Source organism: Zootoca vivipara, chromosome 3 (assembly GCF_963506605.1).
Source record: "Zootoca vivipara chromosome 3, rZooViv1.1, whole genome shotgun sequence".
NCBI lineage: Eukaryota > Metazoa > Chordata > Lepidosauria > Squamata > Lacertidae > Zootoca > Zootoca vivipara.
The window spans coordinates 47,444,109-47,588,100 of NC_083278.1; the positions used below are offsets into that span (position 1 = coordinate 47,444,109).

General features: G+C 40.6%; 1 protein-coding gene across 4 annotated transcripts; it reads left to right on the forward strand.

Moving 5' to 3' along the window:
• Positions 1-32,875: 32,875 nt before the first annotated feature.
• On the forward strand, positions 32,876-121,529 carry PRDM1 (PR/SET domain 1). 4 transcript variants are annotated; one of them, XM_035109308.2, is made up of 9 exons: positions 32,876-33,570; positions 34,284-34,394; positions 35,012-35,051; positions 99,102-99,351; positions 108,552-108,671; positions 112,234-112,483; positions 115,898-116,943; positions 117,835-117,963; positions 118,215-121,529. In XM_035109308.2, exons 4-9 carry the CDS (start codon positions 99,169-99,171, stop codon positions 118,788-118,790), a joined length of 2,304 nt encoding a protein of 767 aa, XP_034965199.2. In that variant the 5' UTR covers positions 32,876-33,570; positions 34,284-34,394; positions 35,012-35,051; positions 99,102-99,168; the 3' UTR covers positions 118,791-121,529. The 4 variants fall into 4 exon arrangements, with proteins under 4 accessions (XP_034965199.2, XP_034965200.2, XP_034965198.2 ...); XM_035109309.2 differs by lacking the exons at positions 32,876-33,570; positions 34,284-34,394; positions 35,012-35,051 and adding an exon at positions 87,564-88,251; XM_035109307.2 differs by lacking the exons at positions 32,876-33,570; positions 34,284-34,394; positions 35,012-35,051 and adding an exon at positions 96,858-97,547.
• The last annotated feature ends 22,463 nt before the right edge of the window (positions 121,530-143,992 follow it).

The following is a 143,992-nucleotide window of genomic DNA, read 5'->3' on the forward strand; positions in this document are numbered from 1 at the left end:
CAGATTCAATAGTTTGAATATGAGTTCATCTGGAGTTCCGACTGTTTCAAATGAGCATTGTGGATTTTATAACACTGACAGCTACATTTACTATTAGCAAGTAATAACCCAAAAATAGAAATCTAGGCCTATTCTTTTTTCCCAGTTAGTGGCCATCCTTATACAGTACTGTACTGTACTGTGCCTATCTCGGAAATGAGTCATCTTTTCTGCCTCACGCAAGTGTAAATTTAGTATTGGTTTGGCCTAATTTTCCAGTAATTTTAAATATGAAACTGATTCTATTTTGCATAGGAGGTGTTCTTCATTTAAAAACAATGAAAAATTATCTCCCTGACACCCAAAATGCCACTTACTTTAGTACCTATATACGGTAGGTGGCTCTGTCTTTATCACCACAGCAAAAACACAACAAGGATCCCCCCTCACTGCTTTAACATCAGAGGCTCTCCCTGTGCTTCTCTACAAACAGGAGAAGAAAACCTCGAGTGTCCAAATTGGACTTGTCTCCAGAGTACCTCAGGCGCTGCGTTCGAAACCTATGGCCACCAGTGGGAAGTAGCTATCTCAGGCCACAGGGCCGTGAAAGAACTTCCGATCTGTCACTCCTTCTTTCAGGAACCATTGATCTCTGGCATAACTCTCATAAATTATATTATGCTATACACATTGTGATGAAAATGTAAGACATAATAAGATAAAATTACTTTGTCTATAATTTATAAGGTATTCCTGGATGGAACACCTTTGGGCAGGGACAGCCATTTAGAAACAACTATGCTGCCATTTTGAGTTCTAGAAAATTCTCTCTATTATAATAAACCTAATGAATGAGCTGTCTCTCCAAAGATGCCTGTTCCATGCATCTCTGTTTAGATGTCCTGGGAACTTTCTCTCATACATTTTTGATGGTAAATGTTCCTTGGGCCTGTTACAGATGGACAAATGCTTATTTATGGTAGTGTGGTGATCTTGTTGCAAATTGCTTTATATTATAACATCCTGTGAAATAACGCCTGTGCTACTTTAACTCACGTTGTTTTGAGGCATATTTACAACTATTCATATTCATTAACACATTCTAAAATAATTCCACCCCTCCTTCAAATAAATTTAATGACAGGTATTGTGCAGCTTCAGTAGTATCACAGATCTCCAAAAACTGCTGCATTCTGAAAGTAAAATGTTGGTTTACACAACTAGACAGTTATGTTTACACACTGGAATGTTAAGAAACCTAGCTATGTCAGAGTTTAAAATGTCAAATGGCAGGGAACCTGGGAATCCACTTATTAATTTGTCAATAGCTTAACTGTTTAGGGGTAAAAAGAACTTATAAATGTAAACAAACAGTTGCTTTGACTTAAGTGAGACCCTCCTTTGCCCTAGGATCAGCTCCAGGACATTTGCAGGGAAGCTTTCTTTATCTCCTGACAGTGTGAAACACTTTACCTGCAAATTGACTTGTGTGTAAAAGGAAGCCATCATTCATGCTAATGGACCCCCATCAGCTTGCTTTCACTATATCATGATACCCTAGAGCAGAATTGTGAAGCCTTTTAAGCCTAGGGCTTAGTAAAGGTTTTAACTACTCTAAAATGCTAACCTTCATTTCCATACACATTTCAAGCCACTAAACAACACACTTCCATTACAACTGGACAGTGTAAACTATTTTTTAAAGAGTTTCTACTGCAGGCTTCTTTATGACTAATGCACTGTTTATAGCCAAAACTCAAGAAAATGCAGATATGTTTGTTTTATATAAAATGTGTTGGAGTTTTCTAGAATTTGGCATCTTTATACTTGTTCATACTAACCATTTATCAGAGGAAACTTTTTAAAAAGTGTACTGTCATGTGTAGTTTTTAAGGATAATGCATAGAAATCATCCTGAATTTTAACAATTAGAGCCAGGGTAGTTCTAACTTCCATGATCCTTTCTACTATAGTTAAAATATTTCAAGGCAGATCGTTATTTAAAAATGGATAGTATTAGAAACTGATTCATATCTGGAAAGATAAATATTCAGCTTGTTTCACTTCATATCGTACTAATTTAGAAATCTGATGTAGTGGTCAGAATCAAATGCAAATTACAGTCTGCAGTGCAGTTTTCTAAGAACAAAGAGTAGCAAGAACTTTTGCAATGGCAGACAAACAAGATCACCTCTCATTCCAGATGAATTAATCTGAATAATGTCCCACAATAAACACAGAAATAATGGGTGTATTCAGCTATGCTCTACTCAAAGTAAACACACTGAACTTAATGGACTTAATTTAGCCATGTTCATTAATTTCAACAGGTCTACTCTGTTGAAATTAATGAACAACCAGTTAATTAATTTCAACAAGCTGTGTTCCCTCGGGAGAATCCCAGGTCAGACAGGTCAGCTCCCCATTAGGGAGGGGCTGCTTTGCGGGCTGGAACCAGGTCTCCATAGCGACCCTGGAGTGGGCGAAGGTAAGCTACCCCCTTCAGCAGCGTCCCCGGCCGCATGGCTTTGTCTGCTTAATTGGCCAGGGATGCAATCGTCACAACTTTGTGAGGTTAGGCATTGGGTAAGTTCCAGAAAAACATCTACTTCTATTTTATTGACTACGTAAGAGCATTTGACTGTGTCGATCACAGCAAACTATGGCAAGTTCTGCGCTCTCCTCTGGATTTCTGCAAGCTGGATTTCGAAGGGGCAGAGGAACCAGAGACCAAATAGCAAACATGCGTTGGATTATGGAGAAAGCTAGAGAATTCCAGAAAAACGTCTACTTCTGCTTCATTGACTATGCAAAAACCTTTGACTGTGTCGACCACAGCAAACTATGGCAAGTTCTTAAAGAAATGGGAGTGCCTGATCACCTCATCTGCCTCCTGAGAAATCTCTATGTGGGACAAGAAGCTACAGTTAGAACTGGATATGGAACAACTGATTGGTTCAAAATTGGGAAAGGTGTACGACAAGGCTGTATATTGTCTCCCTGCTTATTTAACTTATATGCAGAATTCATTATGCGAAAGGCTGACCTGAATGAATCCCAAAACGGAATTAAGATTGCAGGAAGGAATATCAACAACCTCAGATATGCTGATGACACAACCTTGATGGCAGAAAGTGAGGAGGAATCAAAGAACCTTTTAATGAGAGTGAAAGAGGAGAGCGCAAAATATGGTCTGAAGCTCAACATAAAAAAAAACCAAGATCATGGCCACTGGTCCCATCACCTCCTGGCAAATCGAAGGGGAAGAAATGGAGGCAGTGAGAGATTTTACTTTCTTGGGTTCCATGATCACTGCAGATGGTGACAGCAGTCACGAAATTAAAAGACACCTGCTTCTTGGGAGAAAAGCAATGACAAACATAGACAGCATCTTAAAAAGTAGACACATCACCTTGCCGACAAAGGTCCGTATAGTTGAAGCTATGGTTTCCCCAGTAGTGATGTATGGAAGTGAGAGCTGGACCATAAAGATGACTGATCGCCGAAGAATTGGTGCTTTTGAATTCTGGTGCTGGAGGAGACTCTTTAGAGTCCCATGGACTGCAAGAAGATCAAACCTATCCATTCTTAAGGAAATCAGCCCTGAGTGCTCACTGGAAGGACAGATCATGAAGCTCAGGGCTGGCTCTAAGGCAAAACACTGTGCGCTGCGCCCGCCTACCCGCCCGCCGCGGTGAGAAACGGGGCAGGGGCGCCGGAGCAATCATCACACCAGGGCACCCGACATGGTTAAGACAGCCCTGGTGAAGCTGAGGCTCCAGTACTTTGGCCACCTCATGAGAAGAGAAGACTCCCTGGAAAAGACCCTGATGTTGGGAAAGATTGAGGGCACTAGGAGAAGGGGACGACAGAGGACGAGATGGTTGGACAGTGTTCTCGAAGCTACGAACATGAGTCTGACCAAACTGTGGGAGGCAGTGGAAGACAGGAGTGCCTGGCATGCTCTGGTCCATGGGGTCACGAAGGGTTGGACACGACTAAATGACTAAACAACAACAACAAGCCTTTTATGGGAGGGGAGGTTGTTGCCTCTGCCTGCCCCTCCACGGTAAGGGTATCCCGTTATTTTATTTTTTTAGGATAAAGTCTTTATTGAGTAAAATGATTAAAATGAAGATTTACAAAAAAGCAATCAAGGAAAAAAGGAAAAGATAAGAAAAGAGTAAAGTAAACATGCGTACACATATACAATCACAAAACATACAAATTCAAACACCCATACTAATACAAACACATTTCTCTTTCTACTATTTACATTATTTCTACTTTCCTTTGACCTCCAATTATACTTGCTGCATTATATATTAACCAGATACTTCCACACAGTTATTTATCTTAGTTACCTTTTTCCTTATTTTATTCATAGTCTCTATCATATTTGTCGTTTCATATAATAATTAGTCAGGCTCAGTCTAGATTTGCCAATGGAGTTCTTATTACATTATTATTATTTAAATATTCTTCAAATACTTCCCATTCCCTACAGACATTTTGTTTCATCTGCCCTCTCATTTTGCCTGTCATTTTTGCTAGCTGCATATATTCTACCATTAACATTCTCCAATCCGCTATTGTGGGTACATTTTTGTTTTTCCAGTTCCTTGCAATTATAATTCTTCCCGCCACTGTTCCATACATAAGCAGTGTTCTTTTATCTTTCTCTATTTCCTTTGGCAAAAGACTCAACAGGAATAACTCTGGGTTTTTTTTAAAGTTACACTTCAGTATTTTTTTTAATTCCTCGTATATGATGTTCCACAGTTCTCTGACCTCCTTACAGGTCCACCACATGTGTATATACGACCCGTTCTCCTTTTCACATCTCCAACATGTGGGGGACCTATTTTTATACATTTTAGATAGCTTTTCAGGTGTTATATGCCATCTATATATCATTTTAAAGACATTCTCCTTTAAGTTGTAGCAGGCCGTAAACTTGATGTCTACCTGCCAGAGCTTTTCCCATTGATCTATCATGATATTGTCTCCTAAGTCTTGGGCCCATTTCACCATCGTTGCTTTCGTTTGTTCTTCTTTCAACTCCCACTCCAGCAATATATCGTACAATTGTGAAATGTGCTTCCCTTTACTTTGAACCACTGCTTTCTCAAATCTTGATGTTTCTTCAGCTATTCCTATTTTTTTATCCGTCAAGAACCTTTGTCTTATCTGGAAGTATTGGAACCAATCCGATATCTTTTCTTTAATTTCTTCATAATTTTTCAATCTTAATTCCTCTTTTGTTCCTTCCATAATAAATCTGTATGTTACCCAATTTGTTTTCATATTTAATTTTTTAACCGCTGTGGCTTCTTCTGGAGATACCCACAGTGGAATTTTTGGTTCCAATACCCGGTAAGGGTATCCCATTAAAGGGATCCGGGGGTGTGGTTCCTGTCCAAAGCCTGGGTGTGGGCTAGGGCCAAGACACATCCCTAATGGTGACCTGGGGTGGGTTCATTTGATGTACATCAGAGGGCTCCCCCCTTCCAGTGGTTAACCCTTCAAAGAGACTTCCTGCGGGCGTACAGGAGTCAGGTTATAGTCTTGCTTCACCCAATTGCCTAAGCCAATACAGTACCGCTCACATCTGTAAGCAATAAAGCTGTGGCCTTATTTATCCCATTAACCCAATATACTTGTTTTCATGTGTTTTATTTCGAGGAAGCTAGGGGTCCGGGTCCTTGCCATGCAGAGAGCACTAGAGGGCTGCATTCTGCCTGCAGGCTTGAGACTCTCCACAAATCCAGATTGGGGGGTGCAGGTGCCCTGGGGAGCAGGTGAGGCAGCAAACAGACTTAATTGGCCAGCAAATTTTAAAACCTTTTTGAATCGGGTTGCATTTAAAATATTTATATGCTACTCTCCCACTTAGAAATATACATGGTGGTTTTACAAACAAACTGCAAATTTAAATAAACTGCAAATGAGAAGTGCCAACTTTTAAAAAAAATCCATTTCCTTCTGTAGAAAATAAAGAATGCACTTTCTACCATGATAATTGTTTGCAACACATGCCTGCATCATATAATGACAAAGTACACCTCCCCCGGCGCTAGTTTTGTAAAAGTTTGTGTCAAAGTTTATTTGCAATTGAAAAGGAGACAGTGCAGACTTTCATCCCCTTTGGCAAAATTTGTATATCTGGCATTGGTTCTCCACCCTTGATGTAGAAGAACCCAGATTCAATTCCCTGCATCTCCAGAAAAGGCGAGGAAATAATATGAAATTCTGGAGACCTCCTGCGGGTCAGTTCCAACAATACTTACCTAGATGAACCACTAGCCAGCTTCCTATTTTGCTGTATGAAGAACGTGAACAACATGTGAACATGGCTTTGCATGGTCATGGTGAAGGAAAGCAGACATCACAAAAAGTATATTTTGCAAATTACAAAAGTTGTAGTAGTAGTTTGTATCTATGCTATTTGTCTTAATAAGCTCCAAAGTAAATGAGTCATGGACTGCAACCCAAAACTATGCATTTTGTCCTTTTCTATACAATGAGTCATTTTATTTTTATTGGTTTGGGCACTGCAGAACTGGTGTTGTGAATTAATTTATTCCAGAAGTGTACTTCTTAGACACATTTTCCAGAATGAGAGTTACTTAAGCCACTGTTAGTGCAATCCACGTGTCTATTCAGAAGCAAGCCTTACTGAATTCAGTGGGACTTATTTCCAGAACGTATGCAAACAAAGCCAGTAATAGTTACCCAACATGGTAAAATATGGTCTGTTTTCCAATAAGTTGTGAAGGTGGACCTGCACAAAAGCAACAACAACTGGGATAAGGAACATTTGGGTTTTAGCTCTGAGCTTATTGCACCTGCATACTAAAGAAAAGGTAAAGATGAAGGGGCCCCTGACCATCAGGTCCGGTCGTCTTGGACTCTGGGGTTGCGGCGCTCATCTCACTCTATAGGCCGAGGGAGCCAGTGTTTGTCCGCAGACAGCTTCCGGGTCATGTGGCCAGCATGACAAAGCTGCTTCTGGCGAACCAGAGCAGCACACGGAAACGCCGTTTACCTTCCCACCAGAGCGGTCCCTATTTATCTACTTGCACTTTGATGTGCTTTCGAACTGCTAGGTGGGCAGGAGCTGGGACCGAGCAACGGGAGCTCACCCCGTTGCAGGGATTCGAACCGCCGACCTTCTGATCAGCAAGCCCTGGACTCTGTGGTTTAACCAAATAACCAAATGGTTGCAAAATCAGATAAGGGCTTAAAAACAGTGTATTTTAATGATTTACTGTCTAGAAATTGTGTCAGAAAATAAAATGTGATATGAAAAAGGGAAATACAAATCCTACAGAGAGGGAACATGCAATTAATTCCCAGTGTCTACTAATAGTATTGACTTTCATATGGTTTTTAACATTGCTGGAAGCTTACACTAGAACCCTTTCTTCCCCTTTGTAAGCTTTGGTTTTCATATTTGCCTTGATTAAATAGTCCCTGTGTTTTCTTTTGCATCTAATCTCCATGTCATAATTCTCTTAGTAATATATCTCTGGTTTCAGTTTTCCTATTACAGCATATGGATTTATCTTGTGAGAGCAATAGCTACTTCAGATGTGAATTATGTTGACCTGAATTTCAAAACCAGGCAGTACACAGTAGAGACGTGTTTGCACTGTCTCTCTAGAATACTGTGAGGACCCTATTCTCCATGGGTGGAATCCAATGTTGCCAACCAAAAGTTTGCATAACAACTTTTGATCCCAGACAAGCTGATGCCTCCACTGACATAAGAGGAGAGGAAGTGATTTCTGCCATTTCCCCCTTCCCTCTATAGGCCTGCTGCAGCACCCAGAAAACTATTCTAGAGGATCAAGTCCTCCAGAATGTGGAAGATGGCCCCAGGAGGGAAAGCAAACCAGAGAACGTTGCCTCTCCAACATTACGATGGAATAACCACCCACTGATCAAAAGCCATTATGCAAGTAGAAAAACAGCATTAGATTCCACCCAATTGGATGAGCCCCAAGATCAGTGGCTTTGCCATTGACAATGGCAGTGATTGACCCAGGTCCTTCCAGCAAGAAAACAATGCAACCTGGCAAAATTCTGGGTCAGCTGCCAACATGCTGTAGGTGTTGCTTGAAAAGATTTCCCACCATTCAGGGCTTAGTGAACTGTAGCTCAGGTAGGTTTGTCATATGTCTATTTGTGGCATATGATAGACAACAAGATTCCTACTTACAATAGTTCATATTACATGAAAATTATGTTGCTTTTATTAGACCTTTTTACATGCTCATGTCAAAAGCAGGTAGTGCACAAGAAGTATGACACCATTGAAGGAAATCTAGGGCATTTTCACATCTGAACCTTAACTTGAATTGTGCATTAAAGGTCCAGTGTACACTATAATTTATGTGGCTTAGAGTGTTAAGCTAAATTTGGTTTAGAATATAGCTTTGATTTGAGAAGCCCAAATGCTATTTGTAATATTATGGCTGAAAATTGTCCATAGTACAGACAATTCTATAGCATAGTTGCACACTACCCTGTTTGATAGGGCATCAGTCACCTTTTGATCAATGGGAAGCTGAGGTTGGGAGAGTATGACCTGTGTGATACTCTCAAATGAATAAATAGCCAAGTGCAAAGTGTATTTTGCTTTGCATCCAAAGCTCTTCTGCTGGAACAAGCTGGCTCTTACCTACTAAAAGTCCAATTATGGTGGACAAAATGGAAGGAAAAAATACTATATGAGTGAAGGTTGGTACCAAAAGCAAAGTAGTTAAGGAAATATTTGAATAGCTATCAAAACATAAATCATGCAATGAATTCAGAACACAAAATTTATATTTAACTAGAACCAGTGTCATATAGTATCACGGGGAGAGCATTTGTATTTACTAACAATATGAGCATTCAGATTCCTGGTCACCCATGAAGCCTAATAGATTACCCTGAGCAAATCAATGTCTGTGATTCTCTTGACAATCTGTGAGGTAGGTTAGAATGAAAGATAAAGATTTGGCCAAGGTCACCCAATGACCTTTATGGCAGAATTAAGGATTTGAAAAGGAATGAACACCCAAGTTCTATCTTGCACACTCCAGTGACTCTAGTTGTAAATCTGAGAACAGCATATTTGGAGTGAACCCATTTGACAATATGTGAGGTAGGTTAGAGAGAAATTAGGTAATACCATATATGCTGCTTTTTTAGTTCCTTGGATGAAGAGTAAGATACAAAGGGGATGAATAAAATATAGTGGGACCATTATATTGTAAATTTGAAGGATACATGAAGATAGCCACCAAACTGTTAGGATTTTCCCCCTACCCAAAGAAATAATGCACTTTAGGTACATATATTTACAACTGAAAATGCAACATGGATTCATTCTCAGTTTTTTAAAAAACAGGGACATATGGCTGGATGTTAATGCTGGGATGAACCCTATTTAATATCAGCATTAACTCTTTAGAAGCAGTTGCTATTGTAGTGACATCTGGAAGAAACCTTTAAATAGATTATTTTCTAACCTGGATGAAGGATTCATCTAGCATTTGTATCCAATACAAATATTGCTGTTGTTGTTGTTTTTAAAAAAGTAGTAGTTTTGTGAATATAAATAAAAACCATAAACAACCATTCAGGGAGTAAATAGTCCATAAGTAAGTAGCAGAAAGCTACTATTTTCCAGAAGGAAATATAAATGTCATCTTTATTCATCGAAGATTGGCTGGCATCCATCTGGAAGAATACACCTTCGGGGGTGAAGTCAAACTGTTGGAGCGTTACAGTGCCTGCTGTGGCTGTAGAGAATGATATGGGAGAGACCTTTTTTGTTGCAGCTCGGGCAGATGAAGGTGTCCAGTGTACCATGGTGTTTCTTCTTTCTGCACTCCTCCCAGTGGTCATTCCTCCTCTCACTGCTGTGGATACATGACCTGACTGGTTGCCTCTAGGTGCTGCAGTTGTCAGCAAGGGATTCCCAGCCATCATATCACATTTGCAGATATCTCTGTAATACAGAGTTGGCCTGCCAATGGGCCTGTTGCCTGAAGCTAGCATGTTGTTGGGGATCCTGCCATCTTCCATTCTGTAGACATGACCAAGCCAGCATAGATGTTGCTGAGACAGGAGTGCAAACATGCTGGGAATGTGGGCTTCAGAGGGACATCTTTGTTTGAGACTCCATCCTGCCATTAGGTGCAGTGCATGTGGAAGGCATTGAGACGTCACTCCTGGCAGGTGTCAGTTGCCCATGACTCACTTCCACAAAGCAGTGTGCTTGACATTCAAACCTGGTAGACCTTCATCTTGGTATTGGTCATTGGCATCACATTCTCCCATACCCTTTTGGAGAGACTAGCCATAAATTCCCATGAGGCAAAGATGGGTTAAAATTATATTCCGTTCTTGCAGGAGAGGTAATAACCTACTCCAGACATAAGATATTACCACCTGAATTCAACATATATCAGTGGCTTCATTTGGAAACATCACAATAGAAAACAAGAGGAATTAGCTGGGAAAAATATTTACGAATTATATGTTCATTGGAACCATTAGAAAGTTTAATTAAAATGTCTTGGTGTGAATATGCCAGAAATCCAGAAAATGAATATCACACACAAGGAGACAAGATCAGCCATTGTCTGGCATGGAACAGTTTGTGCTTTCAGTTCTTTGTCTTTTAGAGCTGACAGTGGCCACAATCCAACACAGACATGCTTAACCTCATTGGTTTTCTTTGACGTAAGAATGCTTAACTCTGTGTTGGATTGTGGCCAATGCAGCCTCGCAATTCACATTCTTCTGCGAGTTAAAAACTGTGCCCATGCTTTTAGGAAGGAAAAGTTCCAACGCAAACTGAAGGCATGTGGGAAATTTCCCTTTCTATAGGCAATTAGATATGATGGTCTCTCAAACCGCATTAGGTTCTGGAACTATATGGAGCTAGACCTGGGGGTAGACAGATGTTACTGGACTAAAACTCCTGTCATTGCTCACCACTGAATCCATGTTATATGGGTGGCTATACCACCTGGGGCTGATGGGAATTATAGTCCAACAACTTCTGGAGAGTACCATGTTTGCTACCATTGGACTATACTGTATTTGCATGTCACAAAGACTTCTTCTTCTGAACAGGAAAAAGTAGATAAAAACTATTTTCAGCTACTGCTCAGTATTTCCTTGTGGCAATGTACAGAAAATGTGTGTTTTCGTCTTACACATTACAACAGTGAGTGTATATTTGAGAACTGCAAGAGGTGACAATGGCCTGCAGTACTGAAGACCTTGCCATCTAAAGTGAGGATCCAAAGCATGTCTGGCATCAGGGGTGGGCACAGGGAGGTAACGGCTGAGGCCAATAGCCCAGTAGAGGGCTCACTACGAAAACTGAATCCTGGATTTGCCACTGCTCCTCAAGGCTGTTGCTGCCTGTCCAATTGCTCTCTCCGAGTAATCTCTGTACACTTTGTCCACCCTCTCTCTCTGAGTGTGTGTGTGTGGACTGAGCCTAGAGGGAGAGGCAAGTGAATAGGCATCAGAAATTTTAATGAGGAGGAGGTGTGTGGCCCTGGGTTGGAAGGCCATTGAGAGCAGCTTGATGAATCTCCCCCTCCCCCCCCAAAAAAAAACTGGAATTGGGAATGATCCCAAAAACCATGCACTAGTTATGTGGTCCCAAGAGGGTTTATATTTCTTTTCCTTGAAGAGGGTGTTTCAAAAATTATTTGTGAAATCTTAAGTCCAAAATCCCATTGAGCTATTGCAGGTGCCTTGCAGGAGTCTAAAGAGCTCTTAGGATCCTGGCCCAAGTACTTTTTCCTGTTAATAACTGTGTGTACTGAAAACGCCTTGCTATCATCAGCCATCTTCAAAGCATAGGATCCTTTCACACCATTTCATAGGTTTCCCCTTTCCAGCAATAAAAAAAGGATGCTATAAAAGTCATGATTTAAATGATATATCACAATTTTATAGACTTGAAAGTTAATTTTGCCTAGAAACGTTTTATGGATGTTGGAAACAAAGAGCAGGGAGAAGTAAGGTTTGGTGAGATCAAAAACTTGCTTTCCCTAGAGAGATTTAAAGCTCCCTCCCCCCCCCCAACCTCCTGTTCTTTGCTATGGTATGTTGTGAGCACAATCACCCCAAGATGAAATCTACAATATAGAAAGATTAACAGGGGGAAAACGCTTGTAAAGGGATGGATTTTAGCTGTTCCGTGAATAAAAGAGATTATGTTCAGTTTCTACTACAAGGGAAGTATAGGAGCAGCTAGCCGAGCTGTTTTGCTTAATTAGTTTCATTACAAGATGCACTAAGACTATTAGGTGAATATTAGGCTGTTTCCAGGTTTGAAATGGACAGATGTTAGCAAGATTAAATCAAAATGCTCTTCACTCCCATAAAGGCTTTTATATGCTCAAAGGAGCTCAACACTTCATTTTCTCTAGACATTCCCCGGTTTCTAAACATCACTATAAATCTCTCTTACTGGGAGTTAAATTGTGCTGCTCATCTCATTGACTTAAAAGGCCTCGTTGGTCTCATTAGTCCAACAAACAGGATTTGCTCCCCCTTGTCTCACTCTTAAAGTCTGGTCATTTCTCCTCTTGAAATGTTTATTTACCTAGTTCCCTGCTAAATGCCAATCTGATTTTCATCCTAGCTGAACTGTGGCTATTGCATAAACATTCCAGTAAAATATTTGCTACACTCCATAGAAAGCGGAAGATGATTGCTAAAATAAACATGAACCATATGAAGTTGTGAAGGTTGCTCTTTGTATTTTCCCCTCCCTGAGGAAGATGGAATTACAAATGTAGAAAAACTCCTGAACTTAAGAGGTAAAAAAAGAAGAAAAAGAAGAAGTAATCAATAGTAGAACTGACAAGAATATGTTCCTTAGAATTATGATATTATTACAACATATAAGGAGTTTAGCTTAACATACCTTCTTATCACTACCTCATCAACTTTCATAAAGTTTCATACTTCAACGAAGTATCAGCATAGTGAAATACAGTACTGAAAGCTTGAGGTGTCAATAGGAGAAATAACTCGAGTACAATGTAATCACTGAAACATTAACTGTAACCAATTATCGAAAAAATATAAAAAAATTCTTTCCAGAAGCACCTTAGAGGCAACTAAGTTTGTCAATGGTATGAGCTTTCGTGTGCATGCACACTTCTTCAGATACAGTATCTATCTTCATCCCAATGACAAACTTAGTTGGTCTCTAGGGTGCTACTGGAAAGAATTTTTTTATTTTGTTTTGACTACAGCAGACCAACACGGCTACCTACATGTAAACAATTATATGCATAAAGTTATTGTACAGTGCATGCCATTTTTGCTATTATTTGCAATTATAAGTAGCCTTAACCAAACAAAAGTTGGCAACTAGTTGCTATAAGTAAACACCATACACATTTGTGTGAATATGTATAGGATTGTTCTGTAAATGTGCAATCTTAAGAACACCAATAACACAATGAGACATGTGTTTAGAAGAACTCTCTATTCAGAAGAGACAAGCAAACAACTTTGCTGCATGGGTCTTCTTTAGCAATTCTTTCTTCTTCTTTTCATTATTATTACGGCTGCTGTTTTTTCCTCATGTTAGGAATCAGTAAAACAAACCACCACCACCCCAAGAGATGTGATTACAGATTACTGTGAGGCCTGCAACCCTTAGAACAACACAATTCCAATCACTTATCCAAATGAATAAACAAATAATAGTTCTTTTAAAAAAATTAAGCAGAGGTTGGTTGGCCATTTGCATTGTATGAGATACCTGCATTGCAGTGGGTTGGACTAGATGACCCTTGGGGTTCCTTCCAACTCTACAATTCTATGAGTCTATGAAATTTACATTAGTTAGAAAATGTTGTAGTGTGAGGGAGGTTCTATTGATGTACAGTGGTCTTGGGGTACACAGCAGCAAAACAAATAAACCCAACTGGTAGCAGCTAAAATGATTATTAACCTATGGAAGAACCAGCTGTCGTTCACATGAAAACAAAACAAGATGAGAGACTAGCATATTGCAAGATAATTGCCTTGAAAAGTAAGCAAATAAAAGATGTGGATTTATCGGGCATGTTTCTTTTTCTTTTGTTTGCATGTTTACACACACACAAGCATTCAAAAGCCTTCAATGAAATACACAATAAAAAGTTTAAAAATAATTTATGTCTGTGCATTTTAATAAAATATAATGTTTTGAAAGGATTGGTTACATTTTGCCTAGCAGAGAGTGTGGTGCAGTGACCATCAGGTTTTCTTAAATGATTAATGCTATTAAATGATTAAATCTTTTGAAGTACCAATTCCTGCTGAGTATAAACAGAAGGTGAAACACTTTTAAATCAATTACCTGATGATAGTGGAATAATCTTCTTACTTTAATCAAAGCAATTACTGTATGTCAAGGCTATTCATTTAAAAGGTTTCCAGGATCAGACCCTCTCTTCCTTGGGTGCTCAAACTCACACTTTCAGTGACAGAGTAAACATTTTCTGTACATTTTCCACATTATGTCTGAAAATAATAAGTGATATATTCCGGGGAGTGGGATATCAAATGTATGAGTTCATCCGCCACTAGCCTGGTTGAAAGTATTTTGGCCAGTGTCAAAAGAACTGTGAAATTAGTGCCTTAAGCCCAAAGGGGATTTTGACACGATGACATCCACCCACAAGAAAGACTGATTTTGAAACTGAAAGAAGTTTCAAAAGCACTTTTGAATGTGGTATAAGTGGAATAAACTGGTGCATTGAGAAGCCTGCAAGCCTGCGTACAGCAGCTCACCCACTCATACTTGGGTCAAGTTACCAGCAAAATTCTAGCACTCTAGACAGTTTCCTGTGAGCAGAATCCAATGAATAAATATCCTAATCAAAATAAGAAAGCTTTTTCTAAAAATCTTTGTGTGAGCCCAAGCAGTTCTTTATTATAGGTATTCCATACATCAATGCACGTAAAGCAGAGGTGTAGAATCAAGTGCTGCTGCTGATGCAGTTTAAGAGTGAGAGCACAATACAGTACAAGAATTACCAGCAATGAATTGCTCATTAGGTGACATGTAGGTGGGAAGCACAAACCAAAATATCATGATGCTCCTACCACTTTTCCATAACTATTCATAATGACTTATAATGGAACTGAAAAATTAGCGTAGAGCGCAGAACATATTGTGAAGTTCTTATTGATTGCAATAAATTGCTAACTAACTTTCCCCCGTTGATCTCTTTTTATTTCTCCCAGGGATCTTGACAAATATTGCCGAGAGTGTTCCTGTTGCAAACTTGGGCACTATTTGGCCTCCAAGTTTATTTAACAATATATAAAACAATTTAATCCTATGTAAAAAGGCTTGCCTTGCAAGCATCATCATTAGTGTCTCTTCAGTATGACCCCAGTATTTTCTTTAAAAAGAAACTCCTTTTTTAAAAAAAAAACACCCAAAAAATAAAACCATGAAGTGAAGAGATTCGCAAGTGCTGAAACTCCCTGATCTGCCTGCTCTTGCTCATCATCACCTGTTATAGCCTGAAGCATTTGTAACATTCACTAGGATTCCACACACACACTGCCAATTACTTACACAGCCCAGGCCAGTTTAATAACCACCTGAAAAGAGAAGCGGCCTGCCAGAGAGGCCAGTAACCTTTCACCTGCAGAGCCCTTGTTCCGCTGTCCACCCTGAACCATTAGCTCTTAGCAGAAGAAAACACAGGGGTATATTGTATTCTCCTGAATCCATTCATCAAAGGCAAGTTGGGTTCTCCTTTGAGAAGTGAGGTGATCTATTCTTCTTTCCTATCTCTTACTGCAACCATAGGAACCGCTGGAGAAGTTATTGCAGCAGTAAAATGGCAGGAGGGAAGGATGGGAGTTTCAGTTTCCCAGTTCCTATAATAAGAGACTTTCTCATTCTGATCACTGAGAAAAGCACAGGCCAAACATTTCAAGATCTGTATCTGAACTACCAGTGGCTTCTTGGCTGTTTGCAATTAAAATACAGTAAACCTCTTCTCCTTCTTCCTTATTTGCAAGCTTGCTTCTGCCAGCGCCTGGATTGCTCTTTGTGGCAGATGGCAGGTGGAAATTCCTGCCTCACTATGTGAGAATGTGGTGGCTTTGACAATCTTCTAGTCCCTTCTAACTCTATAAACACCACACTATACCTAGTGTGTATAGGCCTGTAGCTTCAGTTTACTATTTCACCCTTCTGTCCAACCAGCTTCCTAAAATGATATCATTCTATATTTTATTAACATTCACTCTCTTCCCTTTAATTACTCTGCACATTCGCCCAAACGAATGACAATGCACTGAGAGCAAGATGCAGCACTCTCTGTTTCAAGAGCCGGGACTGAAAATTTGGCTAGCAGCATGTAATGCATTTTTACCATTGAAAATATTTTGGAAGTTAACGATCACATGACAAAAATGTACAAGTTTATGAAGTTGTCTGGAAATTCTTTGGCAGGACACATTAGCAGACATGTCAGAAATTCTTTGGGTTTTCTTTGCCAACTGACTTGCTCACTTGACATGCAAATCAGTCCCTTTTTACACAGGTTTGAGATGTCTGCACAATTTGGCTTTACTTTGCAATATTCATGCAGGGAAATTGCTATCAGGAACATGCACCCTATTTGCTTAGACTGCTATATACTACATCGTCCGAAATGAGTTTTTAAAATGGTATAGGCAAACCACTCTTTCTCACAAAAAGTAATGCCCATCAGCTGGATCCAGAGGTTGGAAGCCAGATTCCACATCAGGTGTTGACTTGTAAAAAAAATATAAACAATCATTTGCTCAATGACAATTTACTTACCAATGGTACATATGTAGCCATATGGTAAGCCAGACATCTATAGTCTCCTTCAAGTGCTAAAGAACATCTCACCACACTTCGACACCTGATTTTAAAGCAAGGGAAGTGGCAAGGCAAGGTTTTCTCCCTACTTGGCAGGACAAAACAGTAGCAAAATAGTTAGGCATACACGTGGCTGCATCTGTATGGTTGCTGTATTCATTCACCCTTCTTTGTGGACGATATAAATTCTCCCAGCGCCAATTCATACCACAGAATTGTAGAGAAAAGGATGTGGGCTTAGGTAGACTGGGGTGAAGGCAAGGCTGGCAAGGCTGCGAAGTGATGCTCAATAAAGGACCCATGATAGCCTCAAAGGTTTGTTATGGATGAAAAACATAATAAAGAAGACTGTGACTTTCTCTAGCCATAGCTCTGTCAAGAGTGCACATTTGATGTGTGTTTGAGGTTTTTAATGGTGAATTCTGTATGTTCAAAATGAGTAAAATTCTAAAAAAAACAACAACTATTGGGGAGGGGGCTCCTCATGCTCCAGTTAGCGAAAAGGCGCGATCCCAAGACTAAGCATGGAAATCTCTCCTCTCTCCACATCCTCCGCTCCCACTAGTACTTGTGAGGTGACAGCACGCCTTTTCCCGCCCGATTAAACCAGGCGTTCAACTCGCGTTCTCCTTGATAAGGGGGACCCGCGCGCCGCGCGCTCTTAAGGCTCAAGTCCGATTTCCCGCCCAGGCAGCGAGGCGCCCCTTGATTGGCCGCGCTCGGCCAACTTTACAAACCTTCAGGCCGCTTAGCAGAGCCGTTCGTGCCGAATCCCTCTCCGCTCTGCCACTTACGTTTCACGCGAAAAGGTGAAAGGGATTCTCGTCAGCAGCAGGCGCTAAGCGCTATAAGCGCGGCGACAGCTCTTCCCGCCTCCCACACAAATTGCCCCAGGTAGAGCGGGTCTCTTTCAACCCCACGACCGTAGAATTTTGCCCGTTTCGTGTTTGCTCGCCCCCCCCCTCCCTAACACTATTGGTATGAATGACACGGGGAGCGAATTTTCCGTCGGAGGGTTGGACCTCCGTTCACCATGCGCGCCTCACTCTTGGCGCGTCTTTTTCCCGCCCGTTCTTAGGAAGGAACGCGGGAAGATTTTCCCGCTTGCCAGGCAATCGCTAAATAAACCTTTCTGTGAAAACAGCAATTGCTATGAGGGGTAGGAATTGCTTCAAGCCAAAAGGCGTTCAAATAAAGCTATTAAAATGATGGTGGTGATGGTGATGATGATGATAATAAAGATTGGGGGAGGTGCACCGCCCTTTCGAAGCCAATAAAACACAGAAGCACCACTGGGCTGTGGCTCCGTTTAGGCGCTAAACAGGCACCATATTATGTTAAGGCTGGGTTATAATGATGCAACCGAAGAATATGGACCAGGCCTGGGTGTGCCAGCGGCCCTCGATCATCGTTGTTTCACCCTCCGGTGTCTCAGCCCCGGGTGGGTTGGCCGGAAAAAATAGCCCTTGCCACCTCCCTTACAGAGGAAGGGCTTGTGTTCAGTCTACTCTACCAGATGACCCTAAAGGCTGTGCCCCACTCGCCCTGGAGCAGCACCGTTGCGATTCCTCTGGCGTTAGACGGGAGATTCCAGACTTCGGCGACAGAAACACCGCGTGGCCGGCGCGCAGAGGCGACAGTGGACCAAAGAGGCGGTGGCTTAATGAGAGCGCTGCCAAAACACTTGCGGGGGAGAGGGGGACCTACCGCTGATGTAAGCAACTTTCAGGCTTGTTTCCTCACCCCCTGGCGCATCCCGGCCACGAGGCTGAACCAAGGACCACCGAGCCTTGGCGAATCAGTCCCACCGAACAATAATATCGTAGGTCCTCCGAGCACGGGCCGAGGGGGAGGCAGCCGCGCCCCCTAAATCATGTAAATAAATAAACAAAAATACTTAACTGACTAATCGCGTCTCAGATAGCTCGGTTCTGCCCCACCCCCCATATCCTGGCTACGCCCATGGGTCCGCCGGCAAATCAGCTGCGGAGCCGTTGCTTGAAATAGACGGGCTTCTCTTCATTTCGGTCCCCTTTAAGAAGTGACATTTTAATGACAGCCGTTAGAGTCGTCAGATTGCAAGGGCTTTTGTATTCGCCACATGTTTATCGAGCGCTGTCCTTTCTGTTGCCTTTTAATTAGACGCCAATGAGCAGGCTGATTGTTAACGGAGTGAGCTCCTTTCCCCCTTCTCCGCCTATTTATTTATCCATTGTATACGAGAGGGAGGGGAGAACATGATATAAATACAGTATCCAGGTTTCACCCATCCTCCTAAAGGCGCCCAAGTTTCTGGTTGATTTCAATGGGAAAGGTTTAAGTAGGTGCTCCACTCTCTTGTGAATGGGTCTTTGTGCTTGTGCTGTAAACATTTAAGCTTCACGTTGAATAATCCCAAACTGCACCTTGCACATTTCGTAGCCGCGCTATTTAACCCCCACCCACCCTCACCCTGTATATAAGGGGGGAGGGAGATGAGAATAGGATACACATTTCAGGCATCGGATAAACTGATAACATATTGCGAAACATTTGGCATAACACATACTTTAAGAAGCCACAAAACACTTTCAGTGCAATTCTATATACCGATATGTCCACTTAGAAGTAAGCCACATTGAGTTCCGTGGGAGTTACTCTCAAGTAAGCGCGTGTAGCGTTGGTTTAACTCTCACTGATGGGACTTTAAAGTGCTTCAGTTTGACAGGATCGTGTCCCAGATGTAATATTTATTATTTTAAATATATTGGCCACAGCATATGAGAACGAATAGCCCTAACACAAATGGGATACGTGGGGCTTCTTTTGGGTTATTAAGCAATGCAGAGTTCCAGGATGTGATCCAGTAACATGGATGGAGAATCTCTGAAGAATAAACACGAACGGCAGAACGACTGTCCCGAGTGAAGCGACAGCAGATACTGCGAGGAAGAGATCCCGGCTTGGAAATATGCAAAATAAAAACCAACCCACGCTTTGAAGTTTATTGTATTCCCTCTAAAGTGCTGCCACTCAGCATTCAAGAATGTTAGCAGTTTAACTGAAAACAGTTTCTGCCCATTATACTGTTATTAAATCGGGGTGGGGGGAGACTTTGCAACTTCAATAGAAAGGAAGATTTAAATGGCGGGGAGGTGGAGGAGAGAATCTCGTAATACTGATAGAATTATTAGATAGAATTATTTGTGTGGAGCATCTATTCGCGTTGCAGGGGGTTGGACTAGATGTCCCTTCCAACTCTGCAGTTCTATGGTTCTATATATTTAAATTCTATAGCATTTATAGTGCAAAACAGTTACCTAGAATTTGAGGAAAGGAGGTGAGTATTTATGTAAATTAATACATACGGCATTAAGGAATGAAGCTGCGTATAGGTTAAACATTTTTAAAATAAATATTTAAAGAAGGTTAGAAGCTGCAGTATATGTACTTTATCGGAAATAAATCCCACTGAAGTAAAGATTGAGATACAGTACTTATGGGACGGGGCAGGGGAAAATAAATTATGTGGTCACTTATGGAATTGAGTGTCACTACCTAGTTTAGTACAGTAGTAATATTACCTTTTCAACATCCTTGGATGGGGTCCCTTTAAGTCATTACATGCTTAATTACAAGTTACGGGGCTGTAATTTTTGCACAGTGTCTGCAGCAAGAGAGACGGAGAGAGAATGTGTCAGATCACATGACTGGATGGAACACCATAAGATCCTAATGGAGTTCGGAATTCTGGGAGAAGCCAGGAAAATCCAGTTGCTGGATGCTGTTGCTGCCAGTACCAAGTGAAGTCGGATGGGCGGGGGGGGGGGGGGAGACTGCATTCAGCAAATCGAAGGGAAGAAAAGAAAAGAAATCCAAAATCTTATTCCTGTCTGCATAATTAATTTTTAAAAATGCACAGGAAATCAAACTAGGCAGCTTCACTGTGAGAGCAACTGAAGCGTTGTGAACACTTTTTTTAGGAAAGGCGAACGTGCATCTACGATTACTGTATCACAATCAATGGTGTGTACGCGCGTATGCTTTGGACCTTCGGGACAAAGAATTACATTCTGGCTTCATCTTCTCCTCTGCAAAATGGAAATTTGCTGTTGTTAAATAAGAAACAGGTGCGCCGATTAAAATAAATAAATAAAAACTAAGCCACTGTTCGCACAGCTGTGTAGGAAGCATTATTAGGAAGAGAGAGAGATCGCGTTCTTGTCAGATTAAAATATTGTCCCTGCTAAGTAGAAAGATTAGCCTAAATAGGACGGGAAATGTGCGGAGAGAAAAGGCGTTAAAAGGTGGGAAGTCCCGACCCTCGCCCCTGCCCGTGTGTTGGGTCTTCCTCTAGTCAACTTATCCCTATGGCGCGCGCACGCAGCCGGACCTCGGAGCCCCTCCAAGTCGACGCAAGCGCGCCATCCCCTCCCCTCCGTCAAGGACAAGCGCCGAGCAGCTGTCTGCAGGTTACCTGGGAAGTGGGCAGCGGCTGGTGTCATAGCAGTGACGTCATTCCATTCCTCTCTGGGAGCTACTTGCCACTCTTTGCAGGCCAGATAAGCTTTTTGCTCAGAGAGAAAGGGGGGTTGGGGGGGACGGGGAGAGACTTCAGCAGAGAAAGAGAGAGGTTTGCTAAGAATTGCAAGGTTAGCAGTCGCTCTTCTCTTTGGAAAAAGGCCTTTTTATTGCGACTAAGGGAAATGTCACCAAATAGTAAGCAAGCTTTCGAGTCCAGCAGAACTCTTAAACGGTTTGAGTGCTGAGCATCGAGCGGAGCAGGACAGCTGGGTTGGCATTGAAGCCACAAGTTCTACGGTGCAAGATGGGGTCTGGCGATGGAGGTTGCGATGAACTGCACCTGGCACTTCAGACTTTAGGACTGGGAATATTCCCCACTCCCAACCCCCAGTTAAAACATTATGTGGGGCTGCACTTTGCCTGGGCTCCCATCAATGGAATGTAGTCAAGTATTTACTTACACCATTTTAAACCCACTCTTTAGTGTATAATAAACTGCTTGCAGAATGGCTTACAGAAATCAGTATTGTAGTGACACCCCCTGCCCTCTGGCTTGAAATTGAAAAGGCACAAGAAGTGGGAAGGAAACAAGCTGAGGCCACAGTTCTATAAAAGTTGCAGCTTTTGTAGTTCTGAGGAAGTGTGCATGCACACGAAAGCTCATACCAATGACAAACTTAATTGGTCTCTAAGGGATGTGGGTGGCGCTGTGGGTTAAACCATAGAGCCTAGGGCTTGCCGAGCAGAAGATTGGCGGTTCAAATCCCTGTGACGGGGTGGCCTCCCATTGCTCGGTCCTAGCTCCTGCCAACCTAGCAGTTCGAAAGCACGTCAAAGTGCAAGTAGATAAATAGGTACCGCTACAGTGGGAAGGTAAACGGCGTTTCCGTGTGCTGCTCTGGTTCGCCGGAAGCAGTTTTGTCTTGCTGGCCACATGACCTGGAAGCTGTATGCCGGCTCCCTCGGCCAATAACGCGAGATGAGTGCCACAACTCCAGAGTCGGTCACGACTGGACCTAATGGTCAGGGGTCCCTTTACCTTTACCTTTAAGATGCTACTGGAAGGAATTTTTTTATTTTGTTTAGACTATGGCAGACCAACACGGCTACCTAACTGTAACTAGAGCTTTTATAAGGACTGGCTGGTGTGGAGACTGCATACTGGACCATCCATCACTGGTCTAGGGGGGGTGCATCTGTCAGAGTAATGTGCAAACACATTATCAAAGTTACCTATGACAGTTTCAACAGGGCCAGCCACACTGCTGCTTTGATCCTATGCCCTCTCGGATAAGTCTTACAGTGCTCAATGGTGCTTCCTCCCAAGTTAGTGTGCATATGGTGGCAACTCCAGCACATAAGCTGGACGAAACTTGCTTTAACTCTACGCATCTTCTCTTCAGCGATTCGAATTGAGAGAAGATTCAGGTATAAAAGATCCCCCGCCGCACCCACCACAGTGGAATTTAGCAGATGCTGCTTCTGCTGCTTGCAGAGCACGCTGTTCATGGCATAGTTGTAAAAGCTGGACTGTAACTGGCGCCAATTTCCCATTGTAAAGGCTGTTTCAGGTTATGGCGATGGCCTTTTTTTTTCTTCCTCCCCCCCCCCAATTTACTGGTAGAGGAGTGGAGCTGTCCTGCAAAAGTTTTATGTGTTTATGGTTCTGGAATGGCAGACCACAAAGAAACTTCTCTCTTGGTCTGGCTGGTGAATCAACCAGTTTCTATTGCAGAAAGAAACAAACCAGCGATGATGTCGGGAAGGTATATAATAAGGAATCCCTTTCCTCTCTCCCTTTGAGGTTTTGCTTTAATGATTGTTTTTTTTTTAAAAAAAAACCTCTTTAAACTTCTATCAAAAGTGCATTGCTATTAACCGAGAGAAAGAGGAGGGAGGAAGCAATCAAACAATACCATCTTTCAGGGGTAAGTGTGGTCAGTTAAGCAGTCAAATGGAGTTGCCCCGGTAAGTACGAAATGGAGCTGGAGGAAGAAAGGTCATTCATCACATTCACTCTGAGTCCATATGACATATTATACAAATCCAATTCCCCACCCAGAAGCAAAATTTTTTTGAAAGCTACGGTATGGACTGTGTTGACCTATTTTTCAACAAATACACCAGAAGTAACCAGTTGTGCTCTTACATAAATAAAACATATTATTCACTATATCATATCAAATAACTTATAGAGTTCAACAGAAATAACTCATAAAGTTCAACAGAGTAAGCAGAAGTCCCAGTAGATCAGTTCATTCACAGATCAGTTCATTCACGATGTCCATACATGTACTGGTATCTATTCCACCTGTGCCTTAGTATATTCATAAATAATAATAATAATTTTTTATTTATACCCCGCCCTTCCCAGTCTAAAAACCCGGGCTCAGGGTGGCTAATAACAAATTTAAAACACTTAATTGTAATACAACATAAAAACAGCATAAAATGCAGTATAGAAACATGAATAACAATAAAATTAAAGTTCAAGAATCAATTTCGGGAAAATCCATCCAATAAACATTAGTCACCAGGGCTAGCTGGCTAAATTAGACCTACTTGGGCCAGTGAGGAGGCCAGGAGAGAATTAGCTGTGGGGTCCCAGAGCAGGTAATCTTCATAAAAGGGGGGGGGAGGGAAGAGAAGAGAAATAAAGATCAGGCTGAGTTCAAATTAAAGGCCAGGCAGAATAGCTCTGTCTTACAGGCCCGGCAGAAGGAGGTTAAATCCTGTAGGACCCTAGTCTCATGGGACAGAGCATTCCACCAGGTCGGAGCCATCACTGAAAAGGCCCTGGCACTGGTGGAGGATTGTCTGACTTCCTTAGGGCCCGGGACCTCTAAACTATGGTTATTCATGGACCTTAAGGTCCTCTGCAGGGCATATCAGGAGAGTCGGCCCCGTAAATACGAGGGCCCTAAGCCACAAAGGGTTTTAAAGGTCAAAACCAGCAGCTTGAACCTGACCCTATACTCCAGCGGGAGCCAGTGCAGCTGGTAAAGCACTGAGTGAATATGCTCCCATGGCAGGGACCCCGGGAGGAGTCTCGCTGCACATTCTGCACCTGCTGGAGTTTCTGGGACAGTTTCAGGGGCAGCCCCACATAGAGCGAATTACAGTAGTCAGGCTCATCTTATGTTCTTCTGCCATGAAGTCATTTGCTTGTTGAATCTAAGAGATTGTACTTCTAAAGGGAACTAAATTGGTTTAAGCAGAGGTATTATTGTATGATTTAACTTGTTAAAGGGTTTTCTGTGAATCACGGTCATAATTGCTTAGCAGATCTGAGAAGAGAGGCAGTGTTTATACTGTTCTAGTTTTTCTCTTCTAAGACTTTCCCTTAAATTATACAGAACAGGCAGAGCTTCATTTATCACTCCTGAAAATACCATCATCCTTGCCATAAGCCCTAAGGGAAGTGTTAAAACAGCAAGTGTGTTTCCTCAGAGTTGAGGTACATGACCTTCTGAGTTGCAAAGCTTAAATGGGCCACTTCAGCAAAACAAGATGAAACTTGTTTTGTTTTTTTAAAAAACCTACTTGCTCATAGAACCACAAATCCTTAGAGTTGCACCATTTTGCCATATCCACACTCCTCTGCAGGATATAGAGCATTTTTAACTGCCATAATAAGTGCACACACGAACTTCTGCTCACTCCCTTAAGAGGGGTTTTGCTGAGAGTCCTAGCTTTTTGGAGGGCAGCTGAGATGTCTGTCTTCTTTTATTTCTCCAGATGGGACAACACTTTAGAATATTTTGCGAGAACCATTTCCTGTCTTCCCTCACACACAAATATGTATTTTATAACCATTTAATGGCACATACTCTGGACACTGTGTATGCTGATGCAACACCTTAAATCTGGGGAACAGATAGAAAACAAGTGGAGAATTTTCCACTTGTCCCACTTTGATCTGTTTTAGTTCCTCAGCAAAAACCTCCCCCCCCCACTTTTTACAAGCTGTCAGGTATTACACTAGCAGCTCAGCACTCCATGGGAAACACCATATTTGCTGAAAAATCACTTTGTATCTATTATTCAATGATGTTTTGTATTAGGATTTAAACAGTGTTTCCCACTTTAACGCTAATCCAGAAAGAAAGTTGTCTTGTTTTTATCAGGAAATCAAATGATGGTAGCCAATAGTGTTTAGCTTTAGAGCTACTTCAAGTTAATTTCATTATACGTAAATGGGTGGTCTTAAAAGAGATGGTGAAGGGATGGAAGCAGCCTCTATCTTTTCCTCTGTGACAAATGGTGGCCAGCAGACTATGGTGGAAAAAAATATTGGTAAAAACTGAACGCTCTGCCCTGAAATTCCACTCATTCAACAATCAGTCTGTTGGCCAGGAGGACCAATTTGCTAATCCATCAGAGCTCTGCCCACTTTAGCACTTAGTCTACTTAAATTTACTTTCTTTTTGCTGCAGCCACAAAAATGTTCTGAGAGGCAGAATCAGGCAACCAAACTGTGGGTTAGCTACCCCTGGTTTAAAATACTTTAAGAGGTGTAAAAGGCCCCTTAGGGTATCCTCCTGATATCATAAATTTGTTGCTCACATGATTACTTTTTTGAACTGCCCCCCTTCAAGTGTGCACACATGGAAAAGTTCTTCTTCTTTGGTGATCACTCATATTCGAGTAAGATTGTCTTCCATAAACACAGTTTTAACAATGGGTCCATAAGTGACTGTGGAGGCCAATTCTGGATCCGCACATCCTTCCACAGTGGGACCATTGGTTTCCGTGCGGGAGTTGATCACGGTGTGGATTTGCCAAGCGTGCCTTCCTCTTAGCATGTTTCTCCCTTGCGTCCTGAGATCGAGTGTCTTCAAAGCCCATGACACCTTTGATAAAGGCTGTTCTCCAACTGGAGCGCTCGCACGCTAGGGTTTCGCAGTTGTCAGTGTTTATACTACATTTTTTTAGATTTGCCTTGAGACAGTCTTTATGTCATAGCTGGTTACTCATATGCTGAACCAGAATGTGGAATGCAGAATGATTGTAATCTAGGAACAAAATTCAAGAGGATCGTCCAAATCCAACAAAAAATTCTACATGATCCTGTTTATGGTTGGGAGTGATTCACTGAATTCCAGCTGTTAGTGTAACATCAACATTAGCCTAAAGATTTTTGGAGAAACACAATGATACCGTGTTTGGTAGTATTTCTTTTTTAAAACAAGGTTTTCTTGCACTCATTGTGATAAAACTAAAGAAGACATTGGGATTCTAGCCATACAGAAAGCAGTTGTTCCACTGCACAACCAGCAATGGAAGTGATTCAGCATCTCTTTCTTCCTGTTACACAAAACTCTGAAGCTCACAAATATTCCATTAGCATTCATACTTTGAAATGGCTGTCTGCAGAGATAGTTGTAAATGTATTATAGCAGGGGCCAGCAAACTTTTTCGGCAGGGGGCTGGTCCACTGTCCCTCAGACCTTGTGGGGAGTCAGACTATAATTTGGGTGTGTGTGTGTGTGTGAACCGATTCCTATGCTCCACAAATAACCCAGAGATGCATTTTAAATAAAAGGACACATTCTACTCATGTAATAACACGCTGATTCCCGGACCGTCTGCAGGCCGAATTTAGAAGGCTATTGGGCCGGATCCAGCCCCCGGGCCTTAGTTTGCCTACCCATGTATTATAGGGGCAGAGCTACCTCTAAGATACTTATTGTTATCAACATGTGGCAAATTCAGAGTGAATTGGTCCTGAAATGTACCTGAACCAGCAAAGCTTTTTACCTCTGAGGGGATTTCTTGGTTGTAGTGATCCCTGTTCTGGTAACCTGTAGACTGGACTGCTGTAAGATATTTTATGTACAGCTTCCCTTGAAGACAATTTGAAAGCTGCAAGAACTGGTGCAGAATGCAGAGGCTGGCATCAGTAGACAGGCAAATATTCCACTAATTGTTTAAGGTCTGTACTGGTTGCCTGTGTGCTCTGAGGCCAATTCAAGGTGCTTACATTGACATGTAAAGCCCTACATTAAATTAAAAAGATAATGTCATGTCTTAACTTTGCATTGGCATCAGTGCTGCCCTTAAGCATATTTGCAGTTTAAAAGACAAAATATCAAAAATTAAACACAAATACATTGTTGAGGTGATGAAACTTCTGTTCTTCTGAGGTCTGCCTGCAGATGTGTCACTTTTCTCCATGTTGAGAAACAAACCCTGAACCAGTGGAACTGCTTAAGCACTAGGGAAATTTGTTCCAATTAGCAGTCGAGAAACATTTTATTTTATTTTAGTCTCTAGTGGTCCTACTAATTCATCTGCTGTGAATTGCCCTGGAATCTTCAGATTAAGGGAGGAATAAAACTTTAATAAATAAAAATAAAATAAATAAGGAATACCCAAATCAACTAAACATTTCTTTTGCTGGGTATTGCCCACAGTGTGAAAAGTCCACCCAAAATCAATGGTAAGGCAACCTCTTATAAACAACTACATTTCAATTTAACATTTCCAATCTCCTGCTTTCCTAACTACACAAACACACACACACAAAGTCAACTGTAAAAGTAAGTTTATAAAGCATTCTGACAAGTATAAAATGATGTGCTTGCCACATCCGAGAGGAGTAAAACTTTCAGTGTGACAGCACCTGTATCTTGGACCTCCCTGCCTATTAACATTAGGCAGGCATTGTCATTGGACTGTTTCAGACACCTGCTAACCCCCTATTTGTTTTGAAAAGGCTATCTGGATATATAATCTAGTTAGGTATAATTATTTTTAAATTTTGTTGTTTTTATTTGTTTTATATTGTATTGTTTTTACGTGCATTGCTAAGGGATTTTTTTAATTAAGTAGTCTAAATAAATAAAAATATTATCATTATTTTTCCAGGGGGAAAAAAAACCCTAGAAAAATCCTGTTATCAGTACTGGAGTTTCTGGGGCAAACATAAGGGGTTGTGTGCTGTCTTTTCCTGTCTCAGGCATTACGGAACATGCCTAGACAGCTTCATATACTACGTTATCAAATAATGTAAGCCAAGGTTCTCTATTGTTATAACCAGGTGTCAGTTCTCCTGAAAGTCACTCCTCATTACATTTTGTAGAAAGAAACACTTTTAACTTTTACCATATGGAGAGCTCTCACCGAGACTTTTAAAAGAATATCCTATGTATCCAGTGTGAAGTTTTTTTAAAAAAATGTAGCCCTTCTTTCTACAGTGCTAGAGCCCTAAAAAATATTAAACCACCTCCAAACTCTTCACATGATGCCAAAGACCCAGCACTTGAAGTTTGCCAGGTTTCAGAGAATAAGGGATTTACTGTACTTTCATTCCGCACACCCAGAATCAATGTAACAACTGTGAACTGAATAAATAGCCTTCCTTCCACCAACCGTGTGTGTGCACCACAAAAGCGATGTAATCCCTGCATGACACACTCTTCCTAAAAGACACATGCAGAGAAATCCTGTGTAAGTAAGCAGTGGTGCAGTGGAGCACTGGAGCAGGGAGGAGCAAGTATGAAGAACCACCACTAATTTCAAAGCAGGGAGAATTCTATCATCTCGTAGCCTAGGGCATTTTTTAAATTTTTTATTTTGCCAATCTTTTGCATGCAAACTAAGCCCTTCTCACCAGATAAGCTAACCAGAGAGAGAGAGGTTAACCTGCCACTTTTATTTTGAAAAATTCTAAAGTCCCTTTATAATAACCAACCCCAAAGTCAGAAAATAGGAAGCAAGCTTTGAGTCACTAGAACTCTTCATCAGGCTGGATATTAAGCAAGGGGCAGCGGGGAGGAGACGGTTTCCGTGTGCGTGTGTGTGTGTGTAATCTGGCATGGTACTGAAACCATAAAGTCTGGATTGGTTAGAAAAATATATCCATTTTTGTTGCATTGTCTTAGAAGGAGCACAGCTGTACGGCTGTCATGAAGAATGCATGCACTTCAGAATTTACAGCACCGCTGGTCTGCACAATGTAATGGACTGCTTTTGGCTGAAATGAATACGGAACAGCATCACTTGTTTTCAGTTGTCCTGGCTTATGCAGATCTAAGATTCCTACATCTACGCAATCATAACCTATGCCTTGGCTTGAAAAATACTTCAGATAGCAGTGTATAAACACTTAATACACACGGGCATTAATACCTGCTAATATCTGGCCATACCTGGTATTTTTGGCACCAGGTGCCAAAACCCTGAGATGGGATGGGCTAAATCTGAAAATCTGTTGTTTTACTCTTGTTGTTTTTGTCTGCTGTTTTAAGATTTTATTTTATTTATTTTAAAGGATCTCCTTAATAGCTTGGGTCCAGGGTACCTATAGGACTGCCCTGCCTTCTCCCAAATCATTCTGCCCATGCCTTAAGGGTCTGATGGAGAGACCCTTCCTTTCATCCTGATATGAGCAGATGCTGGTTCAGTTGGGTTACATGAAACTGTCCTTTGAGTTGTGAACCTCCACACATGGAGGTGTGTTTGGCACTGGTCTTAACCTTCACTGCTAGACTTTTTCCTAACCTTTACAGTTTAATCTGCTTCTTTTTAGTTAATAATCAAGCCATTTCTGTTGGTTTTGTTTTGCTTGATTGTTTTTTGAACACTGTGAAACAGCCTGGGGCACTACTTTGTTAAGTGGGTGAGTGGAATATAAATAATTCTGATAAATAAGTAATTGCAGTAATCCACTGGGAAATGTTTGCAGTGAAAGGAGTGTATACATTTAATAAAGAAATAAATCACATGTGCACATTTCTACCACTGAAATGGGTGAAACCTAGAAGAGTTTAACTTTGCCTGGATCATGCCCTTTACATTTAGACATGAGAAAAATAGGAAAAGGTGCAATGGCTCAGCAAACACTATAAAGCTGGGTTACTGGGCACTTGTATTTAAGGGTGTACTTTTATATAACAAAAGGACATTTGAGAATGCTCAGGTTAATGGACAAATTAACAGTTTAAAGGGAATTCTTGTTCATGCAAGACATAATTATTGTGTGGCACTCCCTGCCACAGGAGACTGTTGGAGCACTATAGAATCAAAAAGAAATTAAAAGCATTTATGAGTAGGACTTTTTAACTGCAGTTTCAATAACTACAGGATATAATTTAAGTCTATCAAGCCTCAGAATTCCTGACTTCAGATTGGCCAGAAAAATTATTCTATAATAAAGCATCACAAAACGTATGTTGGTTTTTTTTCTCTCCCCGCTTTTAACATGTTACCAGAAGCGCTAATGCTGGCAGCTATCACAGAAATGGGCGATTTTAAAATTCTATCCTTGTTGCAAGCCAAGGTTTTTTACTGCCTTTGTGTGTTATACACTACTCTTTTATGTAATGTTTGTGGAACCTCAGAGATGTCTTATTAACTGGCATTATGATTGCCTAGTGTCGCTTTAAAAAGTAAGGAGAGGGGAAATGAGCCACACTTTCTTATGTGTCATCTCCGTGCTGTTTTGCAACATCCATAGGCCATGCTTAGCAAGAGATGACGCAGGCTCCTTCTGACTATAACTGCTGTTTTTATTATGAGATCCCTGGGGAATGTATGTTGCTGCATGTGATCGCATTAAAACCAGAAACGTGAGAGGTGCCATGCCTGACCAATGCTATTTTGACAGAAGGCTAAGGCTTATTCGAAGCAACTCATATTCATGTAATTGTACCCATTCTCATTGAACAAATGAGCCTTGGCATCATTCAACTAATTCTTCAGCCAGAATCTTGCAGGGTGGCCTTAGGCCAGCCCCAGCTCCCTATCTGTAATATGGGGACCATGATACTGGCCTTACGTACAGTTTGGCTTTCAGAACTAAATTTGATGGCTGACATCGGAAAGTTTTCAGAGACGGTGCTAGCCAGGTTTTCAAAGTCTAGCCACAGAGAAGACCAAATGTACTTCAGATGTTGGCAGAGCAGACAGAAGGATCTTAAAATACAGGCAATCACTTCCTGGAAAATGCAGTCTTCCAGATAACTTGGGCTGAAGCTGTGTAGATCAAAACCAGCTCTTTGAACTGTGCCCAGAAGTCACTATAGTGTTGTGGAAGCTAATCAATATAATAATGATCATGATAATAATAATAATAATTTATTATTTATACCCCGCCCATCTGGCTGGGTTTCCCCAGCCACTCTGGGCTGCTTCCAACAAAATATTAAAATACGATAATATACTGGCTTTCATTTCTGAAGTGCAAGTCATGTTGTTTGGAACTATGATGTTGACAGACATGGTGAAACCCTTTAAAATTTGGTCTTTACAAAAATAAAATAAAATGTGGTGATGTTTTGAAAAAGTTAGCAGTTTGTAAAACAACTTACGGTAGATGGAGCAATGGTTTCATTAGGTATATAAGGTACATTCCATGTGATTTGTTAACTGTATCTCATGCAATCCAGCGGGCAAGGCACTTCAACTTCTTAATTATGTTTATCACACCCTTAGGGCATATTGTTTGATAAATTACTCTCCAAAGAGAAAGGAAGCCTTATCTCTATCAAAGTCGGTCTTATTAAAAGCATTAATTAAACTTCCCACTACTAACTCGTCCATCCCTCCAGCATTTACCATTCATGTCTACCAGGCTCTAAGCCTGGATTTTAAAATTTTCTTTTTCTGTCTGCACTTGGAATACAGAATATTCAGCCTCGCATATTGACATGGAGTAAAAATGCACACATGCAATCATGCTGGCTGGCTCAAGGATGCGAAGTAGAAAATTCAGAGGCACTGTGGAATATATGTACGGTACTATCCTGCTTCACAGGTACACTTCTATAAGGTGGGAAGTCCCTGCAAAGTCTGAAACCTTTCCCAGAGCAGGCAGGGCTATACACACCTTAGCTGTACACCTTGTAAAAACCCAGGAGGAAAAGGAGGGGAGGGGAGATAGAGAGATATGGGAAAAGGCCTAAACTATTTCTGACACATGCCCCCAGCCATGTTTGTCAGTCGACCAGGACAAGGGGGTTGGGGCACCTCGTGAGAAAAGCCGCTGCGTGCCTAGCAGGGGTTAAGTAGTTCCCCAAATCCAAGGCAAGCGGGTCACAAATGTCTCAGGCCTGAAGACTTCCCTCCTCAACAGCGTTGGCAACCAGAGTTCACCTCGACGTATCACATTGAGGCTTATTATGTAAACGAAGACCTTCCCTACGCCCGTTTCTTTCCCAATGAAAAAAAGAAACTGCAGTGTCATTTCCCCAGCGAAGAAAACCAACCAACGCCCCCCTTCCTTCCCTCCCCCTTCCCCGTCTGAATTCCCTCAGGATCAAGCCTGACGAACCAAAGTGAAAGTGAATGAATCAAGTAGCTCCCCCCCCCACTCCTGCTTCCCCTAAACAGGAAAGCGCGCGGGGGGGGGGTGAAGAGAGTGGCACGTGACAGACGAGAAACTGCCCAATCAGAGGGGGATTTGGGAAGGAATGTGGAGTGTGTTTTTAAACTAAAAGGCAAAAAAAAGCAAACCCAACAACAACACGCACACGCACACACACCACTGTCAATGTTAGACTGCCCGGGCGAATAGCTAGCTGGGCGCGTGGTGGCTTGTGCTGAGCGAGCTTGTCCGCGAAGGCTCGCAGCTGCGCCTCTGCCCCTCTTTCCCACACACCCCGCGCGCACCAAAAGGCGGCTTTGAAGTGCCCCGCTTGTGTGCGTCGCCTCGCTCTCCTCTTCGCCACCCACCCACGAGGCTGACGCTCGCAGGGGTCCTCTCACGCACGCGAGCACACGGGGGCGGGCGGGGGGGTCTTGTGTGTACGAGCGAGCGAGCGAGAGAACCCGCCTCGTCAACTCGGGAAGCAGAGGGCATGAGAGGGAACCTCCGCTCGCAGGGAAGCTGCTGCCCCTTCCTCGGAGGAGAACGAGGACGCCTCATGTTCTCCACACATGTCTGACTGGGGCTTCTTCCAGCCGAGATATAATAGAGCCTCTATATAACCCTCAATATCCCAGGAGGGGAAGCGTAGGGGCAGCACGGTGCCCACCTCCTCCTGCTCCTCTCCAGCTTCGCTCTTCCCGGCCCACCCTCCGCCTCTCTCCTCGCGCGCCTTGGTCCCTGTTTGCGAGCTCGGCGGGCTGTGCCAGAGCAGCGGCTGCCGGCGTCTTGGCGCGCTTTGTGCGCGATGCTGCATTTGCCTGCTAGGGAGATGGGGCCGGGGCTTCCTGCTCTTGGGACACAGCCTAGTGGGAAGAGTCGGGTAAGTCGCCCCGGTGGTTGCTCGTGTGGATGCATGATGATTGATGCTGGCATTGCGGGGTGGGGGTCGGGGGTCGGTTGTCCAGCGCGTCTGATCCTGAAGTTAATCGGGAATGGAGTGGGAGGAAAGGCACGGGGCTCTGGGTGGAAGATGCGTGTTTATTAAACTTCCTGTTCGCACGTGCCTGGGAATTCCATCAGGTTCACTCCTGAGCAGACCGCGCTGCACAAGACCGCCTCGTCGGGCAAAGCTTAGAGTTTAACGGATAGGCTGCAAGAATTGTGAACTTAAATACTTTCTGCGCACATGTGCCGTTTACTTAATTTACCTGTGATTAAGAGACTTGCTTCCAATGGTGCACGCTTAAGATCACAGCCTTCCTTTTTATTTTCGCGTTTTTGGATCATCAGGCTGGGTGTGTGGGGGTTTGGTATTTGGTTTTTAAACTTTTTTTTTAAAAAAAAAAACCTTCCCCCCGAAACAAAATATAAAAAAATCCTTCCAGTAGCACCTTAGAGACCAACTAAGTTTGTCATAGGTATGTCTACCCTCATCTTTGTTTTTTCTGATTTTTTGGTTTCTAAGGAACCTCTCTCCAACCTCAGTGAAGGTGTGTTTGTGTAACCAGACACTGAGACTTGCTGTCTGATAGAGAATTAACTCAGACCCCACCAAAGCTTACTTTGAATTCAATAGAGGTGTTTGTTTTTCAGGTCTAAAGCTCCAGACCGAAGGGGGGAGGCGTCCAAAGAATCCACCTGAAGAAAAAACCACCGGGAAGATCTTGAAATCCTTTCTTGAAATCCTACTGCATTTTGGAGCAGGTGGGATGTTTTCTGCTGGAGGTGGGGAGCAGGGAAGGATTCTTTTTGTTAAAAAGAAAAAGAAATATTGATTCAAATGTATTTCACATATCAGATCTGTTAGTTTAGGGCAGTCAGTCTCTCTAGGATTAACGTGTGATTTTTGAGGAACCGCTGTTGCTCAACCCATAAATAAAAGTGGAGATGGTGGCACTTTCGTCTGGCTTCTGGTAAAAAGAGAGAACAAAAACATTTAATTCCTTCAAGGCACCATCCATTCGTGCAGGAGGGTGGAGCATGTGGGAGAGACAAGGAGTTTAACTATTAACCTTTATTGGGAATTTATAAATGAATTTGAGATTTCTCTGGCCTTTCCCATTTTTGTTTGCTCTCCTTGCAAGATTATGGCAGATAAAATTTGTGGCCGTGCTATTTAGGAAATGGAAGACTTTACTGTTGACCAGTAAGAATAATATGTCAACAGGAAACATCCTGTTTGTATTGTTCAAACAGTAGGGAATTAACTGGTTTGAAATGTGAAGTGGGGACAGAGCGGGGGGGGGGGGGGCTGCAAAAGAAAGTGGCTGAGTGAAAATTATATTCTGTTCTATTAGGATTCTGTTTGCTTTTCCCCTTAGATCATTTGCTTGAAACCCCAAAAAAGAAGATTTTGAAAAGGTAAGACATGCTTTAACCAAAGATTAAAAATCAAGGCCATGACATGTGGCTACTTACTATCGCTGTTAACTTTCTCTGTTTGTTTAGCTGATCTCCTGAACAAGAAGATGCATTTCATAAAAACAAATTAGCTACAATGTATTTAGCAAATATGTTATTTCCTTTATTTATACACATTTTAACACTGTGTATTAAACACTGTAGTCTGTGAGTGCTGCCCCCCCTTTTTTTGGAAGTACATAATTGAGAAATGGAATGAAAAGGAACACATATTAATTATTGGTATCTTAATTAAAGTGTCCATCTTGACACCTAGGAGTTGAAGTAAAATAAACTTTTCGTTGTGGTGTAAACGTACATGCTCACTGTCTTCAGTATCAGAACTACTGAAAGCTCTAGAGTTGTTCATCAGGGACCAATAAATCATACTTAATATATTTTAATATGAGAGTACTTAACATAGTTGTTTCTAATGGATTATTCAATGGCTGCAGGCTAGTGCGTAGTTAAGCTGCTATCGTCTGTCACTGCATAGGACTGTAGCCAAAAATAAAGTGTCTCGGAAGGTTCTTTGGTAGCTTCTTTGTGTCCTAGTGGGGCAAATCATAACAAATGACATTGTTTATTGTCAGTATATACTGTAAAGATTATCTGTTACATTTTGTTCAGCTGCAGTTAAGTTTCATTCATTTAATTTTTAATTTTCACGTGGCTGTGGCTGCCAACAGCAAGTGGACTCATTTACTGAGCTGAAGAATTTGGGCATGAAGCCAATCTAAGCAGTGTAAAATCACATGGATAATATTATCTATCAAGTCTTTATCATACAGTAGTTGACTTTAATAAGCGGAGGCTGCAGTCCAGCCACACTTCCTTGAAAGTTAGTTCCATTTAACATAGTGGGATGGATATCCTTTTGAATATATATGTGTGCAAGATCCGGCTGTGTGTGGCCTACAATCCTGTGTGTGCTTACTCATGAGTAAGTCTTGAGTTCAATGGGGATTACTGATTTATGAGTAGGCTGCAATCCTATGTACAATTGAAATATTGGCTCAGTTCTAAACTGCCTGCTCAAGAGAATTCGACTGTAGGTGAGGGGGAAAAATTAATTTAGTCTTGATGCTGTAGCAGAAGATTGCAAATTATTTGACAAATATGATCTACATATGATAGTTGAAAAGTAATTTATACTTATGTTTATTTGATTCATTATATTTCTGTGCCAATTTTCATTAAAATAAATACCATTTTCAACACTTTTTCATATTTTTAAAATTATTGTTCGTACCTTTAGACATATTTGCTTTTGGAAACATTTTTTACCCCTCAAAACACTATCTTTAGTAGACTAATACAGAGCAAACAACTTAATATTTATTAATTTGACAACTTGGTGAATGGTGCAGAATATATAATGGTATAAATCTGATTTAACTGGAATTACTGTAATAGCAAAATTCTACTGATGCAAGATTTCAGAAATTAGGCGTTACTTAGGAAGATGCATCTGCTTTGTTAATACAGGAATGCATGCTACAGAAATGTTACCTAAAACAATTATGTAACAGTTTCTAAGTCACACTTTGACTGAAAAAAATGTAATGAATTACCTGCTTAGTCTCATTGAATACATAGCTCAGTTCCCTGCAAGAAGAACATTAAAAAAGGTTGTTTTTTTCTAAATTCATCTGAGTAAACACTATCAATTTTAATAGTTGTAAATATTTCAATATTGCTCTAGAGATTGTATTACGTGTACAAATGTGCATTAACTTGAATAGATTACTACCAAGTTGCAATGAGCCAATACTGGGCTAAATGTCCCATTATTGATCTTTGATATGACTAAGAAGTAATTTTATTGCCACCCAACACAATATGATGCGGTCAATCAAATGTAACAATATTTAGTCTAACACGCAAGAGTGAAAACTTATCAAAGATCTGCTTGTAATAGAGTATAAATAAATGAAGATGTATAGTTGCTTAACAGAGGTTTACAGTAGATTTTTACAGAAGGCCTGGGAGTAAAAATGTTTTTTTTTTTTTGTTCTTGTTATTTTTTTAACAAACTCATATACAGTGTCTGATGTAATTGGCACTGAAATGCAACCATGTAATTACCAAGGCAAACAACAACAACAAAAATCCATACGGGAAATGTAATTGCTCTTGTATAGCAGAAGTATTAATTTCATTCCCTGGTGCTACAGATTAAGAGGTGCAATCCATCTAATTTGGACAAGCCTTCAGCATAAGCCCCTTTGAAATGATCAGAGTTTGTGGTTGGTAGACTGCTCTCTAAGTGATTCCATCTGATATGAATATAAATATCTGATAACTGTGCGTGTAAGCATTGTAAATCAACATAATTTATTTTCTTGGCACTGGAAGGTTTAAATAGCATGTCGATTATTTTCCATCGTTTTCGCTACTTAAAGGCAACCTGTGGTAAATCGCTGTCACTGAGTATTGGTTTTACAAGTTGAGCAGTGTTACTGCTCTGTATCTCTTTTTTCCCCTGCAGCCTCCCCACCCTCCTTGTTTCCTTTTTCTGCTGGTAATCATCTCAGTTTCTTTAAAATTGGTGCCTTTTCCTTCTTAGTTTGAATGCTAAACAAATGTTTGCTTCTCCAATTATTCTGTGTTTGGGTTGTCTTTTCAGTCCACAAGGCATGTGCCTAAGCATGAAACAAGATAGGTGCTGCAGTAGTACTGATCCTTTGCCACAAGCCCTAATAATATTTAAATAGAAGTACAATATACTTCCTGATGAGCGTGTTAATGGTCTCTGCCATAACAATTTATTAGATTAGCATTGCTCTTAGGAAATCATTCCTACCGGTATAACAGAAGTTAAATTGCGCTACACTCGATTCCCCCCCCCAAATGCAGTGAAGAGATTACACATTACAGTACATAGCAGACTTTTTGGCCTCATCACAAACTGCTTTTGATACTCCCTTTTGAATTTCAAAAGCAAGTTGGTACGAAACAAAATTAAAATGCCCTGTGGAGCACACAGGGCTGATTTATACAAGACATGGGAAATGCAGAGGTAAAATCCATAAGTGTACATGATTCCATGTGGCCGATGTAAAACGTTCCTAATTGTGGTGCTAGCCCATTGGTTTCCAAACAGTTTATCCCATTAACCACTTGAAAATTGCTGAGAGTCTTGGCAGACCACGTAATTATTTTTCTGCCTGTTACAGCAATTGTAATGTGCTGTTCAAAATGCTGTATGATTTTTTAAATAGTATTATTTTTGCTTTTCATTCCTGATATTGAATTCAAATAGCAACACAATAAAATACATATAAGAAGCAAAAGAAGTACGGTAATACAATTTTAAATCAATAGGAATATTTAATGCCAACATGTGCCACATTCCATCTGAAAGCATCTCATAAACCACAGCTTGGGAACTCCCATTCTAGCCCCTTTGCAAGGTTCATTCTGCTGCTAGCCATCCCTGGAGGGAAGCCCTGCTGATGTTTAGCCACTGCATACCAAGCAGCCTTCAAAACCTGCAATATAAATTTGTTTTGAATGGTGGTCCTATGTCCACAGCGTGCATCTTCTCCCTTGGGTTATAGCTTGGTTATAATTAGTAAGAATCACAATTTAGCAACTGATAGAAAGTTTTACAATAATTGTCTCTTATGGAAAGTTGGAAATGATTAGATATGTATGTACTATGAAAATGAAAAGCATACTTGGTAGCTAGTGTTTACTTGATGGGACAATAACTGCTGGGATAATATTTACATTAACCGCAGTAGAAATTTCAATTCATAAGTGAATTGTTTTTCGATTGGCAAGGTGCATTGTAGAAATCTTGGACTTAATCCTTGGTTGGTATCAATTTTCCTATTTTGATTGGAAGTGATGTATGTAGAGAGAGACTAATATCAGAGTAGGTTAGTCTTGTATTTGTTCTAGGATTAAACTGTTTTCCTTTAATGTATTTGCCAATACATTAAAGTTTTGCTATGATCTTTCAATCTGCATTCCAGAAGCATACAAGCATAAAAGGAGGATTTCCATCTCCCCTCCTCATTCACCTTACCTATGCAGTCATTGGTTGACTTTTGTTTTAGGCTAAGGCATATGTTACATTAATCATATCTTCTATAATCCCCCTAAAAGCCGTTCAAAGTTTGTGCCCTCCTTAAAGTCAGACATTTTTAATCACACCTGAATAGTAGCTTCTATATATTTAGAAGCGCTCCAGCCCCGTCTAGTTTACCAGATGTAGGTGTGTTATAAGTGGTTTCCTGATAATACTGTGTTTGTGATTAAAGGTTCCTAAACACTCATGTTGGCAACCCTCTTATTATCAGCTTGTTTGATGTAATAGAGTTTAGGGACTGCCCAGTACATAAGCCTGTCTCTGCAAAAATTTGTCTGCATTAGTTCAGGAAAACATCCTTTTTGAATTGTCACAACCACTATGGGTTAAAATAAATCAAGACTCCCAATTTGTAAACCTTCTGTACTAAGAAAAGTATAGGTCAATAGGAAACAAATGGAGGCATTATTTATTTCTGTTAGGTTTTGAGTACTTGTGACAAGAATTGTGAAAACCAGTCTTAGCAGTTTCAGAGTATCTAGTTTTAATTAGGAATAACCCTAATTAATGTGTACTTTAAATGATCAATTTACTTGAAAAATGTTAATTAGGAAAAATGCAAAAGAGAAAGGCTTTTGAAGGGTAAGTGTCTTGTGGGAAAGATATATTATATATATATTTATTTGAAAGCAGGTATCACTATCAACCTTCCTTTTTTCTGTTTATCTGCTTTCCTAATAGTAAGTTTTCAGTGAAACTGTAAAAAGGGGGAAAATACAGTGTATAATATTGCAGTACCTGTGTCTGAAAAATACCAAGTGGGCAATTTCATGCATTCTTTAAATAAATTATCTGTTTTTGCTCTTTCTCATGATGGTCATTTTATTCTCTTACCTCTTTTACGGCTACACTAAATACTATCTGCAGTCGTATATATATTATTATAACAATCTTCCATTTAGTTTAACATTTTGAAATTTTGGAAAATATGTGCAAGAGGATTTCCCAATATTTGTGGAGTTACTCTGTTTATAAGGAGGGGGAGAAGAAACCCCAAACAACTTCTTGCTGTCACAGATTTTTCAACAAACAATTGAATTTCTCCTAGCCAAAAACAATAGACTTATAACTATGTCCTATTGCAATGAATGATACATGGCAAGAGTCTGTTTTTTCTTGATGTGGTAGATTGTTTTAATGATAAATAACAATATAGACCCTGAGATTAATCTGTGGTCCAAAAATATTCTGTTTCAGGATAGCCTACCTGTGTGTTCCTTGTCTTGAAATAATATATTTTAATAGTACTAACTCAGACTTCAACGTCTAGTCCTATGGAATAGTCCGATATTTCATATCAGATTGGTGTTGTGCTGTTTGTTTGTTTGTTTGTTTTCTTGCTTGCTTTCTTGCTTGTATATTCCTTGCATTCCTTTATTGCTTCTTGATGTATGTACACATGAAAACATAATATAACTTTTCTGTGCAAATAAATATTTGCTTATTTCATACATGTTGACACTGATGATGTTTCAAAAAGATACTACACTGGATGGAATCCACTTTCTGCCCTTTCATTCAATTAAAGGTCTTTCAATGCAACAAAGTGTCTTCTACTAGAATAGGATTTTTGCCTCCTCCTTCCCAGCCTCCCCAAAATCAGCTTGAGAGAATTGTTGGGGAACTTTCAGGATAGGATGGAAGGTGGCATGAAGGAATGCCTAGGGAAGAAGGAATTGGCAGTCAGTTGCTTCCCCTCCTCTGTTGGATTAAAAGTGCATTCATGACTCCAAGGGCATAAGCTGGAATCCACCCATTTTAAGCATAGGGACTGTCCAAGGCTTGGATCTCACAGAAACAAAACAATGCAAAAAGGATATAAGCTTAACAGATTCCCCTTAACCGTATGATTTAATATCCTCACAAAGGGAGTTCAGATTCCTGGATCCGGTTATATTACAAGGTGTTTGAAAACATTGTTTAGTTTCACTTGCTACCTGCCTAGTTGTGGCTGGTGAAGGTGGAGAGATAAAGCCCAGGAGTGCAGAACTAGCTTCCAAAAACTCAGCATTGTGTGACCATTTCCTAAATATTATGTTCACTTCATAAATCCATGACCTTTAAAAAAAACTGAACCATACCCATCTTGAATTTTTACTTAGCCTAGCAAACTGCAATAATGTTCTGGTAAAGTAATGAATGAGTACTGTAGTCTCACAATTTTGTTGCATTTCTAAAACCTATTTAGTGTTCAATATCTCTTTCTCTCTCTTTTCAAACATCTCTGACTAAACAAGACCATATGAGTTTAAGATAAGTGGCATGGATTTATATGTTTTGCCTATCAATATGGCTTTTGACAAAAATGTACAGAACATGTAAACTAAATTTGACAGATAAGATAAACCATTTGCAATGCTGCTTGCTTTGATAAAGCAAAAGTCTTGAGCTGTGTTCACACATTGTGTTATATCACTTTGGGATGTTTCATGGGAAGTGATTCTTAAATAAATAAATAAATAAATAAATATTTTGTTTTATTTTTCTGTTGGAAGCTACCCAGAGTGGCTGGGGAAATCCAGCCAGATGGGAGGGGTATAAATAAATAAATTATTATTACTATTACTATTATTATTATTATTATTATTATTATTTTAAATGTTAAACAATAGTCAAACATAGATGCACAACCTGTACACTGCTCATTCACACTAAACTATAGTCAAATGTGACCTGCGAACTAGGCCTCCTAACTAATAGAGTAATTTAAAAGTCTGTTTTTATTCATAAAGATTTATAAATGGTTTACTTTTAATAAATGTCTCTATATAAAAAGGTGTCAGTGTAGTTTACTGATTGTTTTACTCCTACAAGCAAACAAGATACATTTAAAGGAAATAAAATTTCTATAAAATAGTTTCATAATTGTGCATTTATAAAAATGGTAAAGTATCACACATTTATATTGTTTATAGGAATAAAAATATTAAAAGGTCTAAAAATCATAATTAAGAGAAACACAAAATACGATAACAATATACCAGTGCCTGAAGGAGTCTCTGAATGAGGAATATGGACCTAAACCTTTAAAAAAAAAAAAAGTGCAAACGGCAGCAATGTTGCATAAGTGTTGCAAAAAGATACACCAGAACTTTTCCATTTTCCACTCAACCAGTCCCATAGGAAGTTGGATGGAGGACTGGTTAAGAAAGGGATGCATGTTGTTATTAATTTTAATTTACAGAAAGAAACACCACAGTGTTTCGCACAATAATAAAATGGAACAACAGACTGAGCTGCATCGCTTTAATTTTGGTCAGCCTTCTGCGATGAAATCCAGCTTAAAAGTGACAGTGTGCACAAGATGTTCTTAAGTTGGCCAGGATCCAAAGAACCAACAACTTTTGCATGCTCACGCATGGTTTCGGCTTGTGTTTTCTGAGCAGCACAACTTGCCCTACTCGACCCACAAATCCCACATACACAGCGCAAAACACTTTTGGAACTGAGGGGGATTGTCAAAAACTGTTGGTGATATAGGTGTATGGATAGCTTATTTTGTCCCAACCCGGAGCCAAAGAAAAAATCCATAATAATATGTGTTGTCTTTAAGGTGCCACAACCCTCTTGGTTGTTTTTGCTTTTCCCAGGGCAGGGGTGGAAGACAATAATACCACAGGACATGCTCAAGTGCATGAGTGTGCCTAAAGTATCTTTCTGGATTCCAGCCAACTCCCCCACCCCCTTGACAGCAGTGAGAAACTGATTTGGGAACTTGCAATGAATCTCAATCTGTTTTTCTAGGGTAAACGTGTTATCTAAAATCTGTCTTAACTAAAATACGACGACACCTCCCTGTGTGTCTCCTGGCCTGCCTGTCAAAATTAGCTTTATAAATCATCTTTTTATATAGGCTGTGTTTTATAAGGTGATTTAAAGTTGGTGGATAGGATTTCCCAATGATTATCTGATGTTAAATCCAGGTACTAGCTTTCTGTCCCCTTTTTGTCATTCAAAGCTGAAGGAGACAATAGGTGCTCTTTGAAATTAGAAGCTGCTGTTCCAACCTAAGTGTTTCTTCAAACGGCCTAAGGCATTGTGGATTTATGCAGATTCCTTTTTTAAAATAAAAAAACATGAAATCACAAAAAATAGTAGGAGGTTGCTGTCCGGTTAAAAGAAATTAAATTGCCCCCCCAAAATTACATCTCACCTAAGATAGTAAGAAATGGGAATAACTGTTTCTCCACTGATATTTCTACTTTTTAATTTTCTGTTTAGGCCATTTATCTCTATTGTATTTATAATAAGAGTATAAAGTACTATCCTATTCATAAGCCTTCAAAAGAAAAAGGGGGGGAAAGCCTGACCTTTGTGGTAGGGAAAAGTTATACATTATTTTCTTTCCATGTTTTTATTTAAAATATCCATCGCCTAAAACAGAAGACTTATTGCATGAGTCTTGGAAAATATGCTGTGTGCTTCTTCTTTTTTAACAGTTTGCTTTTTATGGTGGTCCAAGGAAATGGAAATTTACTGAACAATTTTTTTCCAGGGGAGGTAGTTTCCAAAAATATTTTCAGTTAAAGGAAAGGGAGATCCTAGTTATAAAACTATTTTGGTAGTTTGCATATATTGTACAACATCCTACACCGAAAGAAATGTTGAATCAGATTACTGCACATTCAAAGTAAGAAGCGTATGTATTCTTTGTGGGGAGCCTGTCGTGCTCCAGATGTTCCTAGGACTGTCATCACCTCTGACTGATTGCCATGCTGACTGGGGTTGATAGGAAATTCAACAACTTCTTGAGGGGGACAGGGTACCTTAAGGCAGATATGGGATTATAGAACCCTGCTCCCCACCCCTTCCTACAATGGGTTTTAAATGGGCATGCATACAAGCTTTGCACCAGGGCATTACAAGAAAAAGGTATGTGTGCACCTCCCATATCTTCCTCCAGTCTACCCTCTCTCCTTGGTCAACAAACAAGTATATTGTGGGTAGAGGAATGGATGCAGAAAGAGGACTCCCAGTTCCACTAACCGCCCTTCTGTATGCTGTGGTGTTCACTCACATGAACATATTGAAGCAAGCGGAAGGAGCAGGTGGAAATAATTTGTGTTATGTATGAGAATCTTTCTGTTTACGGTATCAGCACTGTCCTAGCACTGATAATATATGTGTAGCAGTAAAAAGGTAAAAGTTAAAGAACGCCTGGATGGTTAGGTTCAGTCCAAGGTGATTATGGGGTGCAGTGTCCCCAGACAGCTTTCTGGGTGTTGTGGCATGCATGACTAAATCACTTCTGGTGAAACAGAGCACCATGACAGAAGCCAGAGCGCATGGAAAGCCCTTTACCTTCCCACCGCAGCGGTACCTATTTATCTACTTGCACTGGCATGCTTTTGAACTGCTAGGTTGGCAGAAACTGGAATAGAGCAATGGGAGCTCACCCCATCGCGTGGATTTGAGCCACCAACCTTCTGATTGACAACGCCAAGAGGCTCAGTGGTTTTGATCACAGCACCACCCGTGTCCCGGTATACTGTACCATGTAGCAGTACCAGTGGGACCTGCTACAAAATGTTTTGGAATTAGTCCACACTTGGCTATGCACTTTATCTATGCATTTCACATGTGAATATTGAGTTTGCTCTTAATGTATAAGACATCAGGCTATGTACAGCTTTTCTATGAATTTGAGGTGGTAATGTAGAGCGTCCTTCTCGCTTTTTCTTTTTTGGTCCTGCCATAGAGTCTAGTCATACAAGTGTTGGTACATTTTTATATTGCTTCAAGTGAACGCCAGAAAAATCAAAACAAGGCCTGGGAATTGGGACTAGCATTGCTGCATTGAGGTGTGAGGACATTTTTGGTATAGAATAACTGAATTGTAGAGTTGTTCTAAAATAATGTGTGTTCGGGTAGACCTCTCAAAAGAAAACCTGTATGAAGTGAAACATGTTACAGTACACTGTTTGAATTCCATGGGACTGAGAGGAGGGGAGTTCCAGTTAAGATGCATGGAAGAATCTTCCCCAAGTTTCAATATGTTTGCATAGTTACCAAGCTACTCATTGTTCATTTGTAGTTCATTGGTCCAGTGGTAGCAGTAAAACAGAAATGAGTTCACAGAATCCTTGCAACAATCCTGTAAGTCAGTATTGTTACTGAGGCTGAGAGATAGTGCCTTTTCTTTGATTGGAACAAGGATTTTCCTGATTGATAACTCAGTTGCTGAAACGATATTCTACAGTCTGTATCATTAGTGAGGCGGTATGTTTTTATATAATAAGGTATAGGTAAAGGGACCCCTGACCGTTGGGTCCAGTCGCGAACAACTCTGGGGTTGCGGTGCTCATCTCACTCTATAGGCCAAGGGAGCTGGCGTTGGTCTGCAGACAGCTTCCGGGTCATGTGGCCAGCATGACAAAGCCACTTCTGGCAAACCAGAGCAGTGCATGGAAACACCGTTTACCTTCCCGCCGAAGCGGTACCTATTTATCTACTTGCACTGCATGCTTTCGAACTGCTAGGTTGGCAGGAGCAGGGACCGAGCAATGGGAGCTCACCCCATCGCGGGCATTCGAACCGCCGACCTTCTGATCGGCAAGCCCAAGAGGCTCAGTGGCTTAGACCACAGCGCCACCCACATCCCTATAATAAGGTATACGTTGAGTTAAATCCTACCAAGTCATGCTAGCAAGTCTATTGATTTCAACAGGTCTCTGTTTATGGCTTTGCTGAATTCAACCATGTGGTTATTCGCTGCCATACAAAGAGAGAAGGGAATGTTTTTGCTGCTGTTATAACTATTTTAGGAATGCACACCTGTGAATCTATAATGCAGAAGTAGTTTTTCGTGTATTTTTATTCTCAGTAATTATAGTCAAACCCTGGAAAGTGTTGCTGATGTGGAGGGGGTGGAGAAGGAGAAAGGGGCTACTAGCTTATCCACCCTGACCTTTCAACTTCTCTCATTGTTAGCAAGCTTTCACTAAAAGATGGTCATAACCAGAAACCAGTTGTGCAAGGATTTCCCCCCCCCTCCTCTTCAAAGTTCTACCGGTATTATCTAGCGTGGGTTTAATCAATTCAGGATGGAGTAGACTGACACACGATAAGAAAAAAAGAAAAGAGAAACTGGAAATGAGTATTTCATAATCGCATTCTTTAACTGGCTAATCTTTCAATCAAAACTAATCACATTGAAAAGGTTGATGAGTTTAACTAACTTATATTGTTAAGAGAACTTTTAAAAAAGTAGACCTAAAACAAAACCACTGGCAAGACCACCCCACAAAAACCCAAATAGAAACAGATGATTGCTTTCCAGTTTTCTTACAGCTTGCAATAAAGCATATTGTGAATGGGTAAGGCTTTTAGCACTCCATGCAAAGCCTTAATTAATCCCAACACTCAGTTTATGTATATGGCTCTGTTTAATATGTGGGGTGGGGAGAGAGAATGCCATGGAACACAAGCAAAACTGAACTCGGAACTTTCAAAAACATGTAGTATTTTTTAAAAAAATTAATCATAGAGAGTATTTGTGCTTTTTAAACAGCGTCTACTTTTTCATAGCAATATAATAAGTTCACCCATCCATCCAACTCTCTCTCACATTTTGTAATGGATTTAAGGCCACTATGAATCAAGATTTTTTTAAATGGGGTGTAAACGGGTGTGGCCCCACAGAAGTCACCGAAAGTGAATTGTCCCCTGGTGTCAGCATTAATTTTTTCCTCATTGAAATGCTTCATTTTTCATAAATAGACATTGTACTTGGATCAACTCTGAATGCATGGGGGCCACATTACGCACTTGCTTGCATTTGCTTTTTTGTCCAGGCTGGGGAGAATAACTTAACTATAATTAAAGACGAAGAGAAAATTATTCTCCAGTGACTCAAGGTATCAACTAATAGTTCTAATTAGACAACATTTTGGATAATGACAACCAATTTGCAGTATATGACTATCAATAATCTCTTTCCTACTTGTATCTGAATAAGTGGGCATGCACACGAAAGCTCATACCAAAATAAAAACTTAGTTGGTCTTTAAGGTGCTACTGAAGGAATTTTCCCCCCTCTTTCCTACTTATGTACAAGAGAATTCAGCAACATAATAATGAGGAGGAGGAGGAGGAGGAGGAGGAGGAGGAGGAGGAGGAGGAGGAGGAGGAGGAGGAGGAGGACATGGTCCTTTAACAACTTTCTCTTTCCCCATGGATATTTTACGTTGCAGACAGGAAATAAAAATTATTGTTAGCGAGAAAAGGCAACTCTTGTTTTTCTTCACTGAGAAATTATTCAGACTGACAGAATCAATATTAGCAATCTGGTCTCACTTTTGCTCACCTACTTTCCATTGAGTGATGTCTTGAATTTCTCTAGTCATTACTTTTTTCAGTCAGGACCAGTCCTACCTTTAGCCACACTGATGCCTAATGGTAGGAGCAGCAGCAGCACAATGTTGGAGGACAGAACTGTGTGTGCCACTTGGCCTACCCTGCGTATTCTGCACTATTCTTCTTCCCACAAGTGTGGTAGAATATGCTGTCCTGTCAGCAATATTTTATAAGATATTCAACTGCCAGTCTAGTTAGCTTCTGCACATAGAATTGGAGAAGGCTGCCACCTTGTCTTTTTACTTCAGGTAGCAAAATGTATTCGGCCAGCTCTGGTCTCCATTGGACAATTTTTCACACATACTATGTATAACAAGTGTAGTTGGTGGCCACGGGGCTGTTTTTTTTTAGTATGAACATTTAGAAGCAGCCAATTAACAGCAAAATCGTGTGTGAAACATTATTGAGCATAGTTCAGTAGTCAACTGTGCTTTTATGCTCTTTCATTTTTTGTCTTTAAAGCTGGTTTTATTTTAAACTGACAAAGTGACCTAGCCTGATACTTATTAAACCAACAACTCTAGTAAGCACTAGATTCACAACAGATAATATTTGGGCAGATCACCTTGCCTGTTTTCATTTTTATTGGAACTCTTTATTTCACATGGCCCAGGGGTCCTTTACCCTTACCTTTATTGAGAAAAGCTTTAAAAAAGCTTTGAGAGCTTCACCTGCAAGTCTCAAGAGGCCCTGATGCTTGTTTGTCTTATCTCCTTGTATTTATACTTCCATTTCCCTGGTTCATCACCTGTGCCTAATTCTGTGCACTTTGCTCCCCGGAAAGTCAACAGTTTTGCAGCATCTACAGAACTACAGAACATGGAGTGTCTCACTGTGATTCCTCACACTTAGTAGTATTGTCTGAAAATGAGCTTTCCCATTCATCACTAGACACATGTACTTTGTTTTGTGTATGGTCATGGGTGGAGGAAGAAATGCTAGAGTTTTAGGAAAGGGAGCAAGCACCCTGGATCAGGCCCACCTAATCCAGCATCCATTTCTCAGAGGGACAAACATCCATTTCTCAGAGGGAAGCTCACAAGCAGGATATGAATGGAACAGCTTCAATTTCCAGCAAATGGAATTCAGAACATAAAGCATCATGAGTAGTAGCTATTGATAGCCTTATCCTCTGTGAATTTTAAAGCTATCCAAGTTGGTAGCCATCACATTCTCATTGGGAATGTATTCCATAATTCAACTATGCACTCATAAATGCAGGTTGAGCGTAGGAATTTGTTTTCAGTACTAGAGCTGATCTGAGCTCGTAATCTTTTCTCACAGAAATCCAATCTGAGTTATTTTAGCCTACTTTAAAATTTCAGCAGCCTGGTTTATTTATTTATTTATTTCAAATAATTTTTATTCATTTTCCAAGCAGCAGCCTGGTTTAGTTGGGAAAAGTCATTTTGTTGATGCTATCATTAAACAAATAATCCAGAGATCTACCAGTTGATACATATTTCTCTTCTCCCCACCCTTGTTCTAGGATATGTTGAGGTAATAAAGCATGTGATATTCACTCCTCCATATTGTCTACCACCTACATTCAATTGTTCACAGAAAACTGAAGTCTGTCAGCTTTTCCCTCAGCCCTCTACTGGTACCGGTAAATATCCTCTCCCCTGCACTTTAAATACTTATGCGTGATTTTTCTCCCACAATGTAAATGCAGTAATCTTTTGGGAAAAGTAAGAAACAGTCTGTAATTTCCTATGAGTCAAAAAGGCTCTTTAACAATGAGTTATTAAAGACCAAGTGCTATCGTCTCTTTTTATCTTTGCAAGTGAGATTATATATTTGATTGGAACAAGTGGTCTTTAAAGTACTGGCTAACTGTGTCTACTCATCCAAGCCTCTTTTGGTTTAAAAAAATAATATGTTGGTTTAAATTCTATTAATTTACAGTGATTCCTTCCAGTGGTTTTAAATGTCTAAGAATCATAGGTTTGGTACTCTCTTGATCTAGTGCATGGAAAACATCTGAAGGCCTGAATTGGGAAAATGAGACTTTTTTACTTCCTCTCCATGAGTAAGGGTATGTCAGCCTTTGCCAATTGATGCACTCCAGATGTTTCAGACTACAACTCTCATCATCCTCACCACTATGGATGTCCTGGTTGGAGATGATGGGAGTTGTAGTCCAAAACAACTTGAGGGCACCAGGCTGGTGAAGGCTGGTGAATACATTGTTTGGAATGTCAAGTAATCTTACAGTTGATAATGTAAAAACCAAAACCAGAATTTCTCAAGTTAAATGGATGGGAAAGCCCCAAAAGGAAAATGAATACCTAGTATTAGAAACAATTTAATTAAAATATTTCCATTTAATGTTTACATTTAATCCTTTTTCTGAAATGTTTATCGTTTCCAAAGAAGTAATTCATAATAGGTTTAAAGCTTCGTAGTGAGGGTGACATTGTGTGCAGGATATTGACATTCATGTCTCTGTATCTCTTGTTTAAATAATTGAAGAAGACTTTTGGCCACTTTTCAGCACACCACCTTATCAAAATTCCATTTCCATGATTGATGAATCTCAACTCTTGTTTGGGAGAATGAAGTGTTCAATTACCTTGTGTTCATGTGCTAATGAAGCAGAAAGTGGCTTAAGGGGGTTTCTTTTCACTACAGCCGCCTGTTTGGTTATGCACATGCTGCTTTCTTACGTTTTTCTTCTATGTCTCTGTCTACATTCAAGCGGAGCCCTTAATGGGTAACAGTGGCAAATCTGTCTGCTTGACAACAAGCCTATCAGCCTTCTTCAGCTCAGCAGGAACAGCAGTGGCCTGTAATTAGTGGAGCCATCAAGCAAAGTGTTTGGTTTAAAGTGATTTCTTTCTCTTTCTTTTTTTAGCAGCAACTTTATATAAGAAATCCAACCCAATTGATATTTCTAAGGCCTCACACATAATACGACAAGTTACAAGGGCATGATATTCTTAGCATATTTTGTTGCAGTTTATGAAGAACTCACCTGATCAGATTATCAAATACTCCTATTGTCAGGAAATAATAGTGGTTCTGAAGCAATGGACATCCTTCAATATGTGATAATGGCATTCGTGCCATTTATCTTCCCTCTGACAAATGTTCAGAGTATATGCAAACACTTGGTATCATATTTTTTTTTATTTTAAAATTATTATTACATTTACACCCCACCTTTCCTCGAAGGAGCTCAAGGTGACATACATGGTTCTCCCCCACCCAATTTTATCTTCAACAGAACCCTGAGAGACAGGTTATGCTGAGAGGCAGTAGCCGACCCAAGGTCACCCAGTGAGCTACATGGCTCTCAGATTTCAGGATATTTTCTATGCATTACTGGGAATATGGAACACACAATATAACATATTGGGTATACTTGGGTACTGTATACGATTTATTGGTAGAAATGTTGCTCTCAGTGGAAAATACTGTAAATTAGATTCTTTTTACTCATACACAGAAATTTGGATGTGTATGTTCCAACTGTTTGTTTGGTTGATTTGTGCTACATTTCTTAAATATAAATGCTAAAGAGTAAGTTTCATTGAACACAACTGAGAGTTACTTCTCAGCAGAAGCAGCACCTACTTATCAATCACCTGATAAATAGTGTTGAGCTCTGTTTTAGCAAGTGTTTCAGTGCAAACTGCATTACACAGGAGCAAGCCCTGTGAAAGTGCAATATGCCAGTTGACAGTGGGCATTTGTCTTGAAAGAGGCATGCTCTTATTAGTCCAAAGCTGTTTGCGCTAATAATACTTGCTAAAATTAAACTTTTTTAATTTGCAGGGAATAAAGCTCTGATTTTGCAAGCAGTGTCAATGCAGACTATTTCAAAACAGAATCCCAGGGGGGACTCCCCAGTGCAGCTGATTCCCCCTGTCAGCTGATGGGAATCTCCACTTGCAAAAGAACAGTGAACAACTCAGTCTAAGCTCCTGATTTTTCAGTTGAAGCTGTATCCATATCTGCCCCACCCTGACATCAGATATGATGTCAGGTGTGTGGTAGTTGGGTGTAGTTTGGGGGAAATGTCCTCATGGGCTAAATTAGGACACCTGCCAGCCCTAATTAGGACCACTGGTGGAAGGGTTCCCACTTTCTTTGTAGGGCAGGATCTTACTGGATTGTTCATAATCCTTTTTGCTGGTCTTACCTGGTGAACTGGTGATTGCTGCCCTATGGAAAGCAGTTCAGCTATTCAGGATCTTAGTGTAGCTACGGTATAAGTAGAGAGTATTTTGTCAGTACAAAAATCAACAGTAGCAGCAAATATAACAAGTCTTTTTAACTCCAGCCTTGTTTAATACAAAAATGTTACATTCCCCCCTCCCCCTGCACTTCCCCAAGTTTATTAACATTTTAAAAATTACTCTGTCAATGCTACTGCAGATAAGGTTCATAATTATTCTACGCATATGACAAGGAGTGGGGCTGTGGCTGAGCCAATGTGGGTTATACAAGCCCTGCAAAGTAAACCTGTATTGTTATACTCATTTTGCTAGTGGTAGTGGGGAGTTGGTGTAGTTTATGATAACCTCTAAATGACGTCCTCTGTTGTTAGCCTAGTGTTTGTTTGTTTTAGGGTTTCATTGAGAGTTTCAGTGGTGAGTGGAACAACATTGTCTGGATGCCAGATCTACCCACTGAGAAGCATCAGAGTGATAGACTTGGAATACAAGTTTTTTTTTAGAGGCCAGGCCTTGCTGCCACTCAGTCAGCAGATCTAACAACTTCCAGAACTGTTGTCGGAAGCCCCACTTGCAAAGGAAAAACAGAGAGCTCACTGTTATTTATGTTTGCTTATTTATTTGTAGTGTTTACTTCCCACTCCCTAGAAAAAATATTGCCGACACCCATGTTTACAGTGCCTGCTCATTACTAAGTTCCATTGAGTTCAATGCAATTTACTCTCAAGTAAGGGTGTATACTGATTCTAGCCTTAATCAATCGTCCTCCATTAGTTTTAGCAGCAATTGTGGGGAAAGGCCATTACTTCATTTCTTTGATATTCAGGCAGCCGATACACTTGTGATTCTTTTGGTTTCTATAGAAAAAGCTTAAATAATAGCAAACAAAATAAGAGTGTTTTTGAGAATTGGCAAACACTGCAGACAGAGGCCTAGCAGGGTCTGTGGTGATGCTGTTGTTGTTGTTTTTTTAAAAAAAAAACATTATTGCCTTGAGCGCCTAAGCAGTTATTTTTCAAAATGTTGAAGAGAGCCTAAGATCAGAGCACTGTCTAGCTTATTCTCTTTTATAAAGTAGTAATCACTAGATATTTATCTGATTTGGATATAATATCTGATCATTGTGAACCAACTCCCAACAGTTTCTAATAACTGCCTCTCGTCGGGGTTATTTGTTTGTTTTTGAGCCATTATTTAAACATGTAAAATAGTTTTCCACATGGCATATATCCTTTACCCAGTAACAGCAAGTTGGTTGTTGCTACATCCGACCGTGTTAAATTTCCCTTAAGATTCAACCTGTTTCTTTCACTGCTCTCAGCTCCCTCAATCAGAATTGACATGAAAACAAGCACTGATGGTTGGTGCTGTGTTTTGTCTCTTATCTCCTTTAAAGGACATGTGAGAAGTACTTCAGCTCCCTCAGCTTTTGAAGCAGATCCAACCTTGTTTGTTTGCAAATGAAGAGTTCATTTTGCCTCTTTCTGCTTCTCTGCCCACCCCCACCACCACTCTATGAGTGGAAGAAGTGCTTGTTACTTAGCTACTTCCAAAGCAAAACATTTGAAGTGAAAGATAAGATTTATTGTAACCCAGCTAATAACAACCACACATGCCCTCAGTTTGTGTGTGTGTGTGTGTTCATGGGTTCGTTCTGGAATTGACTGTAACTACTGTGACTTCAGTGACCTCACCTTCTGCCACCCCCGCCCCCCTCCTCCCAGCAAAATGAATCTTTTTAAGAAGCAGCCTATATTTAGCACAAAGAGTACAAGGAAGTTCATAGCAGACCTTCTCTGCCATTTGGACCTTGTGCAAATGCCCTCTCTGGCCACAGTGATAAATGGTACAGCATCTCTGCTCAAGCCGCTTTTTGAACTCCAAAGGTCACTTGCAGGCACACATCCTCTCTTCAGAATGAGACCCTGAAGGGATGTTGATTTAGTGACATCTTGCAAGGATTGACCCTTCCGATCAACACTGATAATACTGTAGCAAGGGTGACATTAGGAGAGGGTCACTGGATTTAAATGAGAGAAAACAATGGTTGAACTTCATAAACTCTCCTTAGGCTAAGGATGCTGATAGCGCCTGGCAGGTGTTAAAAGGCGATTCTGGATTGCATATATCACGTGTTATGGTAAAAATGCCCCTAAAATGCGCAGCCTAATTTTCTATAACATCATGTCTACAGCAACTCCATATCTCTACTGTCTCACAGAAGTTAAAGGTTCTGTAGTGGGTTAGTAATGAACCTGTTGAATGCTGGTACCAAAAATAAATAAAATAAAAGATAAAAATCCCCTGGTTTACAAATATTCTCATTATAGCTAGGACCAGATTTCAGGAACCCACAGCACAGCAGCCCATGACATCCAAAGAGGAGCATATGTTAGGGGGAGCAGTCTGGCATTAGCTCCTCGATCAGCATTCATGAGGATACTGGAGCACACCAGGGTTGATGCTGGTAACCGCAGCATCTCTTCTCTTCTCTACTTTTTAATTTTCTTTATTTTTAAAATGCCATTTAAAAAAACAAAAAACGGGACTGCAGGGGAGAAGGAAAAGTGAAATATCCACTGCATTAGCTTGCATTATGTTCATGCAGTTCTGGATACAGCCACTATGTACAGCTGAACTATCTGTCCAACCTGCCCCTCTCATTTACTACAATTTCATTTCCTTCTCCTTCCTCTTTTGTTTACCTTGTACAGTATAATAATAATAATAATAATAATAATAATAATAATAATAATAATAATTTATTTATACCCCACCCATCTGGCTGGGTTTCCCAGCCACTCTGGGTGGCTTCCAACAAAATATTAAAATACAATGGTCTGTTAAACATTAAAAGCTGCTCTAAACAGGGCTGTCTTTAGATGTCTTCTAAAAGTCTGGTAGATGTTTTTCTCTTTGACATCTGGTGGGAGGGCGTTCCACAGGGCGGGTGCCACTACCGAGAAGGCCCTCTGCTTCGTACCCTGTAACTTGGCTTTCCACAAGGTATCTGAAGAAGTGTGCATGCACGAAAGCTCATACCAATGACAAACTTAGTTGGTCTCTAAGGTGCTACTGGAAGGATTTATTATTATTATTATTATTTTGGCTTCTCGCAGCGAGGGAACTGCCAGAAGGCCCTCGCCGCTGGACCTCAGTGTCCGGGCAGAACGATGGGGGTGGAGACACTCCTTCAGGTATACTGTATCTGGTTTTTAGATTGAAAGGTCCCTATCCAAACCACATTTCTAAGTGCCATGCACACAGGCACTGCTGCTGCCGCCACTAATAATGATGGTGATACTTCTGTGCCAGCAGGCCTTTGTAGCTGTTTAATTAGCCAGTAACTTCAGTAATTATCTGCATTGTTCTTAATGGTGTTTTATTGTTGTACACCACCCTAGTATATAGAACTGCAGTCTTATTTATATATTTTTTATTTAATGCTTATAAAGCCCTGCCTTTTTGCATGCTGTGCATATATTAAAACACAAGACAGTCTCTGCATGTAGGCTCACAATCTAATGGACATACTGTAAAAAGACTGAGGAGGAAAAACTTGACGGATAGGACCAGGTAGGCCTTCCCCTTTGACCTAATGTCCTTCCTGGGAGACAGGTAATGCAGTTCCCCAGCAGCTCCCTGGTGAGTGCCATTCTGCTGTCCTAGGCAATATTTTTATTTTTTTATTTCATAAAATTTATACACCACTTGATTGTAAAAGCAACGGCCCTCAAAGTGGTTTACGAAAAGATAAAACAATAAATATGCCTTTATACAATGAAAAGCGAAGTGGATTCTTATTTTCCTACAAAAGGGTTATATCTCCAATATTAAAATGAAACCAGTCAGTTCAGCAGCTGTCTAAAATATGAGGCAGATATCTTGCCACCTAAGGTCTTTTAAATTCAGGATGTCAGGGACTGAAAATTGATCCTTTTGCAAACAAACCAATCAATCTACTATGGTGGCCTTCATTCCAGTGTAATGATAGACCCATCCCCATTTGGAATCAGTGTAACTTATTTCAGAGTAAATATGATTAGAGTTGGGATACATTATTCCTAATTGCTTTTATATATATATATATAGTGTTACACAGAATTCTGTGAAGAGCCTATGAGGCCTTTGGCCTGTGAATAATGCAATTGGCCTAGAAAACTGCAATAAGCAAAGGAAAAGCAAAGACTACCATGGGTTGCTTTGGGAATGGCGATTAGTTTATAGATTTCCTATTGTTACACATGTGGTTACCTTCACATGGATTGCTAGGGACAAATAATAAAAAAACAGCATCTCAGGAGACACTTCAAAGATGCACGCAGACCAGTAGCACACAGTACTGTACTTTAGTTTGTTGTCCCATCAAGTTCTTTCCTTTTGAAAAAGATGACAATTTGTTGTTCTTAAGAATTTGTATCTAAAACAGATATGCGTGCCCTTATGATTCACCTGTAACAAATGCAAAACAAGGAAGTTAGGTAAGAGCTCAGAAACGAGTGGATAAGCAAACAATTCACCACATCTGTGGGAAAAGATGAAAGCACGAAGCTATAATGGGACCAAACCAAAGAATCTAAACAAGATACATCTCAGAACTGCAGTAAAAGTAATTTCAAAGAACACAATGTTCGCAGCAGACGTCACGACTGAACAATAAATTATTCCTCAATATGACTCCCCCAGTTTTCCAAAGTCCAATTCTTATTCCAAAGACGAGGCTCCCGTGTCCACGTTCAGCAGTGGACTTCTTAGAACTGTTTCAGTTCTCATTAAACTGATTTACTGGACTCGCTGGCTCTGTTCAGCTTCAGTTTATTCCTACTTTGTTTAAAATTCGGGAAGTGCTGGGGAGGAGGGCACAGGACACTAATGGCTGCACTTGTGCAAATGGAGTGACAGCTGATTTATTACAAAGGTTATAAAGGAGAAGTATTAAGTGTGTTCCATTCGGCATGGTAAAAGACATCCTGCACAATGTCCAACAAAACCCTGAGAGCACTGTTTTGTTAAAAGAGAGAGAGAGCGAATGACGATGGTGAAGGGGGGGGCAGCTCCAACAAATATGTGCTCTTCTTCTTTTGAGCAATAATTAAGATTGTAAATCACAGGCAACATGAAACAACTGTATCCGACAGAACACGGACAGTTCTGGAGTTTTGCTGTGCTTGTGTGATCAGTCTGAATACCTACACTGAAGCACTAATGGGAGGGCAAACTTCAAAGAGGTATTTTGGCATGAAGGGGAGGCCTGTGAGACCATTACATGGATAAAGCTGTAAAATAAACTCCTCCATGCAAATTGGCCAGGGAGGGGGGAATAGGAGGTTGAAAGGTTTGTGAGGATCCAGAGATTTTTTCCTCTTTAAAGCACGTAGTAAGTTCTATACTAATTCTTTATTGTAGGACCATCTTTATTACAGTAAGGAATAGGTTGCCCATTTCTTTTCGTTCCTTCGGATGCTTACGATCTGCACTGAACTTAACTTCAGACGCAGCCCATAGTACTTGGTATTGGGGTTAGTTTTGCTTCAAGTGGAACATTCTGTCATAACAAAGATGTTCTCTCCTTTGTTTCATTGTACCGTATGTTAAGTGAAAGAAGGGGAGGGGGGAATTATAAAGGCAAATAATTCATTAAAAATCTAGAATGATTTATGATTACTGCATGGAATTTGTGGGTTATTCACTACATGCACACACAACCACCCTTCCACTAGGCCTACTTTTGTAATTCTGTCTCCTTTAAAGAGCCACACAACAATACCTTTTGACAGTATCCGTTGAACAGTGCAAGCATCTATTAAGAAGTGCATAGGGTTTGACATGTTCTACATTAGCTATATAGCAACGTTTTGGGTATGGTTGCTTTCTTAGTACAGGTTTTTAATTCAGGAGCTAGAGTATGCCATGGTTTTGAGGATCAGGAATGTGCCACAGGCTCCTTATTCTTTCTATATTATGTGCCAATTCCTCCATTTCCATGTTTTCTCTAACTACACTTTACCCTTCTTTTCAAATTAGGAAGATCATAGTTTGCGAACCTGATTTCAAAGCACAGTTTGGAGTTTAGCAGAGTGTATATCCAATTTAGATGTTGTAATGAATCATGGCTACTAGACGAAACCAGGAAAGGAAAAAGAGAATTGGTTTGAAGGATTGGAACATAATACCTGGATTATGTTAATGTGTTGTCTCATTGCTGCTACCATAACGTAGCAGGGTCTCCTACTTGCTGCCCATGGGCACCACACTGCCCTCAGCTATGCCCTTCTAAATTTTTAATTGAAGATGCAGTACATTTTATTTCCTTAACAATCTTGGTGGAGGAAGGGAGAATTATGTACCTACTTTTCTGTTTAAACAACACCTGTATTTTGAGGGAAAGTGGGTCATTAATTGTTTCAGGAAGCTTCCTTTCATGAAAGTTATTTTTTCTTGCTAATATTCTAGATTCTTATCATAGGGAGAAATGCTTTATCTATATGTCAGAAAAAGGAAGCTTTATTTGATTAAAAAGAGAGAGAAATACTTGTATGTTTAAGCCTACAGAGGCTTTCTTGGAATATTATGATGAACGTTGTGATTTTTAAAGGGAAAGTGCAAGTCAGTTTCCACTGTTTCTCAATACTTTGCAAAAGGGACACCACTGTGTGTTGCATTTAGTTTTCAACTTTACCAGCAACCCAGTTTTAGCACTTTATTTGTTCTGGCAAGTTTGTTTTTATGCTAGCAGTTTTGCAAAATAATGATTGTGAGGGTAGGGCTAGTATAGAAAGTATATATGTTTCTAATCATTTGTATATATTCAGTGCTTTTTTCTGGGGTGTGTGTGCAGGGGTACGCATACCCCTAAACATTTTGTAAATCTAAGTTTGGCTTCATTGAGGGACTGTATTTCAATATGAGTAGGAAAATGAGAGTACCCCAAAACATTTTTTTAAGAAAAAAAGCACTGTATATACAGGCAAATCAGATAAATGTAGTGAGAGATATTTTCAGAAGAGTTTGGGGTGATGCTAAAAGTGCTATCAAAGCTGCAAATACAATTTCCATTAATAAACCGAAGTTGTGTAGGGGAAAGAATGCCGGATTTAAGGTTGCTGAGTACAGTAGAGAGAATCACCCTGCTGATGCTGTGACTTGGCCTTGGTCACATTTAAAGGGGTTTTTGTTTTGTTTTTTGCCATTTTTATCAGCTTTGTTATGTCCGTTCTTCATACTCCTTAACCAGTACATCTTGCAGTCTCCCAAGTTCTTGCATATGAAGTCAAGTGCTGAAGCACTGAGGGTTGCTATGTTTTGTCATCTGTACAATTATTACTTTAAAATTTATCAACCAAGTTAATTTCCTTTGTGCCCAGTCACGATAAATGAGCTAAGCTCATTTGGGAAAAAGCTGGAAGAGAATACCAGTTCCTCACTTGGTTGCACTGCCATTGCTTATCTGTTTGCCAGTCTTCAGATGCTAACCAAGCCCTTATTTAATCTATTTCCCTAATGGCAATTAAGAAATGTTTTCATTTCGCTGGCAGAGGATTGTCAATGAAATCCCTTGGCTGTTTGCACTCCTTCTCTCTGGGTACTTAAAGGTGCCCAAGCAATTTCTCTCTCTCTCTGCCTCCTTCCCCTTTCCCCTCACTTAGCCTAAGGCATCCAAAGCATTCCCTGTATGTTTAAGCAGCAGCATGGAGTGAGGAAGAAATGATTAAGCAGCTGAATGTTTAAAATCCAACTAAATGCACCGATTATTATCTGCTTTGGGCTTTCTTATCTTGCACTGTGTGGTGCTTAATGGCAGGCCCATTGTCTTCGGCTCAAATGCATTAATGAAGTAATCAGGGCGGCAGGCTGATTCATAGGTGGTTGAAAGGTGACCTGTTGGACTGATTTCACTTACTCCACCCCTTTCTCAGATTTTTCCAACTAGTTCAGTAGGCGGTTTAGTATTTTAAGCAGTTAAAAAAAAAGTTAGCTGGGTTGCATTTGTGTGTCTGGTAAAAGGATTGAAGAGGCTCGTAGATATCCTGCTTAAAAGATGTACTCTGCTTCTGTTCTACTTTCTCGCTAGATAAAGACTCTTATCCGCTTCCAAGTAGCTCAGTGTGAAAGCAGTCTGCCCTTATTCACACCTGTGGTAGCTGCTGGCCAATTATATCCTGCAGCCTGTGCCTTGACCTGTGTAGAAGGTGAGGTTTGGTTTATGTATTGTCATTTTGCTGTAGATACTGGTATTTAGACTGCAACCCTATGCCCAATAAACTGTTAGAGCCATTGAACTCAATGGGGCTTTTGGATTGCAGAGTAAACTATACAGTAATACGGTAGATGCTAGAACTTTGTGAAAGAACTTGTTCTGTTTTATTCAGTGTTTTCTTTCTATACTAATAGCTGAGATTTAAAAATAGTATTTGCATAATGGTTAACTGTAAAAAGTTCAATATTAAAAATCTGACTTGATGTAAAATAATATTTATTTAAATAGCCCATCACCATCTGTTTGTCTATGAGGTTAACTTGGTATCATATTATGCAAATCTACATAATATGCCAAATCTTTAGTCGACTAATTTACAGTATTATGTTTCAGTCTTTTAAAACCTGTTGTTCTTTGAGAGATCACCATCTCCATGTTTATAAAGATATGCATTATTGAAAGTATTATTCACCCTAATTTACCTTTAACCCTTACTTGTGGCCTAATAGAATACTATCGTAGCTCATGTGAAACAAAATGCCTAAATCTTGCTATGTATTGTGTTTTGTAATGTCTTTCTAAATGAAATAGGCATGAGTATATTGATGCCATAAAACAGCGTTTCTCAACTGCTGTTCCGCGGCACACTAGTGTGCCGCGAGACGCTGGCTGGTGTGCTGCGACGTGCAGCGACGAGAAGGGCGATTTGCATTGTCACGTGCCTGGCGGCCGCCAATGACCAACACTGACCCGCCGGAAAGCAATATTTCTCCTCCTCTTTCCCAAAGCTCAGTGCAAACGAGCCTGGCGGCCGCCAATATACAGCACTAACCCGCCGGACGGCTTGTGAAGCCTTATTACAGGAGATTGCAACCAACACAGCAATTGACAAGTGTTTCTTACAGTCATAATTATAGTCAATATAGGGCGGCACAGAGTTAATTTTTAAAACTTTTTAAATGGTGGTGTGCCTCGTGATTTTTTTCACGGAACAAGTGTGCCGTGGCCCAAAAAAGGTTGAGAAACACTGCCATAAAACACAGCTTCACTTGCATGCTTGGAAATCTTTTGAATGCATTATATGAAACAAAAACTGTTTCTATGGTTTGGAACAGAAACAAAAGTTAAAAACTGGTTCTACCTCGAGAAGGACCAGGTAGCAGAATATGTTTGTTTTTGTTTGTGTGTGCGTGCAAGTGGATACTGGAGTAGAATTAAAAACATCCTTTTTTGCCTTTGAATGAGAGCGTTTCTGTAACACACATTTTCTCTGTCTTTGAAACATCGATCTCAGGCTCTTCTACCAAAAGGAATCCACAAGGATTAATTTTACAATCTCTATAAACATTTTAAAATCCCAAAAAGTATTAAAACTTTATTTATAGCTTGCTTATGTGATTTATAATAGAACATATGTCAAATAAAGCATTTGGGTGTTATGCCAATTGCTGCAATTGTCTACATTCTAAAACACGATTTTATATTAGCTTTACTGATTCATTGCATTCATTTCCCCCATGCAAACTTTTGGATTACTTTTATAGTTCTGCATTTGAAATCAAATGAAAAAGCTATATTTACTACAGTGTAAATTTTAATTTAAAAATATCAGAGTTCACATGCCTGCTTTGCTCCTACCTACTAGCATATGAGAGAAACAAACCAAAGCTTAGCATTATGGACAAATTGAGGATTGTGATTGTTTTTAGTCCAATGTCAAGAACAAACCTTGGTTCCAGACCATAGGTAAAAGGTAAAGGGACCCCTGACCATTAGGTCCAGTCGTGACCAACTCTGGGGTTGCGCGCTCATCTCGCATTATTGGCCGAGGGAGCCGGCGTATAGCTTCCAGGTCATGTGGCCAGCATCACAAAGCCACTTCTGGCAAATCAGAGCAGCACATGGAAACGCCGTTTACCTTCCCGCTGTAGCGGTTCCTATTTATCTACTTGCATTTTGAGGTGCTTTCGAACTGCTAGGTTGGCAGGAGCTGGGACCAAGCAACGGGAGCTCACCCCGTCACAGGGATTCAAACCGCCGACCTTCTGATCAGCAAGCCCTAGGCTCAGTGGTTTAACCACAGCGCCACCTGGGTCCCAGACCATAGTTCGGAGCAAAACAAACCACAGCCCTTTTTTAGTTCATAGTGCTAAGCCAGGGATCATGCTTGTTGTAGTAAAGTGGGAAAGACCAATGCATTTATGATAAACTATTAACTATGGTGTGAATGAACACAATGTCTCTCTCCCGTATTAGAACTTTCCATATCTAAAAGCTGTATTTGATTATGCTCAAAATGTTCAGTTTGGATACAATAAATTCAGATTCACATTCCTGCTTAGCTCCACTACAAGTGCACTGCTATGATTGTGGAAATCGCAGCAAACTATAGTCATCTACATTTGTTTGGTCCACATGGTATTTTCTGCTAATGACAATAGTGCAGAGAGTAAAATTAGCCACAAGTAATTATTTGCATGCTGGAGAACAATACTGTACAGCAGCTTCATATATTAAAAAAAGAGAAAGGCTGAAAACTGTGGGACGTTGATAGCTTTTCAAGGGTGCAAACTACTTCTGCTGGCTCCGACAATTTCCTTTTGTTTGTATGGAGTAACTCTCAGGCAAATTTAGCTCCTCTTAAGTTAACATTTATTTCCTTGCCATTCAAATGAAAGGAAGATAGCACTGATCAAATCATGTGATAATTTGAAGGGAAAAGTGCTAAGCTGCCCCCACTATCACCCCTTCCTCATTTGTCCTGATGTTGATTGTGAGTTAAATAAAAGAGTGTTGACACAGAAATTACTTTCAAGTCTGGAAAATTTAATCAGCAAAGACCTTGGTAGCTATAAATTTGTAGTTGCAGCCCCTAATTTATCTTGTAATTCCGTGACAGGACCTGAATTGCCTGTATTTGGCCAGATCACTTCAGAAGACAGTTAATGAAAGAAGAGAGGGAACATGAAGGTCAAATGCACCAAAATCTTTTTCAACAGACCTACCACCCCACTCTTTCTTTCTTACTATACCGCATTTTGATTTATATGGTCTTGAATCGAAAGATCTATCTGCTATGGGGGAGGGCGGTGTCCACCAGTTTGTTTTCCTCCTCAGCTACAGCTATCCTTTCTGCATTGCATACTGTTCTTAAGGGTTCCTGACCCTGGCTGCAGCCCCAAAAACATGTGTGAGCAGACGTGCTTCCACTTATGGGGGATTTAGATTTTAATTTACATTTGCTTCATGCCCAATTGGTTTCCACTAAAATGCTTTGATGAGGTAGTGAAGTAAAGTTGAAAAATTTTAAACCTTGCCTTTACTTTGGAAAAAGTAGCAGTGCTAATCTAACGTGAGTGATGTACACATCAATCTGTCACATTTCTTCCATACTTATTCATTCAAAGGTACTAGGCAAGACCCAGTGTTTGCTGGTTTGTTGCCCAGAGACAGATATGCTAAACATGAATGAATGGTAGGATTAGCATTTTGGTAGCAGGATGTTTATCATATTCACTGTCTAGTATCCTCCTTATGACTGAGAAGCAAGCATGAAACAACTAAAAATTGCCTACCGCTGTGTTAGTAGGTATGGGCAGGTAATCTCTTTCTGTTATTTTTTTAAAAAAATCATGGACCATTAACAACAAGGCAATTTGGAAAAGAAAAAAAGCTTTTTGCTGCTTTTGAAAGCAGAAATTAAGGTTAAGTAAAGATCTAAGGGACCAAGGTGGCGCTGTGGGTTAAACCACAGAGTCTAGGGCTTGCTGATCAGAAGGTCGGCGGTTCGAATCCCTGCAACGGGGTGAGCTCCCGTTGCTCGGTCCCAGCTCCTGCCCACCTAGCAGTTTGAAAGCACATCAAAGTGCAAGTAGATAAATAGGGACCGCTCCAGCGGGAAGGTAAACGGCGTTTCCCTGCACTGCTCTGGTTCGCCAGAAGCAGCTTCGTCATGCTGGCCACATGACCCAGAAGCTGTCTGTGGACAAACGCTGGCTGCCTCGGCCTATAGAGCGAGATGAGCGCCACAACCCCAGAGTCGGACACGACTTGACCTGATGGTCAGAGGCCCCTTTACTTTTAAAGATCTAATGCAGGGGTCCCCAAACTTACCCAGCTTTGGGCCGGTGCCCACTGTGCCTACTGCGCGGCAGGCTGGAAGGCAGGGGAACGCGCTGGAGTGCGCACCCATACACGTGCGCACTTCCGGGTTGGAGGAGCACCAGAAATAGCTTGTGCGCATGCGCACGGGCCTCCTCCGACCCGGAAGTACACTGGAAATGACGCTTGCGCATGCACGCAAGCTATTTCCAGCGCTCCTCCAACCCGGAAGTGGGCAGCCGCATCGCACCGTGCTGCACCGGTAAGAGCAGGTGGCAGGGGGCACCAGGGGCCACATAGATGGGCCTCGCGGCCCGGGCTGTAGTTTGGGGAAGCCTGATCTAATGCATTTATTGTCAGTGCTGTCAGTCTTATGATTGAAGTGATTATGCCAGTTTCTGAACTCAGTATAAATATATTATTGTGAAGTAGCTGGTTGCTGCCAATACACACTATTTTTCACAAATTATTCCTCAGTAGGACCCCAATCAAGTTTTTCAGAAGCCGTTTTAATTTAATTTGACCTTCCTAGGATGATCATAGGCCTTGGTAGAGAAAGTAACAGTGATGCTTGTGTTGCTGTTTCTGATGTAAACTGCTTACAGTAGTTTGAGGCCGATGGAATTATGGTCCCAAACTTTCCTAAGTTTCGTTTAGCATGTCTGAAACCACAGATGTAGAATAGCTGCACTGACTTTGAGAAGACCACTGGGGAATAAACACCTCTTTGGTCGCTGAAGTAAAATAAAGCTCTTTTTGCTCTATTTGCTGGAAATATTCCTCAGCCCCTACTGAATCATCAGTTCAGGTGGTAGTAGCACAGATCTACAATTCTGCTGTAAAGGAGCAGGATGATATCTAGAGTACATTTTTCATCAGTTTGCGACTTCACTGCCTTAATTATTGGCCATGCCCACTGACACTGTCAAGAGAGAGAAAGACAAAGGGCCATGTGTCATGTGAGCCTTATATTGCTATTGACACAGGAGACTTTAGGATCCACATTTTAGAGTGAATAGCCACTGCACTGCGAAGAGAGAAGCGTTTGCTCAAGTGCACAGTTCTCAATGAACTGGAGTTCATTGGAAGCTTTTTAAGGCAGGAAAGTGAGTATTTAATGCTTATCAATCAGGGGAAAGGGAAGGAGGGATGAAAGTCACTGCTCTTCTTGATTTGATAAAAGGGGAGGGGGAGAATATCAACTTCCTGGTGTCCAGGTTGGATTCTTTAATCCAGCATTGTTACATTTTCTTCTACATTTTCTTCTCCTATATCCAAGTACACTGTAATAGATGTGACAGTGGGATACATTGGAAATAAGTGCTAGTGCACTTTTTAAAAGACATTGATGGGTACTAAATTGGTACGCATGTTTCATATATTTGTCTCATCCACCCCATTTTATACATAGTATACGGATGGAGTTCTAGTGCAAAGAGAAATATAGGAGCGAAACAAATGGAAAGGGACTTTTCAAAGTAGGCATTTTCTGGCATAAGTTACATTCTTTGTTTGCTAAATGTAATAATGCAAAACTCTTTTTAGTATGACTGGAAAGTGGTAGAGCAGGACATAACTTGTGGGACCAAAAGTCAGGGAACCAGTATTGTGGTTTAGTACTGTTTTAAGTTCCTTTTGATTTTTATTCTGGATTGAAGGTCTGCCAGCCAACATTCTTTAATGTATGTAAGGAAACGGGGTTTTTACGTCGAAGTTTGTTTTAGGAAAGGTGCTGATATTTCTATGTTTCATAGGATTGCTTTTCTAATGCAGCTTTAAAAAAAAGAATACACAAATCAGAATAACTTTTATTGCTGCCCATGTTTGCCTGGTCCATTTTCTCAGCTTGAAGCTGATGTAGTGTCTTCCTTAGTGTCTGAATTAGTGTTTCCAGGTATTGTTCATTTATCAAAAAAGGACCACCCTCAAACCTTTGTTGAATGAGGGTTCCACTGACAGAAGGGTAGACGCACTAACACAGCACTTCAATTGCCAGTGGCGCACGTCTACATGCCTGTTAAGAAGCTCCACAGGTGTAGATCTCCTGCCAGTATTCTGGAAGAGTATGGCAGGGCAGCTGAAGATCTGCAGGATCCTAAGCGCCACCAGTTTACCCAAAGTATTACATTACACGAGCCCTGAAGCTGTTATTTTTAGTTCCCTTCCAATGACTGTAATGAGCCAGCAGTAGCTCCTCCACAAAATCTCACTACTAGCACTACTGGAATATTTTAGGGCTTTTTAACACCCCCAACAGTATATCTATTTCATTAAATAAATAAATAAAATAATATTTCTTCAATTAGGCAGCAGCCCTAGTAATTCCTGCTTCAAACATGAAGGTATATTTCTACTCTTCACAGGGTAAATTGTTCTTTTGTGCGACTCCCATTTCACCAACCCCAAGTAGTTTGGCTAAAAGGTAGAATTAATTAATGCTCAAAACAAAATACAACTGTACATTACTCATGCATTTTGAAAATGTGAATGGTATTATGTACTTCAATTCAATTTCCCCCTTTTTTTGCCTGAATCAAAATAAATTAGATGCATTTGCTGGGGAGACCGTATGTGAAAACTGATGATTCTCTCCTGTCCTGTATATGCACCTCTAGTTTCTCTGGATCCCCTCCAGTATGGGCTGTTGGCAAAACAAGAATATTTCCACACTTCACATTCAGTGTTCCTATCTTCTTTTTAACTTCCCCAATTTTATGGTAGTTTCAGCTGAGCTGATATGGATATCCTTGAAGCAGACAAGGTGTCTTCAGTTTGAACAGTGAACCCAGCTGTAAGGAGGCATGTTTGGTCAGTATAAAGTTTTATCTCTAGAGAAACATGTTTTATTGAATGTGCAAGGGTCAGAAGGGTAAGAGAGGCAAAAGTATAAGAAAATAAGGCTATTAACAAATTTACCCTTTGGGGAGAGATGCTGGGGCAGTAGGCTAGTCCAGATTTTTTCAGTCTCTTTTTGGAGTTTTCAGGATCCCCCGCCCCGCCCCGTTCTGAATTGGAACACTTTTCTATGTTTATAGAGAGGTGTATGAACAAGAAAAGTGTTTCTGTTTGCCCACTATTGCATATTTCCTTTCACATCATGGGAGCATAGGAAGCGGTCTCATTCTGAATCAGAAAGTTGGTCAATCTTGCTCAGTTTCCTCTACACTGGCCAGCAGTGGATATTCACATTCTGAGACAAGGGTCCCTTCCAACAGTATCTAAAGATCCTAGGGATTGAATATAGGGCCACTTGAATGCAAAACATCTACTTACTGCTCAGCTAATCTCCCACCCCAATTTGTTATGGTCTTTTATTGAACCTGGGGAATTCATTTTGAAGCAGTGTCCGGATGGGTGACCACCTGGGAATAACATGTATGTCACCTCAGGCTCCATGGATGGAGGAAATATTGAATATCAGTGTAAGAAAACAAACAAACAAACAAATATCAACTTACAATACAGGGCAAATGGCACACAGCAGAACTTGGATATTTTAAACTAGTGCTCCTTCCTCTAGCATGAAATCATTGGGCCAGAAAAATATTAACATCTGGAAAGTATGTTGATGAGGGAGGGGAATTCTAAACTCCTCTTGCCTCTAAGTTATGACTTAGGCTTTTGTCCAAAAACACTCAATTATGATATTAGACAAGCATATGTAAAGTTATGCTTAAGCAATTTAGAATTAATTTATTCCCCGTTAATAAATGTAATGTAAGGTTAGTTACATATATTATTTCTGAACAAAATATTTTGTTCCTTGTAAAGATACAAAACCTATTATCAACACTCCATAGGAATGCCATACACACAATTGCTTTTAAAATCAATAGCATTTTAACACTTCCCATGTATTTAAGTCCTATTAGTTTCCTTGAAATTTGGCGCACCTTAACTTTCCAAACATTAGACCAGAACTTAGCAAGATGTAATTATGTGATTCCGATATTTTGACATATATTGAAACAGGATATTTAATCAGTGTAGCGATACATACCCATTGAATTTAGGAACTTGAGTAATATTCAGGGAATCAAGTCTTGGCCTTGGTATAAAATTTCTGTGTAGTTACACCAGTTGTGATCATTCTGCTTTTACAGCAGGGCCCAATAACAATGACAAACATAGGGGCAGCTTCCAAAAACATAACTCCTGCATCAGATTACTCCTCATCTGTCCATAATGTGCAGTTATAGAAATGTGTGATATGATGTCTTGTTCTGCCCCTATAGACTAGTGTTCTACTGCTGCTGAAATAGTTCCCACCCACCCCCTGAATACCAAAGGTTCAGCTAACACATCATAAGTATTGTAAGCAATGGCAGTCTTGTTATATTCTCAGTTCAATATAACATCACTTAATCACTTGATCTGTAGTGCCCATTAAAGGGTTCCTCCCCACTTCAGTATAATGTCCTTCTGCCTCAGTACCTTCATTTTCCTGAGCTGAGAGCACAGGAGTGGAATCTCACATCTCACCTAGGTACCTCTGGATTTCTGAGCTCTTCCAGAACTTTTAGCTTAGGAAAGAATCACCCATGCTTTGGATGAGTTTAAATAAACAGTAGTTAAAAATTGCCTTGCTGAAGCAGGCCAAGGGCCATCTCATCTAGTGTTCTATTTTTTGACCATTGGTGAGCTAATGGCTTCTGCAAAGCTCACATAATGGTGACAGCCATTGTCTGCTGTTTGACTTTACTATACTGTTAGTAAGTTGGCTATCATCAACATCATCATTCTTTTTAAAAATTATATTTCACCTTATTTTCAAAAGAAACTCAAAAAATTAACAACGTACAATATTACAGCAATATTTTCATACGTAAAAGGTAAAGGTAAAGGACCCCTGACAGTTAAGTGCAGTCGCAGACGACTCTGCGGTTGCAGCGCTCATCTCGCTTTACAGGCTGAGGTAGCCGGCGTTGGTCCGCATACAGTTTTTCCGGGTCATGTGGCCAGCATGACTAAGCCACTTCTGGCACAACGGAACACCGAAACCAGAGCAGCACACGGAAACGCCGTTTACCTTCCCACCAGAGCGGTACCTACCGTATTTATCTACTTGCACTTTTTGGCATGCTTTCGAAGTGCTAGGTTGGCAGGAACTGGGACCGAGCAACAGAAGCTCACCCCGTCGCAGGGATTCAAACCACCAACCTTCTGATTGCCAAGCCCAAGAAGCTCAGTGGTTTAGACCACAGCACCACCCGCGTCCCTGTGTTTATACGTAGTAACCCCCAATTCCAAACCCAGTCATGGGGCCTTAACCCACTCATGAAATAAGTTAGAACAGCTAGAATACAAGTTAGAACACCTGAGGCAAAAAATTAGGCTAAGTTGCTGGTGTTTTTCTATGACAACACAAATTAGTCTGGCATAGTTTAGGCGGAACATTGGACATGGGGGTTGATATTCATGCTTAATGCAATTTTCACTTGTAAACCCTGCCAGAGTGCCTTACTTGATGCATTATATCCTGGGCAGGTAGAAATAATGTTGTTGTTATTATTATTACTATGCTCCTGAATGGAGAATGGGTAACACTGATGACAGGCTACAGTAAAACTGCGCAGGAGTTGGAAAACATGTTAACGCGTATGTATGGCAAGAGAAATTTAATCACCATGAAGCTTAGTTAACGATTAATGCTAGCTGCTTGAACCTGTGCTTCTAAAGCAAACATTGCCAGTGTGGAGTTAGATGAGCAGTGTTTTCCCCTGTGCAGGCTGAGAGGCTGTGTGTATATCTGTCATCTTTTGAGAAAGAGAAAACAGCAGCAGTGTATCAGAAAGTCTCTTGCTGCCTCTTCAAACACATACAGGAGGCATCATATTACTAAGACTTGCTATTTTCAAATGAAGAAGGAAGGGTGGCCTGGTGAGGTGCCCATTGTATATGTCTTGAGGTTCATAAGGTAACTGACCTGACTTACCCAGCTGTTGTTTTGCTTGTTTAACTGACTGTTGCCCGAGCAGGTGCTGGTGCAGAGAGAAGCTGCTTAGGATAGCTTGCATACTTTTGTTTTCACACTTCAAGGAGGAAAACGAAGAGAATGCTAGTCGAGTACATACTTCATACAGTCAGTCACTGGCCCAGTTTGCACTTCACATTAAACCATAGTTTAAAGTGAGCTGTGTGTGTATGTGTTGTTGGTTTTTTTTAAAAAAAATTAAGAATCACACTTTCCATTTTCTAGTAATTTTTTAAAAGATGTTGCACTGCTGGTACTTGACTCATCTTTGTCTATCAAAAGATTATCTAATGTTTGCTGGAAATGTGGGGCAAGCAAAGTGTATTAGATACATGTATAGTGGACCTGTGGGAAAATCAGACGTTTTGAGGGGGGAATGTTAATATGATGATTTGAAACATTATAATTTAGTGGAAAATCTGCTGACTGAATGAAGCCAGTACTAACCAAATTGCATACTCAAATAATTCCAACCAAGCAGGCAGGAGTAGTTCAATAAAATATGGTATATTTCCACTGTGCCTTACTCGCTTACTGAGCTTACAGAGGTGGTATGATTAGGAAGAAAGACGACAGAGCAAAAGAACAGTTTGAGAGAACGTGGCCTCCCTTCACTGTTTTCATGAAGCAGTAGTTTAGTCTGGAACCGTTTATAACTTTTTCACTGCTGGTATAAATTTGAGACTATAGAAGATGTGAATGAACAGTGTGTTGCAGCATGCAGCTCAAATGTGCTTGTGTTGTCTAAAAGCAGGCTTGTATTTTGTTTCCTGAAAATAAACCTTGGTTGCTATCATGGGTTCTTTTGGCGGAAACAAACCATGAGCCCAGGTTTAAACTACACAACACAGCAGCAGCAGCAGCAGCAGCAACAGAAGAAGGAGGAGGAGGAGGAGGAGGAGGAGGAGGAGGAGGAGGAGGAGGAGGAGGAGGAGGAGGAGGAGGAGGAGGAGGAGGAGGAAAGGAAGACCATGGGAACTTTCCAAAAGCATGCACTAGCATGCTGCATTTTCACATCAAGCCAGTTTGTTTAAAACTCTGCTTTCCTGTGATATGTGAACCAGACCACTGTAGATGACAGGGAGTTGTGGAACAGCTGCCAGAGTGTTGACTCGAAGCCTATCAACTGGAACATAAAGTGCCCAACTTGTAGTAACTGAATTGGTTGTCTGTTTGTATCAGAGCCCAATTTGAAGCATGGTGTTTAACCTCCAAAGGCCTTAACATCTAGGCATAGCTGCCAAGTTTTCCCTTTTCTTGCGAGGAAGCCTATTCAGCATAAGGGAAAATCCCTGTAAAAAAGGGATAACTTGGCAGCTATGCATCTAGGACCAAGATACATCAGGAGCTGCTTTCTCACCAAACAGTCCTCACCAAAGATTCAACAAATGGGTGAGAGATAAGACCTTTGAAGTGGTAGCACCCAAAGTTTAGGTATGTACTCCTTGGGGAGTGACAACTTCCCATATTCAGATGTGTTTTCATGTACTCCTTGAGTAGACATACTTTGAAAACAGGCTTTTAATAGTGGTCAACAGCTTGTAAAGGGGGTTCAACCTGATGCTATTACTTGTTATAAATGATAGGATTGTTAATTCTTATTTCTTCATTTAAGTTACACTCTACTTTTCTATAATCCTTTCATATTTAAAATGGGCTTACAAAGCATGGTAAGTAGCATCAAGCAATTGAAATAAAAGATAAAATATAATTAATGATCCTCCTATCTAAAATGATTAGTGTGTTGCAGTACTCAACAAATTTAAGAGTAGATAATAATAATAATAAATTTCAAAATCACTTAAGGCAGGATCCAAATATCTCTTTTGAGCATACCCAGTAAGATTTTTTAAAAAACTTTTTGTCTCCATCATTTGCTTTTGATTGCAAAGAACAAAGTTTAGACTCTCCATGAAAATCATTTGGGGTGAAAAGTTACTTTTCTAACACTTTTATGACAATTTTATCAGTTTCAGTGTACTTCCAAATATTTACAATGGTTTGCCTGGGGGGAAAGTACACATGAAATCTCAAACTCTCATACCTAGAGTATTAATGCCAAAGACTGTCTGGAGTACAAAGGTTATGAAGTGCGTGTTTAAAGAGTCTGCAGAATAGAAGGCCAGGGGCCATGCTGCCAAGTTGTTAGATTCATGACAGGACAAGGGCTTCGTTGCAGTACCTAAAACTGAATAGGAGAGTTTCAACAAGCACATTGGCCTGGTTAGCACATAATGCTAAACCATGGTTCATTAAACCATAGCTTAACATTATGGCTTAGATTTATGTGTGAACCCAGCCCAGCAGATTACTTATGGTTACTATGAATAATGGTCACTCATTAACCAACATTTGCAGTTGGTTTATAAATCTTAGTTAACGCTAACCATAGCTTAGTATTACTAGTGAACCAGGACCTACATAGCTATGTTTAAAGAGACATCATCACCCAAAAGCTACATAGCTGCAAATGAAAAATGGCAAAAATAAAAAAAATAAAAAAATCAAATCCAACTTCCCTCTGGGCTTGGGTGCTTTCACTGATGCTCTTAACTACTGTATTCTGTGACATAATAACTAAGGTTTAATTGATCATCCGCTAGACACCTTAGCTTTCGCTATGGCTCATGATCAGCTTTAGCTGTGGTTAATGTTAACCGTGGTTTGGTGTTAAGTGCAAACTACGGTACGTAGGCCATCAGCTACCATTATAATGTGCAGCATTCAAAGACCCTGAACATCCTGGTGTTAGCATGAGCCTCTCTGAAGCAAGTAATTTAAAAATGAAAGTAATAGAAGGAATAAAAAAGATTTGCCCTTCTTTCTTTATCTTCTTTATTATTACAAAATACATAGCCTGTGTTTTTTTTACATATAGGTGTCCAAGGTCAGTATAGCTCTGTTACTGAACTGATCCCAGTGGTAGGATTTTCCATAACAGAATATACATGAGGCAGCCCACGTGAAAAACATTATGTCAGAATATAAAACACATGTGGCTTCTGCAGAAAAATGTTATATTGTTAGAAGGAACTTGTTATTCACATTTATTTTTAGTTAAAAGCTTTTTTCAGTTTCAAGTTTTGAGGAAACTAAGTGTGCTGGCCAATCAAGGACTAATTCTTAAGGGGCTGCTTTGTGTCTCCCAGAGACTGCCAATATCTGTTTGTTGAGTGATGCAACAGTTTGCTGATTAAACAGCTCACCATAGGGTTTGAGGGCAAAAACTGTGGACATTTAACCAATTTGAACAATTTATTGCTGTAATTGAAGGGTTTAGTTGGTGTTTATTAACTAACCTTCCTGCTATGTTTACTAACTTATCATGAGAATAACCCTTGGCCCTGACTTTTATTTTTTAGATTTTCCGTAGGTAGTATGGATACTTAAGTTGTCAGTAGTCAAGGTCAGGATTTCGTATAATCCTGTTTTTCAAATTCAGAAGAATTGCTGGCTTTCCCCCTCAGTGGGAAATACATAAATATTATAAGATATATGTTGCTGCAAAAAAACTTTCCTTTTACTTTTAAAAAAGCTTGTCATTTTTCTTTCTGTCTTTCTTGACATAGAGGTGACATCTGAAGGGTAGTCTAAAACTCCCACTGTGCCACTGTGTTTTTCCTTTATATAAGATTTGTAACCATTCCTGTCCTAATCATCGTTAAAATGGACTCGTAGGTAGGAGAATGGCATTATTGCTGTGTTGTACAGCAGGAGCTCCAATGAAATGTCAGAGGCACACGTCGCTTCTAGCACAGGTCTATTCAATATAACAATGTGTGCTGGTAGCAATGCCAGCCTACTTTCTCCCTCCCTCCTTCAAAAGCTGTTTAACTAGAACTAATTGACCATTCCTAAAGTGCAATTAGCAAGGATATTAATCTATTTTTGACAGGTGTGGAAATTGGTTTCTTCTTGCCTATTCAGTAGACACTGAATCTGAATAACCATGCAGAAGTCTGAAATGTTTCGCCTTTTACATTCGCATTGGAGCTGTCAAAACTGAATAGACCATGTTTGTCTGGTCTGTCCAGCCCTAGAAAATCAGGCCAAGAAAATAAATAGACTTGGAGTTATCATAATATTTGAAATAAAATGTTTTCACTTATCATTTGGAAAGAGAATAAAAATAAGACTTTGGGTTTTCTTTGTGAAAAAATTTCAAACATTTTCCAGTTTTTCCTTTTTGGGTGGGGGTGGGGGGGGAGAGAGAGACGTCCCTCAATTTCCCATGTGTTCTCTCACCCTGCTCCCGCAAGCATCCACATCTCAAGAATTTATCCTTAGAACTAGACAAGGAAATTTGTATTTCCTCCTTTAATTACAAGGAACTTTCACAGTACATGAATGAAACACAAAGCCTACCCCAAAGACATACATCTGTTTTACATAAGAGGAATGCATTTAGGAGTGTGAGAAATTGCTTAAAGATTATCTTGATACTAAGAATATGCAGTTTATTTACTTTATAATTATGCAGGGTTTGCTTTTGAGAAGCCCTCTATAATTTTCACTACTTAGTCAAAGATGTATAATAAGACATCAATTGCTATGGGCACCCACCCTAGAACGAAGACATGAGACAAGTTATGGACTGAGCTAGGCCAAAACATAATTAAACATCTGCAACAGTGGTATTAACAAAGGCCCCCTAAATATCCTGACTTCCTATGCAGGCCAATCTGTTGTTGATCCTCAGAGAAGGAGGAAAACCATGGAGTCCTCCCACTCGTACTGCGAGTTAGTCTACCTGGCTCAGAAAATGAAACAGGGCTAACATTTAAATTTCCTTGAAGTGGTTACACCGCTGAACTGCTGTTGCTGAAAGACTTCATTATGTCCAGGGGTCCCCAAGTATTCCAGATCCAATGAGATTGCTTTTAGGATCTCTATTTCACACACACACACACACACACACACACACACACACACACACACACCACCACCACCACCACCACCACCCTTCCCTAACTTTGCATAGTCTCTGTATATATATGTGTGTATGCATATATGTGTATTTAAAACAATTTTTAAAAAGACAACTCAATGTTGTTATACGGTGTGCTTCAAATGTTATACATGGCTGATGTATACTTAATAATCTCACATACTATAAATAAACCTGTTCACCTACACTTCACTGCTTTGACCTGCAAAAGCTACAATGTTGCATGATTATTTTGACAATTGAGCCCCCTCAGTAACTCCAGACCACTCCTGAGGAATCAAGGCCAGCCCCAAAATTTGTCCTCAGCACAATACAACCTAAGCCTGGCTGCCAACATTCACATTTCACTAGCATTGCAATGGCTACCTTCATGCAAATCTAGTTTATTTTTAATAATACAGATCTTGCTTGCTGTATGTGAACTTCGCAATACATGTAAGTTGAACCTGCCTGACAATTGCTATTTGTGTTGGAAGTAGAAATCACAGAATTGTAGAGTTGGAAGGGACCACAAGCGTTATCTAGTCCAACCCTCTGCAGTGGTAGGAATCTTTTGCCCCACATGGGGCTTGAACCCACAACCTTATAAATCGCCCCATGGATGGACAGCTGTCTGTTGAGGATGATGTACCTATGAATTTCCTGCACTAAATAGGTGGTTGGACTAAATGACCTATGAGACCTATTCCAGCCCCACGAATCTTCGAAACAGGGACACTGTCAGAATAATAGAATACAGCAAAATGCACACTGTGTACCACTGGGGGAAGTAGCTATTTGCTGTAAAAGTAAGAGGTAGAATAATAACAATAGATTCCTTTGTCTTTCGTTTTGCAAGTCAATAGGAAATGACAAAAAGTAAAAGCAAATGAAGATGGATGAAACGCCAAAAGGGTGAAGGGGATTCTCCTGTACAGGCATCAAGAATTGACTCCTGGGTCACTTCAGCTGTTACTGCTCTTTGTGGTGTGTGTTTTTCAAAAGGCATTTCCAGAGGGCCGCTTCCTGATGGTAGCTGAGGCAAAGACCTTTAAAACTTTGTCTATAGGTCATTCAGAGGTCATTGTAAATTGAACTCAATATCTTTGATAGGAGGGAAGCCGTAAGCTCTAGGGAACAAACCTATTTGTACATATCATGTTATTTTTGTAAAATTAGTTGGTTTGGTTAAAGCTAAAATGCCCTTACCAGGTAAAGGAGGACCTGTCTTCAACTTCCAAGTGGGAGAGATCATTGGTACACTTCAGACCAAATAGCAATGAAGGAAGCTCAGTTAAAATCTAGTTTTCTGCCAGCACTCTAAACATACTTACTACAAAGTAGAGCACATATTTCAATAATATATACATCCATTCAGTTAATCTCAGATTGAATTAAAATACTGGTGTAGGTATATACAGAATACAAATGGCTTGAATCTGGACTGCTCTCTGCCCCAGCCTCTTCCTACTCACTAAATCCTGTTGCGCCTTCAGCTTCCAACACCTCCTCCTCCCAGTCTTCTCCCTCTGACCACACAACTCCCCTGGCTCTGAGACACCTTCACCTGGGGGGGGCTGCCCAGCTGGTGCCCCCCTCCACATCCAGCGAGTCCATGACAGCTACAGGAGAAAGGAGGGCATTTGCAACAATTGCTTCCCCTCCCTCCTTTTGCTAGAAACAAATATATCATTGTTCTTGCTAGAAAGAAATTATATGCTATTATATCAACTGTGTGGTCTGTCAAGTGGGTTAAAAAAAAAGTCCCTTAATTTTCCACAGTATCTTGAATTTAGGTACAATAACTTGATTTCAGTTAATAGGGGCATGGCTTGGGTGCAGGGACTGCTGATGCCAGGTGTCAAAAGGGGCCACCAGAGCAAGTCTGGTCAGGTGGGCGGGTGGGCAGAGGAGATAGCGGACGGGGGCAGTGGCGCCAGGGCTGCTTTCCAGATAGCCACGAGCTCGGCAGAGGTAGCGAGCTTGATGGACACTTCAGAGCAGGCGCTGCACCTCGTCCTATTTTCATGGGATTTCAATTAATAACTATGAAGCCCACATTTCTAATATTGCAAAATACAAATGACGGACTGGTTTGTGTTACTGAGGGCAGGGGCTGGGAGATGAAAGACCAGAGATACTGTCATGACTAAAAATAAGGTTTTTTTTTAAATAATAAAAACCAAGAAACATTTGGCATCGACTGGAGGCTGGTTTAGGGGTTATTGTCCAGGAGGAGACAATACGTGTGATTGTTTTCTCTCCGGAAGCCATGTCCAGGTGGTGAAAGTTAAGTATTGTTGCTCAGATAAGGTCTGAAAGCAGTTTTCCTGGATGTCTTCCTTGCCCTTCTGTCAGATGGTCTCTGAATGCAAGGCTGTGGACAGACATAGTCCAGACCTATTGACAGCTTTTGGAGGTGGAACAGCGAGGACTTTGAGCCTGCATTTTGGATATGACACTACTTCACATTTCTGACTAGAAATCTAAACTAGAGATGCAGAGATCACAAGAGACAAGCGGCTTGAATTAGGAAATTGCCTTTACTGTACATCTGTAATACTGAGAGCATCATTCCTAGCTGCAGTGCTCTTTTCTAAATAAAAAAAAATGTTTAGGGGTACTCTCATTTTCCTACGCATATTGAAATACTGCCCCTCAATGAGGCCACACTTAGATTCACAAAATGTTTAGGGGTGTGCATACCCCTGCGTACCCCCGGGGGGGGGGGAAGCACTGCCTAGCTACTGTATATGTGAAAGGGTATTATCATAGAATGGTTTCTTTAAATGTTAACTTTTATGTTTGCTGCTGAAGCAACATGTATGGGGAAACAACTGCACACAGCAAGCCTCTTTAAAAGATAGAGGGGGACCTTGTTTATATATCTTTGGCTTTCAGTATCAACAACAATTAACATGTACTGCTCAATGCAGAATAAATCTGCATTGAAAAATATTATAGAACTTTTAAAAAATATACCTTCTGCCTTTCAGTCTACTACCATTATATTATATCACATTATATTATTTCAAATTGGAAATGCTTTAATCAGCCATTATAACTGACTTGACAGCATAATAGTCCCATTTTTATGAGAGGTAATTGTTACATAAAAAGATAACTGCTTTGCTCAGATTTGCATTTCCTTGTCACCACTTTTTCTGAGTGAAAAAGTATTTTTTTTATCCATTCTTTTTTTCTCATAGTGAAAATGAAAAGTGTGTGACTTTACCAAAGCCAGGATTATATATAAGTAAATATAGATCATTATTATCATCATCATCATCATCATCATCATCATCATTTTATAGCTAAACCTAATGATGAACAGGTATTGTTCTTATCCTCATTTATAAACCTGAAATTAAGATAAACTTTATATTTTCAACAGTGCCCATTTATCTATTTTTTTCTTCTGGCATTTGGCTTTATTGAAAATATAATTGTAGTATTTAACACGTCAGAAAAGAATTACAGCTTAAAACTTCCTCCTATTAACAGACAAATACTATAAATGCAATACCAACAGAGGCTTCTTTCCCCATGTGCTCTAGGCCTTACCAAATTTCTGTAGCACATTTTCTGGTTTAATCCTCTTGGGGTATTGAATGTTCAGTTTATTTATGATGCTGTATATCTCTGATACATATTGAATACTTAAAGGGGGAGCAGTGAGATTTCTAAGATGATCCCAGAGTGATGAATAATATGCCCATTTGCTAAATATTTGTGATCTGATTTTTATATTGAGTACTAATAGTTATTAAAATTGGTTCTTTAAAGAGCATGTGATTACAAACCTCAGGAAAACAAATATTTTTGTTGGGCCTCCTGCCCAATAATCTCTTCCAAATATTATTGCAAATGTTGTGTGTGTGTGTGTGTGTGTGTGTGTGTGTGTGTGTGTGTGTAAAAATGAAACAATAAGCCTTCAAAAAGAGGTTATAATAAAGAGAGATTGTAAGAGTTCATTATTTTTGTAGTTTTGAGACCATGACTTCCAAAATCAAAGGCCTGGCCCCCCAATAATCCTAATGGATTGACTTCCAAAATTCCTTGGATTTGTAATGCTGGACTTGTTTCTCTCTGAGGCTTAGCTGGATTCCCTGCAGATAGATTTTCAGGTTTATAAACTGTAATACCATTTAGTCCAGCTGTAAATTTGCGGTGAATGACTTGATATAACATTATAGGAAGAGAGCAGTTTTACCTATAAAAGTCCAGTGTATCAAATACCAAGGAAGCAGGAACAGGGAACGGACTTTTCAATTAGTTGGCTGTGTGGCCTGATTGAACAACTGCCCTGTGGCTAACAAAGCTTTGTCTGTAGTATCGGCTTGCTCCTCGCCCAACAGGGCAAATAGAGTGATTCTGTGATTGGTCATTAATGGGCTAGTCATCGGGTGGAGGTTTTGTTCTTAAATGGGGGCTTTGTCTTATCCCTGCTGTTTAAGCCCCCTCCAAGCACTCCTCACCTGTCATATCTGTCATACATTTAATTCATCACGCTCTCTGGTCAAAAGCTACACTGATAGTATCAAAAGCAAAAGAGGGGGATTCTTATAACTTTAGCGATCAAAGGAGATTACCAAGCAAATAAGATTTTAATGAAGAAGGAAGGTTTGTGGAAGGACAATTTACTGCATTGTGATTCAACAACTTACATGTTTTTAAAACTCATATTATTAAAACTCACCTGCCAAGGGTTCAAACATCCAATCACTGATAAATCTGCTGCTTCAGAAAAAGACGTGTGCACTTTCTTTCACTTGCAAATTTTGTTTGCTGCTAAAAGAAAGAAGTCCATATACATATTTCAAACACTGTATTTAAATATAGCAAATTTGGTAGAACTTGCCTTACGCTACATATTTATCTCAACTCTAGGTTAAATAAACCCTGCTGTGGAAGTATTTGGATGCCAGTACAACCCTAAACACTCTGATTTGTAATCGTTTCAGATGCAAAACAGATGGAAATTTGCCAGTTAAAAACACTGATTGATTTGGGCACAAGGTTAGTATCAAGAACATAATACTGTGGTGGGCAAAGTTCCACTATGCCATATTTGCAAGGCTATATATCACATAAATATTTATTGGGTCAGGGCCAGGTTAAAGCTTATTTGCTTATTTGTTTACAAGAGAACACATCCTCAGTGGTGGCGCCTTCTCTTAAAATTTAATGACCATTGCACTAATTCAGTTTTCTAACCGCATTTAAAAAGAAAAGAAAATCACCAGTCTGAATAGTAGAATGCTAACAGTTTGGGCTTCTTGTTTTTTCATTTGGCAATTTCAAAACCATTGATGGATTATCTGCAACAGATGCTGATGCCACAGAAGGTTGAGTGCAGCCCTGAATTTTCAGAATCATGGGGGTGGGGTGGGGATCAATTAATTGCAAAGATATTAAACATAAAACACAAAAACAGGGATTCAGTAATTATTTAATCTCACTGAAGTATCATTCCAAATGTGTGTGTCAGCAGAATTGTATTTTATTTTATTTTTACCTTAACTGCCTTTTGGGGTTGGAGAAAATTATCAGTTTTGTCTATCAGACTGTAAATATAGAAATAATTATATTACTGCGAATTTGATTGTATTGTGGCAAGTCACAAGTACGAGGTGAATCAATAATAAATGGGTGACAGTCCTCAATCCTGTAGCTAGATTTCACACATCCAATCGCTGATAATTTTGCCCCAAAAGAAAGTCAGAATCGGACAGAAAATGGGTTCAGAGTAATTGTCTATACTAGCAGAACTGAAATATTCCATGTCCGAAATTAAAACCTGCAGGATTACTGTCCCTGCCTATAGTGCATGATGGCGGATAAGGCAACAGGTGACAAATGGTAGTGTCTTGGATGTCTCGTATCTGCCATTAGCACAAGGACAGGGAACATATTGTAGCCTGAGGGCCACATTCCCTTCTAGGCAACCTTCTAGGAGCCTCATGCTAGTGCTGTGTGGGGCCAGAGGCAAAAGTAGGCAAAGCCATGAGTGTTAATTTTACGTTTGCACAGTAGGATTGTTTCTCACACACTCACATGTCCGAATAGGCAAGGAAGAAACAGTATCAGAGTTCAGGGACACATTTGAGTCAAGCATAAATTCTCAAGACAGAAGAAAAGCAGGACTGATGGGGAGAAGCAACAGTTGGAGAGTGGGTATGGCCTGACAGAGAGGCCTGAATGCTTCATTTTGCCCTTGTAACACCCCTCCATTAGTATTTTTGTGCACGCAGAATATAAGCAAGATATATTGGAAATATAAAGTGCAGTTTTAATCAATCCAAAGCAAATTTTATTTTAGCATAATCAGAATAGTGTGAGAAATGCAACAGTTTGTGCCCATCCTGTGACATTCAGTTAACACTGGAAGATCCAGGCCAGCCTTCTCCAACTTGGTGCCCTCCTAGATCCTTTAGATGACCATTTCCATCAGCCCTAGCCAGCAAAAGCCCTACTTGCTGGAGCTCATTGGAGTTGTAGTCCAAAGCATCTGGCTGGGGAAGGCTGACCTAGGTTATATGAGAAACATCCACGATATGGCTCCTTTGTGCACCAGAATTGCAGTATTTGCTAGGAAATGATAATTACTGGGAAAACATGTGCTTACCTATTTTGATTTGACCTATTGCATAGTTGAGTAAGATGGCAGATAATGCTGGTCTTGATACAGAGGTGCAATCAGAAGACAGTGAAACCGCCGACATTTACAATAATTTCCTCTCCCCACCATTCACTGCTGATCAAAAGGATAGTATTTCAAGAAGGAAGGGGAGAACAGTGGATCATGCATGCCTACCTGAGTCCTGCATTTTGCCATCCTTCCCCATTTACCCCCAGCACTTTAGTGACTGCAGTGCAGATGAGCTTAACGTGCTGAGTGGTATCTTGAAATTATATGCATTATTACAGAATGCTACCAATTCCACTAAAATAGCTTGCTCGTTGACTATGTTATGTACACTTCCTTCACTTAACTGAAAGAAGCATACTGTACCTCTTCATTTAACTTAAAAAGCATCCTGGAGATATAAAGTATAAACTCAGGAAAGACATATAGTATACCGTATGCATGCACAGTATGGAATTGCAGCTGGTTAGAAGCTCCCCTATTTAATGCTGGAGAAGACTTCCTTTATCTCTGTACAATATGTATACCGTAGTAGCACCATCTGTTGAACTATTAAAACATCATCCTAGCTTCTCACATTAAGAGCTCAGTCAGTGGCGATACAGGGTGCTTCCCCAACTGCCTTTTAAAAAAATATTAACTCTTTCCTTCTTACTTGCCAATACAAATAAAACCAGGCCAGTCAAGAAGCTAGGAAATGTCATAAGAAAAACAAAGGAAAGCCCATATAAACACCCTGCAGTCACAGGACAGAACAATCCGCCTTGTTTATATCAACAAAGCTAAGTTTAGTATATTAATGTCTAGTGGGAATATGTTTTCAAATCACCAGCTCTTCTGTGAAAAGAATCTTTGCATAAAGTGAACGGTCCCTTAAAAAAAGAAAGAAGAAGAAACCTCTCACATGAAGTTTTCTCACATGAAGCTTTTCTAGGTGCAAAGGTTTTATTTCGACAGTAAAGGGAAATGTCTACCTTGCACAGAATAGTGCCACTGTGACAAAACTTGGTAACGTGTCGGCTCCTATTTCAGGCTGTACTTTTTGTACTGTAGGAGATATTTGATAAAGGAAAGAGGGGCGGGGAGGGGTGGGGTGGGGAGAAAGAAAAGAAGCAAGCTCTTCAGTGACGCGTGCGAAGCACGTGGAAGGTAAATCCCCTAATTCATTCTATTCTTCCAGCATTCCTTGGCGGGTAGCCAAGCTAAATATTTCTGCTGGATAAAAATGTGCTGTTGTACGTAGCAGCCCTCTCTTAACTGGATGGCTAACTGTGGGAGAAGGGGGGCTTCTCCAAGCAGATGATGAGCCAACATGTGTGCCCCTTTATCTATCTATCTATTTATTTATTTATTTATTTATTTTATTAAAAGGCGAGCTTTATGGGCTGTGATTGGATTAACAGTGAACCCTGGAGAAAGAGGAAAAACAAATTGGGAAACGGGTTTAGCACCCCCACCTTTTTGTCATCTTCTTTCGGGATTTCCTGGCTGGCTGCCACCTTGAGTCTATTGAATGTTCTTTAGATAAATCAATTAAAAAGGCTTTAATATTTGGGTGATTGGAGCGCAGCATATGGGCCGTGGTGCTGGTGTCATGCGGTGCTTGCCGTTAATTGAAATGATTAATAGAAGTGTTATTTTCTTTAAGACTAATTGACAAGAATAATGTAATTGAAAGCGTGGTCAGCTTCTCCTAAATGCTGTCGAATCCTTCTGGATAACCCATGCCCACCGACCATTTCCTGAAACTAGCAAATAATAGAAGTTTTAAAAAGATCATATAATAATTGTTGTTCTGTTTAACAATAAACCTAAAAGAGTAGGTTTTTTGTATTTCTGTTTCAATGAATAAATCCTAAAGTGACATGCATCGTGTATTTAATGACTTTTAATTAATGAAATTAAAAAATCATTTATAGGGTTTGGATAGGTAAAGGTAAAGGGACCCCTGACCATTAGGTCCAGTTGTGACCGACTCTGGGGTTGCGCGCTCATCTCGCATTATTGGCCGAGGGTTGCATCATGCCAATGAAGACTCAGTTTTCTGTGGCAGGCTAAATCTTAACATTCCTATTTCAGTAGTACAAGCCTTAGTGTTATGAAGCCACTGCTGTTGTGTCATTTCCTAGCGCTGCATTTCAGAAACGCCCCCCAGACATCAATTCTGCCTTTGAAATCCCATGTCCTGGAAAATTCAGAAGTATGGCAGCCCTGCATTTCCTGACAGCTTAACATGTAGGCCAGAGTATTTCAGCTGGCCCTTAAACCTCTTTGTCATGCATTACATCAGCATGGTCAGTCCAGTCTTTTTGAACTTACTGCCAGCTCCACAGTGTATGTCTTGCCTTGATTCAACATTCCATTGTTTGCATTTTGAACACTTACATGTTTCATTTACCCCTAGTGTAACAGCAAAAGATATCTGCCAAAATCTGCAAACATTTCTGCATGGCTGCTGCAGAGTTTTTAATTGCGCCTTCTCAGAAGCAGCTGCTTTTCCACCCTCCCACTACTTTTGCTGCATAAGCAAATTTCAAAAACAGTTTCTGAATGCAGGGGGCGGGAGGGGCATTCTGTTCCTGTTCTATGGTTTGTGTATGTGATATTCTACCACGGTTGAAAGTTTAGGAATGGGGTGCTAATGCCAGATTTTTTTCCAATCTGGCAGCAAAAAAACCCTATTTTTTTGTGCTGATCAATAATGCTATTCAGCTTGTCATTTTTCCTGGTGGGGAGAGCAAGGCAAGAGACAGAGAAGTGAGGCATCTTTCTCAGCTTATATGCTAGTGGCCAGGCATTGCAACTTCTCCTTGAAATATCCTAACCCTTTTATAAGTGATGGCGTCCATATATACATATGTGCAGAGGAGGAGCAAACATGTGATGTATCTGCTTTCCTCCTCTCCCATAATCTACCGGTAGATCCATGTAGGAAAAATGCTGTGCATGATAGCGATCTCTGAGGAGCTGTAGTCCAAAACACTTCTGTGTGTTACGATGTAAGTGCAGAAGCCCAGAAACAATCCAGTGCATGGTTAATACAGCAAATAAAATAAAATATATGAGGACAGAGTGTTTCTTCCTCAAGGCTTTACCTTCAGAACTTGGGAAACTTTTGTAAGCTTGGCTCAGCTGAGGAGCAGGCATGCCCTTTCAGGCATCACAAAATCAGCCAGTGTAATCATGTGTGGTTTACATGATAGTGTCGGTTTTTAAAGACTTCCCACACATTTCCAGTCTTTTTTATTTTTGGTTTAAAGAAGCTTTTGTATCATCAAAGGCTATAACCCCATTGAATAATTTAGCCTACTTGAATGACTGAAGTGGACTGTGGTAGGGAATTCTTCAGGTTTGTGGCTGTTCTATGCAACTAATTCTAGCTCCAGACTTACTTGCTACCAATTGTCTGGCTTGTGGGAAGGTGCAAGTAAGAATATTATGGTGCACCGTCCTTTTCATATAGGGAATTTTGAAAAATTTATTCGTATTCATAACAACATTATTTCAGAATATGCAGCATACACTAATATACAATTGCACAATATAAAATGCTTGCCATAAAATTTATTTTTATTAAATTATTTTATTTTAATTAGGTTGGAGGATATTGTGTCTGTGTGGTGTTGGTATAGACGTGTGTATTCCTGAGGGAGTTAATAAGGAACTGCTCTGAGTTAAGTTAGTCGGACTTACCCTACAGATTTTATTAATTTAATTTAATTTTGTATATAACCATTCTGCCTTATGAAGCAGTCAACAGTATAGATATAAGCAGCGGCATAGCTAGCTATTCAGGCACCCAGGGTGACACATTCGCATTGTGCTGGAGAGAGCCATCCATGGGGGTGAGGCAAGCTGCCCACTGGGCAGGGCAAGCTGGGGCAGGGCACGCTACAGCCTGTCGGGTGGCTGTGGGGGAGGCAGCGGGCAGAAGCAAGCCCCACGCTGCCATTTCAGGCAGTGCGGAGCCTGCAGGCGCCCAAGCCACTGCGTCACTTCCAGGAGAGACACTTGGCTTGGGCGTGCTGTAGGCCCTGCAGTAAGTGCCACCCCCCACCTTGTGGCGTCCAGTGCTCCCTGCCCCTCCTGCCCCCCCAACTACGCCTCTGATATAGGGACATATGTCAGCTTGTTGTTTAAAGCCTTCATGCTTCGTGCTATTGGATGGAGAGGCAGGGTAGAAATAGAAAAATAATACTGTAGTTAAATTCTTTGGACATGAGATGGCTTTGCCCTTCACCTTCTTATACAGTAGTAGCACTCCAGCTCTTCGGGGGAAAGTGCCTTACCTTCTTTGTCCTCACTCCAAAGCTGTTTGAGTAAAGCGGAAAGCTGCAGGCTCATCACTGCAATTCAAACACCTCACCTTCCCTGAGATGGCCGGTTTGACGAGGCCAGTATCTTTTTAAAACAGGATGGGGAACCTGTGGCCCTTCAGATGTGGGTGCCAATATAAATAAAATATTGGGGGGGCAGGTAAGCCCTGCCCTTAGGGTTGCCAGACTCAATAGAGGACAGGACTTCTGTGCCTTTAATTGCCTTGCTCTCTTTTGAGTCTGGAAACCTTAAAGAGAAACCAGCAGACCCTTTGTTTAATTTCCAAGCAAAGGTTCTGCTGGTTTCTCTTTAAGGTTTCCAGACTCAAAAGAGAGCAGGGCAATTAAAGGCACAGAAGTCCTGTCCTCCATTGAGTCTGGCAACCCTACCTGCCCTGCACAATCATAAAATGCAGCACACACAGACACCATTTTATGGGCAATGCCCATCAAGTTTGGGGAAGAAGCTAAAATATTGTATGGGGGGGATGAAGGGACCTCTGCCCCTCAGAGTTGGCTCCTATGCCTGCAGATGTTGGTAGACTACAACTCCCATCATCCCTGACCATTGGCCATGCTCACTGGGACTGACACGAGTCCAGCAACATCTGGAGAGACACATGTTCCCCACTGCTGTTTCCCACTTAAGGAAATTTAGTATTCTACTTGCACATTCCCATTTTTCTCCCAACAAGTGATCAGAAAACAGTGCATATGGTTTGTATACGAGCAACGTATTACAGTGGTGCCTCGCTTAACGAACGCCCTGCTTAACGAAATTTCCGCTTAACGAAAGGATTTTTCGAGTGGAGGTTGCCTCGCTAGACGAATGCGTTTTCGTCTAGCGAATCGCGGTTTCCCATAGGAATGCATTGAAATTCAATTAATGCGTTCCTATGGGCAAAAAACAATTCGGAAAAAATTCAATGCATTCCTATGGGACTCGCTAGACGGATTTTTTCGTTATAAGAAAAGACCCGTGGAACGAATTAAATTCGTCTAGCGAGGCACCACTGTATTTATTTCTACTAATATAAATATCACTTAACGACAAGAGGGAACTGTTGCAAATTGTAGATATACAACACCAGCACCTTTTAACACAAATCTCTGAACATTTTAGGATAAATGGGGTTGCTGTGATCAGATGAATGTTACGGTATATATATATGTGCAAGTGTGACAGTACACAGCACACAACTTTCAGCTGTTGCAGTAGTCCTCTGGATTGGGGTCTTTACATTTTAGGTGAACTGTATTACACAGAAACAGAATGTTGCCATAAACAGCTGATAGTTTACTGACATTTCTATCAGTGAGCTAAATCCATTGATATTTGGTTTTTGGTTTTGAAACAATTCCCATTAGTCCTGAATCCAATCCAAAAGTTAGGGATGAAAGCAAAGCCCATATTTTATTCAATCAATGTACATCTCAGGTAACTTGAAAAATGTCTATATTAGGTAGGAAAGGCACTGAATCTGTGTAGGAACACAGTATATTTATTAAGGATACTGTTTCATGATATTTGTACTTGAGTGTCTTTTTACATTAATTAATAAATGAAAGATTTTTTTAAAAAATCACTCGTGTGTTTTAATGTCATATTATTATATAATGCAAAAATGAAACCAGACAAAGTTTGTGCTGGTACCTTCCTTAAGTTATTTGTCAAATGCATGTTCTCCCTTTCAAAAATAAAACACTTCCCAAGGTGGTTTACAGGGGTATATCAAAACGCAAACAATAAAATACAATAAATACAATTTAAAACATTTTTATTATCTCAACCCATTATTTATTTTGCATTATTAAATTATCTGATGTTATTAAACTATTGCAACTTTTCATTAAAATTCAGTAAAATATAACATACTGAAGCAACCAGAATGAGATCATGCTATCCGATCTCCAACCAAACTGCAAATAATTGCAATAAGCTGTGGCAGAAAAGGTGGGTTTTTAAAGCCCCTGTGAAAGTATCTGTTTAAATATTTTTGATTATTTCCCAAAGGTCTTGGTAATCAGAATTATCAGACCACCAGCCTAAGCAGAGTTTATTTTGTTAATTGCTCTTGTTAAGCCTAATTACTGAATGGGGTGGAGTAGAAGGAAAGGGGTGGGGAAAAATCTTCTCACAGGAGGAAATTCTAAAATCCAAGGCTCGGCTCCAGACAGGGTTAGAGGAGTGTCTCAGTGTGAGAGGTAGAGAGCATGCGTCCTGCGTGTTAATGTGTGCATGTGTATGCATGGTGTGTGAATGAGTGAGTGAGTGAGTGAGTGACAGAAGACAAATATATGGACTAAAACCCTGGGATGCATGAACGAAGATTGGAAACCTGTCATACATGGCTATTCAAAGGTACTGCTAAAGAATATACTGCATTAGATTAATATTTATGTATTAACTGACTGTCGTTTTTCACGTGTATTTTAATTGTCTTACAGTATACCTTTTGCTATGTTTTTTTAAACTTTAGTTTTAAAGAAAACCTCTTGTGTCTGCACTCCAGTTAGCTTTGACAACATGCGTTTGTCTGTTTTCATAACTCTATTTCATAACGGAAATTACATGCAACTGTTCAAAACAAATGTCTTTGCAAAGAAAAGGCCCGGCATTTAAAAAAAGAAAAGTTTTCTGTTTTGTTTGGGTACAGTCCCAGTTCCTAGCACTTATAGCACTGCATTGCATTCCTCTTATTTGGTCTCCCTCCTATAACATCAGTTTACTTCGGTAAACAAAAGTGCAAAACATAGATGGAAGTTTTAGTAGGTGTTATCTCATGTGTTTATGACCTGAGGTTTTATTGCTTTGAGATTAAAATGGTAGGAATTTGCATCTTGCCTTGTTTAACCACACTTTTTGTGTGTGTGTGCTACTAAAAACCTTTCAGTGCTATGCATTAAACAACACTCCCGTTGTACACAAAAGAAAAATGCTACTGTTCTGTGACAAATGAGTGTTTGGGTGGCACGGGCAGTGAGTTATGTGAGTGATTCTTCTCCTGGCTAGCTGGAGATACTGAATAAATGTGTTTACTTTCTCCCTCCTCCCATGGTATTTATACTAGTTAATGTGTTGCGCCAGATAAATCTGTTTCCTGAGTCCATCTTTCAGCTCTGTTCTTTTCCTTCCCGGTTGACAAATGGTTTGAGTTTGACACAGTTTTATCAGCTGGGCCCCTGCTGGGTGCTGCTTGCTTTTGCTTTTATCATGGAAAGTAAATTATTTGCAATATTCTAACTAGCAGTTGGCAGGTCCAATTTAGTATGAACTGCCTGTTGTCTTTTCTTTGCAAAGCCCAGTTGTTATCCTAAATGGAAACAAAAGATCCAGGACATTCTCTATTACAAGCTGTTCCTCCCCCCCCCCTTTTATTATTATTCGAAAGCACTTCTTCATTTGTTTAGTTAGCTAAAGCTTCATATGTTGAAATATAGACTGGGCTGTCATTTCTAGTAACCTTATCTATAATCTCTATAATTTCTTTGTTAAAAAGTACTGTTGTTTCAAGTACAGAAGTGTGGTGGCGGGGAGCTAGACTAGGATGCAAGTGAAATGGTAAACATAAGTAGGTTTCTTATTTTTATTTTATTAGTAAGCTTCTATTAAAATAGAGAGAAAGAGGATACTGACTTATTTTTAAAACATTATTTAAAACAAATGGAGATTAGTACTGTAAAAGCATTAGCAGAGGAGTGATGCGTCCTTGCCCGTCTGACTTGGAAGCCAGCAAACGACATTACTGACAGCTTGACTGGGGGCAGCATAGTGGAACTCTCCACTCTCTGCACATGAAAGTATTCCTGGTAAAACTGTAAGTGAAATGTTTTGAGAAGCCTGTGACAATTAGGACTCCAGTCCAAAAAAATCAACAACAAGCTGTCGCAAAACATTAAGCCATGCTGCATGGGGAAATAAAATAAAAGTCTCTTCTGTCAGCTCTGCTAGCATAAGAAGGTGGAGGAAGGGGCACTTAAGAAATAAGAGGGTATAATGCTGCTAACTCGGAAATAGGCATTAGTTCCAAGATTATTCTCCAAAGTATGTTCAGATGTAAATAAATTAATAGAATTTTTAAGACCAGTAGGTAGGCATTGATACAACCATATTTTCTTATTCCTGTGCTGCCAAACCCAGGCACCCTGAAATTATTAATTGAGCTCTGCAAGAGGATTAAACATGCTGTTTTGAATACAGTAGATGCAGATATACAAAGTTTCCTCTGCTATTATGCACACTAACAAACATAAATAATTACCTGTCTTGTGAGAACTATATGAAAGGCCTAGGATTTAATTTGCTGAAAGGCAGCACTCTCAGCTCCACTTACTGGGAGTAAACCCCATTTAAATTCAGCAGGTCTTCTGAGTAGGTATGGTTAGAACTGCAGTGTTTGTTAGCATAACAGTATTCCTATGTATATAGCTTATCAGAAGAATAATGCACTCAAAAAAAACCTACCTATATAGTCTAGATGAACACACACATACCAGTGAATGGATAGAAGTAAAATCTCAAAAGTGTGTGTGTGGGGTGTGTGTGTATGAACACACACACACACACACACATGAGTGTAATGTGCAAGTTTGGCAGCCAGTATTGGTCAGACAATTTGGCTTGTCATTGTGCATGTGCTCCACTTGTTGAGCTTTTAATAACAAAAAATGCAGACTGGCTGTTGTTTGCAGATTAGAATATTGTTTGGCATTACAGAAATATTATCCTGGTTCTGAGTTCTGATGTTTTCTCTTTTCCTCTCTGCTAACACTCCTCTGTGCTTTTGGAGGAGGCAGGAAGGGGTGGAGAGAGGTCCAGATGGGAAGAAAACAGGTCCTGAAAAGACCACATAGGAACTAGGTCAGGTACTCTGGAGATTAAAGAAGCATGCTTCATCCCTGTGTGCAGGAGGCAGGGACAAGCAGCACACAATTACAAGGAATTAGAACAGCAACAAGTAGTTCAGATTTATCAGCTTTAATTGTCTATTGTCAGGACAGAGCTGCTCTTGTAGATCAGGCTGCTGCCAGTGCCTTAATACCTCTAATGGACTCTCCATTGTGGGATTATCTCTTCTAGGGGACAGTGTCTTTCTTTAAAAGTTGTTGTTTTGGGGGATGCAAAAGAAGTAAAAATAAAAAACAAAAACAGGCTGGGCGCCTTTAGTTGGTCTCCAACACATATACACACCCCTCTTCCTTGACATGTTGTCTTCTTAAGGAAGTCAGGATGAAGACCCTTGTGATGCCTTTCTGTCAGCAACCTGTATTCTTTTGCAGGAACGGAGAAACACCTATTTGAACATTAACCTTCCTTAGGTCAACCTTACTCAATGAGCCCCAGTGGGAAAACAATAGCCTGTTGATAATCGAGCAGATAAGCAGAGATGCATCATTATAAAGGGGGAGTGGGAGGGAAAGAGGGTTCTCAGTTCTCTTTGTTTTAAAAGCTTTCCTGGATTTTGCAAAGCAAACATTTACAACATTTGGAAAGAAGGATAAGGTGTCAGATATTTAATGAGAACAGATGAAATTTTTGTTCTTCTACATGCCAGTTTGACTGGATGGAAAGGGTGCAACCACCATTGTCAGATAGGTAGGAAGTGAAAACCACCTCTTCAGAGAATGAGGAAGAAGGATAACTTTCTTAGAGCAAGAAAATGGCAATGAAGTGCCTTTAGGAATTAAGGCAATCATTTTCTAAAGAGTATGTTTTGTTGTTTCATTCTGCTTAAGGATTGGTTTTTAGGAGTAAGTGATGTTCATAAGTGCATTTCAGCTAGGAGATTGTATAATGTTATTTCAAGAGACACTAAGGCATGCACTTACTTAAAAACAAATAGCAATTGCAAAACTCCTTAAGGTCACCACTTATTACTCACCACTAAATGTAATGCAGCCACACCTCTTCAACCATTGATCACACTTTTAGTTCTAAGAAGTCTTTGTGCCTGTTCTCTTCCTTTGTTGCCAACCCTGTTTTAAAACAAAATGTACAGTATAAATCAGCACAACATCTTCAATTAATTAAGTCAATTCAATGGATAGAAACATGTCCCGAGTTCAAATTACAGCTAATGCATGTACTTTGCAGGTGGCCTTGGAAAAGCTGCCGTATATTAATTTTCTCTATCTGTAAAGGGGGGGAGAATATTTGATAGAACAAGCTATAAACAAATATTAAGAAGTGTATGTACATTGGTATGATTAATGACTGATTATATAGTTATTACATTAGGATCCCTAATGCCACATCTGCTTGTTCATCCAGTGGGCAAGATTGAGAAAGGAGATACAAAACTTTACCTGTATTTATTCAAAGCTAACTGGTAAACCTTAGCATTTTCTGTTAGTTACTGTGTTTCTCCGAAAATAAGACACCATCATATATTTATTTTTCCTCAAAAATAAAAAATAACACTATCACTTATTTTCAGGGGATGTCTTATTTTTTCCTCCTCCTCCTGCCACGGCCGGCATTGCTGCTGCACCTATCACTATGTCTTATTTTTGGGGTATGGCTTATATTCCTTGAATGCTTAAAAATCTGCTACGGCTTATTTTATGGCTACGGCTTATTTTCGGAGAAACAGGGTACCTTGTTTCTAGAATCCCTTTGAGAAGGTAATAAATGCTAAACTAGGTGGAATTTAGCTAGTACTGGCTATGTCAGAACAAGTTACAATACTTTGCACATTCATTTAGACTCACAATGAAGCAGGAGAAGGATCGTATTATAAAACTAGCTCTCCCCCTGGATTGCTACCTCTGGGACATTTAGTATCTTTCCGTGGGTGGAAAGAAAATAGCCAGTAGCATTGTCCCACAAATGCTTGCATGCAAATCTATTGTTGCATAAGTGGACTTGCCCTCTTTCTCTGCCCCCACAAAGTCCCCAAACCAGCTCCAGAGGGCCCCACAACCCTGATCCTGCATGATTTGATTTGATTTTTCTCATGCAACCCTTTAGCACAAGGTGTAAGAAAGCAATTCAGTAACATCTTCCACATCCAGATGGCAGCCTCTGACTTCAACATATGGCAAGGAATAAGATAAATAATGTAGCACCATGCACATTTTTTTCTTTCAAAAATGAGGTGGGTGTAGACACTGTATAATAATAATAATAAAAAACCTTAGGTAAATTTGGAATGCACTCTTATTTTTCATCTAAAAAGCTTCTTTCTCAAGAAAGCATCTTGGAGTACTATTGCTCTCAAGCTGACATTTGAAGTGTGCAGAGCATTTTTTTTGTTGCCTGATTGGGTGGGGCCTGAAGTGACCACAATAATTCTCCTCATGCAAGGGAACGAACCATGTATACCACCTTATAGTCCTTGGAAGGAAAAAACGGGATATAAATGCAATAATAAATTGGAGGAGAGTACGTTAGGATTTGTTTTTTAAGCATGTAACATTGTAAAAGGCATGCATCGATGCCTGTATCATCACTTTTAGGATCATGATCTGGTTGCCTCCCAAATGTTTACAGCCATAACAATGCCAATATGGAGGAGGTGGAAAATGAAGGGATTTGTTGCTTCTGTTGATGTGGTCATTCTGTCCCTGACCTTCTTTGTGTAAGAAGGGGGAGGATGTGAAAATAGCTGTGTTTTAATCTTTGGGGCACTTTATGGCCCCTAAAGAAAGTTTCTCCAGCCATTTTTCAGATGCATTGCACTCTTGGTCCTGCTAGCCCCTCCCCCCTTTTAAAAAACGATGTATATGCATAGGCATAAATAAAATGTTGAAGAAAACAGCAGCTTGAGTAGCATCAGTTTACTGTGGAGCTTGAGCGGCTGATACCATCAAAGGAAGTTGGGTGGGGGTGGAGAGAGTGAGTTTCTGACATCAGCGCCTGTTGGAGCCATTCATGATTTGCTGCTGGACTGCAAGCTATTGCAGAGAGAGAGAGAGAGAGAGAGAGAGAGAGAGAGAGAGAGAGAGAGAGACCTGTCTCAGAAATGCTGACTAATAAGGTAGTTGAGGTTTTCTGTGAGCAAAGGGGAAAATGAAAATGATTAAAAAGTCCTTTTTCTGAAATGAACAACACTGAGACTGCAATTTCTAGATGACAGCACCTACTGCTATGAGAGAATCCTATGCAAAAAAACCCAACAACAACAACTGCCAGTCAAGTAACACACCTTGATAAATATAGGTACAAACAAGTCATGAAATCATTGGCTGTGTGCATATATAAGGGACAAAATCTATGTCCTATTTGCCACCCTTAATCTGATATGTTTGCTATGTTATGTGTTCATCTTCACTTTGTTTTGCTGGAGATACTGATATTCTGATCCAATACTTTCCCTAAGAAAGACCTACATATGATGCCTTGGGGGGGGGGGTATCACTAAAAGACTTCAATCCCTTCTGAATAGTCACAGTTAGTGTTATGCAGATCTTGCAACTCCCCATGATACACTGATGACAACTTTACCACAAGGCGAAAGGGGCAGGGAAAGTGGTGTGTCTCATTTTTCATTGCGGCATCACATATGAGCTCCATCTTTTATATAAAATTTCCTCAAAGAAGTTTTAACTAGCATACATGGTTTTCTCCCACCTGCATTTTAACTGCTGTGGTAGGTTAGTCTAGCATATATTGAATGGCTGAGCAGAGATTGGATCCTAAGTGTCCTTAGTCCTAGTGTAACGCAGGTATGTGCATATGAGCAATAACTGCAACTGTGCTCAACAATGGTAATAAATGCTGTGCCGGCAGCTTGCTTATGTACTTTGCTGAATATCATCAGTGCCCACACAATCAATGGTGGGCCTTCCAAAGCCCACCATCATTGTTTCAATCAAATGAAAAGCAAAATAGCTATTTCAGGATAGGCAAGAAGAATCACCATTCCTTTTTAGTGATAGGCAAGAAAAAGCCTGCGTTGAAAAGTTATTTGTTAATAATTTTGTTTTTGTAGTTTCTGCTTTATATTTTTAAATTACCAGGGACCTAGAAAGCTCCGAGACATATCCATGTCAAAGTGAGATTTATATCTTGGTATAGTGGGTGGGGTAGACAGCTTCAGTATGACTACATTGTTTTTCCACTCCATGTGAAGTGACTCAGGCCACTTCATGTTACATGAGTTGCATGTTCACTGCTTCTGTAGGACAAGTTCTGTTGCTTATTAGCAGCAACGTTTATAGGAAGCTGTCATGTCAGTTGGCATGGGTGTCTGAGGTTGCCCGTCACTGTAGGACAGTGACATGGTGGGAAGAAACCATGTCAGTCACATGATTTACATGATTTGTTCCTGCAGAGGTTATGGGAGCAATAGGCAGAAACTGCTCTCTGGCTACCATGAGTGAAAAGAGACAAGCTGTGTGATGGTCATTTTAATTTATACTCCTGATTTGGAGAGCAAGCCACCTGTAATTTCCAGCCATGTGATAAAGCTGAGGTAATAAAGATCCCCTTCCCAAATCAATGTATTTCTGAGTAGCTGCAGGAATGTGTTGGTGTGTGGGTTACCATATATTTATAGGCCACAGATTTACTATGTCAATGCTGAGTATGTTTTTAAGTAGCCTCTATTGTTGTTAATAGTCCTCTGATTCTATCTCAGCATCAGTTAATTACCCAAGTCAAGTTTGCCGGATTTCTTTGCTTTAAACAAATGTTTCTTCCTACTGCATATCCAATTACCTTTATACCCATCAGTGTGATGCCCTTACCACCTTTCTTGTGGAATTACGTACCAGTAACAGTTAAGCCAGGACACTTGTTTGGCGCTGTTGTCCTACTTATGTCCAACGGTATGAGTACTTCTCTATTAGAAGATGCCAAAGGTCTTTACACAGATATGTACTATTCTCAGTACTGCATCACCTAGAATGACATATAATCCCTTTCACCTTCTTCTGTAAGAACTTCAGGAGGGTGATGGTATGGTGTATGCATCAGACATAATGGATGTTTCTTTGAACAATGCAGATTTCCATATAGACAAGTAGTTGTGTTTTGCATTTTTATAGCAAGTCAAAACAAGTTTCTGCCCACGTAAGAGGAAAGGCATGATGATAATAATAATAATAAAAACATGTCTGCTGATGTGATGTAAAAAGGAAAAGTAGGAGACTTGTCCTTTGGTGAACTGACTGGGTGATGTTTGTAATATTGTGAGTGACTATAATTGGAACTATGCATCATCATAACTGTTGTGAGCTGAAGGATTCCTCAATGATGGACAAGGACCACTGAAGGAAGTTAGGCATCTGGTTTGTTTGGTAATGAGAAATAGGAATGCAAGGTCTGTGTGCTTAATAATAAACAAACAGGACACTGTATGCCATCATCACAGGATGTCCTTCCTTCAAGGCAGTTCACTAACAGGGAGAGGAGGAAAAAGAAACAGCACATGTTCCTCTTAATTATATTCACACCAATACTTCTTTGATCAGCAACATGCTCTTTAAGTGATTGTGTCTAATGAAAGCATCACTGATGGAACTTTTCTTTCTGTTAGCATATGACCCATTCTCTCTTAAAGCAGGGACAGGCTTAGTTTCCACTTTGAAATGATGCACTTTTAAAATAGCGCAAAGTTAAGGCTGAAATCTTACATTCACTTATCTTGGAGCGAGTTCTGCTGGACTCAGTGGGGCTTACTTTTCAGTAGACATGCGAAAGATTACCTTGTAAAATATAAAACTACTCAGAATTGTAAGAAAATATGCAACCTGGAGGACAATATTGTTGTAAATACTTTTTGGGAAATTGTAAGCATCTTTGTTCGAAAAATGCCCAGTTAAAATAAACAGATTTAAGCACTAGTGGTCTAAACCACAGAGCCTAGGGATTGCCGATCAGAAGGTCGGTGGTTCGAATCCTCGCAACAGGGTGAGCTCCCGTTGCTTGGATCCCAGCTCCTGCTAATCTAGCAGTTCGAAAGCACGTCAAAGTGCAAGTAGATAAATAGGTACTGCTCTGGTGGGAAGGTAAACGGTGTTTCCGTGCACTGGTTCGCCAGAAGCGGCTTAGTCATGCTGGCCACATGACCCAGAAGCTGTACACCGGCTCCCTCGGCCAGTAAAGCGAGATGAGCACCACAACCCCAGAGTCGTCCATGACTGGAGCTAATGGTCATGGGTCCCTTTACCTAATAGTTTCTAGTGTTACACCACCAAATGTTTTTCCTTTTGCATGTGAGTTAAGCTGGATGCCAGCAGAATGTTAGCAAGCGTACGTGTTAACAGGAAAATCTGTATTGGTGTGATCTGCTGAAAGGAAAAATTCCTTCTGACTGGATCAGAGTTTCATTGGATATACCTGTTTGAGTTACAGGTATAGCCCCACCCCCTGCTCTTGGCAGCCGTGACTGTGAGTAAATCAGATGAGTGGCTAATAGGAAACCTGAAACAGGGAGGAGAAAGGAAGAGTCTGTTTGGTTAACACAGACTGAAAGTATCGTAACATTCAGCCCTCCAGTGTTTCAAAGAAGTAGAAGCAGTAAGTGCAGCAGCACCTGTCTGACAGTAAAGACAGAGGCAGAAGCAGAAGCAGAAGCAAAAGAAGCCAGCTCTATTGGTATTACTTTAACCCGGCAAGTGGAAGAAGTACTGTAATGTTTACTCTGTAGATATGTGTGAGACTTACCTGAAACGTCGTGCTGCCAGCTGGAATTATTTGTGGACTGTACCTTGGTAAGAAATTTTCTTCCTACTCCTGTCCGGGAGACAGATGATTTTAGCACTCTTTTGAATGGATACGGCAAACCTGTTGGAAATGGCAAAGGTTCTCCTTGGAGACTTTATTTTTAAGTTCGAGAGACCTTTGGTTTTTATGATGATTAATTCTTTCACTGCTAGAGGCAACTGCCGGTTCACTGAGTTTCAGTATTAGTTCTCTTGTCATAGCCTACAAAGTGGTAAAGGTATTGTTCAGATTGTCCTAGGGTTTGATCTGATCAAGCCCATTAAAAGCACCGTATGAAGAACTATTAAATCTGCTAAATGCTGTGAGGAAGTGTGGAATTAAGTTGATAACTTTGTTCTTCCAAACACTTCATCTTCTGCAAAACACTTCTTTGAGTTGGAAATATGACCCTGCTTTACTCAGATACAAATGAAAATCTCTGGTAGGATTAGCAGTACAATGCTGGAGCCTAAAGCCTTTGTTTTGGAAAATGCTGTAGTTTAATCCAGTAACTTTATACCTGGGGAAACAAAATGATAGGTTAACATTATCTTTTTAATGGGTAAGTAAAATTTAATTCTGTAAGTGTGTTCTTCAGATATTTATTTTTTCCACAGAATACTATTACTCCGCTTCTTTTAAAATATGTTCTTTTCTGAATGAGAGTAGAACACAAATAGTATGTGTTAACATTCATAGGAACCCTAAAAAAATATTTTCCTGATATTGTAGATGGGGAACTGAAGCGGAGGGGAGGCTTGCCTGTAGAAAGAGAGTACATGGCTGAGGTTTGAAATAGTGAGCCACTGCCATACAGCACATCTAATGCAGTTCAGTCCCTATATTGATGGTAGATTTTGCACTTTGCATTTAATTCTGTTGGAAGGCTTGGAAAACAATACTACTGTATTTTTGTCTCTTTCTGATCCAAGTGAATATTTCTAGTTATTTCAGACTGGCTCTTTTCAGACTGATGTTGGTTGGATACAGTGTCCCTCAGCTGTCTGTGTCAGAGGATAAGAGGATGTCAATAGAGGGGAGGGGAGTGTTGTTTTTGAAAGTTGTTTGTGTGTTAGAAGCCGGTGGGAAAGTTCAGCCTTCCCCATTTGGAAAAGGCAAGCCTGTGTTCCGCTCGTCCAACGTGCACTTTCCATTTTTAGCCCATTCAGACGCAGACAGCAGTTCCTTCCTTTTCCTTTCCTTGTTTATGACACTTTTCCAAGGCAGCTTTTCCATAGGCTCTTTTTCACACAAAGCCTTGAATCTGCAGATTCATCCCCCCACCCCTACCGTTCAGATACTGAGGGAAGCTTCTAAAGAGGTGTGCACAGGTGCTGTTCTGAGACACGCTTTTCCGATTACTTTTTGTGACTTTATTATTTTTACCAGCCCCAGCTCTTGAAAGCATTCCTTCAGGGAAGGCAGCTCAATTTATAGGGTATACGGTGTCAGTCCTCAGCTATCCCACTAATGCCATCTATTTGCCAATAGACAGCATTTAGGTCACAATGCTAGAGGTGCTGAGAAAGGAATGGGAAGTAAACTTTTCTTTTCTTTTCCAGGCTGCCACACTGTGTAGCTCGTATATTGTGAATCCCAGAGCAGTGAAGAAAAGGACCAGAGTTGATAATGAAAATGGACATGAAGGATGCTGACATGACTCTATGGACAGAGGCTGAATTTGAAGACAAGTGTACCTACATTGTAAATGATCACCCCACGGAGCCCAGCACAGAAGGCTGCAATGTAACCCAGGCTGAGTCTTCCTTGCCAAGGAACTTGATTTTCAAATATGCAGGACATGGCAAAGAGGTAAGAACATGTTTGCAAAGGATGATCCAAACCCGGTAGCCAGATCACATTGTTCTTGGAAGTGTGTTTGTCTTCTTGATTTCTACATTATTTAATGTTTGGGTGCCACGGTTTTCCATGATTCACCTCTAGAAATACACCTGGGGAAAATACCTTTGGCACAGGACAGCACAAAAATCTCCAAGCTGGCATAAATCAACTAATGTCTGTGTTGCTAAATAGACAAGATTGTTACTTAATTTAGGAATGGAAATTTCTAAAGATTGCATTGTAGATTCGGGTTCTAAGCATGCCTATCTGTAGGAGAGAACAATATTCTCTACTCCTGGATCAGGTAGTGAAATACTACGGTTGCATTGAAATGGCTTGCTTTTCCTTGGATTATTGGACTGAGGTGTTTTGTTTTTTTAAATAGGCTTATTGTATCAGTTCTTTATAGGGTTCCAAGAAGAAAGGATGATGTTAAGGCCAGGTCATTAAATAAGTAGCCTGTATTTATGTGACTTGTTTATCTAGGGCAGTACACCTTTATTTGTAGCTGGACACACAGGTATATTTCAGTCCATGTCTCTGGAGTGGGTACATTCTTTGTTGTTGTTTCAGAAGGGCTGGAAAAAATTATCCCGGATGAGCAATTGGTTGCCTGTTTATTCCTTCATATAGAGTAGCTATTATAGCTAGGCGTGAAGTTCAGCTAGTTAATAATGGTAGGGACGGCCCATCATTTTTGTCCCTGTCCTGCAACTTGTGGTGGAACAGCTATAACCTGTGCTGCTACTGTGGCTAAATAAACTGACCACGGAGCTATGGGAGGGTGTAAATTCATTCCTTTGTAGTTATTATATGTATCCTCCTACAACAAACAGCATGGAAAGGCTTGCATGTAGAAAGGAGACCAGAAGGTCAACTTATATACCAGTAAACTAGATCCGGATGTCACAGTTTTGGGGAATGACCAGGAAACTTGTAATAGGCTAGTTATCTCTATGGATTTGCATTATTTCACACTCACACTCCCATATACCCCAATTAAATGATTAGCTATGAGAAACAGAATTAGAAGCTTTAAAATGTACCTAGTATATACTGTGCACATGACTTCGGTGGGGATACTGTAGGTAGCAGCTAACATCATTTTTCTGTGCTAGGGTGGCCTCACTTGCTTGGTTTAATCTTCTTTGCCACATCACAAGCTGGGTGAAAAAAACCTTTTTAAAAAAATTGCTGGCTTTGTATTGGCAAACGAATATGTGTAAATAATGGATTGGATCCAGAGTTAATCACAGAGCTAGCTGACATTCCTGCTTGCCGTTGCAACCCACCCCCCTGCCCCCAAAAATGCTTCACCAAGAGCTGTGAGCCTCTGCTGAATGGGATGGACTGTGGGAGAAGGGGGGTCCCCAAAAATCAGACAGAAGCACCTTACACCTGTGGGCGTTCCACTTATGGAAGGTACCATGGCAGGATTTGGGGGGATCCCCCTTCCCCCTTAGTCCATTCAGCAGAGGCTCATAATCCTCAGTAGAGTTTGAGGGATCTGGTGGTTTGCTGTAGGGAACAGAAAGTCCAGCTCCCATTCACTCTTTTATATACACTTAACTCTGAGAATACTGGGTTACAGTACTACACACAGTACTACAGTACTACACACAGGTCTGGAACTACTGCCAAGGCTGTTTGAACAGTACTTTAAGTTCTTGAAATGTTTGTGGTTGTTTCTCATAATTAACTACTTATCTGGATTCTTCTAAGGAATTTGGATAGCCAGTATCCTCATTTGATTTCATTATAGTCTTCTTTGTCAAGTGAAAAGTTAGCAGAAGGAAATATTTATTCTTCCTTGATTCCATACCCCTTACACTCCCTTTAGAGTTGAGATGTCTGGAACTTTCTTCATTATGTGCTGCCGCAGATTTAACTCTGCTTTGCAGCCTTTACCGTGTTCCTTTTCACATTCTCATAATTGTCATTTGATCGGCAGGGGGGGGGGCTAAGATCAAGAGATGGTGAGTTGCCCAATCTTGTGGCTAGCGCAAGATCAAAATCCAATAATCTGTTTACTGGTCTGGATTTCAGCTGATTCATTAATGGAAAACAAAAGAAGAGAAACTTGTTCTGCTTTCAAGAATAATGCCAATATAACTCAATAAATCTAATACTTACTCCTCATTTACAAATAAATGGTTGGAGAACAGCATCTTTTATACGGGCATGGGCTAAAGCTTTTGGTAGATTTTTAAAACATTCTCTGTCATAATATTTTTGAGAGATTACTCAAATATCACCTCATGTAATTATGTAAGTAATGAGCTGATTTAATGGAGAAAAACATGCTTATGAAATATTAATGTTGTCATTAACAGCTGTAGTTAGAGTAATGTTCCGAGATACACCTGTGTTGTGTATGTGCACCTGCATGTGTTTGGATTTTATTTTTGTTTACCTCTCATTACTAATCCTTTCCATGAAGGCTTGTCATATGCTTGGAGATTATGTAGTGGAGATTATGTAGTTCTTATTTTTTTGAGGCTTTGTTTATCTATATAGAAACATTCATTGTAAGGTATATTCAGCTGTTTGATCACAGCTAAATAATTTATTTCAAGTGAAACTGGATAAAGTGTTGGACATATGATCTGTGTTGTAACTACTCCGAAATCTTATTTATTTATACTATTTCTATTACACCTTTTGGGTGAATCTCCCAAAGTGGTTTCTGGTTGTTGTTGGGTGTTTTTTTTAAAAAAAAGCAATGATAAAATACTGAAAGCAGACTAGGGGGCGGAGGGGAAGCTATCAAAATCTAATACACATTAAAAAGCCTGAGTAAATAGGTGTTTGCCTTGCCTGCAAAATAAAACAGAGATGGTACTAAGCAGGTCTTCTTTGGGAGAACATTCTAAGCCAAGGCTGCTATGACAGAGAAAGCTCTATTGAGGGGTCATCATGAAGAACCTACAGAGTAGCTTCCAGTGAGGACTTTAATACCTGGATAGAATCATGTGGGAGAAAGCATTCCTTTGAGTTATATTAGGTCCCACTATTTAAGGCTTTAAAAGTCAAAGCCAGCGCCTTGAATTGGGTCCAGAAACCACTGCAGCTATTTTTAGTGAGATGTGTTCCACACACATTGCCCCAGTATATCCTAGTTGCCATGTTTTGTACTAACTGCACTTTATGAGCTGTCTTCAAAGGTTAGCCCACATAAAACACATTTTATTTATTACATGGCATTTACATCTTACCTTAGTGCACATTGTTCTCCCACTCATCATTTAATCCCCACAACAACCCCATGAATTAGGCTAGGCTGAGAAGCAGTGTTAGATTTTTATATACATATAATTTATCAAGGTGGTTTTAAGAAAGTCAGTATTCAACTGTATGGTGACCCATGAGCTAGACATCCATCACTTCATGTATAAAAGGCTAACTGCTAATGCTGTTGCTATGTGTATTTGTGAAAAGGAAACAATAAGAAAACATTTCCTCTCACTCCACCCTTCTAAAAAGAATAAATTATAGGATGTAGGCCCTCTTTTCAGCTGCATCATTCTTTCAGTCACTGTAGCTGAAAAACAAAAGAACGAAAGTTTTCATTGTTCAAAACAACGTGCTAAGTGAACAAGTCATCATGGTAATACTGGGGAAGTGGAAGTTAAATTAACAGGGAGTTAAAATTAAATCATTCTTTCTCGACACCTGGCTGTCAATCCAGTTCCTACTTCTTTGGTTAAGTATTGTTTGATTCGTTATTATGTTAGGGCCCACTGAAAGAAGTAATAGCATGTGTGTTTAACTACATACATACTGCTCTTGGTGGCAGTTATTTCTAAAGCTATTTTTAAGAAAGAAAGAAAGAAAGAAAGAAAGAAAGAAAGAAAGAAAGAAAGAAAGAAAGAACTCCCCATGAGACATATTCCCATTTCTTTCTCCTTAAAAAGAATTTGAGAGAAAACTATGGGGTACCATTTCTTGTCCAGAGGCTCCCATCATGTCAGGTTGTGCTCTATGGCAGAGGCTAGTGACAGAGACAAATGTAGTGAAATAGCTGAAAGGTCAGGGATGCCCATAAAGTATCTTTGGAAGTGGCTTCTGTCAGGACAGATGAAGAATGAGAGAACTGAATCTTTTCAACTGCACACTGAAGTGTTTATAGAAGGCATACAGTAGCTCCGGCAATAATTCATTAGGACCCTGGTCAGTTCCAACAGTTGTTTACTTCCTGAGTTCAGAAAATGTGTCATCTTTTTAAAAGGGCCTTTTAAATACCACTTGAGTAAAGAAGTAATTCTGTAACTTGTACACCTGAAGCACTAGTAAAAGCACAGCGGGGATCTTCTTACAAACCAGGATGAACTGGAATATTTGAGATCCTGTTGCTTTCTGATAGTAAAGAAACAGCTGCCTCTCTCTTCGTAGTTGGCTTTCAGCTGGCTGTCACAGGATGACGTTGGTGTCATTATGCCACATACTGTGTGAAACTCACTATACAGGGGGCACGTTAACTCCACCTTTTAGTGCTATGGAACTCTTGCTCAGGGGTCAGCAACCTTTTTCAGCCGTGGGCCGGTCCACCGTCCCTCAGACCATGTGGTGGACCGGACTATATTTTTTGGGGGGGGGGAATTAATGGATTCCTATGCCCCACAAAAAACCAAGAGATGCATTTTAAATAAAAGGACACATTCTACTCATGTAAAAACACGCTGATTCCTGGACCGTCTGCGGACCGGATTTAGAAGGCTATTGGGCCGCATCCGGCCCATGGGCCTTAGGTTGTCTACTCCTGCTCTGGCTTTATATACTTCAGGCATGTAATTCCTAAGCACTGAGGGAATAATTGGGTAGTATTTAAGTGTAAAAATATTTCATTGGGAGAAGTGTGCATGTTTCTAGGTGTTGATGTCACGACTGTATTTTTAGAGCAAGGATAAGGAAACTGTGGCCCTCTAGATGTTGTTGGACTTCAATTTCCATCAGCCCTAGCCAGATGGGACTTGTTGTCCGGTAGGATCTGGAGGATGGTGAATTCCTCACCCTTGCTTTGCGGGGGGGGGGGGGGTAGAGAGAGAAAATGTGTTTATCTGTTATCAATGTAGGTAATATTAAGCAGTAACCATGTAGCTGGGATGCGGGTGGTGCTGTGGTCTAAATAGTAACCATGTAGTGAACTTAAAAATAATAATAATGCTATAACGATTGACATGAGAATCTGGAAGAAAACAGATGCTAGAGAGGGTTGTTTTAACATTCATAAGAACACCTGTATAGTTTTTACAGCGTCTGTCATATAGTTGATGTTCTAAGTTTGTACAGTGTCATTTATGAAACAGGTGTGCCTAATGACACCTTGTGGACAAGTGTGAAATGTCAGTTTATGCCCGGAGTAGCCAATAAGGCCTAATTAACTTCCATTTCTGTCTTTTGGTTTGTAATGGGAGTATTTTTCTGGTGTTTGTGTACAACCTAAGGCCTCTGTGATGACTAATGACAATAATATGGTCATGAAATAGGCCTATTCATCATGATATGAACTTTCTTGTGAACCCCAGCCAAAGTGTTTCCCCCAGTTTGGGCAGAAACTTGGGTATATACAGAAGTACTGTAACATTCAGAATCTCTGTTTTGGTACTATAAGTTTTTCGCTGTAGTTCAATCCCTAGAAATCACAATTTAGATATAGCTGTTCTAAAATACATTTGTTAAAACATCTGCTTAATTACTGGTTAGTGAACTATGACAATATTCTGTATATTGTGAAAGAGGTACGTGCTGTTTACAGTAAATATCATAGTAACAAGGAAGCTAGTGAAATAGGCCTTGGCAGACAATAAGTTTTTCATGCAATAAGAGCTACCCATATGATGCACATAGTTTAGATATCTTCCCCAGCCCTGGATATACTTGTATTTTACTCCTGAAAGAGTGTGCTTTTCCATCTCAGACATCACATATGATGGTATTGCCTTGCCTTCTGGAATGCCATGCAACTGTAAAGGGCACCTGTTGGTTACTGTCCTTGAAGTGAATGGCAAAAAGTGACACAGCGCTCTCTCTCTCGCTCTCTCCCCCTCTTGTTCTCTGTTCTCCCTTTTCCTCTTCAAGCAATAATCTACCACCTGAGAAGCTTTTATAGGATGGGATTTTTTAAAAGGAAAAAATCTGGGAAGGTTGTGTATTTCATTTCTGTTTAGAGTATGCATCCTTCAGGCAGTATGGTCTAAATTGGCAAGGGTTCTGAGCAAGATGCAAACATTCTACTCTGTCCTCCACCAAAAGGCTTAACTCACCTATTGCTGCCCATTCCCTCCTCCATACACACATACTATGGGAATAGGATATCACACAGTCATCTTTCCAAAGGGCATAGTGCAAAGTATAAAATACTGTTGGGGCATGCATGCTTTGAATGACTGTACAAAAATCCCCAAACTGTTTCTATTTGACAAGTTCCAAGTAATACTGATTCCTAGACGTTCTGAAAACCTCAGTATACTTTGAATTAAACTTAAAAGATATCAGAGTGTATGTGTGTGGAGTATTAACTGCATTAAGAGCAAAGACTTACCGTGTCTTACGTTCAAACGGCAAGTACACGTCGTATGCTGGCTGTGAACTCTTCTTGAAAGTTTAACAGAATGTAAATCAAGAAAGATGGGGAAAGCAAGAAGAACATCTGCCTTTTTCACCTCTCTATGAAAAATGCACGGGAACGACTAAAATAAACACAGTCATTAGGCATGTTTCTACTTGTTTTTGAAAGTCCCTGTTCATTCTGTTTTCAGTGCAGATGCACAACTGGTTTGACTTTTAAAAAAAAAGACTTTGAAAACATGCATGAAACAATAGCTACAAACTCTCCAGTCAGAGTCATGGCAGGCAGAATCCTACATTTCAGTGTTTGTTCTTGTTCTGTTCTGTTAAGGGTATTTCCATTCTGCCAACTTAAACTGCTTTAACAGAGAATGCTAGCAATTGTAGTTTTAAAGGAAGGGCAGGGACTTCTATCAGAGAACTCTCAGAGCATCGTGCAACTACAATTCCCATAATTCTTTGAGAAGCCATACCAGTAAAATTATGTTTCTGTAATAGAGACAGGGCCTCAAGAGTTTAGCTGGCAGACTGTGGAGTATTTAGTGTGTGTGTGTGTGTGTGTGTGTGTGTGTGTGTGTGTGTGAGCACAAAGGATTGGCAACACAGGCAGGCAGGCAGGCAGGCAGGCAGGCAACAGTATGATCAGTTGAATAATGCTAATTATAGACTCAAGCAGCTAGATGTCCTTTATCTGAAAACGTTTACCGTAGTATAACATATCTGAATACTTAAGAGATGTGTTCATAAGTTCTTCAAAGACCAGGTGGAGAAAGTTAAACCTTTGCTGCCCATGAAGTAATAATCCTTTCCATAAATAAAAATAAAATAAAGCAAGAGAGTTGCCTCTGGTCTTCCAATATAAAAACAGTAGATCGTTACTGTGGCTCAAAAGCTAGTTGATTTTGTAAAATATTGAATATATTACATTCACTAATAATTGCACACTGTAATTTAAGTACTTATATTACAGTAGGCCTGAGTAAAGGGAGAGGCCATACTGGGATGTTATGTTGTAGTTAATATGCCTATTTTCAAGTTAAGTACAGTGGATCCATAATGCAATTTTGTCCTTTCATTATTTTGGCAGACATAATGAAACTGGTTAGTAATGTGAGAAGAACATGACTCATTAGCTTTAACATGAATGTTTACTAAGTCTGTGGAACAAATGTCTTATATTCATCCCCCACTTTCCATTCAAGCTGCAGACATCAGTATTTTGAAGTCCCTATTCATGTTTCCTAGTTTACTAAGTGACTCTGTTGGTATATATACAATATAGAGAGCAAATTAAAATTTAGCAGGCTTAGTGGGGGTGAAAAGAATGAGAGGAAAGCCCCTTTATTTAAGCACTGTATTGTAAAGGAGATACTGACAGACATGCCTTTCTGATAAATAATGACCTTATTCCTGTTTTGGAGTGCATGGTTTAATTACTGGTAAGGAGGAAGCTGAAGTGCCAGTATATTTTACACTTCCCATAGTGACTCTGTTTTTCCTTGATCATATCCACATTAAGAAAGTTAAAGATCTGCATCCAAAGGTGATCAGTGACTATACTATTTATATTTAAGACACATTTGGTGTAAGATTTATTTATGCTCACTGGGCAGGGCACATTTATTCATCTAAACATTTATATACTGCCTCTCACTGCAAAACAACAAGGAGTTTACAAGATAAAAGCAACAAAACAAACAGACGTTAAAACAGAAATACCACCGACATTCTAATAGAGCTGTTATAAGAAACTGCTTCTCAGAAATGACCTCACAAGTAGATATATCTTCAGGAACTGGTAGAATACCACCACTGCAGATGCCCACCATGTTTCTAAGGAGAGGTTATTCCACAGCATGGGGGCCACTGCAGAGAAACCCTTTCTCAGGTCACCACCAGATGCATTTCCAATGGGCACAGTGAAATTGGAATGGCATCCTCCTACCATCTCTGTGAACAGACTGAAATGTACGGAAGGAAGGAAGCACTCTGTCAGAGATCCTAAAAATTTCAGGGCCTTACAAGTCAGTGACAAAATCTTACATTTGGTTCAGTAGTGAATTGGCAGCCAGTGCCATTCCTTTAGCACAGGTGCAATGTGTACCTTGGGGGGGGGTGTGCTCCACTAAGTATCCTAGCTGCCACATTTTGCACTAGCTGCTGATTCCATACCAACTGTAAGGGCAGTTTCATATAGAGCACATTGCAATAATTCAATCCAGAGGCTACTATTAGTGCATGGATGACTCTGTCCAGGAAAGAGCATAGCTGGTACACAAGCCAAAAGTGGTGGTAACCAGCACTGGACCAGCAAAATCACCTAAGCCTCCAGTGACAAAGATCAAGCAGCACGCTATAAAACATCTGCTTCAGGGATGTGCAACTCTAGCCAGTCCCATATCTGGAATCCATGAACCACTCACCTGCAGAGCCTCCGTCTTGTTAGGATTCCACTCCAGCTTTTCTTGGCCCTCATCCAGCCCACCACCGCATCCAAGAATGGGTTCAGGACCTGCACTGTGGCACTTTTGTATCAAACTGTTTTTCCTGTGTGAACGCATAAACTTATTTAAATAGTTTGACATGTGCTCTTTTCCTTTCAGGTTATTGGAGTTATCAGCAAAGACATTATCCCCAAAGGAACACGCTTTGGACCCCTGGTTGGTGAAATCTATACCAATGGCACAGTTCCTAAGGATGCAAACAGAAAATATTTTTGGCGGGTAAGTAGGAAAAACTAATGGTTATGCCTTCGTTAAATAAGCACCACTGAAAAGAAACCACACTTCAGGGTTGACACCTGCTCAAGTTGTGATGGTTGAGGTGGCAATATGTTAACAGAAAAACAGGTGAACTGGGTGAACATACGCCGAGTGAAATACAACTAAGTGAACTGAGAATGATAGAAAGCATCTTTTTTATTTGTCCTACAATACATCATTGTTAGATCAGATTTTTAAAAAGCCTGCTGATTCACAATCCTATACAGTGCCAGTTGTTGTTGTTTTAATCATCTATCCCTTAATTTCACTATGAACCTTACCCTAGGATGTTTCTCAAACTAATTAGTAATATTTCTCAATCTCGTACTCTGTGATGAATTACTTTTTGAAGTACTGAAATATTGCAATAAGCTATTTGTCTTCCATTGCACAAGTTAGTAGGGCCACTTCCTAAAATGCTGCCAAGCCTGTTGTTTCAAGATGCCCCTATTTAATAGTTGTGATAAAGGGAAATAGCACTTCCTGGCTGGAGAACTGGGCTTGGACACTCACTGACCAGATAGTTTTGAGCAAGGCCCTGTCTCTTAATCCAGGGGAAGGCAATGTGGTGCCCTTCAGATATTGTTGGACTCCCATCTTCCACGATCTGCAGCCAGCATGACCAATGATGGGAGCTGTAGTCCAACAATATCTGTAGACATAATGTAGGCTACACCTGTCTTCATCTAACTTACCTCACAGGATTGTTGTCAGGTTAAAAATTCAGAAGTTGTTGGACTGCAACTCCCACCATCCATGACCACTGGCCATGCCAGGACTGATGGGAGTTAGAATGGAAACACATCCAGAAAACCAGACATTCCCCATCCCTGGGCTAAAATATCAGATATGTGCCTCTGCAATGCCTTAGGCAAGATGTCACTTCTTAGCGCAATAATTATTATAAAAAGAATTTAGCTTTTTTTAAAAAAAACAACAACACACACATCATTCTTTTTTTAAAGGCTGCAGGAAGAAAATTACCGAAGACACGAGTGTCTAATGTCAAAGCTGTCAGGCTTCTTCCATTCTAGAGGATTATTAAAGTATACCAACTTCAATCCACTTTACCCAACCCAATCCTTCAACAAAAGGGCTGCATTCCAAGTACAAATAAGTTTTAATTTAGGATTCAGGGTGGGGGATATTTTCATGGCTTAAACCTTTGTGTGGTGGCAGCAGGAAACTGTCCCGCCACATCTGAGTGTTTGCCACGTATCGGATCATTCCAACATCACATGTCATTCTGAAAGCTGGCCGTTTAAACATTGTTTCCGTGTTTTCCTCTGTACATCTTAACAATCAATAGAAACAAGTGTGACTTGATTCTCTGTTCTCCTTAACTCTTAGTATTTTTTCAATAAAATAAACTTTAAGGAATCTCCTGCACTGGGAGATGCCAGTTGGCATATGTCATCAAGTCTTTTCAGTGCTCACATCAGGAGAACTAAAGAAGGGTGCAGAGCTGGCCCTACCATTAGACAGAGTAAGACAGCTGCCTTTGGCGGCAATTGCTAAGGGGCAGAGAGCAGCGGTGAGGTGTTGAAGGGTAGACTTTTGTATGTCATGTGTCAGTACATGGAATGGAGTAGGGTGCCATTTTTTCCTTCATCTCAGGCAAGAAAATATTTTGGCCTCACCCTAGAAGCATGCATGCTTTCAGACTAGTCATTAGCACATTTAAGTAATTAAACAAATCTTACAAGAGGATTCTGACTATGTAACAGGATGTTATTCCAGACTTTCATTGAGGAAGCTAACATCATGCTTGTGTTATGTGCCTTCTGAAAAGTCTTGGTATTTACTTTTGTTTATTCTTTTGCTTCACACACTCTCCAAGTAGAAAAGGTTCTTTCCTAAGGGCCTGAAAACAGTCTTGCACATACAAAGGAAATTGTGGAAGATAATTTCCCACATGTCATATAAAAGACATCCTGATTTGGCTGGCAGGAACAGGAACATCTGTTGTATGTAAGCATAAATGTTCCATTCAAAATATACCCTCTAAAAAGAGAAGGCATGAATATGCTGTGCAAACTCCAGGATGATGTCATTTCTTGTAATTGCTACAGTATGACTCAGCACATTTTTAATCTTCCATATGATACATGGAAATCTGGTGAGGTGGCAAAATAAAGTTTTATGAGGCCATTCGATCTTACTGCAGTGAGATGTGTGTGTTTTGAAGAAAGCAATACAGTAAATTCTACTAGCTCTGGAAAGATGACTGGAAGTCACTTGGTCTAACTTCGGAAAGTAGTTTCTATCTGTAATAGAAGTGTACATCAATGGAACTCAGTTCCTGGAAGCTTGCAAATCGGAGCTAACAAACTCCTCTTGAGTGCATAATTCTTCAGGCTTTGTTCCATCTTTCTCATAACAAAAACACCGCAAAATCTCTCAAGCTTCTTTGATGAAGCCACATGTATTTCCTCAGCCTCAAATGACAGGAAGTAAGAAAGTGATTCTGGTGTTTACTGCCTGTGTTAAAAGGCCAGCTTTTGTTGCTGCTTTTTTTTTTAATGACTTCTCAGCCGATTCTTACATCAAACAGCATTCAGAAGAAATTGAACGTGCATGTCAAAAAGCACAGGGAAATGGTGCAACATTGCAGTCAGACATGGGAAAGCCAAACTGAAATTCTATCTCTGCCATTGCACTAATCAATGACACTAACTTACTTCATGGGGATTTTATTTTTAAGTAAAACGAAACAAGGATGCATATTGCCACTGGCCCAGAGCCCTTTGGAACAAGGCAGGAAAGAGGAAAAAAATAAATGTTTCCTATTTGAACATAATGACTTGTGAAACTTTTTTTAAAAAAAAACAACAACACCTTACAACCTTATAGTTATCAGTTAACTATAGTTAAGTGTGCCATAGTTTCAGTGGTAAACTGAAAACAAGGCTACACTACAGTCTACAGGTACAGGTTTCAGGAGTTTTGTATATTCACTTTCATATTCTCAGATGCACACTGGAAAACAAGGATATATCAAATCACTGCATTACCCCACCAGTCCTTTAACAAAAGGGCTACATTCCAAATATGAACAAGTGTCACTTTAGGACTTTGGGGTGGTTGATATTTGCATAGCTTAAAGCTTTGGGTGCTGGTGGTAGGAAACAGCAAGTAAAGAGGCCATAAGAGGGACGGGAAGACAAGGGCAAGGAATTGGTTGTGACATAACCATGCTAATCAGTCTTTACAAAAGTGACTCACCACACTATTGCAAGCACACAGTCAGACCTTAAGTCAATAATACCACCCACTTGTTGACCAGCAGTCCAAGAGTCTTAAAGCAGAGGCACTGAATACTGAACTTTTAAGTAGTATGCTTTCATTTGAATGCTAAGCATCAAAATACACATGGCATCAGAAAAAAGTTACAAAGCATATTCCATTTGGATGATCTCCTACATTCTATAAAGGGCACTTACCACCCACTAGTATATTTCATTGCTTTTTTAAGGGTTCTTTTCCATTTATACCTTACATTTCTATCTTCCATTCCCTGCAGATATATTCTGGTGGTGAGCTTCTCCACTTCATTGATGGGTTTAATGAGGAAAAGAGCAATTGGATGCGTTATGTAAACCCAGCACATTCTGTTCAGGAGCAGAACCTGGCTGCTTGTCAGAATGGAATGGATGTCTACTTTTATACTATCAAACCCATACCACCTGGCCAGGAATTGCTCGTGTGGTACTGCCGGGACTTTGCGGAAAGGTTACACTATCCTTCCACTGGAGACCTGGTGATGAATATTAGTAAGTAGATTACAGCAGACTTGCATGCAAATAATGTCTTTTGCCAATATGGGGGGGGGGGCGCGTATCTAACAATATGGTGCACCATTACATGAGTCAAAATAGATTTGCAGTTGTAGCAGCTGATTTCGTGACCTTGCAAGGATGTCGTTCTTTCAATGCCTACTCTTAGTATTTAGCTATGTGCCGATGAGGCAGCTCAGGCTAGATGTACTCTCAAGTGGCTATTCGTCTGTCATTTGAAAAACATCTGCTAGAAATAGCAGGCAATTCCCCCCCAATATCTTCAAAGGAAGAATCTAGAGCTGCTAAGAAAACCTCGACTTCAGGACTGATGGTTTTAAATGAATGTTACCTACTTGGAGTAGTAATGCAAGGTAGTGAACAATCTTAGTGATAAGTGCAAACACCCTTGTAGATTGACTGCTAAGAAAAACATCCCAATCATAAAATTAGAAACAGAACAAGCTGTGTAGGGGAGGCTGAAAAATAGCCTTTATTGGAAGCTTTTGAGAAAAGGCTGGAGTAGTGCTTTAGATAATGCTAGTGCTTTAGACTTGGGTGTGCCTAACATCATAAGATTTTCACCTAATTTGCTCATTACTTCCAAGTAAATTACAACCTTTTTGAATCTATTGCTAGGTTGGAGAAAATGGGGAAGGTTGATTGGCGGTTTCAATTTTTTTTGTTTAGACATCTTAAGTTTTATGACTTCTTATGCTACCTCAGTTTCTGACTGCTACTATGTTGTTCCTCCTCCCATACAGTTTTCATTTTTGTATATTATTATATTGCTACCTCCTCTCCATCTGTTTCTTATCCTTGAGAAAATAAATCCTACATCCATTAAAAAATGAGCTATATGAAGTGAATTTTGATTATTTTGTGTATATTTTAAAGCATGTACACAGAACTATTGTTGAAGCAGTTCCCTCGATGGTAGCTGCATTATACCTGCAGAATGGGCCAAACTACACACAAAATTTATCATTAAGTTTGCTATAATTTAGGGCCATGACACGAGAGGATAGTAGCTTCCCCCCAACTGCAAATTGAAGGCTGAAAATTGGGGGGCCCTACCTGGATCAGGACCACAGGGATGACACCCTCCTGGTAACCAGAGTAGGTCACCCAGCACACTCATGGTGGTTCTGGATCATGGCCAAACACTTCAGCAGAATTTGTTGTGAACATAATTTGTTTCTAAATAGGTCATGAATGAAGTAATGTAATGATAAACATCATCTCCATTCTTAGCTTGTCTGGAAATTCTTTTACCTCAGAACTTCTAGGTTCTCATTCATCTCACAAAACAGATGCCTTATTTAGAACAAAAATGTGAATCAGCATTATTAAAATCCACTACTCAAAACGTTCAGCAGCATTTACTCAAGAAATTACTCTGCACGCCCACAGCTATTTTTCAAGGTCTCAGGGGAAAGAATTAGAATTAAATCTCTCAGGCAACTATTAGGAGGTCCACAAAAGAAAGGTTCTTTAAACTAGATCTGGGCAGAAAACTATTCACTGTACATTTGCCATTTATGTTGTTTCATTGAGCACTAAGTGGCTATACTGGTAAAAATGCTCCTCAGATTGGGTGTAACATGTGATGAAGATATGCTAACCTTACAGTTGATCTGTATGTATTAAGACAGGGAACAGCTTTTATTTGGCATAGAGTGAAAACTCATAGAAACCATGGCTTAAATTTAGTTTATGAAATCTGTGGGGTGTGGGAAGCAGGTGCTTTGTGCAGGTGAGGATGTAGGCTTAATAGGGATTATGGCACATATGACACTGAACATACAGCATATTGTGAAGGGACCACAAAAAGACTCACTTCACTGCATGTAGTGTGAACATATTGGACCAGTATGTGAACCAGCAGAAACGTGCTCTGGTTCCTGTAATTTATCTAGGAGTGTTGTTTTTCTCTCTGATATTTATCTTGGGTTTTTATTTTTATTTTATTTTATTTTTTAAAAAAACCAACCCACCACCACCACAAATGACAATTTTAACTTCTTGCCTTTCTGAAAAGACTTTGCCAGAAGGCTGCTAGGAGTGCGGCAGACTGTCTGTCTAATAGCTCCACATCTGTCACTCCATTCTTCTGCTATGCATGTGGGCATACCACATCACTTTTCATCTGTTCCTCTGATATGTTCCTCTGAATTTTTTTCTAAGTTGCTGACTTAATGAAGAGCTAGCTGATCAAAAGCAAAAACATAAATGAATAGGAAGATAACTCCCCCCCCCAATGCCTCTAGGAAAATGTGGAACTAGCAAACTCTAGAGCAAGTGTTGTGTAGTGGTTAGAGTATTAGACTAGGGCATGGGAGATCAGGGGAGCTCAAATCCCCACAAAGCCTTGAAGTTCCTTGGGTGAACTTGGGACAGTCACTTACTGGCCCACAGGGTTGTTGTGAGGATTACTAGGTATGAAGCCTAAGTCAAAATGATAGATTTTGGACAAGATTAAGACTCACAGTAACATGTGTTAATTAGTTTACCAGTGACAGTATATTTCTCACTGGTAAATTAATCATGACTGTTTCTTGAGAATCTACGACTGTTTCTTGAGAATGGTATTTTGGCTCACTACAAGTTTTAATGCAGTTAGCAATGCTGAAGCAATTATCACCAATCTGCTACTGTAAAAGGTGTGCCTACTTAATATCTGTTTAAGCTCTGATTATCACTGGTTGTAATTTTTGCATCTTATTACCATTCAGTTCCCGCCTTACAATTTCCTCTTTTATGTATACCTGCCTAGTAAGATTTCATTTCCTGCATCTGAGGAAGTGGGTATGAGTCCACAGAAGTTCATGCCATAATAAATTTACAAAATTATTACCGGTAGCTAAATCAACAAAGTCTTTAAGGAGCTACAATAGTCTTTTTTTGCTTTCAGTAGCACCTCTGTGTGTCTCACCCATAGTTCTGTTATTCATGCATGATTGTAAAGCACTCAGTCACCTTTTAGAGTGTTGAAACTTGTTTGTTTTCGTTAGAAGCAGTCGAGGGAGCTGGGACAGCCAAATCCTTTTGCCTTAGAAAGGGACAGCCAAATCCTTTTGCCTTAGAAAGGTATATAGTAGGCTGCCTTGTTATCTACAAAGTATGCATCAGGTGCTACTGTGTTTTCTGTAATAAGTTTAATCCAATAATATACAAGAAAGGTGAGACTAGAACAAATGTAACAGAAATGAACTGACTGGATCATGATAATCACCCGGGATTTAATAAGTAGCTACTGAGTTTATTTCTGTTGAGTTTAATGTGGTGCTAGTCCTTCCACCAATGCAAATACCTAGGAATGACTATTTATATTAGCAGAGGCTAATGACCAATGTCTGTAAATTGTCTTTATTGGCCTTAAAAATTCATTGCCTTGTTTTTATATTTCAGCACAAAGCCATGTTAATCCAAAGCAGCCAGCTAATGACAAAGATGAACTTTATCTAAAAACTGTTCCCAGAAGAGAGCACAGTGTGAAGGAAATCCTGAAAACTGATTCCAGTAATCTCAAAGGAAAGGACTTATTTTATAGCCACATTTATCCACATACTCAAGAAAAAGACTTGGAGGGCTTGAGAAAAAATTGTAGTCCTGAAAAGCCTTTCTATCCTCGTATTGTCTACCCAATCCGACCGCCCATCCCTGAAGATTACCTGAAGGCTTATAGGATTGAGAGGCCAAGTTACATTGCCCACTCACCTATCCAGTCTTCTACCACACCGAGCCCCTCAGCAAGAAGTAGTCCAGACCAAAGTTTGAAAAGCTCAAGCCCTCACAGCAGCCCAGTTACAGTCTCACCCCTAGCTTCTATGACTCAAGAGCACAGAGAACCTTATCCTTACTTGAATGGACTCTATAACTCAGAAGGATTAGGGGCATATTCTGGGTATGCACCTTCAAGCCATCTCCCACAAGCCTTTCCCTACCACAAATTTTTGTTACCACCATATGGCATGAGCATCAACAATTTCAACCTCTTTCCAAGGATGTATCCTTTCTACAGCAGCCTACTGAGTGGAGGAAGCATCCCCAATCATATGCTGAACTCATCTCCAGGACTTCCAAGTTCCTTGCCATCTGATGGAAGCCGACAGCTGCTGCAACCTGACCATCCAAGGGACTTCCTCATCCCTGCACATAACAGTGCCTTCTCTATCACAGGGGCAGCTGCCAGCATGAAAGACAAGCCATGTAGCCCAACTAGTGGATCACCCACAGCAGGCACAGCAGCCACTTCAGAACACATAATGCAACCTAAACCTACCTCAGCAGTGTTGGCTGCCACCAGCAGTGAAGAAGCCATGAATCTTATCAAGAGCAAGCGAAACATGACTGGTTACAAAACCCTTCCATACCCACTGAAGAAACAGAATGGGAAAATAAAGTATGAATGCAATGTCTGCTCCAAAACCTTTGGTCAGCTCTCTAATTTGAAGGTAGGCCTTTGAAGGAAAATATCATTTCTAGACCTCATGGATAAACAAAAAAAACCCCACCAAACTAATCTGGTTACTGTCTCTCTGGAGAGTCTTTCTTAAGCACCTGTTTCTTCTAGACTTTAATCACCTATGTTGGTTTTAGTATAGTATCTTGACGTTGTGGTAATAACTTTTCCCTTCATATCATAGTTAAGCTTCTGCTTTTAAAAAAACATTGAAAATTGGATATTCATTTATTATTTGGAAATTTTATATCCTGCTTTTCAGCATGTAGGCCTCAAAGCAGCTTACAACAATAAAATATAAAATATAGTCAAACAATTGTGTATTTTCCAGAAATGGGTTAAATGAGGCATATTTTATTACTACGAAGATTCTACAAATTATATAAATTACTGCATCTAAACAAAGCAATACTTGGTGACCCTCTTATATCAACTTGTTTTTCCTTTGAGGTTTAATTACCTTTTGACATTTTCAAATGATAATTCCCTGCAACAATTGAGCAAGTTGATTTTAACATGTAGTGGACATAATCTTTTCATTCTCATTCCTTGTGGGGCTTTTGTTCTGATAACTGCTAAGTGAGAGCATCCATGGAATAGCTGGATTTAATTTGTGTTCTCAGTTTGATCATGAATAAGTGCAAAATGGCCCTAGAAACTTGGAGAACAGTTGTGGAACGGCTGCATTTTTTAAAAAACGTACTTTTTAAGGAGCCTTTTAAAAAAGCCTATCTAAGTTAACTGTATATTGTGCAACTTTGTGCAAAAGTAATTAAAGCAACAGTGCCTGGTATTTTAGTTACTCAATAAGTAGAATAGGATATTTAACACACTATCTTGGAAGCTATTACGAAAGTATAATAAATGTTCTGTTTCTTAAAAGGTTCACCTTCGAGTACACAGCGGAGAAAGACCATTCAAATGTACTACTTGCAATAAAGGATTCACTCAGCTGGCTCACCTCCAAAAGCACTATCTGGTACACACAGGAGAAAAGCCCCATGAATGTCAGGTATGTCACAATTAGTATATAATGAGATCATGACTTGGGTGCAAAGTAACAATGAGGCAGACTTGAGCACACAACTGGAACATACAACTGTTTGTTGCTGTCAGTTGTGTTTTTTTAAATGGAGATAAATGAGAAAGTAAAAGACTGGATGACACTTTTTTGGAATTACTTATGCTTTTCTATTAAATGCATTTTCAAAGAGCAAACAACCACCTTTCTTCTAAGGTTCTCATTCTCTCCTCCCTCACCAGGTCTGCCATAAGCGATTCAGCAGCACGAGCAACCTGAAGACCCACCTGCGGCTACATTCTGGAGAGAAGCCTTACCAGTGCAAGCTTTGCACTGCTAAATTTACCCAGTTTGTGCACTTGAAACTGCACAAACGGCTCCATACCAGAGAGCGCCCGCACAAGTGTATCCATTGCCACAAGAGCTATATCCACCTTTGCAGCCTCAAGGTCCACCTGAAAGGCAACTGCCCTGTTGTCCCTGAACCTACCCTTTCGACAGAGGACCTCAACCGGATCAATGAAGAGATTGAGAAATTTGACATTAGTGACAGTGCAGACAGGCTGGACGATGTTGAGGACAACATTGACATGGCATCTATAGTAGAAAAAGAAATACTTGCTGTGCTTAAACGAGAGATGGAAGGAGCTACTCTTAAAGCATCACTGCAGAGGAACCTGGGCAATGGGCTGGTTTCCTCAGGATGTAACCTTTATGAATCGTCAGATATGTCAATTGTGAAGTTGCCTCAAGGTCATCCACTACCTCGGGTACCTATAAAGGTCAAGCAAGAAGCAGTTGAACCAATGGACCCTTAAATGCTGTGGGGTGTGCATGTGCGAGCAAGAAGTGAGTGTGTGTGCATACTTACATGTGCATTTGTATGTATGGCAAAGTGGTTTGTGTTTGTTTTTTTTAATTTATGACTTGGCAAGTCAGGGTGCCTGTAGCAATTGCTTGTATATAGTGTCAATGCTGCAAAGCAATCTTGGCTTACAGTAGTTTATCTTACTCCATTTGAAAGAAGGAACTCCAAAGTTGTATTCTCAGGGCATGAAAAGAGGCAAGGACTGTGTATTACCTCTCCTACTTCCAAAAAAAGACAATCTTTTATCCATAATCATTTTCCAGTAATAATTTATTATGCAATTTACCATTAACAAAGCAATAGATAGAAAATATTCACAATGATAGGAAGTTTCATTGTAAGGTTGAATATAAGTGTTCATATATATATATATATATATTGTCTTGTGGCCATTCTTTGTATAATTTCTTCCTGTGCGTCTGTTTAGCAAATAAAAACCAGCAACCTAAGATTGATGGGGAAGCAAAGGGGGGGATGTTACATTCCTGATTTAGAAATTAGGTTTTTGTTTTGCCAAAGGTAAATACTAGAGATCCCTCCAGTTAGAACAGTGCTGTGTAACTGAACAAAGTGGGTAGAAGTGTGAAATTACCCCAAAATGTATGCAGCAGCCAAGAGGAAAACATCATACTGGTATAGGGATAGAAGAGTGATGCGATGATTTTCTGTCTGCAGTACCTCAGTGTCTAAGATGAATAGGAAAGTAAAATCATCTGCCAGAAATAATGCATCAAATAGGTTTTTTAAACAAACATGTTGTATACCTTGACATTGAGAGCAATAGTATTACAAAATTACTTATTTTCTTCTCACAACCTGTTTGTATACGTATGCAAGGAATAATATCCCAAAGATGCTGTCTGAAAGGAGAGTATTGCTGAGATTTTTGCCAGTGAAGTACTAGGGGGGGACTCTGATTCCTAGGCTCCCCAGGAAAGATGTGCCAGATCTCCCCCAACCCCCTTCCCTCTATCTACTTTCCTTGAGTGGAAGTTGCTAACAAAGTCCTTTCTTGGCATACTTTATTGGTTCCCCACCCTTTTCCTATATGACTCAAGATTTCGCTCAGTATTTGTATTAGTACGTTTTGTGGGTTAATTTAATTAAAGATAAAAAGGGCATTGCAAAGTTGCTGAACAACAGTTACCTCATTGAGTGTGTCCAGTGGTGCAGAAGATGTTGTTTTATCTAATGCTTTGCTACTTTAGAGAACAAACCAAAATGTGCAGAGGAGAAGATAGAAGGCACATTCTTTTCTTTTATGTAAATCTTTTTTGTTTTGCTAAGCCCAAAGATACCATGTCGGCATACAAGGTGTAGCAAAGAATACATGTATATTTATAGATATTTATGCCAATATACCATGTATGTGTGTGCATGCGTATATTTTATACCACTTAAGTTTGTGAGACAAACCTTATAATTAAATTTTACTTGCATAGCTTGCTTCACCTTCCAAAGGTATGACTTAACAGCCTCCAGCCCATGCTACTGTGCTAAGGAATTCATCAGTAATTTAATCCCGAGTCTTAATCCTCCAAACCATTACTCACAAACAATTTGTCCACATATTATAAAATTCCCACAGAATTCTGTGAAGATTATGTGGCTGAGTCCTCTATCCCTATCATATTATTGTGGAAGACACTTGTCTGTGGAAGAAAAAACCACATTAAGAAATCGTTGCTGGGGAAGGGGACGAAATCTCACTCACCTACGTATGGTATAAATATAATTCAGAATGGTAATTTGTTTTTATTGTGCAGTCTGTTGACTGGATCAATAAATAGATTGATTGAGATAATACAGATTGGTAAAGGGTAGGAAGAGCCGTTTAAAACGTCGAGTAAAGTCTACCATTGTTTCCTCTGCTTCTTAAAAGGTGATAGCATGTACGCAACAGAGGGGGGAAATAGCAGCATTGTTACACCCTGTTCTACTGTGTGTGTATATACATTCCTATCTCAACATAGTCTTAAAGAGTTAGACTGTTTCAGAAATGATATCAATCTAATGCCTTCTTATTTAAGATACCAAACATATCTCTGGTCTAAAAGTAGCTCAAGGAAAACTTTAAATATAGCTTTTTTGAAGGAAGGGCTACTGTTCATTACATTTCTGCTCCCGTAAATTGTGAGGCAAACATATTTAAATGTAGCAATGTTTCATAAATGTAGGATTTAACTGTAGGATAAACCAAAGTACCACTACTATGACTGGACACACTGTTGCTTTTATTAATTGCCTGTAGTGCTTTTCTGTATTTGATACAAATTTTACAAAGATTTATATGCATCAGCTTTAAAATTTGCTTCCTTTATGTCCAATCTTCTCCTCTCAGTTTAGGACCTTTACATGTGAATGTAGCAACAATCAGTGTTTTTTTAAAAAAAATAACAGGCTCTGACCAAAGTTAACAGGCTTTTTACTTTGCTAGAACAAACTATCTTATGTTTACGTACTGGTTTACATTGTTATTTATGTGCAAAAATGTCAAAATGTAAATTAAATATAAAATGTTCATTGCTTTATCCAACGAGTCAGCTCCATTTCTTAGATAACTTGTGGCATTTCATTTCCACTTCTCAGTAACATAAGGTATATGACAGGTGAAGAACGTTTCTCAGCCAGATGGTCACATTCTTTGCCCTGTAGCAAAACTTAGAGGTTTCCCCACATAGTCCAGGCAAACAGAAGGCATTGTTATAGTTATTATTTTATTTATTGAATTTGTATACCACCCTTCATCTGAAGATCACTGGGTGGTTCACAACATAAAAATACAAAATGCATCACAAAACAAAAAGAAACCAATAACCCTGCTCCCACAAACACATTTAGAAGGCCACAGAATGTTAACCAGTTAAAGGCCTGGTTATAGAGAAATGCTTTTGCCTGGTGCCTAAAGATATGTAAGGAAGGCACTAGGTGAGCCTCCCTGAGGAGAGCATTCAACAAACAGGGAGCCACTGCAGAAAAGGCCTGTTCTGGTGTTTCTGCCTTCTGGGCCTCTGGATGGAAGCACCCAAAGAAGGGCCTCAGATGATAACCAGGTCGGTTTATAGGGGGTGAGGTGGTCCTTGAGGTATTGCAATCCTGAATAGCATAGCTGCCAAGTTATCCCTTTTTTAAAAGGGATTTTCCCTTATGCTGAATAGGCTTCCTCGCGAGAAAAGGGAAAACTTGGCAGCTATGCTGAATAGGCTCCATGAAGTGGGCAAGGGTGTTCCAGAGATCGACCAGGGTTTTGACAGGAGTGCCAGTCATATCAACTGGAAAATCCCCCAGAGCCATCTAGAAGCCCACTGGATCCATCAGTCCCCACACAATTGGACAGAAAGCCTGAAGAGAGAAAAGAAAATTTCTATAGACCACAGCAACTCTCCCTCCCCAACCTTCAAGTCTGACAAAGTTCTGAGTTACCCAGGTGGGCACAGCCAGGTGAGACCAATTCCACCCTGCTCACTCACCCAGGTCTCTGTGATACAGGCCAGATTGGCCACCTCATCCATAACCACCTCTGTTACTCAGAGCCAACCTGGCATTCAGCAACAGCAGCCACAGACCTGAGGGCTGGCTGATAGGACAACCACAATTCCCCAGGTTGGAGGAGGGGCTGTTCAAAGACACATTTCAATCACACACAAAGAAGGGCACATAGCAGGGTCCTTTTCCAGGACACTCCATTCCATTCCTCCCACCTTGAGGCTTCCACCACTCTGCCCCAAAACAGGCACTCAATCTGACTGCTTGAGCATGGTCAGTCCTCATCGGGCTGTTTTGAGGCATGAAGTTGCTTCTTTAGGTTTTTTACTTAAATGGTGTTTTCATTTTTCAATTTTTGCAAACCTTGGGGTTCCCCTGTGCATACTGATGCCACCTTCCCCTCCCCTAGTAGCCCCATTCTTGCTTCATTGCCATCCTAAATAGCACTTGAGTTTGCTATTAGTATATACAAGGGAGAGCCACAACAAAACCTTGCAGTGTGGAATGCACTTCCACTCAGACTTTCAGCCAGCAAGCTATTCCCTTTGTGAGGATATATAATTCCATGTCCCCTCACTGCTTTTCCATTCTCCCCTGCTGCACAAAAGAAACTTGGGGTGTGTGTGGGGGGGGGGCCATTGAACATGCTCTGCTCTTGTTAGGCTGTATTTGGGTTTCTGATAACTTTGCTGTTGGTTATACATTGTGCTTAAGTACTATAGACTCCAATGGGTTTTCAGCATGCCAAGATCTCCAGAATTGTATATTTTCCTTTGAGAAGGGTACATTTGGAAATTGTTACATTAGATACCTAAAGCCTCTGTGTCTCTCTGTACTGCAGTTTGGTTTCTACCTGGACAGCAATAGTCCCATATTCTGCATGCCAGACAAGTCCTGATACATTTTTAAGAAATTAGATATGAATACAAGCTAAGTCTCAGAAAATCACGAAGCATTCTTACTTCTTTCCCTCTGCACCAGTCTCAACTGCATAATAAACGGGACTTTTCCCACAAAGCTAATTCCACATTTGCTATTTCTATCAGCTAACAGCAGATCTAAAACAGGATAGGCCATGTGGCATCCTTTCCTATCTAAACTGGTAGAGGAATAATGTTCCTTTTCATATTGAGACACTCAACTCTGTATGATGTTTTAAAAGTATTCCTCTGTCCTCTTAAATTCATTTAAACATCTGTCTCAGGAATTTGAAAAACTGCCAACACAAAACTGTGGAGTTAAGAAAACCAGAACACCTTTGTCATAAATGTGCCAAATGGTGCATGTTATACTCCTATATTCTACAGGTTTTTTTTAATACAAAAACAACACACACACATACACAGGTACACATACATACACACACCTTCGATTAACCATTACCACCATAAATCATACTTCATTACTTGGCAAAGAGAGACATTAGTGCTGGAGAGTTATGTCCTGGGGTCACTTGTAAGCTTTAGAAGATGTATCATAAAACACATTACAGTCAAAAGGCAAAGTGTATTAGAGCCAGCAATCTCATCAGGCTGCAATGGGCCAGCAGCTGCTGCTTTTGCTGTTCTGTCAAAACTGAAGCCAGTTCCCTCTAAGAACAAAATCCACTGACCTTTTTAAGATTAAAAGAAAGCAATTAATAGGCTGATTGGACTTGGAAGGAAACACCCAGTACAGTGGTGCCTGTAAGACGAATTTTTCGCTTAACGAAGAGATTTTTCGAGCGGAGGTTGCCTCGCAAGACGAATTTGTTTTGCGAAAAATTCGTCTAGCGAATCACGGTTTCCCATAGGAATGCATTGAAATTCAATTAATGCATTCCTATGGGCAAAATAAATAAATAAATAAATAAATAAATAAATAAATAAATAAATGTCAATGCATTCCTATGGGATTTGCTAGACGAATTTTTCATTATACGAATTGACCCGTGGAACGAATTAAATTCGTCTAGCGAGGCACCACTGTATACGTAATAAACACCACTGATAAAATTAAGCCCTGGCATTATCAATTGCCTCTTAACACTGCTGCAGGTTTCTACAACTAATGTGGAAGATTCTTTATCACAGTGCTGTAATAAAGATGCTTACTGGTTTTATAGATGCTTACTCGTGCTTTGCCAGTTATTCTTTTTTAGAAAGGAGTTTATATACCGAAGATCTGGGTGCTGTAAGATGGAATGCATACATGGTGTCCTCAAGCCCCCTTTTGCTGGAAATAAATTACAGATCATTCCTGCCTAGGGAGGAAAAGGAACCCACAATCTTGCTGGAACAAAGAGGGCCGTCATGCCAGCCTCTACTAAAGGAGTTTCATACATGAGTGGGATAGTAGTAGTTTTGTGTGAAAAAGACATGCACAATAGGCATTTGAGGGCAGGTTGGGAGCACAGGGTTGTATCCAATGCTGGCTGTACTTAGCAGAGCCAAGGATATGAACATGACTAACTTAAGAACCATTAATTTCAATGGATCTCTTTAACTGGTAAAACTTAATTGGAGAAAACCAACAGTATAAGCAAGGCTACCAGACCAGCAGCAAATTTGTAGCAGGAGGAGTCATCCATATTAGCCACCCTCGGGTTTCTTAAAGGGCAGCCTCTAGATTTTTTGGACTACATCAGCTCCAACGAGCATGGCCAAAACATTTAGAGAGCACCAGGTTCAGGAAGGCAGTTATAGAGTATCATTCAGTGTAGCTCCTGAGAAAACTGAAATGAGAACTCTATTTTCTACTGAGATAAAGAGTACCACAATTGCTTCATTGAGAGTTTGCTCATTGTTTATCCTCTTTGTGTACTCTTGCCTATCAAATGGTCAATGCAAAATGAAGCCAGGCAGCCACATGAAGCCTCGGTGCTCCTCTAGATATAAATGACAGAATTTGCCCCAGCTTCCCTATCACCACCAGTAAAACACACACACACAATCATTCAAGGCCCATTTGAGCAGTCTTATTTGGCCCAGTTAGAAGAAATTTGTTTTCTCAAACTGTCAGCAAATTTGAAAGGTGGAAGGGTACATTTTTTATTATTTTTAAAAAAGTGAAAACCGGCTTATGAACAAGCAGTTAAAATGCTGTGTGGTCGTGAGGTTTTAAAACACTCTTTGAGTCAAGTCATAGGGAGAATTGCTTTTGCAGGGCCTTTGAGCTGGAGTGCGAGGCTCGTGTTCTAACCTCCCGTTACAAAAATGAGTGCGTGCCGTCTCTGTGGGTGTGAAGTATCTTTGCTCTCCCCTACTGGTAAGTTTCATTTTGATTTGCCTTCAGAAACCCTGAGGACAATCTGCGCTTGACTTATCACCACAGAATATTGACAGCATGACTTCATCACGGATCTGCCCAGCAAAACCTAAAGTGCCTTTCTACAATAAAATTAAGTGAGTCAATAAAGTCAGTCAGTTTGCCAGAAGCTGCCTTGGAAGGTGAAATGTAATATGGAACCAAAGTGCCTTTTTAGTGCTCTGCCAAACTTCCAGCAACATTCTACCTTTTCTCTTAACACTGGTAACCACCAATGGTGAGTGAGGAAACATCCTAGTAAGCATTGTTATCGCCAAAACTCAGTGTATTTTTCAGTGGGCAGGAATGGGAATGCTGCCCTGTGCACTGGGCCTTAAGACATTAGTAGTAGTTGTGGTGATTGCTGTTGGCATCTGTCCGTCTGTCTCAAGAGACAATTGAGTAGTGTGCCTTCAGAGGTAAACTCAAACTGTTGGAGAGTTACGGTGCCTGCGGCGAGGGCAGATGAAGGTATCTGGTAGTTGCTACAGGTGCACCATGGCATTTCTTCTCTCTGCACTCCTCCCAGCAGTCATGCCTTCTCTGGTAACTGTAGTCGCCTGCAAGGGATTCCCACATAGTGGGGTTAATGTTGCCAGCCTTCAGGTCATGTCTGCAGACATCTTTGTAAGGTGGATTTGGTCTGCCAACAGGCCTAGTTCCTGAAGCCAGCTCCCCACTGAGCTTCCTTGGGAAGCCTGCCATCATCCATTCTGTGTACATGACCAAGCCAGCAAAGACGTTGCTAAGACAAAAGTGCAAACATGCTGGGAATGTGGGCTCAGAAAAGCACATCTTTGTTTGAGATGCTGTCTTGCCAGGTGATGCCCAAAACCTTCCTGAAGCAATGCGTAAGAAAGGCATTGAGGTGTTGCTCCTCACGGCTGTAAGTTGCCCACAACTCGCTTCCATAAAGCAGTGTGCTCGACATGCAAGCCTGGTGGACCTTCATCTAATAATAATAATAATTTCCATCATCAGCTTCTCTTTCAAACTGAGGTCCCTACACTATGATTCATCGATGATTTCTTTATCTGGTTACTCTTCTTCACATTCTTCCAGTTCAGGAAACCACCGGTAGGTTCACTTTATCCCAGTTCTGTTGATGGGAACCAGTGGCACTTGAGATGTTTATTGAGTTCTAGTTCCCATCAGTCCCAGCCAGTGTGGCCAATGCGTAGGGAGGTGGAGTTCAACAACATCTGATGGTGTTTCTGCTTGGCAGGGGGTTGGACTGGATGACCCTTGTGGTCTCTTCCAACTCTATGATTCTATGATTCTATCTGGAGGGCCAGAAGTTCCCCACGACTGGGATAGGGAGAGAAATAGGAGCATGTAAGTATTGTCTGTTTCAACCAGCAAAGGTTTTGACTAGGAAAGTCAGATCGCTCCAGATTCAATCAGTGCATCTCCCATAACTTGCTGCTGAAATCCTGTAACTTTTTAACCAGAAGTGTTTAGTTTAGGCCAGGGTTCCATTTTGTCTTCTTGTGCTATAGTCCCTCCAGATAGCAATAACGTGGCAGCACTGGGAAAGCATCACAGAAGAAACTAAAGCAGAAGGAATCCACCAGCAATGCACCATTATTGTGCCAAGAACATGTTGCAGAAGATACCTGCAAGAAAAAAAACCAGTCTGGAGGGAGCCCTGGATTTCTTCTGTACAGGACAACTGCTGCTAGACTTCTTGGGGCTCTTAAGCAAACTTTTCAATGCTGATTGAAGTGAATATTGGAGAAGATTTTGACTCTCAGGCAGTGAACTGGGAATTTTCATCTTTTTTAGTTCTACATATGGGCTCCAGGCTGAAACAGACACTGTCCTCCCTCCATTCCTCCACCCCTCCATCACTTCTCCAAAATGCATTATCTTCACATCAAAACTACAGCTGGTCCTACAACTCATCCCAGAGAAACTTATTATCTCTCATCTGTTGCCAGAAATACTCCACGCCATTAGAGGGCTGGAATCTTCAAAAAAGTGCTGAAACCAAGTGGCCTATCACTTCATGTAACTTAGGAACAAATGGGTATTGGACTGGACACTCATCTTTGTTCCTGCTTCAGATCTTGAACCACTCAAAGAAATAAAAGTTACATTTTCTTCCCAAACCAGAGATCATAGCACTGTTCTTTGAGAGGATGATGAAAGGGAAGCTTCTTTTTGCATTACTCGATTTTGCCTGACATAATATAATGAAATTGGAGCATCATTTTTCATTCCTACATATATTTGCCACCCTTGATGATTTCCAAATGCAGACACCTAATGCTAATTTATTCACATGTACATTCTGCATTCTGCACCTATTAACTTGGATTACTTTTCTGTTGCTTTGCAATCCTTCTACTTCACAAAAACATACACAGATGGAACAGAAACCTCACATTCCTACAAAATTTGAGAGGCGGTATTTTAAACTAGCTCTTGCTGACAATTCTAGCAACCAGTTCTTTTGACAATTAGAAACTTCCTCTCCAGTCGTACTCCCTGAACAGCAAAAGCAACATCCTAGTCGCCACTCATCAGCTTTGGAACTAACTTTCTCCAAGTTTCAAAGAAGCCAGCACAATGCAATGTAATATCCTTTTATTTGAATGCTGGGAAAGTATGTTGGTGATGCATTTGTAAATGTTATGTACCCTGAGCTTTTAGGAATAATGTGTGCAAAAATCCCCCCCCCAAAATACTGAACAATAACAAAGAAATGTACTTCATACAGAATGGCAGTGGTTGTTGTTGTTGTTTAGTCGTTTAGTCGTGTCCGACTCTTCGTGACCCCATGGATCATAGCACACCAGGCACTCCTGTCTTGCACTGCCTCCCGCAGTTTGGTCAAACTCATGTTCGTAGCTTCGAGAACACTGTCCAGCCATCTTGTCCTCTGTCGTCCCCTTCTACCGGTAGTGCCCTCAATCTTTCCCAACATCAGGGTCTTTTCCAAGGATTCTTCTCTTCTCATGAGGTGGCCAAAGTATTGGAGCCTCAGCTTCACGATCTGTCCTTCCAGGGAGCAATGGCAGTGGTAACAACAACCATTAATTGCACATTCTCAAAGGCAGAATAACTGTGTGTCCGACTGGCTTGATAAAACTTTGTCTCTACCTACCCTCAGCATTTTGTTATCTTCAAACCAAGTGTGTGATTGGTGAGGCAAACAGAAGATGACCACACATTTTGTTCTCTCACATTTGAAGAGCCTAGGGCTTGCCGATCAGAAGGTCGGCGGTTCGAATCCCTGTGACGGGGTGAGCTCCCGTTGCTTGGTCCCAGCTCCTGCCAACCTAGCAGTTCGAAAGCACCTCAAAATGCAAGTAGATAAATAGGAACCGCTACAGCGGGAAGGTAAACGGCGTTTCCATGTGCTGCTCTGGTTTGCCAGAAGTGGCTTTGTCATGCTGGCCACATGACCTGGAAGCTATACGCCGGCTCCCTTGGCCAATAATGCGAGATGAGCGCGCAACCCCAGAGTCGGTCACGACTGGACCTAATGGTCAGGGGTCCCTTTACCTTTACTTTTTTAACTATCAAACCTAGTTCTATGCTCAGAATCTCTTAACTTCATTCATAAGCTTGTATTGAAAGTGTGAGGGAAGCTGACCCTTTCTCCCACTCTTGAACAAGCTCACTTTTTGAGGAAGGCAGGGCGGTTAAAGTGGTCTAAGAGCCATCTAATCCAAGTGAAGTGATCTCAAGTAGGTGGCTTCAGAGTTGCCTTTCCCCACTCACTTCAATTCTCTGTTTCCTGGCCCTTTACAAACTGATGTATTAATACAAGTGGTGCAACAGCACCAGTCATTTATCTTCCATTAGTTTATCTTGTAAGTTTGACCCTGAAGTAGGACTCGGGAGTGGAAATATTACACATGGAGATTGCACCCATTTAGCACCATTTGTTTTCTTCTGCCAGCCTCATTGCTCACTACACTTCTATTTGTGAGGGAGAAGATAATATAAACAGAGTGGAGCTCTTAAACAGATAGGTGCTGTGTTCACTTCTGCTCCAGGTGTTATTGCAGTGACACACAGTGAGTGTTACTGCATTAACTGTCAGTTGGTTCCCTGTACACCCACACAAACACAAATTACTCCTGCCATGATGACCTTGCCAGTATTTAGTAGGCCCTGGTGTTGTTGTTTTTTAACATGCTTCCTGGTTTCTTCCATTATGTCTCTCCTGACTAATTGAATGGGCTCACCTCTTTCTCTTCCAACACACAATTTGGTAACAATGGAAATTAAACTTTACACATACCTGTATATTGGCTGCTGTTAAGAAGGGAAGTCTATTGGGGCTTAAGGTGCAAAGTTGTTGTTTTAGGGGGTGCCTTTATCTTATTTATTTATTTTTGGTGGAATTATGTCCTGAACCCCTAGCCTACCTGGCAGCAAGTCAGACAATGGTATCTCTGGTTAAGAACTTAATTCATTCTGAAGATCCCTTTTGTACTTTGCTGATTGCAGCACCTGAGCTTGACCAGGCAGGTGACCCTCACCTGTTCCAGTCCTGCTCCAGCTGAGGAATCCCACACCTCCTCCCAGAACTAGGGAGCTGGGCTGTGGGCCCTTGCTTGCCTCAACTTCCTAGAGCACCACTCCCACTTCTCCTACCTCAGAGCCCACTGTGTTTGTGTGGACTGGGGCCCCTCTGGCTCTGGTGATAGGTGCTGCTGCTCTGGTTTGTGCGCCCTGACCTCCATCCCCTCATCATCCTCAGACACCCTGTGAGTATTTCCTTCCCCATCCCTGCTTGCCCAGTCTTGGCTACACTCCTCACCGGGATCCTCTTCCTCCTCTCTGTCATCCTGCCAGTTCATGACAAATTACAAAATGTGCACGCTTTGCACATGTGTGCTTTGCAATTGCAGTTTTTAAAAAGCAAACATCCATTTTACACCCAGGGCGTTGTTGGGATGTTAGGCCTATGAGGCCTAAGATCCAGGCCTTTTGTGCCAGGCCTCAGATTGCCTACTCCCTCTTTTTAACTTCTTCTTCTTCTTCTTCTTCTTCTTCTTCTTCTTCTTCTTCTTCTTCTTCTTCTTCTTCTTCTTCTTCTTCTTCTTCTTCTTCTTCTTCTTCTTCTTCTTCTTTCTCTCTCTCTCTCTCTCTCTCTCTCTCTCTCTCTCTCTCTCTCTCTGACTTTAGCTATCACACACCCTAGGCTGTGTACACACATTTAAAGCACATTTGAACCCTATCCTTCTCCAAAACTCTAGGCCACTGCAGCTTGGTGGGGGGGTAGTGAGTAGTAGGTCTGTGAGGGGTGAACTATAGTTCACCTAGGATTCCTTTTTTGGAGGGTGGGGATGTATGCTTTAAATGTATGTTGTGTATGTGCCTTAATTTGCCCAGAGGCCAAGACAAGCTGCAGAGAAACAGTCAGGACACGCCAGGGCAGTTCTCCAGCAACCAGCCTGCTCTGCTGCCACTGCTGCTGCCCACCTCTGTGTGAGGCAGGTACTCTGTGTAGAGAGATGGGAGGAGGCCTAGGGGCAGGGGGGGAGTTTGGGTCAGCTGTAAGGTGCTTGGCGAAGTCTAAGGAGAATGGCAGGGAGCTGGTGGGGTGTGGAGGGATTGGCGAGAAGGGGTTCAGCTACTAGTAGTTTTAATATGTACATAAGAAGCTCTTCTGAATAGGTTATGTGGGGTGGGGGTAGATCCACTCAACACACAGCATACCTTCCAAGTGCCCCAGAAAAAATGGGACATCCTGTATTTTCAGGTGAAATCTAGACAGCCATTAGCCTATAGGTACGGCACTCTCGCACCTCAAAAAATGCACTTGGGGTGGGGGGCAGAATGAGGCCCAGGTCATGTTACTTGCCCAGGAGCACATCTTGGAAGGCACATGTCCCAGTTTTGCATTAGAAAATGTTAGATGGTGTGACACAGTGCACTCAAACCAGAAATTCTTGTTGGTCGCCATATCTCAGAATAAGTCCTGACAGCCAGAGTAAGTTTTGCCCTATGACAGTCAACCTAAATGTGCACCTATAAATATAAACTAGCACATGCAAGGTTTAATGGGCATTTGTACAGAGGGCCTGTACCTCAAGTGTCTGAAGTAATTTACCACACAATCCATATATATGAAGGGGGTATATATGCATACTCCACTCACCCCTATGATTGATAATCCATGCATATAGAACCAACGCTTCGGAGATAGGACTATGACAAATATTTTTACCTTTCGAACCACAAAAAAACCAAGATTTTTACAAACCACGATGAAGCGAGGAGGGACAAATTATTCCTTAGAAACGAAACAAAAAACCTGTAATCTTTCCTTAAGGAAAGGTATCCAAACCGGAGGCAGAAATGTTTACCAAGCACACTCTCATCCATTGGGCTATATACAGCACAGGTATAGGGGTTAAAGTTGACGAACAGAAAGACCAAAATGTTTCATGCCTTAACTGTCTCTGCTTCTTGAAGAATTTTTTCACTCCCATTCTATTGGCCTACTTCCAGTATAATGGATGGGCTTGAGATGAATATCTTAAGGCAGTAGACTAAAGGGGTTGGGCTTCACTCCAATACCCAGGTTTAGTTCAGGGCTAGGGAACCCATGGTCCTCCAGCTGTTGTTGGACTACAACAGGGGTAGGCAACCTAAGGCCCATGGGCCGGATGCGGCCCAATCGCCTTCTCAATCCGGCCCATGGACAGTCTGGGAATCAGCATGTTTTGACATGAGTAGAATGTGTCCTTTTATTTAAAATGCATATCCGGGTTACTTGTGGGGCATAGGAATTCGTTCATTTCCGCCCCCAAAATATAGTCTGGCCCACCACATGGTCTGAAGGACGGTGGACTGGCCCACGGCTGGAAAAGGTTCCTGACCCCTGGACTACAACTTCCATCACCCCAAACAACTGGTCATTCTGGATAGGGATGATGGGAGTTGTAGTCCAACAGCACTGGGTGGGCCAGAGGTTTCCCAAGCCTGTTTTAGTGTTAAAGGAGAATCACCTCACCCTCCACTTTTAACCAAACTAACTGCATTAATAGTAAGAACGCTTGTCTGGTTTGTCCTTCCATGCTCAGGCAGATTACCAATCTACCAGGTAGGTAAATGTGAGAAAGCCTTGACACTTGATAAGACCACGGACTTTTACCACATATTAGAATGTGTGGCAGGAAAAACACCCACCCGCACTCTTATGTTTGTACTAACATAAGAAAGCAAGTAACCACATGGCAGAAAGCCTGACCACATGACAGATTAGTTGTCAGTGTGTTCAACCTTTGTGACATGACAGTGAGGCCTCCCAAGCTGTATATGGTTTTTTTTCTCTTAAAACTTTAATTAGCCTCTGGTAAAAGCAAAGTAAAACTGGTTGTTGCAGTCAACAGTTTCCTCACATGAATTAAGTGTTGGGGCCAAATGGGCTCAGCAGCTGCTCAAAAGGAAGGATGACTACTTGTCAGTCCCTTAAAATAGAGCTGTCTATCAGGTTCTGCCTCTTAATTAACACGCCCTTCCGACAGGTTAAGCCAAATTTCTCCAATTAGATGTTTGAGAGGAAGGCCACTATATATTATTAACTTTATATGAAGGGTGTGTTCTGCCTCGTGCCTTCAGCCACACTTTGGCATTTAGGCCTTGCACAACAATAATTTAACAAGTCTGTCACCACATGAACTTCTGTGTATCCCTTTTACTTTATGCACGTTGATGCTGTACACAAAACCTAGAAGGCTTACCTGTCCTGAGATAGATACTAGGGATATCAATCAATTCAAAATTTTGTCATTCATCAGCCACAGGAGGCTTCTTCCTGTGCTCAAGACAGTAGAACTGCTTATCTAAGCTTAATTTAGCTTAACTTGTCTTACAGGCACCTCTGGAGGAGCTTCATAAAACTGCAGAATCATAAAATTGTAGAGCTGGAAGGGACCCCAAGGATTCTAGTCCAACCCCATGCAATGCAGGAACCTCAGCTAAAGCATTCATGAGAGATGACCATCCAGCCTCTGCTTAAGAACCTCCCCTGAAGGAGATTCCACCACCTACCTTCATGAATTGATTGCTCCTGCTATTTTCGTAAGTTATTTAGAGGTGTTAGTAAGCTCAGAACACAAGAAATGTGAAGGTTTTTGTTGCAGTGGTGCTTTATGGCAACAGCTTTGGAACATATTGGATTTGGTTACGTCCATGCTGAGTGAAGAATAAGAACAAACAAACGATAACAAGATGGGTCACACAACACAGATAAGCTTGGTCCCCCTAGATTTTTCCAGTGAGTTTTGTATTTTAATACAAAGTTCTTGATTTGCCCAAGGAGTGTCTCCGAATGCTATGCAGTTCTTACAACACAGTACTTTTTGACTCCTTGTCAACAGTGCCAGAGTCTGACCTGGAGATTCCATAGTCTGGCTCTTCTCCAAATAGTTCAATCACCTCTTAACCGAGAACCAAAATAAAGAGCTTGGAGTGAAATGTGTCAGATTTAACAGTGATTGTTTTAAATCTTTTAACCCACACAATTGGCTTATGTTATATTCAGGGTCCAAATAATCTGATTTCTCTGTTGGCCTTGTATTAGAAAGTAAGGGCTCTTGACAGTGAAATCAAGTCAAAGATACAATTTAGTCACCTGCACCCCAAAATTATGGTGACAGATCAAAGGATACACGCCAACATAATTTTCAACTCTTTGGAACAAGACAGAATCAGCATCAGTCCTGCTAATCCTTAAACATGCCCTTAACACCACACTTGGGCATCTCCATCTCCCTGTGGCATATGTTTGACCCATCTTATTGCTCCTTGTCCTAGACTGGTGCAATGCAATTCAGTGGTGACAGTCTGATGGCCACCACACCACACCCAAAACACTTCTGGCCTTCAGCTGTAAACCCCATTAGTTAAGAATCTAGTTGAACACCCTCATTCCTCATTGTCTTCTTTTTCTTTGCTGACACCATTTTGTCATTTACCTTTGTCCATCGGCATCATTAAGCTTTTCTTCTTCCCATTTTTGTTTTCTAATAACTAATCTACAACACAAACACGTAGAACATATGCATACATTTAATAAAAATGAGAAGGAATATAAATCGGGAGGGAAAAGGTTGGGAAGGTAAAAAGAGGTGCTTGGGAAGGGAGTGATCGTGAGAGAAACAGAGTGCCTAGTGGAAGGGGACTGCACAACCACCGACAAGGAGGTGGAATTGGCATTCCAGAAAAGCAGGAAAAACTGCAATGCTATACACAAACACTGGGGAAGAAGGAGGAAGTCCCATTGCACCCAGTCATTCTGTGTAAATATCCATAGTGTCATATATACTGGGGGGCGGAGATAATATTTGCCCACCCACCCCAAGATGTTGAAGAAGTACAATTCCCCTTAGTCCTAGCAAACATGGCCAATAGCCAGGGATGGTGAGAGCAGTACTTCAGCAACCTCCAGAGTGTCAAAGGTCCCTCACAGCTGATCTATATGCCTCTGAGCACAGGTAAACATGGAATAGCTAACAGGATGGAAATGTTATTACGGTATTCTAAACATAAAGGTAAAGGGTAAAGGGACCCCTGACCATTAAGTCCAGTCACGGACAACTCTGGGGTTGCGGTGCTCATCTCGCTTTACTGGCCGAGGGAGCTGGTGTTGGTCCGCAGACAGCTTCCGGGTCATGTGGCCAGCATGACAAAGCCACTTCTGGCAAACCAGAGCAGTGTATGGAGACGCCGTTTACCTTCCTGCCAGAGTGGTACCTATTTATCTACTTGCACTTTGACGTGCTTTCGAACTGCTAGGTTGGCAGGAGCAGGGACCGAGCAATGGGAGCTCACCCTGTCGTGGGGATTCGAACTGGTAACCTTCCGATTGGCAAGCCCTAGGCTCTGTGGTTTAGACCACAGCGCCACCCGCGTCCCTTTAATCTAAACATAAAAAACAATAAATGGGCAGAGCTATCCAATGTGTCTCTAGCGGACACAGGAGCCAATTCCTAGGGGTTCAGGTCTCTTTGTCCCCCAATAAAATATTTGAGGGTGCCAGGCCCCCCCCAAAGGTGATGGGCATTGCCATTCAAATGTTGTGTATGTGTTGTGTCTTGTGATTAATTACGGTATGTCAGGTAGGGCTTACCTGCCCTGCCAATATTTTATTCAAGTTGGCACCCCTGCTAATTTAGGAACAACTGCATACTAGGCCCTACTGGCCTTATTCTGGACAGGGCAGAAAGTGTTGGTGCTTTCTGTGGCAGATTCTGCAGTCAGACCTAACAATGCATATCTATGCTAGCTGGTAAATGAAGAAGTTGGGGACCACAGAGCCAGAAATTTATAGAGAAGGTTTAACTAGGTCGTGCCTCTCACCTTTGGGGAGGGAGGTTTCCTTCCTTCCTTCCTTCCTTCCTTCCTTCCTTCCTTCCTTCCTTCCTTCCTTCCTTCCTTCCTTCCTTCCTCTTTCTCTCTCTGCTTTTTGAACCATGTAACTGAGCAGAAGTTTGATGCTGGGGCTCCAGACTGTGTGTCTAAGAATAACTTCTGTATTTTGTAACAAAGAATACTTTACCTGTGTTGTTTTTGCTGTAGCACTGAACGATGCATGAGTGAGACCTGTGATTACTGTTAAGTGAAGTATTTATGGTAAACTTACTTAATGTTGTAGTCAATTCACCGAGAGAGGGGTAGAGGCGGGGGAACACAATCATGAGTGTTTAATACTCTAAAAACCTATATTTCCCACACTGTGCAAACAATGCGTGTATGTTTCTCTTGTCTAGACAGTGAGTCAAGCACCGCACACTTTTTTTTTTTTATTCAGGCAATCAGGCAACCACACACAAACACACACACACACGGGACGTCAGGATTAACTAGTAGTTCCCAGCAGTTTCCTCCTCCCCTTTCTCAGTTTTCCTGTTTTATATTTTTACTCCAATCGGTTTCAATGGAACGGAAAATAACTGCATGAGTTCAAGCACTGGCATCGTTTTTCCTCCCTTGTCAGGGGCATGCCAATGGCACAAGACCATATTTTAATTATCAGGATCCAACTTCTCTTCCGATCTGCCACTCACATACCCAGCACTTTTTCTTCTACCATTGTCACATGAGGATCAGCAACATCCAACGGCCCTCAGCTGCCCTCCTAAGAAGCTGAGAATTGCTTCCAAAAATATCCAGAACTATTAACGCATCCTCCCTACAATCCCATCACCTGCTCCCTTTACTGGTATCCACAAACTCATCTGTCACTGGCCTCTTTGTGACATCACGTTCTTCCACTCCTGTCTCTCTGCCACACTGCCGCACATGCCTGGAACCACCGCTGATCATGAAATCCTTTCATAAGAACATCAGAGGAGCCTGCTGGATCAGGCCCAAGGGCCATCTAGTTCCAGCACTCTGTTCTCACCACAGCTAGCCACATGTACCAGGAAGTCCACAAGCAGAAGCTGAGAGCAGCAGCAGCACTCTCCCCTCCTGTGGTTTCCTGCAGCTGATATCAGAAGCATATTGCCTCTCCCACTTCACTGTAATTTACCCCATCCCTACTACTACTAATTTCTCAAGCTCCCTTGTCTCCCATTTTGTTGCCCACTTAACAGTGATTGGAATTACCTCTGGGAAGGGAGCATGTCACTTCTAGCTCTCTGTATGGCAACTAGCACAACACTGAGCTACAAAAAAAAAATCCTGAATATGAATTAGTAGCAATAGCTGTTGACTAACTCTCACACCAGGTTTCATGGCGCCCTTGCGTATCTGCCACAAGGTGTAACTTCCTACTCATGACAAGTGAAGTTCTTTCAGCATCTGCGGGTGAAGGGTCACTGCTCATTTGAAAGATTGTAATTAAGTAATGGAGTTTCTCTTAGTCGTCATTATGATTCGCTTTCCCTCACATCCCAGCCCTTTTTCACGCAAACACTTAATGCCAGAGTTGATTCCTGTTCTACCTGCATAAACCTGTAAGCCAAGGAACAAATGGAAGTCTCTATTCTGTAATCACTTCTTTGGAAGAAATGTGTTGTAGTTGATCATTACGTCCCTGACCCCCGCCCTTTACAGTTTGGCCACAATCCAACCCAAATTCAACACTTTTGTTTTTAAAAAATCAATCACTTTTTAATCCCATTCACTTTAATCAAATTCACAACAATGCCATCCGCTTGACCACTGTGAGAACAGGATGCTGAACTAAATGGGCTATTGGCCTGCTCCAGAAGGTTCTTCTTATGTCCATATATATAATTTCAAAATTATATTAATAAGAGTTGTGCTATGAAACACCATGGAGCATTTAACTCCCTGTGGGTGATCTAATTTGCATAGAACATACACTTCTCAAGCTTGGTTTGGGAAACCACTCTACCCAAAGGCACAGAAACACACCCTTAATGGTGAATTGTTCTTTTGGGAGGGGGCGGACCCCAGAAAGTTGCACAAGATCTAAGTGCCTCATTCAGAGTTGCTGCCTGCCATTTAGGGTTCGGTGTTTACAAAGCTTTTATGTCAGTGTAGGTGGAACTATGTTGTTGTTTAGTCGTTTAGTCGTGTCCGACTCTTCGTGACCCCATGGACCATAGCACGCCAGGCACTCCTGTGTTCCACTGCCTCCCGCAGTTTGGTCAGACTCATGTTGGTAGTTTCGAGAACACTGTCCAACCATCTCGTCCTCTGTCGTCCCCTTCTCCTTGTGCCCTCAATCTTTCCCAACATCAGGGTCTTTTCCAGGGAGTCTTCTCTTCTCATGATGTGGCCAAAGTATTGGAGCCTCAGCTTCACGATCTGTCCTTCCAGGGAGCACTCAGGGCTGATTTCTTTCAGAATCGATAGGTTTGATCTTCTTGCAGTCCATGGGACTCTCAAGAGTCTCCTCCAGCACCACAATTCAAAAGCATCAATTCTTCGGCGATCAGCCTTCTTTAAGGTCCAGCTCTCACTTCCATACATCACTACTGGGAAAACCATAGCTTTAACTATACGGACCTTTGTAGGCAAGGTGATGTCTCTGCTTTTTAAGATGCTGTCTAGGTTTGTCATTGCTTTTCTCCCAAGAAGCAGGCGTCTTTTAATTTCAGGACTGCTGTCACCATCTGCAGTGATCAAGGAGCCCAAGAAAGTAAAATCTCTGACTGCCTCCATTTCTTCCCCTTCTATTTGCCAGGAGGTGATGGGACCAGTGGCCATGATCTTGTTTTTTTTGATGTTGAGCTTCAGACCATATTTTGCGCTCTCCTCTTTCACCCTCATTAAAAGGTTAATTCCTCCTCACTTTCTGCCATCAAGGTTGTGTCATCTGCATACCTGAGGTTGTTGATATTTCTTCCGGCAATCTTAATTCCGGCTTGGGATTCATCTAGTCCGGCCTTTCGCATGATGAATTCTGCATATAAGTTAAATAAGCAGGGAGACAATATACAACCTTGTCGTACTCCTTTCCCAATTTTGAACCAATCAGTTGTTCCATATCCAGTTCTAACTGTAGCTTCTTGTCCCACATAGAGATTTCTCAGGAGACAGATGAGGTGATCAGGCACTCCCATTCTTTTAAGAACTTGCCATAGTTTGCTGTGGTCGACACAGTCAAAGGCTTTTGCATAATCAATGAAGCAGAAGTAGACATTTTTCTGGAACTCTCTAGCTTTCTCCATAATCCAGCGCATGTTTGCTATTTGGTCTCTGGTTCCTCTGCCCCAGGTGGAACTATACATACTGTCTACCGGTAATACTAAGGTTGCTTAAGCATTTTATTCTGCCTTTAGGAGGAACAAGAATTCCTTCACTGAGTACCTTTTCAAAATTAAATAAAAAAATTCCTTCAGTAGCACCTTAAAGACCAACTAAGTTTTTATTTTGGTATGAGCTTTCGTGTGCATGCACACTTCTTCAGATACCAAAATTAAGTTTTCAAAAATAATTTTTTATTTTTAAAAAACTTTTTTGGTAAGTTACAAAATGACCCAGAAAAGACACACCCTTCCAACAGTCCACAGAAGCAAACCAGAAACACTTTTTCATACAGAATATGAAGACAAACTACAGGAAAGAAATTGGAATAGACAGGCCTCATTCACATGGCATGCACATCACTTGATTTATGCATGTTCATTCAGAAGTACAACTGGTGCTATTTTTCAGGAAATAGAGCTGCCGGAACTCACCATGAACACCTCCTTCATTCTCTTAGAATGGCCCACCTGAGAGGTGCTGGTACTGAGTTCGTGTGAGTTCCAGCTGAAAAAAGCCCTGATTACAACCCAGTGGTTTACATGGGGTTTAACCCCAATAAAATGCCTTTAGGATTGCAGGCTTACAATGTGATCCTATGCATGTCTATTCAGATGTAAGTCCCATTGTATTAAGGATGCTTACTCCCCAGAAACTGCAGCCTAAGGTACCTTTTACACTTCCTGATCACAGGGTGGCTTGTAAGACTCCTGTCAGACCACATCATTGAATGTGGCAAGGTTGGAGGTGACAGAAGTGACTTCAAGCACATTTGAACAGGGTTTGAGAGCAGAGTTTTCCCCATGAGGTGCTTCCGTAGGCAGAAGAGAGGAGTAGCCATTTCTGCCACTTCCTCCTCTACCTAAAGACTCCCTGAAAAGCTTATCTGGAGCATTGTGTGATCCACTGGAATAGGGCGGGACGGGGTGTGGGGGATGGCAACGGGAGGCAATTGACTCAAATCCTCCACCCATCCCCTTCCTCCAGCAGAAAACGGAAGAAGTGTTTTCTGGAAGGCTATGTCTGGATCCAACCCATTACTACTGGCAGCTGAACATGTGAACTGACAGTTCAGTTGAAAGCATAGCTTCGAAAGCAGAATGAGGGATGTGAAAGCTGTGTCCAGTGTTGTATCTATGGAGGTCTATTTGCATAAGGAGCTCCAAGTTGCACTTATCATATGTTCAGCACATGTATGTGAACCAGCCTGCAGAACAGAGAATCCAAGTGTTATACATGCATGTTTGAACCAATCATGGAAAATGGGGGACCAAATTTAAGGGATCCAACTCTCTGATAAAAGCTTTCAGTACTTTTCCACATTTTTCTGACAAATGAAACATACATTTCCTCCAGATTCACTTTTAATTCTTAGTTCCATCGCTTTTCATACTGGGTGGCACCAGGTGATAGAAAGAAAAGTGATAAAGAATCATAGCTGAGCAAACCCTTCTCGGTGATTTATAATTACTATTATCTTTCTTAGAACCGTAGATGAAAATTAAGAATGACTTTCCACAGCCCTTGACGTTGTCATTTCCTCCAACATAAAAGACATGAGCTAAAAGTGAGCCCTTGCTTGAAGTGGCATGACTTGAAAATCAAACTCATTCAACCCGGTGAGTAACAACACTACATCCTTGGCTGCCAACATTAAATTCACATAGGCAACTTTCTATTGTACGAAATTGATGAATCACATGTTCTTCTATTGTACCTTTTTTCTTCCATAGTTATTATGCTTTCCTTTTCCTCCTCTTTTCAGTTCTTCTGAAATATGATTAAACACTGATTATTGTGAAGACTCCACCCCACGCCCTGGCCACCACTCTCTTCCTGATATCCTCTTCCACAGGGTTTGCACTGAAGTAGGTGGCTTGAAAAGGAAGCATGCCTAGATATATGGATTCCCAAGGGCAAGCCTTAAGATGCTTCAGGGTGTCAATTAATATAAAATAGAACCTTTATGGCCACCGCAAGGCTGTTATCTGCCAAAGGATGGAAAAGTAGCCATCAACCAGCAAAAGAGGGTATCATTAGAAAAACCTGGGAACAACTAAGCTTGATTAAATTGTCAGCAATGTTAAAGAAAAAGGATAATTACGTCAGTTAACAGCCTATGCAAAAAGAGAAACCATTACTTCTTTACATTTTTCCAGTTAATAGTTGCAATTGTTACTTTACTTCCCCAAGAGGTTGTCCTAGACTTTGTCTTCATATGACATACAGTGTAGTAAAAATTATGTCTCCAGCATGAGTCTTCCTGGCATTATCATGCTTGTGAGACGGGCTCCATGCCTTGATGCGCATGCATTAGTTACCCTCCCCTTTTATTTAAGAAAAACCACATGCCAGCCACAGCCATTTGCCTACTCAGCGGGGGGTAGCCCTCAGTTTCCCCAGCTGAAAACAAATCCCACCACTAGCAACCTCAGCCTTATCGGAATTTGGTCCGATAATCTGGGAACATGGAGTTACAGGGCTTTGAATTAAAATGCCCTCTTAAAATGGTTTCTGAAATCTACTCTATTTACGAGTTGTGAAAAGTTGCCTCATACTGTCTAGTCATAACATTAAATGCCAGAGACAAAATGCAGAAAAGGGAATTCCTTTCTTCACAAAAACACTCGCTGCGTGCTTCTGACAGGCCAACTGCTTTTGAGTTAGGACATGAGCTGGCATTGCACCTTTTGTTTCAAAGGGAGACAGAAAATGAAAGGGAATTCAAAATGAAGCAGAGCGAATTTATGTTCCTAAATGGGGATACAGGAATCTGCGCATGTTTAAAGCAGGCTTTAGTGCCACCATCCTTTGCAAACACTGCGCACATTATCTAAATGATACCTAAATCCAGATGCAAGCTCTCAGAAATAGAAAACCAAACTATTTTGGAGAGCGTGGGAAGTTAAGAGTCAGTGTTTCCTATTTATTAGTAATTATTTTCAGCTGTGCTGGCAAATGATTAAAACGAATTGCTAGCCTTTAATGATACATTGTATTTCCCTATTTTTCATCAACAATCAAATGGAAATCATTTCATCAGTAGAAAGGTGATATACTGTACCTGATGCCGGAGAATATTGGGAAAGGGAAGAACATGCAAAGTCACCTTTTGGCATTAGGGCAATTTCCATTAAATTCTTGGGGCAGGAGTTCAGCAGCTGATGCAGACATGACTTGCTATTTGGTTGTTATATTCTCCAATCACTACTGTGTTTCGGGATGGTTTTCATTTTTTAAAAAAGAAAAGCCACAGAGTTATCTGAGCAGGGGAACTCTGTATAACTAGAAAATTGTGTCTAGCCTTAATTTAGTTAAGGTAAGAGATAGGCAAGCTTGCTTGCGTGCCCCATCAGGAATGGCAGGCACAAATCAAGAGTGCCTCTGACTGCACAACTGAAGCAGGGTGTTTATTTTAACCTTCTTATTCTTTTGTGCTAAAATGCAACAAACTCAGCCAGATTATGACTATTGGCCTAGGGATAACAGTATGCTTTTCAAAGTCTTGCTCTGAACCCCTTATTTCAAATAATGTGTAGCTCAAACACAACTTTCTCATTACAATTACTTGCAAAAGATGTTAAGGAGTCCATAAAATAAATTCATGCAAATAAATTATCTTAGAATTACTTTCTGAGAAACTATTTCAGTATTTCCATCTAGTGAACAAACCTGTCTGACATTTTAATCAATTCACAGAAGTAAACATGCTTGGAAGAAACATACGGTAGTATTCTATTCATGGTATATACAGAGGAACAATCACCTTGAGGCCTAGGGGAAGTACTTTTTATTACAATGGCAGCAGAATTGTATTTACATTTTCCTGTTTGTACAGTGAATCTAGCTGCTTTGCTTTTTCGTTATCAATAGCAGTCTTTCATTAATTGCACAGAGCATATTATTTATAGGGCCTTATTTTTGTTGCGTTAGGAACATCAAGACAGCATTTATTTATTTATTTATTTATTTATTTATTTGAAACAAGGCTGTCAGAAGTCTTACAATGCGAGTATTGGTCAAACTTAATATAAAAGTCGCCATACATTTGAAGAAAAAACATGTTGTTCAAAACCACCCAGTTTTTATACTCCGTGACTACAATCCTATGCACTACTTTATTATTATTATTTATTGAATTTATATACCGCCCTATACCCGGAGGTCTCAGGGCGTTTCACAGAATAAAAATACTTTAGGATGTCTCCTGGACTTGTTCACATTTAGTAGGATTTTTCTCCAAGTCCATTTTAAACAGGAGGCCCTGCCTACAGCTGCGTGGCATGTTACAAGATTGTTTTGTCAATTTTTCTGAGTTCCACAAGACTTTTTTAACAGGCAACAGAAGTAGGGCTGCTGCTCAAGACCTGTGTTAGGAGGCTGTGCTTGTGGACCTGTGGGGAAGTGACTGTGGTCCAAGTAACTTTTCCTTATTTTACCAGTGCATCACATGTATGGCAGAGGTGAAATGCGCACTAGATTAGAATTGGCACCTGCTTGAATTTCCCCATCTCTTTTGTCATCTCACGTTTGAGATGTGGTCACAAGTATATGCGAGTTTCATTTTGCTGTTGTATAGTGTAGGGTTTAAAGGTCTTGTGAAAGTGACCACTTGGATGCTGTAATTGAACCACAACATTGGCCTACTTGATTTTTGTCATCAGCTACTGTATTAAGTGACATCAGTTA

Coding starts and splice junctions, on each gene's coding strand:
- PRDM1 (XM_035109308.2), top strand. CDS start 99,169: ATGAAAATGGACATGAAGGATGCTGACATGACTCTATGGACAGAGGCT. Junction 108,672..112,233: donor ACAGAAAATATTTTTGGCGG/GTAAGTAGGAAA, acceptor CATTCCCTGCAG/ATATATTCTGGTGGTGAGCT. Junction 117,964..118,214: donor AAAAGCCCCATGAATGTCAG/GTATGTCACAAT, acceptor CTCCCTCACCAG/GTCTGCCATAAGCGATTCAG.